Raw genomic sequence first — 121,896 nt, 5'->3', positions numbered from 1 at the left:
GATTGGGACTCATCAGATGTAGGCCAGTATTCCCGTAGCAGCCATAATTTAACACTCCATCCCTGTTTTTGAAATAAAGCTTGCTTGAGTACAGTTACCATTACTTTTGCATCTGCAGTTTTATGTAGACATTTAAAAATGTAATGAGAAAATGGTAAAATTACTTTTTTGGACCAGCGCCTTGATGATGAGAGGTTTTTGGAAACTCTAGCCAAAAAAGTAACTTTTCCAAGTTCTATATATAGATATTTATACTATTTCTCAGGGCCAGAGTTTTGACTATGACTGAACAGTCAGGTGTAGATTGCAAAATCCTGCAGTAATGTTCTGATTTAACTAAACCATAGTTTGCAGTAGTATATGAATCAGCAGGTGATGGTCAAATACACATCTTTTTTCCCCCTTTTTTGGTGATGTTTGTATGTTTAGGTCATCGCTTGTAATGGTGGATAGAATGTATGCGCGCAGCTCCCAGTGCCTCGACTCTGACCAAAGAATGGTTAGCAACCCAGTGCAATGCTAGAAGGCAGATCTGTATTAAACATGCCATAGTTACATCCCAATTGAATTACTATCATGTACTTTACATGTGGCTGTCTTTGAAGAGTGTTTGGAAGCTTTAGATGGGAAACTATCCAGTTCTGGGAACTACAATTCAAGGATATTGACAAGCAAAATGGTAAAAAATTCTGGAAAGCATGCCCTATGAAGGATAGCTTAAGGAGCTTGTTATGTTTAGCCTAGAGAAAAGAAGGTTAAGAAATGCCATGATAGCCATGTTTAAATATTTGAAAGAGTGTCGTATTGAGGGTGGAACAAACATATGCTGCTTCTGAAACTAGGAAATGCAGCAATGGAATCAACAAAAGGTGCAATCGTCATCTGTCAAGGAGTGTTTTGATTGTGTATTTCTGCATGGCAGAATGGGGTTGGACTGAATGGCCCATGTGGTCTCCAACTCCATGATTCTATGATTCAACTGGTCCAAAGAGCTGGAGCCAGTTGGTTAATGGTGTGGGATAGAGGAACCAGTCAAATCCCTTCAGAGCACTGTTTATGATCTGCAAAGTTTCTCTTGCCCCACTAATCTCACAGGTACATCTGGTGAGAACATGGAATATGGCCTTTGCAATAACTGTGCTCAGACTATAAAACTCCCTTCTAGAGAGGCTAAACTGGCAATCTCCTTGCTATCTTTCTGCAGGCAAGTCTGAAGACAGTTTTGTTTTGGCAGGGTTTTGAAAACTGCTTCCTAAGGGAGGAATGGACCTTGCATAACATGCTGGATTCTTTATTGTTTATGTTTTACGGTATAATTACATTTTAAAGTATTATCTGTGATGTTTAACAGTTGTAAGCCACCATGAATCCTAAACTGGGGAAAAGGCAGTAGATAGATATTGCAAGCAAACCTCTCAAATGCTCACATGGGAAAGATGGCAATCCTACCTATAAACAGATGAAAGTAAGTATACTACTGGGTTAAGAGGTAAACCTTAATCCCTTCTGCTGATATCCTTGGCTATTCAAACTACAGCCTGCTTCTTGTCTGCATAACTTCATCCTGGGTTTTATTTTTCATTTTGGCTTATCTAGCTATAAAAAGCATCTTCATGTACAGATGGTTCACTTGTTACTTTTATCTCCCTTCCTAGGGACTAAACAACCACCCTACCTGTAAAACCCAGTATATTTACTAAATAACTAGCTGTGCCCGGCCATGCGTTGCTGTGGCTTATGCGAATCATTTGTTGACCAGGTGGAATAGCAGTGAATAGCCTTGCAGCCTCAAAGCTTGTCCGTTTTCTTCTTATGCGAATCCTTGTTTGGTGAGCTGGAATACAATGGAATAGGCTTGCTGCTTGGAAGGCTGGGTACTTGTGTTCTAGGGGAATGGTTTTTTGGCCAATTTGAATTGCCCTGAATAGCCTCGCTGCTTTAAAGCCTGGCCGCTTTCTATATACGGGCATCCTTCCTTGGGCAGGTTGAATGGAACGGAGTAGCCTCATGGCTTCAAAATCTGAGGGTTTTCTATCTAGGGGAAATCTTGGTTGGCCAGGTTGAACAGCCTTGCTGCTTGCAAGCCTGGCCGCTTTCTACCTTGTGGAATTCTTGGTTGGCCAGGTTGAATAGCAATGAATAGTCTCAGTGCAGCAAGTATGGATGCTGTAATTTGTCACTTTGATTAGCATTTAATGTCCTTGCAGTTTCAAAGCCTGGCTGCTTCCTGCCTGGGGGATCCTTTGTTGGGAGGTGTTAGCTGGCCCTGATTGTTTCCTTTCTGGAATTCCCATTTTCAGAGTGTTGCTCTTTATTTACTGTCCTGATTTTAGATATTATATTGTTCTGTATTATTATACCACAGCAATTATTATATATTATATTTATAATTTTATATTATCTGCTTGGAACTGGATTATATGAGGCCCCTTCTACACAGCTGTATAAAATCTACACTGATCTGGGTTATATAGCAGTGTGGACTCAAGATAATCCAGTTCAAAGCAGATACCGTGGATTATCCAGCCTTGGCATTCTGGGTTATATAGGTGTGTCTTGAGTCTACACTGCCATATACTCCGGTCCATATCAGATAATCTGTATTTTATATGCAGTGTGGGAGAGGCCTAACAGAACCCTGGCTGTCTCTTGGCCTAGGGGGTTGCTAGGAGACAAAGTGGGTGGAGCCTACCCTTCCAACTGGCAGCAAGGGGAAAAACAGCTTTTCCTGGTCCTCTAATTTGGACTTTATTTTTCTAGGGGTTTTTTTTAAGTGAAAGACATTTTTGGATGACTATGTCTTTTGTGGCCAAATTTGATGTGGTTTGGTTCAGTGGTTTTGTTGTTTATTCCATAATAAAACACACATTACATTTTTATACATATACTAGCTGTGCCCGGCCACGCGTTGCTGTGGCGAAGTCTGGTGGTATGGGAAATAAAGTATTGAGGAATTGGTGGTAGTTAAGGTCAAGGGTAAAGGTTTTCCCCAGACATTAAGTCCAGTCGTGTCTTACTCTGGAGGTTGGTGCTCATCTCCATTTCTAAGCCGAAGAGCCGGCGTTGTCCGTAGATTCCTCCAAGATCATGTGGGATGACTACATGGAACGGCGTTACCTTCCCGCCGGAGCAGTACCTATTGATGCACTCACATTTGCATGTTTTCGAACTTCTGGGTTGGCAGAAGCTGGAGCTAACAGTGGGGGCTCTCTCCGATCCCCCAATTCAAACCTGTGGCCTTTCAGTCCAGAAGTTCAGCAGCTCAGTGCTTTAACACGCTGTGCCATCAGGGGATATTATTTCCTAAAGGTTGTGAATATACAATATTTCTGATTGGTTTTTTTGTTTGTTGGAGGCAAGTATGAATGCTACAATTAGGAAAAATGATTAGGATGTAATGGCCTTGCAGCTTTAAAGCCTGGCTGTTTCCTCCCTGAGTGAAGTTTTTGTTGGGAGGTGTTAGCTGGCCCTGATTGTTTCCTGTCTGGAATTCCCTTGTTTTCAGAGTGGTGTTGTTTGCGATATTTTATGTGCTTCTACTGTCTGTGGCCCTGAGAAAACAGAGGATTTTCCAGACTTTGATGATGGGAATACTTTGTTGGGAGGTGTTAGCTGGCCCTGACTGTTTCCTGTCTGGAATACCCTTGTTTTCAGAGTGATGTTGTTTGCAATATTTTATGTGCTTCTACTGTCTGTGGCCCTGAGAAAACAGGATTTGCCAGACTTTGATGATGGGAATACTTTGTTGGGAGGTGTTAGCTGGCCCTGATTGTTTCCTGTGTGGAATTCCCCTGTTTATTTACTGTCCTGGTTTTAGAGATTATATTGTTCTGCATTATTCTATCCCAGTAATTATTTCATATTAAAGAAGAATCTCACTTATCCAACATTCGCTTATACAATGTTCTGGATTATCCAACGCAGTCTGCCTTTTCATAATCAATGCTTTTGTAGTCAGTGTTTTAAATTCATTGTGATATTTTAGTGGTAAATTTGTAAATACAGTACAGTAGAGTTTCACTTATCCAACATAAACGGGCCGGCAGAACGTTGGATAAGCGAATATGTTGGATAATGAGGAATTAAGGATAACCCTATTAAACATCAAATTAAGTTATGATTTTACAAATTAAGCACCAAAACAACATGTTAGACAACAAATTTGTCAGAAAAAGTAGTTCAGTACACAGTAATGCTATATAGTAATTACTGTATTTATGAATTTAGCACCAAAATATCACGATATATTGAAAGCATTGACTACAAAAATGCGTTGGATAATCCAGAACGTTGGATAAGCGAGTGTTGGATAAGTGAGACTCTACTGTAAATACTACATAGCATTACTGCGCATGGAACTACTTTTTCTGTCAAATTTGTTGTATAATATGATGTTTTGGTGCTTAATTTGTATAACGATTACCTAATTTGATGTTTAATTGGCTTTTTCTGAATCCCTTCTTATTATCCAACATATTCACTTATCCTGCCGGCCTGTTTACGTTGGATAAGTGAGACTCTACTGTATATTTCTAATCTTATATTATCTGCTCAGAACTGGATTATATGAGGCTCCTTCTTCACAGCTATATAAAATGCACACTGAAGTGGATTATATGGTAGTGTGGAGTCAAGATAATCCAGTGCAAAGCAGATAATATAAGATTATAAATGGGTTATATAGCTGTGTTGAAGGGCCTTGAGTCTACACTGCCATATAATCCAGTGCAAATTAGATAATCTGTGGAAGACGTCTAAGTGAGGCCTAAATCTGTCTGTCCCCTAACTGAAACCTGGCTGTCCCTTGGTTGCTAGGCAACCAAGTGGGCAGAGATTAGCCCTCTAAACTGGCAGCAATTGGATAAAAAAATTATTGCTCTCCCTCTAATTAGGACTTTATTTTTCTTTTCTTTTTGTTGTATCAACCTTGAGGCGTGGATGATGGGTTGTGTTGTCAAATTTTGAGGTTGGGGGGCCTGTACTTTTGTTGTTTTGTGAATTGCCGTGATGCCATCACTCTTTTATATATATAGATATAGATAGTGAAGAGAATATTGGCTATATAAATAAATTGTTCATCTGGATGCGAGCAGCAACCTGTCCTCTGTTTGTTGTACCTGAGTGTTGGATTCTCAGTAGATAATTATGGCCGACAAATATCATACAGTATGCATTCTTTGTGGGCTTCAGTAGTGTATGATAAAATGCAGGTTGTAGCCATCTATCTAGCCTACACCAAATGTCACCTGGGTATTCTGTTCTCAATGGAGCTGGTCAAGAAATGCATGGTTAATATTCTTTATGTGTATCAAATGGAGCCAAATTCTGAGATCTCTGGCTTCCCTTTTGGCTGTGGAAATGTTCACTGGGCCTTTTATTATATAGCTGATAAGGGATTTCATCATACAGGAGCATCTATCCACTTTAAATCCCATGGCTGCCTCCTGCAGAATTCTGGGACTTGTAGTTTAATGAACCCAGGACCTCTCTGGCTGTGCAGATTAAAGGCCTCTCCCTAAACTACAAACTCCAGAATTCTACAGGAATTAGCAACGGATTTAAACGGATAGATGCTCTAGAGTAGTGTGATGAGGTCCATGAACTAAGAATTTTTGGAAGATAGTTTTCTTCAACACAGATGCTGGTTCCGTTCCACCGACTTTAGTGTCAAAAGATCAGAAGACGAACCTGGGATAGTAAAATGGTGAGATGTTCAAAACTAGTTAAAAATGGCTAGCATTCTGTATTGCAGAAAATAATTTGTACTTTAGTTATGGACTAGAGAACTTTACATATGCTTTAAAAGGTAAAGTTTTCCCCCTGACATTAAGTCTAATTGTGTCCGACTCTGGGGATTGGTGCTCATCTCCAATTCTAAGATGAAAAGCCGGCGTTGTCCGTAGACACCTCTGAGGACATGTGGCCGGCATGACTGCATGGAGCTCCATTACCTTCCTGCCGGAGTGGTACCTATTAATCTCACATTTGCATGTTTTCAAACTGCTGGGTTGGCAGAAGCTGGGGCTAACAGCGGGAACTCACTCCACTCCCCAAATTCGAACCACTAACCTTTTGGTTAGCAGGTTCAGCAGCTCAGCGGTTTAACCCACTGCACCAGCGGCTGGAGGCTCCATAGTTTTAGGATTACATAAATCCATTCCCAGCCCAACTTAACCAGTAGCCACGTCAGGCAAAGGGAGTATGTTTAGGTGCTGATCAAGGCACAAGATGGAGGTTTCCAACTTCCCACCTGTGCCCGAGGCTATAATAACCAGAAACAGAACTTCAGTGGAGGTTCCTTGTGACATCCTTGTGTTGAGAGGGCAGGGGAAACCTCCTCCTCCTTGAACCCCAATTGGCAGCTGAACAGATAGTCTTCCCCCACTGTGGCTGCTGGAGGTTAAAGTTGACTCGGAGAGGTTACATCATTACTTAACTAGCTGACGTAGAAAACTGGCAATTCTCACATAGCACATAATTAACTGCTATAAAATATAGTACTGGCTGTCAAAATAGCTATAAGGGAAGTTTAGATTAATTCATAATTGTTAGGGCCATAAAGGGGTATTAGTTATATAGTGTAATCCCTGTATCCATGGGACCAGTCATTTATCTATGTTTGTCATATTACATCCTCTCTAAGCATTTTGTAGGTCCTTCAGCTCAACTCTGATATTCTTGAACCAGAAGTCTTTTAATTTCAGTAGGGTGTGCTATTATCTGTGGATATCCCCATAAAGTCCTGTGTATGGATTTTCAAGAGGCAATTGCTTGGTCTCTATGTAAAGAGAAGGCTAGACTCTAGATCAGACCTGGGCAAATTTTGGCCCTCCAGGTGTTTTGAACCTAAACTCCCAGAAATTCCAGCCAGTTTACCGGCTGTTAGGAATTGTGGGAGTTGAAGTCCACAATACCCAGAATGACAAAGTTTGCCCATGCCTGGTTTAGATAATACAGTAGAGTCTCACTTATCCAACATAAATGGGCTGGCAGCCCGTTGGATAAGCAAATATGTTGGATAATAAGGAGAGATTAAGGAAAAGCTTATTAAACATCAAATTAAGTTATGATTTTACAAATTGAGCACCAAAACATCATATTATACAACAAATTTGACAGAAAAAGTAGTTCAATATGCAGTAATGTTATGTTGTAATTGCTGTATTTACAAATTTAGCACCAAAATATCATGATGTATTGAAAACATTGACTACAAAAATGTGTTGGATAATCCAGAATGTTGGATAAGCAAGTGTTGGATAAGTGAGACTCTACTGTATCAGTATTTTATCTAATCCAGCATTGTTATTGTTGTAAAAGTTTAAAAAACACATATTTAATAATGGTTTTGCAGCTATGTTGTTAAGAAGAATGCATTGAGATTGATTGAGGGTCACAGAAGATCCTCACAGCTTACTCCATTCAGCAGGGTCCCAACTATGACATTTCCAAAGGTACGGAGAAACTACCAAGGAAAAGGACAAAAAGGTTAATTCCACTAGTCCAGCTGTATGTGCCTAAATCCTGGTCCAGTCCTATTTTTTTATACAGTTGAAAGTTATAACTCACCCTCTGTATTTCAACAATCACTGGTTCCATACTATTAATTAAACTCAACATAATCCTATCAGATTTTTCAGTTGCAAAGTTCAAAGGGGGGAAATGTTTCATCCTCTCAACAGTATCATGAAGTGGAGGAAGAAACTCTTTTCTGGTAATAGCTTACACTGTAACTGTGGTAAGTCTACTGACAGGTTATCTCATAGCAATTCACTTTAGATGCTAGAAAAAAGGAATGACTTTATTGAACAAAAAATGTAAGCCCTCTGGAAAGCGGGACCAGCTGCCTTGATTTTAATACTATCCTATCTGCCTGACAAAAAGAATGTCACAGGCTCTGCAAGATTTTTGAGTAACTCCAATCAGCAAACACAGATTATTTGCCTTGATATAATTACACAAATAAATAGGAGCCTTAAAGGCCATCCTCCTGGGTCTGTCCAGGCCCAGAATCTTAGCCTCTGGTATCCCGCCAACTATTTCCAGGAGCCCACAAACCTCCACTGATACAAGTACTGGTATTAGTGGCATGTTAAAAAAAATCTTCAGCCTAAAAAATATCTTTAGATATGGTCACTGACAGAAAAACCCATAGTATCTTGTGATACTAAGAATTTACAGTACAGCTTGAGCATCCTCTATACTGAAATCCCCAAAAATTGTCAAAATGAGTGGCTGAAATATTAAGATAGTGACACCTTTGCTCCAGAACACTGAAATCCAAAACACTTCTGGTGCCATGCATAAGGGATGCTCAACTTGCACTGAATTCCATTTAGCATGTTCTATGAAGTAGTAATAATAGTAATAATAATAATAATAATAATAATAAAACTTTATTTATATTCCACCCTATTGCCTCGGAGGGACTCAGGGCAGATTCCAGACATAAACGGCAAACATTCAATGCCTGAACACAACAGTACATCTGTAATTACAAATATTAGTGAGTATTCGAGAGGCATGGCTCAGAGCTTCCACTAGAGGGAGCCATGCACCCAGCATTAATAAATCAAGAATTAAAATGAGATTGAGTATCTCATATCCAGAATTCCAAAATTCTCCAAAATCTCAAATTGTCCACATGTATGGTTGAGATAGTGACACATTTGCTTTTTGATGGTTCAGTGCACACAAACTTTGTTGCATGCATCATTTAAAAACATTGTCTATAAAATGAGAAGATGTATATGAAACAGAAATGAATTTTATGTTATAACTTGTGTCGCATTTCCAAGATATTTCCCTATGTATATGCCAAAATCCAAATAAATCTGATTCCAAGGATTTCAGATAGGGGGTGCTCAATTTGTACTGCTTTTCGATTTGGAAAATAGCCAAAATACTGTTCCATTTAAGCTTCATCTCCAAAACTGCTAAGCAGATATATGCTATCCAAATATTGTAATAAGGAAAGCTGGAAGACTGGAGGTAAATCATACAAAGCAATGGGAGCATTTGCTTGCACCAAGGCAGATGAAGTGAGGGGTAGGACTGGATTGTTCCATCTCGTAGTGAATTGGTGAATCTTTTAAATGGCTGTGCTCATCTTAAGTATGACATCCAAAACAGTGTTCAGGCTTGCTGCTTGTCAGGAATTCAACCCAAATTCAAATCAGGAGGCTTGAGTCCCTATATCTGAGAAAGATGAAATAAATAGAAAATACATGAATGAATAGGGCAGGACTGGGGGCCTGTCTATTGCAGTCACCAACACAGGTCATATTTACTGGAGTGCCTCTTAAGGCTGGGTATACATTGCCCTATATCCCAGGATCTGATCCCAGATTATCTGATTATCCCAGATTGTAGTTAATTGAGGCAATGTAGACTTACATAATTCAGTTCAAAGCATATAATCTGGGATTAGATCCTGGGATATAGGGCAGTGTAGATCCAGTTTAAGTGAGGGGTAGGACTGGTCAAGATCTATATCAGTGTTATCAGTGTCTGATAACACTGGTCAACATACATTTTGGTGCCTCAAATGTTAGACCTGTTTCTGGATATATTTGGCCTGCTGATTCCAAAATGGCACCAGTTTTGTCCTATCAGCTGTATTTTTCATGGGCAAGCAGATGGCATATGTACCATCTAGCACGCTTTACTCTGTTCACCCATAAAAAAATCAATGTATTTCAATGTAGTTTTTCAATTAATATGTTTTAAGCATGAAGGAAACGTATTAAAGTGTACTACATGAAAATCTTATTTCATACCAAAATCCCAATTTTATGATACAAACTTTCCAGTCATTCAACATACGATATCTAAGAACTAGAGCTGATGCGGTCTAGCCAATGCAGTTATCTGAATCAGTGCCCCAAATAACCCCAGCTATAGACCGAAAAACCAAGAGACTAAGAATTTGGTGAAATGAATACCTACATTTCTATGGAGGTTCTCATGCTCACAAAGTCTTTCTAAAACAAAAACAAATGTGTTCCATCTGCAGAATACCTATCTAACGGAATGCTCATACTCATCCATCAATCTCCCTCCTTCCTCCCTCTCTCTCCATCCCTTTTTGTCCAATCCTTTCTCTAAAGAGTTTTGTGTTTTACCCCTCAACATACCTGTTTAGGCGTTTAGATTTTATGTACATGCTTCTATGAGACTGTACCCCACTTAGGCTGGTCTATGACCGTAATAAAGATTTTGATTTGATTTGATATCTAACTAACCAGCAAGCTATTAGCTGAAATAATCCATAGTAGTAGTAGCCAAGAGTCTGATGTATATTGCACAAGAACTGTTTTTTACAAAGTATTCTTCCACATTGTGCATTTTATTTAAAAGATTTGAACACATACATAAACATTGCTATTCAAATTCTAAGTTCTGGCAACATATACAAATACAGAGTGACTACAGAACATGCTGAGGTAAGAAAGAACATTCTAGGAAAATAACAATTCAACGTAATTTGTACCCATCTCACCTGCACTTATAGCAAAGACCCCCTAGCATCAACTTATGAGAGACAATACCAACACTGGACCAAAAATCAAAACATGTAATATGAAAGTTGTTTGTGCTGTGTCGTACATTCAGGAATCAATAATTTAAGTGTTTAAGATACAGAGCAGTAAGCCAAGAAAGCTGTTTTCACCTAATTGACATTTTAAATGCTGGATACATTCAAATCTCCATGCACAGTTCTTTTTATACTCATTCATTTCATGTGCTGATAGGCTTTTCCTGTAACATCTAGGTGAGTACTGGATGGCATGTACCGAACTATGTGGAATTAAGACATGAACTTCTAACTAGGCACTTTGCACAAATATAGTTGCGTGCATAATTCCAGGAAACAGGATTGAAATTCAGTGCTACAGTGATTGTTTTGTGATGTACTGTGCATAAACATTGGTTTTGTATACACAAAATCTTACTTTGTCATGGTGCACACAGATAAAGCCATTCCTCACTCCTCCAACATTCAAATGAAAAAAAAAATTAAGTCCAACAAAAAAAATACTTTTAAGGAAATTTGCAGTATCTGTCAAACCAAGGTACTTGCATGCCACCAGAATTTTGGAAATTAGCTGAGATTGTCATTTTAATGCTATTAATTCTGTAGTCTAACACTGTTTTACTTGGATATATTTCATGTATTTTCATCTGGTACACTTTTCTTGTGAATGTGTGCTGGAAAGTGTATTATAAATATTGTTCATAAATAAAACAGTAACCAGAATGGAAGATGGTTAATTGATGTAGATTGGCCTGAACCATCAAATTCAACTGTATACTTCCAACCTTCAGTCAAAAAGAGAGACTTATGAGATGGCTAATAACTGCACAAGACATACAAGCACCACCATCTGAATGAATGAGTTACTCTCTTGAGTTCTTCTTTTGGAAATGGTTGGGAAAACAATAGCGCAAATCCACACTATTATTGAGAAGGCCTCTCATGAACTTGATAGAATCTATTAGTAAATGTTCGTATTATGCTTTGGTTGAAATAATGTTCAGTAATTACAGTGTCATAAACCTGACTTAAGACATTGTAATTACAAACGCCTGTATCCATGGGGAATATGTTTCAAGGCCCCCTGGAAATACCTGAACTCCTATATACAGTAGAGTCTCATTTATCCAACATAAACGGGCCGGCAGAACGTTGGATAAGCAAATATGTTGGATAATAAGGAGAGATTAAGGAGAAGGCTATTAAACATCAAATTAGGTTATGATTTTACAAATTAAGCACCAAAACATCATGTTATACAACAAATTTGACAGAAAAAGTAGTTCAATATGCAGTAATGCTACGTAGTAATTACTGTATTTACGAATTTAGCACCAAAATATCACGATTTATTGAAAACATTGACTACAAAAATGCGTTGGATAATCCAGAATGTTGGATAAGCGAATGTTGGATAAGTGAGACTCTACTGTATTTTGACCATACTTGGACCAGAAGATTATCACAGAATCATACTGGAGGATCTAGAGCAGTGGTTCTCAACCTGTGGGTCCCCAGATGTTTTGGCCTTCAACTCCCAGAAATCCTAACAGCTGGTAAACTGGCTGGAATTTCTGGGAGTTGTTGGCCAAAACACCTGGGGACCCATAAGTTGAGAACCACTGATCTAGAGGCCTACACAACACACTTGAGGGGGGATATTTTTGGAGCATGGCGAAATGAAACTGGTTATTGAATCTGAATAAGGGGGTCCTATTCACATTTGTGGTTGCAAAATCACAATGACCAAAAGTTCTCCCCGATCCTACTCATAAAGCCTCACATTACCCCAATAATGATTTCCGAGGTACAGAGAGCAGGGTGGTTATGATGCAGGCATCCCGAGACAAAACAGCTGTAAGAAGCTGCCAACAAGATCTCATGGTGGTCTCTGCAACAGCCTCTCACAGCATACCCTGTGACATGTTATTATTCACCACCTTGCTCTTCAATGCCTTGGAAATGGCTGTATTGGGAGGGGACACCTGGAAACACTGCAACTATAGCTCCATAGCTACATCTCCTGAGAGGAAATCTAAGCCTTTGTTTTTTTACAATGCAAGTAGGCCAACATGAGTCTCATATACTTTAACAGGGATAGACTCAGATAGAATAGTTTGTTAATACTCATAACAAACTTCATTAGTCCAATTTGGCAAATAATTATCCATAGCAGTCAGATCAATTTATAGAATACGTCATAAAATAAAATCTATATATACAGATACCGAAAAAGTTTTCTTAGGTCATGTTTAGCTTGGCGTACCGCAGTTACAGAACAGAAATAAGTTATGTATCACTATTATAAATAAAGAAAACAATATAAATGGAACAAGGCAGAAACCTATGCTGTTGACATTAGCTATTTGAGATAACGTAAATTTAACAGTTGTGATTGTCATGATTAACCTTGTCAGCTAACCTAGACTGAAATACTGTGCATTCAGTAATACAGACCACAAAAAAAATACAATATGTTCTTTTGAATTATGCACTCATAAACATTTAAAGTCCATAAAACTGGGCTATTGTGTATAGAGTGATATCACATTTATCTATTCTACATTGCCACTACGGTGCTGTCATACTACAATAAAATCAAAGCTTTCTCTCATGTGCTTTTTCCTCTCCATATGCATTTAAACATAAAGATGGAGCTTGGCTTGTAATGCTCTCAAGCTATGTTCTTAATAATTTGCATTGTGCATAAAGCCACTAACTGCTTCAAGTATAAAAATTCTGCGAGGAGTCCTAAACTCTAAAGCTGCAGAAACGTTTGAAGGGCTGGAAGGGGGAATGAGTCAAGAGTTGAGATATAAACTTTAACGGTCTTACACTACACCAAATCCCAAAATTAAACAGTCAACAGATTTCACATTCTAAATATTCTAGGTTGTCAATGTATTCATGTTTTTCTTAAGGCATATAAGCAAATGAAACAATATTAGGGAACTGCAGTGCAGCTGTGGATGTACAGAAACCCTGATTTACACCCACATGCACGCACAATATATTCATGTGCTGAGGAAGAGTCAAACACCTTCTAACGCCATAAAAAATCAGTTAGGCTACTTTAAATATTTCAAGTTTTCTACTATTAGAGGAAATTGTAGAACTTTTGTGTATTTTTTTTGACAAACTATAGCTGGAATCCTCATCAGTATTTACAATGAATTAGACACTATAGCAAATGGACCCTAAACTCCACCTTAAAAATTAGGTGACAGATCATAGCTACATCACTCTAGCTATGACTCCCATGCAGGATCTCTAATGACATTTGCAGTTAAGAAGGCTCCTCTGCACTTTCAATATCTGAATTATATCACATCGATCCTAAAATGCAGATCAGTATTTCTATTCTCATATCACACTGGGGCTCTGAAGCCGAAACCTGAAAATGGTTTTGGAGAAACAGTATGTCTTAGTCACTTATTGAATCATGTTCTGGAAACCTGCTTCTTAGTAACTGGAGAAAAGAACAGTAGTGTTTTTTAAAAAGTAAGCAAAACAGCATTAAAATTAAAGAAAGATTAAGCACAGAATCTTCACTGGTGTTTGGCAAAGTAATAATTACCAAAGGTTTCACGTAACTCCATTTTTTAAAAAAGGACCACCATAAAGTATGGCATGATCCATTTTAGATATCCATCTTTATCATAGATGCCTAGAATCCTGTGATTAGAAAACACAAGTTTAATCAATTGTTGAATAGTGAGCCAATACATAGGTAAATCCAATGAATTCAACAGCTGTATTTTTAGTTGGGGCTGCCAAAAGGATTTAGGAACTATTATAAAAAAATTCTTTTTTTTTTTTTAAAGAAAGCAGGGCAGTCATTTCACTTGAACTACATTATAGATGGAAATATAAATCTTAAATGATCTGTCTATTAACACATTAATGTGAAACACTAGTAGTATGCAGACATCAGTGACTTCTTTTTCTTCTGTGTCCAGAACAGTACCTTCTTCTTTCTTGGCACTTTGGCCGTATGTAATGGAAGCTGATTACTTATCTATCTTTCGTGACATGCATATTTACACTCAGTGATTATGCATATTTTAAGTTTCTCATGCCTGTCTAGCATTGAATGCAGTTCCCTTCAGTAGTGTGTGGAAAGCCCATTATTTTGCAAAGAAGAAAGCAGTAGTTGTGTATAGACCCTCAAAGGGGCAATTTACTCATTTTTCTGGGCCTATGTATTATTTATTTCCCCCAAAAAACATTTTGAAAGTCTGACATCACAACCAAAAGACTGATTTTTAGACGTCACTTTAACTAACTTCTTCTTTCACTCCTGTGGAATGTTGCGTGTTCTGTGGTACCTGGTACACCAATTCATCTGAGGAACTGACTCCTGGCATCCCCTTTGGTGTATCATAGAGTACATGTGTGGAGGACGAGCTATCAGCCCTGGAAAGTTTATTGTAAACTCCCACAAGGGGTGGGGCTTGGTTCCCTGAAGCCTTGAAAGTAGATACAGAAGAGAGACCAGGAGGAGCTACAGGGTGCCCTGACATATCCATTACGATTGGGGTTGCATATTCTGGTCCACTTATGGGTAACGGTTCAGCATAAGCATGGTAAATCTCTTGTTCAGGTGAGTTATAGAGATCCGTATCAGCATAGCTTGCTTTGTTGCCTTCTTCTGGTTTAAAGGTTGACCTCTGATGGAGCGTGCCAACAATTCCTCCAACAAGCGGCTGGGCATATTCTATATAAAGAGAGATTAGTATTGTATTGTATTAATTGCAAGTTGATTTTTCCTTGTTCCTACAAAATGACATTATACTGGTTATAAAAAAATACTTGCACACAGAAATAGGAAAATAAAGGGACCAGTCTATATTCTCAAGAGCAGTGAGTGTGTGATATCCTGCATTGTCAGGCGCAACTATAATTATGGGACTTCTATTGTCGCATCTACTTTAGCTGATGCTACCCTCAAAACCTACCTCTTAAGCCAGGCAGTACCCAACTGAAGGGTTTCCAAGGCAGTGAAGACAAGAATGACAACCTCACGCTCTCTTGGTCACAGGATGCATTGAAACAAGCAGTTGGGTCCTGTTACAACTGCTTCTCTCAATACGTCCTGCAACTAGGAAAGCATTGCAGTCATTATTTCCCAGGGCCCCAATCTGCAGCTCCTCAACTGTGCACTGCCTGGTTTAAGAGATAGGTTTCTGTGGTCACATTTGGTAATTAACAACTGTAAACCCAAATACCAAAAATTACTAGATTGTTATGTGCAGTTTATGATCTTGTAAAAGCTAATGACAAGGAGCTCTGGCATGCGCTGGTCCATGAGGTCACGAAGAGTCGGAAGCGACTGAATGAATACACAACAACAACAACAACAACAACAACAAAAGCTAATCAGCCAATGTTTATTTGAATTAGTGACATCTATGTTACCAGTATGGTCTCCTGATGGATCCAGGAATCAGTTACAAATGCAGATGTGCTGGTGCAGCAAATGGTAGTGATCAAGTTAGGATTGCTTATATGCAACTCATACCACACCATAAAATAATGGATCAGGTCAATACTCTTCTCTAATTCAATTACTCATGTGCCACATCACTCGGACTTGTTCATTATAACAATTAATCCTAAATCTCAGTAAAGAGGATTTATATATCCATCCTAACTCAGAACTGAAAGAGATCCAATATATAGAGAAGAGCCATAGACCACTCTGTTTCATGAGCTTATTTTCAGCTGATCCAGAAATGAAAACAAATCAAGGACCAACCAAATTGCAAGAAAAGGAATAATTTCTTGGCCATTAGAGATGTTTGACACTGGAACATACAGCCACAAGAAGTGATGGAATCTCTCTTTTTTTGGAGGTCTTTAACCAGAGACTGCGCTGCCATCTTTCAGGATTGCTTTAGCTGCCTATTTCTACATAGCAAGAGGTAGGAATATGTGCTCTTCGTTATCTGTCCCAACTCTGTGATTTGCAGAGATATTAGTATGCAATTGCACTCACTTAAATAAGAATAAAATAAGAGAGCAAAAATACCTGCAGACTGAGTTTGCAACATGGTTGTGACTTCTCTTGATCTCAGGCAACTAACTTCACTGCTGCTATAGCGGACAGGTGTTTCATCATGTTCTGCACTCTTGGCAGGAAGAAACTGCTTCATTCCTTTCCACCAACCTGTATCAACATTTGGAAAAAGAAAGGGGGGATTCTTGTGCATGAGTTGCAAGAGGCATAATCATGAGCCAAATTAGTCCAAAAACTATCACATGTATTTCTATAATTTGGAAAACTTTTCTGAAAATCAAACACAGTTGATTTGTAGTAATGGAATTTCACCCACATTATACTAATCAGTCAATTTAGAGAAGGAAAGGGAATGAAAAGGCAATGACCATTAAAGAAGTAGGACTAAACTGTTTAATACAATATTTCTTAACGTGATACCTTCTGGATGTGTTGGCCATAGTGGCAGGAAATGATGGGAGCTCAACTATGAACTAAACTATGATTCAGCACTGTGTTCCCCAATTGAACAGCAGTGACACTTAGGATTCTGTCCTCTCCTTTTCCTCATCCAATATGCTCTGCAGGATGTCAGGAGGAGTTACTTCAATCCTATTGAGAGTTCCCCATTACATCTAAACTTGGAAACTCTGCTTAGTTTCAACTAGTTTTTGCTCAAATCCGGGATAAACTCATGATTTGCGATTCTAGCTTGTTTACAAACCATACAATGTCCTCGCAGCACAAAACATAATGCACAGTAACACTGAAGTTTACAAGTTTTATTTAACCCTCCTAAGACCAATGAATGACAGGGCCAGCTCATCCAGTAAGCACCCATATTTTCATCCACAATGTTTTGCAAGTGGGGATTGTGGAGCAAACTAACGATAGAATCACTGGCTGCAACTGACACTTTTGGCTGCCTTTCCTGTCTCAAATTTTCTTTTCTAGGGAATGAAGATTATCTGGAAGGTTGGCCTAGACGTGAAAGTTGCTGTAACTAAGCAGGTTCCAAGTTGGATAGTAGAGAGATCTTTTTGATGGCCTGACCCGAACCCTCAAATCAGCACAAATGATCAGCTAGCCCAAGTTTGCTAACTGAAATAAATGACCAGACAGTGTTTTCAACTCAGTACTTAATATCACATGTAAAGATTCAGTAAAAGTTATTACCTGCACGATCCCAATAAGGTATATCATAAGTTCCTTCTGATTTTCTCTTTCTGAAAAAGTGGGTAAATGCAGAGCACATTTGTAATTAGTAAGTATAAAACATTATTAGAGATGAATAGTTGAAAATAATAGTTTAAGGACCAGTAAAACTTTTGTTATTGTTGTTTTAATAGAAAGCTTTTCTTACGAGAAAAACAATACTTGAATACTGAAGGTCAGTTCCCCTTTGTTGTTCATTTCACCCCAATGGATATAAACAATAACAATGTCTTGTTGAAGGCTTTCATTGCCAGAATCATTGGGTTGCTATGAGTTATCTGGGCTGTATGGCCATGTTCCAGAAGCATTATCTCCTGACGTTTCACCCACATCTATGACAGGCATCATGAAAGGTTGTGAGGTCTGTTGGAAACTAGGCAAGTGGGGTTTATATATCTGTGGAATATATCACACGCTGGACATTCTACAGATATATAACCCAACATGCCTAGTTTCCAACAGACATCACAACTTCTGAGGATGCCTGCTATAGATGTGGGTGAAACATCAGGAGAGAATGCTTCTGGAACATGGCCATACAGCAACCGCACAGCAACCCAATAACAATATCCTTCATAAAAATATATTTTCCATTCCCCCACTGAAGAAACTGTAAAATTGCTTATTTTGTAAGGGTTATGCTGAAATACACAGCCTTTTATATGTATGCATCCCCAAAATGGTGGGAAGTAACAAAATGCATAAATTGAGTCACACTATTTAGTCATAACATCTTCCTTCAGTCTAATGCATACATTAATCATCTGGAATGAATCCCATTTCAATTTCTCCCACATCATCATTATATCACTCTATATTCTAGAATAAGAACAGGATACTTGGAGCCCTCCAACTGTATCAGGAGAGGACAAAAGACACATGCCCTCCACCTCTGCAATAGGCAAAATAAAGCAATTAAGTCTTGTACCTGTTTCTCCAGTGCCACGCACAAACTAGTATCAAAATGAGGGTGGTAAGGACCATAACCAAAACAGGAACCAGGACAGCTACCAATGCCACATCTGAAATCCAGTAAATAAAAAAGCTAATTTGATGAATCACCACTTTTACTCACAGATGTACAGATTACAACAATGTACAAAAACTAGCTTGATGGGACAGGGCAGGGGGTGTCTTAAATTGACCATAAATTGGTTGTAAATATTACCAATAATAAGCAGTATACTACAGAAAAAATTGTATTATTTTGATTTTATGCTATTTGTACTGACAGGGGTTTGTTATAATTTTATGTGACTTGTTTTATACATATGTACCATTTTTACCTACTGTATGTTATATGTGCACCCTGGGAGATGGTGATGGGATATAAATAAATTATTATTATTATTATTATTATTATTATTATTATTATTATTATTATTATTATTATCATACCTTTGGTTACACTTGGAGTTACTGTAGTGTTCTTGATCTTAGGAGGGAAGGTTGTTTTATCAGTCTCCAAGGAGAAGTCATTGCTGCTCCTGGGTGGTGGAGGTACTGTAGGTCTTGGAGCTCGAACTTTAAAGAAACCAAAATCTGGAGGTCATACCATTAGTTGAAACAACAAGCAACTTTCTTTGTGTAATAGTCCACACTATTCTCAAATAACAATAGTCCCTCTGTTATTTTTACTCCCTTGACACAAAATAGCTGTACAGATTTACTGGGCTAGCAAAGAAGGATGAATATATGGACCACTGCCTAAGAAAATCATCACAAGCTATATTGTTCTCATAACACAGGAGTATCATATTGAAACAAGATGCTTATACAGAATAGCCAACTGCTGAAAATTAAGTAAGTTTATTAGTGTTAGTCAGAGAAGGGGGGATTTTTCAATGCCCCAAAGGATTAAAGTTGCTTTAAGCACTCACTGTGTGAAAGCTACTCATATGCTAAATGTCATTTCACTTACCAATATTAAATTGACATCCTAGCAGTTCCACTTTCATTGCAATTTTCTGGTGCCACTTTAAAGGGTTTATTCTAATAAGACGAGCAATAATGGGTGGAATAAAGTTATTACGGACTTCTTGATAATATCCAGTATTGCCTTGAAATACCTTTAAAAAATCCACAAAGACAAGATGTAGTATATCTTAATACATACATAATGCCACATTTTTGATATAATTCTATTTTTGTCAGATTTTTAAAATTCATTTTAAAACAGAAATAAATTTATCATTGATATTTTAATATCATTCTGGTTATTCTATACAGAAGACCTAAAGTGCCAAGTTGAAGCATAGATGAAACTTGAAGTACTAGAAAGGCAACTAATGAGTATTTCTACGCATTTTTTAATTTGCCATCTCTTGTTAAAATTCCTTGTGTTGAAAATACAGTGGGCCCTTTGTATCCACTGGTGTTTGCTGAAGCTTATTGAACAACTCTGCTTTTTGTAGGAACCTATGCCTGTTCTTTCAATTTCATTTCTGACTCTGCTACTCAATTTTCCGTTAAACTTATAATGCTCAGGAACACATCTACTCTTTTAATTTTGGAGTAGTTGAAAATAATAATAATAATAATAATAATAATAATAATAATAATAATAATAATAATAATAGTTTACAATTTATATATTGCTTGCCATATCTGCATTATACAAAGTGCATACCATTTATATAGTTTACCATATAGGTATTCAGAAAGAAATAAAAACATTTTTTTCTGAGATCTATGGCAAATGTTGTAATGGGAAAGATAACTAATAATCAATTAAATCATTTAAAATCAAAGCTGAATAAATCTTGTTTTGTTTTGTAATCTCAGGCAAGGGCAGTCAAAAGCTTGAATTAAAATCCATGTCTGAGCACTCTTCTTTAGCAAATTTAGCAATCACTATTTCATTTAGGTATTTAATTATTCAGTTTCAAGCTCAAAATGTTCATAGATTAACAGCTCCTCAATACGATTCAGAGAAAAGAAGTGGGCAATTGGTAGCTCTCCAGATGCTGGACTCAGCTCAAGCTATCATGGCCCAATGGTGAAAGACCCAGGCTGCCAATGTCATCTGGACGGCCACAAACTGATTTTCCATGCCATAAAAAGATAGGATTATGGTATTTTCGGCAAAGTGTGACTTGTTGCTGAAGCCTGAGCAATGATACATGGATTCAAATCTGTTCAACATCCAGGTCCCAAGGAAGGTGCCCTGGCCACCAGAAGGCAGTAGAGTAGAAGATTCCTCTGCCTCTCATAAAAACATGTCATAAAAACAACACACTGAAGCACTTTATACCTGCAGCAACACAGAGTAAGTAAACCACTACCATAATAATTTTTTTAATTTCTGCGTCAAATTCTAAAAACTTTCCAGGCACATCAATCCACCTCTTCTCCAGTGTGTGTTTATCAGTTATAAATACAGGTTTATTTCTGGCTTTCAACAAAAAAAAAATCCCCTTCCTAAATCCAAACCTTAAAAGGATGAGTTGGGAAATCCTCCTTTCTTTCATGCAGCTTGCCCTTTTTTGATGGGTGTTTTTGAGATATGACCCATATTTCAATTCAGTCATAAAGCAGATTCCGCTTTGGAAACTTCTATTAATTAAGGTGATCTGAATCACACAGATAATGAAATTAAGCTTTCTATCCACTGAAGTGTCTTGTTTTCAATGCATTCTTGGATTGCATCATCCTAATAAATTAAGAGTCCAAGGCAGATTTATTTTCTAAGAATGTTCACCTGAGAATTACCTTATCTCTCTCAGTGCCAGGTTCTCTGTATACTGTCCACTTCAGTGCATCGTTGCTGTAAAGAATCCTATAAGCAGAGACATAATAATGGTACTCTGCTAAGGTGGAGCCAGTGGTAATGATACCTATGAATAAGAAGGTTCTTGGTTACAACAGACAGCAAGAACTGTCTTCTTATAACACTTTAACACTTAAACAGCCCACTTAGAAACAAAAAGGGATTTCAATTAACAAAAGGATATCCACAGATTGGATGAATCGATTTTAAAAATTGGTGTAATTAAGTATAAATTGACATACACTGTGGGCAACTTCATATATCCTACTTTCGCATCTTAACTGGCTTGGTGGCACAGTGGGTTAAACCCTTGTGCCAGCAGGACTGCTGAATTGAAGACTGGGTGCTGACCTGAAGGTTGCCAGTTCAAATCAAGCCCAAGGAGAGTGCGGATGATATCCCTCTATCAGCTCAAGCTCAAAACCAATTTTTTTTAAATTGAGTAAAAGCATCTGTGCCATGGCAACAAACAGAAACATCCCAGAACAATAATCCAGATATGAACAGAATTTCTGAAGACAGTATCCCAATCCACAACCTGAACACTATCCACCACCCACTGAGAGATTCTACATGATGTATAATACAACTTAAGCCTGATACCGAATAAAAATGCAGTTGAACTCAATTTTGAAAATACAAATTGATCAAGAACATCCAAGAATTTCTCAAGAGGATGTGAACCAGTAATTCCTGATATGAACAAGTATTATTTGCATTATTATTTTTATTAAACTGACTTTTTAAATTATATAAAGAAAGATTACCCTCTTAGATATTTCTTTTGTTACTTAAGTGTCTTTTTTTTTACTTAAGTAAAGCAGGTCAACGCTCTTGGCTCATTCATCACATGCTTTCAGCAATGTAATCTGCTAGGAAGCGGCCATCACTACTTAACAATCTCCTCCAGTTTCCTTCAAAAAAAAGTTTCCCTTCTTAGGGATAGATACTTTTTTCTTCCTTTCAAATATAATGGACTCAAAAATCTCTACCTGTTATTCGTTGTTCTTTGTTTAGGTCTATTTGCAGCCACTGGTATTCATCATTGGTAAATGCTGCCCAAGAGTGTCCCGGCCTTTTCAACCTGGCTCTTTCTGGCTTCCAGGTGCTTGGCTGACCCATTTGCTCAGGCCATTCCAGGAATGATGATGCATTAATCTGGGAATCGGCAATTACTCCAGACTCCATTCCTAGTGTTCCATAGCAACCTAAACATAAAAGTAACAACTGAATGATTGAACTTTGGCAAAGGAGAGGATATGACAATGAATACTGTAACCTCTCCTGAGTCTTCAAGATGGGACAGGATCAAGATCAGAGACTTTGCACGCTTTAATCAAAATGTATTTAAATGCTTGTAAGATGATACTATCTCTCTGAAAGTCTTGTGATTTTATGACCACATTTGGGAAAAGGTGGAGACAGCAGTGTTGATGTAAAAATGGCATTGACTTGCAGTATCTTGGATATTACTATAAAAAGAAAAAAAATGGAGGCGATTTCAATGCAAAGTGTGTAAAGATTAACTATCTTCTACAATAAAAGGCAGGAGATCGGATCAAGTAAAAAGACTGAGATTCTGATTTTAGCAGAACTTTGAAATGACAATAGGGGAAATAGGATCAAAGATGCTATTGATCAAATATCAAAAGAAAGGGAAACATATGGAATTGACAACTTACCACTGGTTTTGAAAGTGAAGAGACCTGAAGAGAGTGGACCTCTGTGTGAAAAACCAAACAACAAGACTACATTTTCAGTATCAACAAATGAAATGTTTTGCATTGATTTTGCATCCTTCTGATTGGTTAGAACATTACTCAAGAATGCAATGTATCTGCATTGCTTCAAACGAGGTTTTCCAGCAAAATACTCAAATATCTAACAAAATCCACATATAAAGGTGATCTCAAAGACTTTGCATTTCAAAATGAAATAAGAAAAAAAGGTTTTCTAGATTATCTAAAAAGAAATGCTGGTCTTCATTGTTCAACCAACCTAGGGCATAAGTTTGCCCCTTACTTACTTGACTTTATGCATCTTCATTCATCAAACACAAGCAAGCCACATTATTTAGAAACAAATTAATCTACTACTCTAGATCTAATATTTCCACAATTTCCATGAAATAAGGACAAATTATGAAACGTTCAGAATACAGTAGAGTCTCACTTATCCAACATAAACGGGCCGGCAGAACGTTGGATAAGTGAATATGTTGGATAATAAGGAGGGATTAAGGAAAAGCCTATTAAAAATCAAATTAGGTTATGATTTTACAAATTAAGCACCAAAACATCATGTTATACAACAAATTTGACAGAAAAAGTAGTTCAATATGCAGTAATGCTATGTAGTAATTACTGTATTTACGAATTTAGTACCAAAATATCACGATATATTGAAAACATTGATTACAAAAATGTGTTGGATAATCCAGAACGTTGGATAAGTGAGTGTTGGATAACTGAGACTCTACTGTAGTTACAAACCCTCTCTATTATATCTCAGTTCTTACCATTCTTTTATTTTCTATCTATATTTGTTGAAAATCTTATGGGAAGAACAGAATTTTTAAATGCTCCCCCCATCTCACACTTCATTGTTTTAAAGAAAATGTATGCTTAGGGAAAAACTAGTTGTTAATTGGTTGCTTTAACTACTATCAAGAAAGAGGAGAATTTTACTGATCAGGGGAAAGATTGTGCTGTTACAGAGAGTTGATTTAAACCAATGGCTCCCAACCTTTTTTTGACCAGGGCCCACTTGACTAGGGACTGCTTTGACCAGGGACCACTCTCCAACATTAGTATCAAAAGGGTTACAAATCAGTTGTTGGTCAACTTTAGATTTGGTTTGGTTATTTGGGGTACTGATTCAGAAAATTGTATTGGATAGACCACATCAGCTCTAGTTTCTGATACAGAACATAAGCCATCCAGTAGTCACCATCTGCTTGCCCACAGAAAATCATATTTAATAATCTAGAGCTGATGTGGATTTTTTGAATTTGCATCCCAAATAACCTTAGGAACAGGCCACAAACGAAAGACACCAAGCAGCCCCCGCTTCCAAGTGCCACATGTAACGGCTCCACTCAGGGGGAGGGAAGAGGAGAAGCAACAGTCACGAGGCTTGTTGTTGTGCCTTTCATGGATAGTCAGCCTCTCCCCTCCCAACATCTCCATTGCCTCGGGAATATAAGAGGGCTTCACGAGACCAGTCGCTCTCGTTGCAACGGTGTAGTAACAGTGAGGCTGCGGATCATATTTTACTTCTTGGGGACCACTGGTGGTCCACAGATCACAGGTTGGCAACGACTGTTTGAAACAGGCACATTTCACACCTTTCACAACCTTCATTTTATTTCTAGTCTAAAATTTCTAGGACAACAGTAGACCATACATTGACAGCTTTAATATTATCCTACGTAATATCTCAGTCTAACATTTCAGAATTAAATGGTGTTCTATAAGTGAGATGGCGTTATATCCAAGTAGTGTGCGGAGAAGGAGAACCTCATCTCAAAATGTCAACATAATATTAAAAACAACAGTAAGAATAATCAATATCCCATCATTCTCCTAATAATGAGATTCAAGTAAAGTGACAATACCATATTTCTTGGATTCTAAGACACTATCAATTGTAAGATGCATACTGATTTCATTACCACCCATAGAAACATCCCCCATCCCCCCCCTCTCTCTCTATATATATATATTAAAATGCCTGTAATTCTAAGACATGCTTCATTTTTAGAGATTTTACACGGGGGAAGTGTATCATAGAACCAAATAAATACAGTATTTTTAACACAATTTTAAAAAACTATACAAAAGCATCTATGTATCTAGCTATCATTCAGTTTACAAAGTTAAAACATTACACATGAAAATTCATTAAAATTATACATATCATAAAACTGTGTAGCACTTCATTAAAAGCCCATCTCTATTTCTAAAAGCCTAGTGGCCCTAAAATATTTTCAGTTGCCAATGGAAGGAAAGCAATGAGGAAGTCATCCCTTCCTCTGGAGGAGATAATCACTGAGAAGTCTCTCCCTCCGTTGATCACACCAAATGAGCCAGAGAAGGTGGTGGCCAGAGAAATGGTGGCATGAGCCCTCTCTAACCTGGGTCATGAGCCAACGATATCTGCAAGTCAACTTCTAACAATGCTGAGTAATAATGAAAGAATATATACTTACACTTTTGATGTAACATTGTTGGCCAAAGAACTCTCGTAATATGGAATGCCTTTGCTAATTACAACATTGATCTGACCACCCAGTACGTTGGATACAACTCCTGCATGGACCCCAGCCATGCAAAGCGAAGATGACTTGGGAGAAATGAGAAATTTGAAATCATGTATTAATTCATAGTTCTTCAACAGCTAAAATTAGATGCATATGCTAATTAACATTCATTTAAAAACCTAAACATAAAAACACACAACTTGTATTTGCATTTTAAGGGATACTAATATATTTTAAAATAGTCTTGACATTTTGTCTCTACAAAAGAACAAGTCTGCAGTGAGGACCTTTCTCTGTACTCCTGCCAGTAAGGTCAATACATTATATCAAAACATGGGAAGGGATCTTCTCAACTATAGAGCCCAATTGTGAGATTTTCTCCTCTTTAAAGCTCAGTAGACCTAAGGATTAAGTGCAAAGTAAAAACATCACTGTTTACTAGGCCTTTAGGATCTAATAAACATGGCAGGGGGTTGTTTTGGATGGCCCTTCTAACTTTATGATTTTATGAAATTATTTACCCCCAAAATATTCATGTCCAATTTTCAACTGTTTTCTAATCTGTCAACATCTTTAATATACTTTTACTCTACGTGAATTATTTTTACTGTTTTGAATTTTTAGTGTGTGTGTGTGTGTTACTCTGCCCTGAAATCTTATGTGACAGGATAATATTAAATCTAGCATCGCAATATAGCATCGTCCAAGCTAGATACATGAATGCTACAATCATTGCAGCAGGATGTCAAATTAAAATTTCCAGCTCACTTACATCTCTATAACCATGTGGAACAGTCCCAGAAATTTCAGCAAAAGGAAGCACACATCCAGCCGGACAATACTTACTGTAAGAAAGAGGGATTTTTTTAAAAAAAGCATATATCCTCAGATAAGATAAAATACTGTTTTGAATAACAAAACCATCTATATGGTGGGTGCAGTGAGCTGATTTTTGAATTGGTTATTTACTGGCATTTAACAGCTTGCCAAAATATAAATACCTGTCAACACAGACATGACACTGGTCCAGAAGGAGTTTGCAGCAAGAAATGAACAATGGATAATATATTTCAATGAGAGAGAAGGCGGTTCTATTAAAACCAAGTAACATTTATACGACTTGAAACACTCAAATCAAATCTGCAGAATGCTTATGCTGTAGTAAAATGTGAATTTTCCAAGCTCTTTCAGTTCCTTCCAATTAATAACTATGGCCCTGAAATCAAAGGCCATTAACACTGTTTTTCTACATATGACCCCTATAGTAAAGGTAAATGTTTCCTTTTGACATTAAGTCTAGTTGTGTCCAACTCTGGGGGGGGGGTGCTCATCTCCATTTTTAAGCTGAAGAGACGCCTCCAAGGTCATGTGGACAGCATGGCTGCATGGAGCACCATTATCTTCCCGCTGAAGTGGCATCTACTGATCTAATCACATTTGCATGTTTCCAAACTGCTACTGTGTTTCCCTGAAAATAAGACAGTGTCTTATATTAATTTTTGCTCCCAAAGACATGCTAGGTCTTATTTTCAGAGGATGTCTTATTTTGCTCCCTCTTCCTCTGCACGCGCCTTCCTTGGTGAAGGAGGAGGGAGCCCCCGCCAAGGAAGGCGAAGGAGGGAAAGATACTCGTCTTTCCCTCCTTCGCCTTCACCTTCCTTGGCAAAGGAGGAGGGAGCTGTCGCCACTGAGGAAGGAGAAGGAGAAGGAGGAAAGACGCTCACCTTTCCCTGCTTCTCCTTTGCCTTCCACAGCGGAGGAGGAGAGAGCCATCGTTGCCGAGGAAGGCAAAGGAGAAGGAGGGAAAGACAAACGCTTTTCCCCACTTCTCCTTCTCCTTCCTCGGCAGCGGCGGCTCCCTCCTCCTCCACCGAAGAAGGAGGAGAAGCGGTGAAAGGCATGCGCCTTTCCCTCCTTCTCCTTCGTGCCACACGTGCCTTCCTCGGCGGCGGCAGCTCCCTCCTCCTAGGTCTTACTTTCAGGTGATGTCTTATATTTGGTAAGTCACCAAAACCTCTACTAGGTCTTATTTTCAGGGGATGTCTTATTTTCAGGAAACACAGTAGGTTGGCAAAAGCAGGGGCTAACAACGGGAACTCACTCTGTCTTGTGGATTTGAACCACCAACCTTCTGGTCAGCAAGTTCTGCAGCTTAGCAATTTAACCTGCTGCACCACTGCAGCACCTATGACCCCTATACTATTGAGGAGAAAATAGTAGGATATACAGAGACTAGAATAACACTGAAAAGTAAGACAACTTTTACCTGAACTCTGGCTCAGAGAAGTGACTTGCGGTGTCTAAACATGTTATTAAATCTAGAAAGAAAAACATATTTAGAGAAAGATAATATTAAAATGTTCAATATTTTAGGAATACACCAGACTTCCTGAAGTTTAATATTGTTGCCACATAATGTTTCCCTCTGCAAACAATTTAATTATTTTAAAAACACACACATTAGCTAAATTTTGGGAAGTCTAACAATATATACATATATTCCCTGTTTTTACCATGATAGATTTCATTAATTACAACCACTCCTTTTCTAACTATCTAACCACATTTATATTAAACAATTCTGTATCTTGTGAAATGAAATGATGTACTAATTAGGAAACAGTGAATACGCAAGAGTCACGGTAGCTGTAAAAGTAAGTGTACAATTGGACACATCAATTTGATTAAAAAGAACAGTATTAGAAGAGAAAGTACTTGATAATTCTGAAAACTTAGGGGCTGGGCTGTGGTGCAGCTGGTTAAGTAGCCAGCTGCAATAAATCACTCTAAGAGGTAATGGTGAGCACCTGACAATTAAAATAAAAAATAGCCCCTGCTCATTGGTGACCTAAGCAACCCAAAGATAGTTGCATCTATCAAGTAGGAATTTAGGTACCGCTCGGCAGGGAGGCAAATTTAACTAATTTACGACACCATAAAATTCGTCCAGCTCCCGTTTGGAATGAGGAAGTATCCATCAAGATGCCACAATGGATGATGAAGCAGCTGCTCCCCCTGTGGCCAGAATGGAGCATCTCCTCAGGAATCTGGAATCTGGAGGATGTTAAATCGCCTCTGCATCTCTGTTTCTATGTTTCTATGGCATTGAATGTTTGCCAATATATGTGCACATTGTAATCCGCCCTGAGGGCGGAATATAAATACTGTAAATAAATCTTTTGCTGACCACTGCATATTTACGCAACACATTTATACATTCATTCAATACATTCGCAAATATATATTTTTTAAATATGGAACACTCCATTGAGACAGTGGTGAAAATACTACCTTATTTATTTGAATCTAATGCTAACTTTTTTGGTTATACTGTATTACCTTCCCAAAATTATGGTGCGCATTGGATCCGCGTAATATGGTAATCTTAGTGCTGATCCAAAGCAAAAAGGGAAGCTACTTCAGGAGCAACTGGAACTCCTATTTTAGGGATGATTGCATCTCCCCCTATGAACCTGCATGAGCTCTAAGATCTGCTGAGGAGGCTCTCCTCTTGGTCCCATCTCTGTCACAAACACGGTTGGTGGGGATGAGGGAGAGGGCCTTCTCGATTGTGGCCCCCCAGTTCTGGGATGCCCTCCCCAGGGAGGTCAGGCAGGCCCCAAAATTCAAACCTTTTGAAGAGAACTGAAGACTTGGCTTTTCAAACAGGCCTGGTTAAAGTAACATCCAATAATCGGAGGACCCAAATTGTTTGAAATTTTACCCTGATGTTGATATTTTAGTCTGATATTTTAATTCTATGGCTGTGATGTCAATCTGGTTTGTATACTATGGTTTTTCACTTTATAACCTATTATTCTCTTTATTGTTTATTGATTTTGATTTGAAGTGTTTCATGTTAAGTTTCATTTGTTATGTTTTATCCTTATTTCTTTTGGTGTTCACTTGTATTGACTTTTGGTTTGCATTGTTGTTGCCTTGTAAGCTGCCCCGAGTCCCTCTGGGGAGATGGGGCAGGATACAAATAAAATGTATTGTTGTTGTTGTTGTTAAAGTGGTTTCATTCTACAGCATAAGTGCATCCCAAGGTTTTCTTTTCTATTGCTGAAAGCCCTTGCGTTCTAACACTTTTGTTTTTAAAGAAGGAATTCTATGCAGGCAGCAACTGTAATGCACACCTTTTTTTGGCAAAATTATAAAGAGTGAACTTTTTGCCACTGCACATTACATTCACCAGTAAAATACTTCTTTTGATTTCAGAGTTTGAAAATTAGTATGTGCATCAGATTTGATGGTGTGTTAGATTTGAGTAAATAAAGGTATTACTAATTGATTGTTATATTTCAGCTTTTAAAAAGTAATGGAAGAATGATTACTGAATAGGAAAACTTCTGAACTGAAGGCAGAGAAATTATTTTGGATTCCTGTCCTCATTCATAATAAGCCTAAAAAATGATGTGATATCATCTGGCTCTGTAAATTCCTGAATGATGTTAAAAGGATCCCATGGTCCTTACATTTATTGGCAACGTTCATTCTTGTGTCTTTTCAAATTTTATACATGCCAATTTGTACATGATGCCAACAGTTAAGTAATCTTTTTCTTCTTCATTTAAATTAATAGCACAGTATTCTTTTGCTGATTTTTTTTTACAAAGAACTATTCATTACAAATACATTTTTCTAAAAGACAAGCTAACTCATAGTGAATGTGATGAATATGGAATTATACATTTATATTTAAGTACAACAGAACATAGTGACTGATCTAATGTGGTTAGGCAATGTGTCAAGTAGTTATTGAAAGAATACGGATGCATGAAGTTGTGAAATTAGCTGCACAGATATGAGAAAGCTTCAAGGTCATAAGCTGCCTTCTTCAAGTAATCATTTCACAACTCGATCATATCATGAGCAGAGTCAAGAGTATGCTGGATGAAAAGGGAGAAAAGGAAAGGCCCTCACCATTGTTGGCTCCAAAGTCACTCATCACCAACATCCCCTAGCACAAAAAGCTTCTCTGCCTGTTATAATGCAAAAAGTTGCTTTCTGAAGCAGGAGCGCTAGGACAGTTTATCTGTAAATTATCCAACAGCCAGGAATGTGTCTCACAAAGTCAACCTTCTTTCTGCCTTAAAAATGGCAATTAAGCCATTCTTTTTTGCTGTGAGTTTAACACAACTGCTATGTTGTGAGGTTTGTTTTTTCCTGATCCCTAGATTGTCTGGCTCCCGAGGCAAAAACAATTGCTTTGGGAAGCGACCAGAGCCAGTAACTGGATCTTTATAGAAAAAACCTCTGCTTGTTCCTTGCCTAGAGGAATACCACTAACAGACCAAGATATCTTTGAACCCTGTGATAATCCACTGGTGGGGACCACTCCTCTGGGAGCTCATCAGGGAGGACGCTGCAGTCCACCATCTTTGCCTGGTCTTCTGGATTCATTCAATAGATTCATTCAACATCTTTCTGCATCATCTCACAGGCCTGCTATGAATGGGTTTTTTTCCAAAGTGGTAGCTGTTTTACTATATTTTGAGGTACTGAATTTAAAAAACGAACAACAATAAAAATGTCATCCCACACAGGTCTTTCACAAATTTCATTACTAATTTCATTCAATCACATTTTACAGATATGCCAAAGCTGTATACAATAGAACAATCAAAATGTCATCCCACACAGGTCTTTCACAAATTTCATTACTAATTTCAATACTAATTTCATTCAATCACATCTTACAGATATGCCAAAGCTGTATACAATAGAGCAAATCTGAGGTCATTTTTGGATTTAATAGAATTTAGTCAAATTCTCATAAAACCAGCGTGCATTTTAAAAAACGTTTTATGACCCTCAGTTTTGCCTGCACATGTAAAAAAATATAATTACATAAATGCTACTTTGGCAAGATCTGGTTTTCAAACAGCTCTTGCTCAATCAGGGTAATTGGGAAACAGAAAGTACCCTATGAGATTCTCACTGAGAAAAACAGATGTATAATGTTGTTTATGTATTCTTTGGCTGAAAATGATAAATACCTGGTTTGTCAGTGGTTGAATAAGATGCAAGAAATCCATGCCCATTGAAGTGTATGCCGCTCATGAACTGCACTGTAACTTCATTACTCTTTGATTCATTTAAATTGTCCATCTGTAAGCCTAAACCACAGTATTTTCCTGGGGAAGAAGACACGTACTTGTTTATTGATTTAGAAATTACTTGATATTTTTAACATTTCTGAAATCACCAAGTTTGCAAGTCAAATGTTTACACATATCTTACATAGATCTCCAAATCTAAGGATAACCCAGAGAATAAAAACATCAACATATCAAAATTGCCTGTTTTTAAGCATTATCAAAAGAATGGCATGAAGTCTTCCTACCCTCCAATGTTACTGAATATTAAACCAGACACTACTCGGCTTCTTTGACAAGCATTCACGCGTATAGTAAAATAGGCTTAAAATAGAGCCTTCATCAACATTTGGAACATTTTCCAGATTAGGAGGGCGCAAAAGGCAAGTGATATTGCTAAAATCATGAATTTCAGTTTTTTAAATTTCTTTGAATATTAGATTGACTATTCCTTATCAAGAAAACCAAAATACTCCAAAATCCAAAGCTGTTTACATGGGAGGCCGAGATGATGACACCTTGGCTTTCCAATTGTTCACTGTATACAAACTTTGTTCAATGCAGAAATTACTAAAATACTATCTATAAATTTACCTTCAGGTTATGGGTATAAAGTGTACATGGAGTATTAATGAATTTTGCATTTAGATTTGTGTCCCATCTTCTACTTATCTCATATATATGCAAATATCTCAAAATTATTTTTTTAAAAATCTTAAATACACAATACTTTTGTTATTCCACATAGTGTTGAATATTGTATAGTGCTTAAGTATCAAGACACAGTAAAGGAATGTGGTACCCTTGTTTGCGGACATCAGAGGTGGAGGAACAGTTAAATAATAATAGAATTAAATGCAGAATGTTATGAAAATAAAACAGTATATTCCTGCTGCACTGTTCAGACATTCGTTTGATGCTGAGAGGCTGATATCTGACGCAAGCTTAAGTCCACTACTCTTGAATTATCTGCAGGAAAGCTGACAGTAGTGTAAACATGGTACTGATGTGTTACTTAATGACCGGGTCAATTTCTTCATTTTGATCCCAAAGACTTTGCCAAAATATCTGGTCTACATAAGAATGAGTATCCTTGGAAGGAAACAAAATTGCTACATCTCTCATTTCCAAAGGTGGAGCCAAAGTCAGTGGAAACAGAGAGGAGAAGAAAGAAGGGTATGAGTCCCCTTCTACATTACCATATTATCCTGATTATGAAAGCAGATCATCCACATTATGTGCTTTGAACTGAATTACTGTTTACACTGCCATATAATCCAATTCAAAGCAGAAAATCTGGATTTTATATAGCAGTGTAGAAGGGGCCTGGGTCACAGATGTCTCCCAATGATGCCAGTTCTCAGGCCTGAAACATCTGAAGACTCCTGAAATTGAGGAGTGGGAAGACCAGCCCCTCTTCGATGGATCCCAGATAAGGAAGGAGAGTTGTTACTTGAAGAGGACTCAGAGCAGTATGTGGTTCAGTCCGTGGTAATACAGAAGTATCCATAGAATCATACAATAATAGGGTTGAATAGAATTGGAAAAGACCACATAGGCCATCTAGTCAAACGCCCTGCCATTCAGAAAAAGAACTGTAGAGGATATTTCAACCATATATCAGCAGCCAGCATTGGCCTCCTTAGTATAAAGAAGTGTGATGAGGTTGTTTTGTGCTCTGTCACCTGGTTCTCTGTTGCTAGCATCTCAACAATGACACACAGCAATGACTGAATGGGGCAGAGGTTGGGCAACCAATTAACTACATGAATCAACGTGGTAATATTTGTAGTTTTAGTACAACTTTTGTATGTGTACTGTGAAGTCAGCTAAACAATGTCTGTGACTTTGATATGGTTGCAGGACTTTCCTAATATTTATAATATCACTACCGTAATCATGATTGGTAGTTTAGGTAGTCGCCGCTTGAAAGTGAATAGATCAATGACTTCCTTCTACATTCAAGGAGTGGTCAATGGAAGCTTGGGTACTCCTTGTGCATAGAGTCACAAAGACAAAATTCACACCAAAAGCTACTCAGTTTTAGAATGTTTTGACATGATTCTCCACAGGAACAAGATCTGTTTTATAGCATAAGAGCGTAAATAAGTTCTTACCTATTTCTGTCCGTGTGGGCCCAATTCCATTGTAAACTCTCACATAATTAAAATGGCAAGAATCTAAATCATCAATATCAAAATCTCCAAATTTAAGCTGAACTCTTTGTTCAGGCTTTACTCGAATTTCCCATTCACAAACGGTGCTGTTGGGATAGGCGTGTGGGTAATTAATGGATGTAAAAGTCCCACTTTCAGGACCTAAAACAGTATGGCCACATCCGTCACCTGAGGGAAAAGAAAAAGACTGTGCTGTAGTTTTGCTTTCAACAGGAACACACTGCTACTACACCATGAGCATGATATGAAAACCATACATGAAGAATTGACAGTAGCTAAGATAAAAATACATTACTATTGACTTCTCAGTGAGTGCATTACTTAACAAGAATGAAACAATTAACAAGAAAAATGTTTCAACTGATCAGAGATGAGGTTCGGAAACAGCTAGAACTCCAAAAGTGGTATCAATGATAGATGCAATTGATTATTCCTGGTGTCCAGGATACATTTAACAAAAAATTTCAAGAACATCCAAAAATAGGTTTAATCATACCTGGAAATAAGACCCACTAAACATAGTACAACATTTATCTTAGTACACAGTAAACCTTTTGTTCAGAATAGTTTTGCATGTTTTTCTTCTCTATCTTCCTTTGATATGGCCCCCGGGAAGAATATGAAAGCATGTAATTCTAACTTTAACTACAGTTTATCCAACAAGTTAACTTCAAACCACAGTTTATGAACTTGTCTTGATCAAATAAACCACAACAAAAACTATCTTGTTTTTGTTTCAGATAAAATAACCTGCCACTTTCAGTTGAAAACAGAGTAAGACACTTTTGATCTCCTCTTTGTGATAAAATCAAAGGAGAAGGGTGGACATGAGAGGTAGCATTGTTCACAATTCCCTGGAAATAAGCAGCAGTGTTGCTGTTGTGCCCCCAGAAGACCCTCACTGTTTATCCCTAGTTAAGCCCTTTTTAGCTAAAGAGATTAATATTTTATGTACAGTTTCTGGGGGGTCAGTCTAGACAGCCTCTTTTCATTGGAAGCCTCTGTTGTTCTGCCCCTTTAAGAATCCCCTCAGGGACAGAGCCTCAGGAGAGCACTTCTTGTTCTTGGAAAAGTCAGCCTTTTTGTGATTGGAAGGTGAAGAGAGAGGAAGGCTAGAGGGTCTACAAAATAGCACGTCCAGTCAGAGGGAGCTGTATTCTAGACCAATCAAAGTTAAATACTGAGACCATCTTGGAGACAGGTGAACACCATACAGGAAAGAGACAATAAGAAGAAATAAAGATTCAAGAGCCTCAGTTCGGCCAGAACTGTGTCTATCTGTCAAAGACGTTACCTCTCCTCATAAAGACTTTGTAGCGAGTAAGGAGGAGATAAAGTCTAAACTTCTTGCCAGTTAATCAATTCTTGTTTGATTCAACTATATAGTCTCCAATCTGTTCCCTGCACAGCCAGTTCACTTCCCAAGTAGTGGGGGAAGAACAGTTGCTTTCTTTTAAAGACATACAAGATCTTTGGCTTGATCTCACATTACAATTTTTGAGCACATCACCTTCAAAACATGATGTTCACTGATGGGCCACGTGACAGGCAGGTTGCAAATATCTCACTCTAATATAATTTACTAGAAGTACGTGGGTACATTTTCATGTCAATCAAATCGGAGGGCTAATCAGAAGATATGAATGTGAGTACCACCAATTTGTAGAATACACTGGCATGCATCACAATAAATGCTGACACAGCTGGGCAACCAGCCAATTTTGTGGCTGCTATAGCAACCCAAGGGGGTCTGTTACTATCTATTATTCTAAAGTAGCTCACATGTTAGATCTAGTGCTGCAAGAGAACCCAGATAAATGTTTGTTCCCTTTGTCTTCGTGGTGCCCCGCCTCACAGTGGGAGATCTGGTCCATGAGATGGAGAGCCAATTGAAGAAATCGTGTTAAATCCGACATAGTGCCCCTATACTGTGGCAGTGATGGTAGCACTATCCAGAGATTTTTTTATTTTCCAATTAGGAATTGGATAAGTTACTAAAAGTAGTCACACAAGAAGCAACAGTGTCTTGTACACTAGGCATTTCAAAGATTAAATTGCTTTACATCTGTCTTAAGTAAGGGTCACAGCAAAGAATCGTTCGCTTTTGCGTTTAAATGTCAACAGAATCACTGTGTAATTTCATCTCATCTGGTCCTGTGAGAATCTGACTGATAAGGAGGAATCCATATTAAACAGAGGTTTATCATATTTTCTCATGGAGTCAAGCCTGTTTGAAAACATTATGTGCTCATCAATGACCTTCTATGGTCTGTGCCCAGTAAAGTTTAGAAAATAGCTTTTTCTTCAGATGGAGAACAGTTTAGGTTCAGCTGCATTAAGAATTTTGATGAAAATGATTTCTAAGATAGTACTTTATGGTTTATTTTGCGGGATCTTTCTCACCAGTTTATTCTGTAACTCCCACGTATCATGTGAGTATGGTAATTAAACGAGCTATACATTTTATAAATGGGGGAATAATGTGTTATTTGCTGATGATTAATTGATTGATTTCATATCTGCCTTTTTTCCAAGATGATATTAATACAATAAAGCTGCATGCTAATTTAGATTAATGCAATTAAAAGATTTTGAAATTACACTGAAAATCTATTGTGATGTCCCAAAGTCTATTACTATAATGGGATTACATGTCTGTATCTAATCTCCGAAACTGCAGTCATGAAAAAATATGATTCACAGTGCTGAACAACACAGTTACATAACATTTTCATGATCTTTGAACAAAAGATGCTATGGATATGTAAGAATAGTTAACTTAGCAAGCTTCTAGTAAAGTTCTGGGGAAGTACACCCCAAATTTATACATGGAGCAACCCTGGAGTAAACAACAACAACAACAACAACAATATGGCCCAATTGAGCACCTGGGAGTACCATCATCCCAGCAGTAGCTTAGGAAGCCGGTTATGTTTTGCTTGGAGAAAAGAAGGTTAAGAGGGGACATGATAGCCATGTTTAAACATTTGAAAGGATGCCAAAAAAGGGGCAAGCTGGTTTTCTGTTGCTTCAGAGATGAAGACATGGGGCAACAGATTCAAACTACAGAAAAAGAGATTCCACCTAAAAATTAGGAAGAACATCCTGATGGTAATAGCTGTGTGATAGTGTAACATGATACCTTAGAGGCCCCTTCTACTCTGTCATTGTATGCCAGGATCTGATCCCAGATTATCTTATTATATGGCAGCGAAGACTCACAGAATCCAGTTCAAAGCAGATAACCTGGAATCAGATATAAGGATGCCCGCAGGGGCGCAGTGAATTAAAGCCTTGTGCTGGCAGGACTAATGACTTGAAGGTTGGATTGCTGACCTGAAGGTTGCCAGTTCGAATCCAACACGGGGAGAGTGTGGATGAGCTTCTATCAGCTCTAGCTTCATGTGGAGACATGAGAGAAGCCTCCTACAAGGATGGTAAAAACATCAAAACATGTGGGCATCCCCTGGGCAACATTCTTGCAGAGAACCAATTCTTTCACATCAGTTTCGAAAGTCGCTCCTGACATGAAAAAAAAAAGAAGATATATAGAAGGGGCCAGAGTCTTCTTCTCTGGAGGTTTTTAATCAGAAGCTGGATGGCCATCTCTCAGGGAGGTTCTGATTGTGATTTTCCTGCATGGCAAGGGGTTGGACTGGCTGGCCCTTGAGGTTTCTTCCAACTCTAAAATTCTAGCAAACACACTGATTGATATGTTCCTATGCTGCAAACACTACACAGCTCATGACATAAAAAGGAAAGTCTGATCTCCCACCAGGTTCATTAATCTAAAAACATACTACAATCTCTATATCTACTGATGTTTATAAATTTTGGAAAAATGGACCTGAAATTTACAGATGCAACTTTTCCTGTAAAAAATAATGAAAAAGTTCATTTTTAAAAATCAACCTATGGAGTATGAGCCTGTAGATTAGCTTGAATCTTCCTTAACTAACACAAAAATAGAATCCAAAAACATAGCTGGGTTAGTCTGTAATATAAATATGCAAAGGGATCTTGTACCACCAAAATAGAAGTACCAGTTATAAATTAATGGCGATGGCATCAAAATGCTATCTCACAGATTATTCAAGACTTTACTACTTTTTCAAAATATGCAGGGTTTTCCCCACTTTGGCATGTCATCTCTACAGTATGCTAAAGCTGGAAGCATAGCATCTACTTGTGTTTTCAACAATGACAAACCACAAATCGCTAGGTTCCCACTGATAATACCTTGCTGATTACAAATGAGCCAAGTTGCATTATGACTCAATGATGAAATCCCTTTTGTGCTCTTTACCAAATAAGGAAAAGGTACTCTCAGTGGCATCTGAGGCTCGGAGGAAGGAACCAATTGTTAGCTGGAACCCCCAAATGAGAAATGCATAATGAGAAAGAGAATAAAATCTTCCCATGGATCCAGATAAGAACTATTTTACAAAACTAATGTCACTGCTGTTGTGATAAGCCTGCTCCTGTTTTAAATGCTCACCATGATTCTTCTTCCTCACCATGTATGGTAAATGTGATTTTGCCAGCAGACATTCTGAATACTTGAATGACTACTAACTTCAAAATTCACATATGCTTCCTAGTAAAACTATATATACTGTATAAGTTTTACATCTTAATTATTAACATTCTTCTCTACAACTCGTTGTAGCTTAATTAATTAATAAGAATAGTATGAATGTTTAATTCATTTATTCATGGCAGATGAAGCCATTCATTTCAGTTTCTGAAAATCATTATGGTGTCAAAATGAAGCAGATAAAGGGATAACCTATATACTTTGCTGAACGTGCCACATGTAGTTATATCTTTGTGCAGAGTGTGCATTTTAAATTACAGCCATGGGAGAGCTATTCAGAGTATGGCACATTGTGCCATTCGGGGCTTGAATTTGAAATAAAAATAATTTCACAGCCATTAGATTTTGTGTTTTAGCTTTATAGTTCCTTCACACACCAAGGGATCCACTCTAGGGATTCCTGGATGACACCGATTTTCTGGAGCAATTGCAATCTGGCTTCAGACCTGGGTACAAAACCGAGACGGTTTTGGTCGCCTTGGTGGATGACCTCCACAGAGAGCTTGACAGAGGGAGTGTAACCCTGCTGGTTCTCTTGGACATCTCGGCAGCTCTCTGGGATGGCTCTCTGAAATGGGCCTTGGAGGCAAGGCCCTGTTGTGGCTCCAGTCCTTCCTGGAGGGCCGTTCCCTGTTGGTGAAGCTGGGGGACACCTGCTTGGACCTCTGGCCATTGAGCTGTGGGGTCCCGCAAGGTTCTATCCTGCCTCCCATGCTTTTTAACATCTACATGAAACCGCTGGATGAGGTCATCCAGAGTTTTGGAGTTTGGTGCCATTTCTACGCAGATGACACCCAACTCTACTACTCTTTTCCACCAAAATCCAAGGAAGCCCCTCGGATACTGGTCTAGTGTCTGGCTGCTGTGTTGGGCTGGATGAGGGCGAGCAAGCTGAAGCTTAATCCTGGCAAGACAGAGGTCCTCCAGGTCAGTTGAACGTCTGACCAGGGTATAGGGTGACAACCTGTGCTCGATGGGGTCGCACTCCCCCTGAAGACACAGGTCCACAGTTTGGGGGTCCTCCTGGAATCAGCGCTGACGCTTGATGCTTAGGTGTCGGCAGTGGCTGGGTGGGCCTTTGCACAATTAAAGCTTGTGCGCCAGCTGCGACTGTACCTCGTGAAGTCTGATCTGGCCGTGGTGGTCTATGCCTTGGTTACCTCTAGATTGGACTATTCCAACATTCTCTACGTGGGCCCTTGAAGACGGCCTGGAAACTCCAATTGGTCCAGCGTTCAGCAGCCAGACTACTAACTGGAGCAAATTACAGGGAGCAGTCAACTCCTGTTTAAGGAGCTGCACTGGCTGCTGTTTATTTTCCGAGCCCAATTCAAGGTGCATGTTATCACCGACACCTACAAAGCCCTAAACGGTTCGGGACTCGCCTACCTTTGTGACCTCATCTCCCCCTATGAACCTCCACGACCTCTTTGATCGTCAGGGGAGGCCCTCCTCTCGCTCCCGCCACTGTCACAATCGTGGTTGGTGTGGACGAGGGAGAGGGCCTTCCTCATGGTGGCCCCCCAGCTCTGGAACTCACTGCCCAGGGAGATTAGGTAAGCACCCAACTTCCTAATTTTTAGGAAAAGCCTAAAAACCTGGCTTTTCCAGCAGGCCTTTGGTAAATGATTCCTCGCCCTCGTGACAGGTCTCATCCGTGTGACCAATACCATATCTGTTGCACTTTATTCTACTCCTTCAGCTGGAAATAGCTCCCATGTTTACCTCATCCCAAGCCCCTTACCAATTGTAGCACTTTGGTTACCTACTTCACTTTCTAGTTTACAATTCTCACTCCATGCACTTTTTCGACCCAGTTTGCTTTTATGAGCTTGCTCAGGTTTTTTTAATTATTTGTGTTACTTTTGATGTGATTGTTATTTTATTATGCTCTACAGGGACCTGTATTTTATTTGAATGTGTTTTATTTACAAATGATTGTAATCACCTAGGCTTGGCCCCATGTAAGCTGCCCCAAGTCCCTTTGGGGAGATGGAGGCAGGGTATAAAAATAAAGTTGTTGTTGTTATTGGTATTATGTTTCTCAGGGCCCTTCCACACAGCCATATAACCCAGAATATCCCCATCGGAGTCAGATGGGGGGGGGGGCAGTTATATGTGGAGCCTAAATACTATAAAGTAGGGGTTGGTTCTCAACCTGGGGTTCTGAGATGTTTTTGACCTTCAACTCCCAGAAATCCTAACAGATGGTAAACTGGCTCGGATTTCTGGGAGCTGTCGGCCATAAACATCTGGGGACCTCAGGTTGAGAACCACTGCTATAAAGGAACCAAATATATCTGGTTGTGGAAGATAAGCAGGATCAACTCTAGATAATGCTTGAATAGGAGTCCACAATGAATATCAGGTTCTACAGTCTACAAGCAGTTCCCAAATTATAAAAAGATAGGTTTTTAAGTTGAATTTCTTTGTAAGTCAGAACAGATCCATTTTTAAGTGTACTCCAGCCAAATATACAGGATATATGTTTTATTTTTGGACAGCATAGGGATGGGTTAACACCCCTGCGGTACTTGTTTTGCTGTCTGTGCCACTATTCAGAAGATTTTGCCTCACTTTCTCCCCATCATAATTGGAGTTTGAAAAATTTGGCTTGTTGTGGAAACAAGGATTGATGAGAAAGCTTCAGTGGAGACACCTTTTCCCCCATGATAACTCTTCCAGGACTGAATTTCCCTTTCGATGGGGTAGATTTCTCTCACTTCCTGTTGTCTTAACTATGAGTTGTTTGAAAGTCAGTACTTTGTAACTTGGGGACTGAATGTACATCATACCTTTCCAAACATTTCATATTGGTGACACGATTTTTAGACATGCATTCTTTCGCAACACAGTAATTCAGTTTTTCTAGAAAAACGGGGACTACACCAACTCCTTATGAGAGTTTTTCACACACACACACACACACACACACACACACACGTTTCATATGATCTTTAATGCATAAACAAGGTTTGGAATTTTTTCCTTTTCACTTCTCATGTGCCACAGTTGATTCTTTTGTAATTTTCTCTATAGCCGCTACGTGTGGTTCATCGCACATATAATTTTCAACAGGTTTTCTTTTCTTAATAGAAACGTATCCATTTAGTGGTCATTACTGCAACTGAATCAACAATTTGTGCAAATCATAAAAGTCACAACGGTACTGACACTTTAACAGTGCTAGCACTCCACTTCTGTAGTGATTAACCCTTTATGGGGGGTTTTAAATAGAGGCTGGAATTGTCATCTGTCAGGAGGGCTTTAACTGTGAGTTTCTGCCTGGCTGAAAGGAGATGGACTAGATGCCCTTTGGGGGAATCTCTTCCTCCTCACTTTCCTCCTCCTCCAGGAGCAGCCAATGTGCTCCCTCACCAGGCCATCTTTGTTTGTGGGGACAGAGAAGGGGAGCAGCATTTTTCCTGTGACAAACCTGTGGAATGCAGGCGATACACTAGTGAGTCCCGACACACATTTTGGAAAGCTCGGGTCTATATTTCAGAGGAGGAAGGGAGTGGCAAAACTCCTTCTGAGTTTTCCTTGCCTCTGTAAAATTCATGGGGTCACCATAAATCAACAGCCAACCTGGAGGCATATATAAATGCACAATGCTCCTATTGCCACATGCTCCAATCCTAGTAATAATCCCCCACCCACTGAAATTACAGAATTGTAGCCAATCAATGTAACTTTAGTACGTCTCTAACACTGAATGGAGACAATTATGGGTATATACCCCCTTGCAACCAAAACTATACTGAATGCCTGGTTTGGAACCCTATTCAGTCTCTGATATTAAAACTCAGGTGTTCATTTAACTTCTAGCGAGAGACATGCTTTTTTCATTTCCTGTTCAACAGAAACAAAATAGGTACAGCCCTTTTGTTCTCAGTGCCTGATGGCCCTTTTAGTAGATCAGTGTGAACATTAAGAGCAACTTCTCTGCCCTCAATCCCAAGTAATGATGCTCTATTTCCACAATGCAAACCCTGGCTCCATTATCAAAGAGGTACTCTCTCTTCCTCCTTTTGTTGTTCGACAGTTGTTTTTAATGTGTGCCAAAATAAATAGATTTCCCCTAGAATTATGTTTCAATCATTAATGTTTCTGAGCACTTGACGTATCAAAGATCGAGTGTAACAAGATTTTTATCTTTGTTTGATCTGGTGTCATTTCCTTTTGGTGATGTTCACTTTGAGATTTAATAAACAGATGGGGACATTTTATAACCTGCAACATCAAAACGGACCTAAGAAATGGCTGAATGGATCGTTGTTTCACAAATATTCACCTTTTCATAAGGAACTAAGAATACTTGTTTAAAAGGCAAGATAATATCTTTAAAAATAGTTAATTGAAGAACATAGCTGAAGAGTATTGTAGACAAAGTAGATGTGCTTCTGGGTATTCTTTCAAAGAGTATTAAATACCAGAGGTTAGAATAACATGGAAAGGATAGATTTGTATACTATAGAACAAGGAGAGTCTAACACGTTTAATTAAAAAGTGTACTAAAAACTAATGCAGTCACTCTCTACGTGTACTGGGGTTAGAGGCACAGGACCCCCTGGGTTTTTGTTTGTTTGTTTTTTCTTCATGTCAGGATCAACCGGAGTTGCTTCTGGAGTGAGAGAATTGGCCGTCTGCAAGGACGTTGCCCAGGGGACACCCGGATGTTTTGATGTTTTACCATCCTTGTGTGTCACGACCCAGGCTGCAGAGCACCAATAACCATACACAGAGGCCAGAATCTATCTAATATCTTTATTGAAGGAATATATAAAGTTAATAAAAACAAGTGTAGAAAATAGTTCAGAATTAGACCTTTCAGGAAAGGTCAGAATTAGTCCAAAAAAGCAATGTCCAATAAGAAATATTAAGGTCCAAAGTTGTAATCCAATAACCGAAACACTCACTTTGCCAAGCAAAGTGAGGGGAGATGACAAGGTCCTTTAGTCCATGAAACTTGAGCGAGGCTAGGAAATAACTTGATACTTGAAACAAGGCTTGAACGTGGAACAAGGTAACTAAGAACAAGAACAAGGTCCGTGGAATAACTTGATAAATCCGTGGAACAAGGCAAGGATTGATCCTGGGAAACAAGGCAAAGTCCGTAGATAAACAAGGCTGGGAAGCAAGGCGAAGGCTGGATAGCAAGGCAAGGCTTGAGCAGGAGCGAGGCTTGAATCGGAGCGCGCTGTCCAGACACAACTCGCTCCGAAGGCTGACGAATTGACTCCGCGAAGTTACTACGCGGGTAAAACACCTAAATAGAGTCTAGCTTTCCCGCCAAAGCAGTTCTCTGGGAATCAGAACCGAAAGCTAACTCTGAGACCAGATGTGAGACTCCCCAAAGATTCTCACGAGAAGCAGTCTTAATTGGCCACATTCTTAGCTGCAATCCTCGCACTCCTGCGCGAAGCTGAATCCAAACTTCTCTGTTGTTTACAAAACTCCCGGCGCAAGAATACGGGAGAAGTAGGCTCTGGGCTTGTTTGACATACTTCTGGGAGACAACTTTCTTGCAGGTGCAAGGTTCCCAGATCTGCCTGGGAAAGATCTGGCTGAGAGGAATCCAGTTCAGACTGGGAAGGTAAAAAACCCAAGTTTTCATCTTCATCAGGAATTACAATGTCCTGAGCAGGACTACAAGGCCCATGGGTCATCACACTATCCCCCTCCTCAAGGCCCCTCCCAAACTGGGGCCCTCTCCCCGAGGCGCGAGGTCGTGGTTTGGTGGGATAGGTCTGATGAAAGCGACGGGTTAGATCAGGAGCATGGACTGTGGAGGCGTCTTCCCAAGAGCGTTCCTCAGGGCCAAAACCCACCCAGTCAATGAGATATTGTAGGCGGCGGCGGTGAAAGCGAGAATCCAAAATGTCCTCAACCTCGAACTCCTCCTCCCCATTCATCAAAACAGGAGGGGGGGCCGGTTGGTCTGTATCAGGTCGCACACCATCCGCCGGAAGGAGCAGGGAACGGTGAAACACTGGGTGAATGCGCATTGAACGCGGAAGTTGGAGTTTGAAAGTCACGGGGTTTAATTGCGCCACCACTGGATAGGGACCAATCAAACGGGCATCTAACTTCCGGCAAGGGCGGTGGGAGGGCAGAAAGCGAGTGGACAGGAAAACCCGATCTCCTACCTTGATTTCGGGGCCCGGCTGGCGATGTTTGTCAGCGTGGCGTTTATAGTCCTCCTTGGCTTGATCCAGTTGCTGGAGCAAAAGTTGTTGCACCGCTGTGAGTTCCTGCAGCCAATCCTCTGCTGCGGGAACCTCTGAAGTTTCAATGACAGGGGGGAAGAAACGTGGATGGAAGCCGTAGTTTGCAAAGAACGGCGTTTCTTTTGTAGAAGCTTGAACTCCATTGTTGTAGGCAAACTCAGACAGTGGTAACAGAGAAGCCCAATTGTCCTGTTGATAGTTTACATAACAGCGAAGATACTGCTCCAAAGTGGCATTGGTGCGCTCCGTTTGCCCATCTGTTTGGGGATGATGAGCTGAAGATAAGCGAGAGTCTATGCCCAATAGTTTTTGTAGTGCCTTCCAAAAACGAGAGGTGAATTGAGATCCACGGTCTGTGACTAAACTCTTGGGCAATCCATGTAGTCTGAAAACATGTTGAAGAAATAGATCCGCAGTTTCCTTGGCCGTGGGGAGGCCTTCGCAGGGAATGAAATGGGCTAACTTGGTGAATAGGTCCACCACCACTAAGATCGTGGTGAATCCACAGGAAGGTGGTAGGTCAGTGATGAAATCCGCGGAAATTATTTCCCATGGGCGAGATGGGGTAGGAAGGGGGTGTAAAAGCCCTGAGGGCTTCTCCCTTCGTATCTTGGAGCGCTGGCATACTGGGCAGGTGTTGACATATTTTTCCACATCCTTGCGGATCTTGGGCCACCAAAAATCCCTTAGGATCAAATGCATAGTTTTAAATAGTCCGAAGTGTCCTGCTGGTTTGCAGTCATGACACAGACGAAGCGCTTTTTCCCTGCCCGGTCCGGGTGGGATATAAACATGATTTCTATAGCAGAGCAGCCCATCTTTAAGCGAAAAGGGGAAATGCAGACCTTGGCGAAGTTGGTCCTGCGCCCAGGCATCTGCTTGCTGACTAGCCCTGATTTCTTGAGCACAGATGGGTCCTGGAGTAGGGGAAGTTGAACCAATGGGAATGGATTTGGTGTTCCCCACCGTGAGCGTGGCAAAGTTCTCAGGTTGTAGCAGTTGGGATTCAAAGGTCTCCTTGCGTCCTGCAGCGTATTCCGGTTTACGTGACAGGGCGTCTGCTTGCTTGGTTTGGGCTGGGGTCACATAATGGATCTGGAAGTTGAAACGTTCAAAGAATAAAGCCCAACGTTGCTGCCTCTGATTTAGTTTGCGGGCAGTTCTTAGATGTTCTAGATTACGATGATCAGTGTGGACTTCAATGGGAAATTTGGCCCCTTCTAGCCAATGTCTCCAAGTTTCAAAGGCTGCCTTTATGGCCAGTAGTTCTTTTTCCCAAATGGTGTAATTCCTCTCTGGTGTGGTTAGTTGACGAGAATAAAAGGCACAGGGGTGGAGGTGATCTCCCACCGGTTGTAAGAGTACAGCCCCAATTGCCACATCAGAGGCGTCCGCTTGCACCACAAAAGGGGTTCCAGGATTTGGGTGCTGTAGAATTGGCTGGGAGGTGAATAGTTTCATTAGTTGCTGGAACCCTTTCTCTGCTTGATCAGTCCAGCGGAAAGGCTGCTTTCCACGGATGCAGCTAGTGATGGGGTCGGACCAGCGGGCAAAATCTGGAATGAACTTGCGGTAGTAGTTCGCGAACCCCAAGAAACGCTGCACCTCTTTCTTGTTAGTTGGCGCCCGCCATTCCAATACTGCTGAAACTTTGGCTGGATCCATGGAAAGCCCTAGAGGCGAGATGCGGTAACCAAGGAAATCTACCTCTTGTAGATCAAAAGCGCATTTTTCCAGCTTGGCATAAAGTCCATGATCCCGCAATCGTTGTAACACCATTTTGACGTGGTTCTCATGTTCTGATTGTGATCTGGAAAACACCAAAAAATCGTCCAGGTAGATTATCAAGAACCTGTCTAGATAGTCCTGAAAAATGTCATTGACAAAATGCTGGAACGTTGCGGGGGCTCCGCATAAACCGAAATTCATAACTCGGGACTCAAATAATCCGAATTTGGTCTGGAAGGCGGTCTTCCACTCGTCCCCTTCCCTGATGCGAACTAAGTTGTAAGCCCCCCGAAGATCCAGCTTGGTGTAAACCTTGGCTCCTCGAAGCCGATCCAGTAGATCCGAGATTAAGGGCAGGGGATAGCTGTTCCGCTTGGTGATATTGTTCAATGCTCTGTAGTCCACCACCAAGCGTAGTTCCCCTGACTTCTTCTTCACAAACATCACTGGGGAGGCGGCTGGGGATTGAGAGGGTCTGATGAATCCCTTGCGAAGGTTTGTCTCTAGGAATTCCCTGAGAGCTTCTTGCTCTGGTTCAGTCAGGGAGTAGAGATGCCCTCGCGGGATCGGGGCCCCCTCCACCAAGTCAATGGCACAGTCATAAGGTCTATGTGGGGGTAATTTTTCGGCTTCTTTCTCATTGAATACATCCCAATACTCGGAGTACTTCTTTGGCAAGGTGATGATGGGCTCGGTGTCTGTGGCATGGCATACCTTGGCTACGAGGCAATGGTTTTGGCAATACGGTGAAGCAAACTGCAGTTCTCTGTTGGACCAGGAGATGTTAGGGTCGTGGAGAGTCAGCCATGGAATTCCCAAAATCACAGGGAAATGGGGAACCTCGGTAACAAAGAAGGAAATCTCTTCCATATGTTCCCTTATCCACATCCTGGTGGGTTCCGACCACTGACTTACGGGGCCCGTCTTGAGGGGACGGCCGTCTATGGCTTGCACCACACGGGCATTCTTGAAATCATGATATTGTAATCCCAGAGAGTCGGCATACTCTCTATCGATGAAATTGTTGGTAGCTCCAGAGTCTATCATGGCGTGGATCATGACGGGTCCCCTTTTTGCTGACCATAATGTGACCACGAGAAGGAACAGGACCCCGGTTGGCGGCTCTTGGATGGATTTTTTGACCGGGTTGGCGAGCCTCTCTACACCCGGTCGTTGGCTTCCCCCGCCGGCTGTGTGCCAGTCGGCTCAGACGCCTTCGTCTCCGTGGAGGACGCCGCCGCAAGACGGGCGGCAGGCTTCCCTTTGGCTGGGCACTCTCTGGCGAAGTGGCCCCCGTTCCCGCAGTACCAGCAGAGGTTTAAGCGTTGACGACGGGCCTTCTCGGCGGCATCTAGTCTGGGACGCACATTGCCCAACTGCATCGGCACCTCCTCGCCTCCTCTGGGGTATGGGGTTGCCGGTGGGGGTCTCCACACCGGACGTGGCTGAACGCTGGCGGGAGCGGGGGGTTTTGCCCCGGCTCTACTGCCCTGGCCTCGAACCCACTGTTTCCTGTTGGCAATCATGACTTCAGCCCGTAAACATTGATCAATGAGTGCCTCGAGGGTCTGGGGAGGATCCACCTTGGAGATTTCTTCCAGCATTTCAATGTTGAGACCCTCCCGGAATTGTCCCCTGAGGGCTACATCGTTCCAGCCGGTGTTGTGGGCCAGCACTCGGAACTCGGCTATATACTGAGACATAGGTCTGTCTCCTTGGAAAAGGCGACGGAGTTTGTGACCGGCTGCCTCCAAATTGTCCTCGATTCCCCAAGTCTCCTTGAGGTGGTCCAAGAAGTGTTGCGCTGATCTTAGGTGTGGAGAGGCTTGGTCGAACAGTGCCGTCGCCCAGCTGGCCGCTGGCCCGTCTAGAAGACTGTAAACCCATGCCACTTTGATGTCTTCTTGGGGAAACTCGGCAGCACGGGCCTCCAGATAAGCTTGACATTGGCGACGGAAGACATGAACCTTAGAAGCTTCTCCAGTAAACTTGGTTGGCAACGCCATGGCCGGAAGACGAACTCCGCGTTCCTTCAAACCCCTTATTTCTCCATCCTGTGCATTGAGCTTATCACGGATTCGGTCCACCTCTTCCTTGTCGATGGTGTAGGTAATCGGCTGGCCGCTCGGCCCAGGTACGACTCCGGTAGACATTCTGGCCGAGGTTAATTGGTGCTTAGGGTGGCGGAGTCAAACTGTCACGACCCAGGCTGCAGAGCACCAATAACCATACACAGAGGCCAGAATCTATCTAATATCTTTATTGAAGGAATATATAAAGTTAATAAAAACAAGTGTAGAAAATAGTTCAGAATTAGACCTTTCAGGAAAGGTCAGAATTAGTCCAAAAAAGCAATGTCCAATAAGAAATATTAAGGTCCAAAGTTGTAATCCAATAACCGAAACACTCACTTTGCCAAGCAAAGTGAGGGGAGATGACAAGGTCCTTTAGTCCATGAAACTTGAGCGAGGCTAGGAAATAACTTGATACTTGAAACAAGGCTTGAACGTGGAACAAGGTAACTAAGAACAAGAACAAGGTCCGTGGAATAACTTGATAAATCCGTGGAACAAGGCAAGGATTGATCCTGGGAAACAAGGCAAAGTCCGTAGATAAACAAGGCTGGGAAGCAAGGCGAAGGCTGGATAGCAAGGCAAGGCTTGAGCAGGAGCGAGGCTTGAATCGGAGCGCGCTGTCCAGACACAACTCGCTCCGAAGGCTGACGAATTGACTCCGCGAAGTTACTACGCGGGTAAAACACCTAAATAGAGTCTAGCTTTCCCGCCAAAGCAGTTCTCTGGGAATCAGAACCGAAAGCTAACTCTGAGACCAGATGTGAGACTCCCCAAAGATTCTCACGAGAAGCAGTCTTAATTGGCCACATTCTTAGCTGCAATCCTCGCACTCCTGCGCGAAGCTGAATCCAAACTTCTCTGTTGTTTACAAAACTCCCGGCGCAAGAATACGGGAGAAGTAGGCTCTGGGCTTGTTTGACATACTTCTGGGAGACAACTTTCTTGCAGGTGCAAGGTTCCCAGATCTGCCTGGGAAAGATCTGGCTGAGAGGAATCCAGTTCAGACTGGGAAGGTAAAAAACCCAAGTTTTCATCTTCATCAGGAATTACAATGTCCTGAGCAGGACTACAAGGCCCATGGGTCATCACATTGTGGAAGGCTTCTCTTATGTCCCCGCATGGAGCTGGAGCTGATAGAGGGAGCTCATCCACGCTCTCCCCGAGTGGGATTCGAACCTGGCAGCTTTCAGGTCAGCAACCCAACCTTCAAGTCACGAGGCTTTTATCCCCTAGGCCACCGGAGGCTCAGGACCTCCTGTGAAAAACCGTGAATTTTTTTAAAAAAAAGCTTTTTTAAAAACTTAGAGAATACCTCTCTTGGTCCTCCAGCATGACGCTATGGTCAATCTTCACTAGAAGCTTTGATTTTGCATTCCTTCCTGGTTGAAGGCAGTTGGACTAGATGCCCTTTGGGGGTCTCTTCCCATGGAGCCTCCTTCTCTGGAGGTTTTTTGAACTGCGTCTGGGTGGTTCTCTGTTAGGAGGGTGTTAACTGTGTCTTTCTGCTCGGCTGAAGGGGGTTGGACTACATGCCCTTTGCAGGTCTCTTCTGTGCTTCTCTTCCCACTGTCATTTCCCCCAGCCCCTATTTGGAAGTGGAGGGAGAATTTTTCATTTAACATAGGTGTGGACCACACTCATTTAGAAAGCTCTGGTCCAATGGGTTGAAATTACAGGACAGCAAATTTCATCTGAACATTAGAAGAAACTTATTGACAATGAGAGCTATTTGACAATTGACTCAATTGCCTGGAAAGATGGTGAGGTCTCTTTCTCTCTAAACATCTTCAAAAAGCAGCTGAACAGCTACCGCTGTGAATGTTTAGCTGGAAATCTTGCACGGAACAAGGGGCTGGACTTGATGGCCCTTGGTGCTCCTTCCAAGTCCATGATGTTATTAATATTTTGATTTTCTAAAATTATGGTTTCATGATAAAAGGGAGGTGTATTTTACCCTTCTCTCCCTGGCCTTTGCTAGGATGAAAATAGTTCTAGCTTACTAAGTCAATTACTATTAACTAAAGTACAGCTATTGAAATGCATGTATAGGCATGAGTAGGTCCATAAAATATCTTCAAGATATATGTCAGTACTGTACACTACTTTTAAAAGTTCAAGGATGAGGAGTGATTTAAAACATTTTGCTAAGTAAGATGCTTGCGTGCAGGAGAGGCAAGCATAAAGAGCTATTTCACCATCCCGCCGAAGGCTTTTCTGCCTGTCTCTGGTCACAGTTCAGAAGTTCATTCTGAAGTTTAAACTGATATCTGGTGTCCATCTGCCCTATAAGCTGGTATGAATTAGAAAAGCTCCAAGATATGCAAATGCTGCAATAGCTGCTGGATATTTTGAAGAGCAATATTAGCCGGATAAACCCATCTGGTTTTAGAATGGCTGATTTTGGCCAGAGATCCTTGGAACACTTGCATCCTCTGTTCATCAATCTTATATAAAGATTCAAACAAGACTATTACTGATTACAGAATAATTTATGAAGTAGATTGGTTGTTTTCTTAGATATCCTTTTCTCCAACATGGACTGATTCATAAGCTGAAATCATTTCATGGTAATATAGGTTGAGTATTCTTATCCAAACTGTTTGGAACCACGAAGTGTTTTCGATGTTGAGATATTTGCATATACATAATGAGGTATCTTGAAGATGGGACACAAGTTTAAACACAACATTTATCTATGTTTCATATAAACCTTATCCACATGAAGGTCATTTTATACATATTTTAAATAATTTTGTGAATGCAACAAATTTTGTGTACATTGGACCATCAGAAAGCAAAGGGGTCATTATTTCAGCAATCCAACTTTGGAATATTACAGATTTCTGGATAAAGTGTACCCAACCAGTGTAAAGTTGAACCGATTATACTTCTTTATAGCACTTTGAGGCCATTTCTTTTCCAGCAGATTTGCATTAAAGAGTACAGACATGGTTATGTGCTCAGGCCTTTAATGAATAAATGACAAAGACGACATGGACCAATTTATGGCTAAAGCAAGAGGTTTTCTTGGACGAATGGATCTAACCATACGTTTTAAATTTTTATATTGTATTTAATAGTTTTAAATTGATTTTATGTACTGTTGTGATTTTTTTTAACTATGTGTAGGTATTGAATTGTTGACACTTGTTGTAAGCCGCCCTGAGTCCCCTTGGGTGAGAAGAGCGGGATATAAATGTTGAAAATAAATAAATACAGACAAAGCAAACGTAAAATCTATTTTCATGCTGTAATTGTGAAAAATTAAATTGTCAAATAGAAATCGCTTCATTAAAACATTAAGGAAATATTTCAGTGAAAAATATCAAGTGAAGCTGTGGTTTTGTACGATACTAGAGGGGAATAAATATCAGGCAGAAAGTTTTAGTATGAATTTTAACTGACCAACCATATTTAATCTTACTGCAATACATCTCAATGCATCTGATTCTGCAGGGTCAGGACTGCTTATGTGGATGAGAGACCACCAAGAAATAACATGATGCACCAGCTAGAAAAGTACCCTCACTAAAACCCTGGAACTGCTAGACAGACTTGACAGTATTGTACTAGATCAGTGGTTCTCAACCTGTGGGTCCCCAGGTGTTTTGGCCTACAACTCCCAGAAATCCCAGCCAGTTCACCAGCTGTTAGGATTTCTGGGAGTTGGCGGCCAAAACATCTGAGGACCCACAAGTTCAGAACCACTGTACTAGATGGACCAATGTCTGACTGCTATAAGACAACTTTCTATTGTTTGAGTCCTTCTGGTAGGTTCAGCTACAGCAGACCATTTGAATCAATTACTGAATGTTGAAGTAACACTTTTGTAAATCCCATCTCATCTGATCTACTCCAGTTAGAACACGTATTTATTTATTATATAGTGCAGTATTTTATGTCATCTTCTCGTCTACCAGGGCTCTTTAAATTGAAACATGCATTCTAATTAGCATTAAATATTATCTTCTTACTTAAAAACTGGCAAAAATGAAGTAAAGATATCTATATAAAGAGCGACTAAATGAAAATTAAGAGTCTGACCCATTTGACTCTTAATGGGAGTACTGGACTAAGGCATAACTCTATGAGTATGGTAGAGCCTCCTCTGAAAATTTTTAAACAGAGGCTGGATGATCATCTGTCAAGAGTGCTTTAACTATGTGTTTCTGCATAGTGGGGGGTTCGAATGGATGGCCCTTATGGTCTCTTCCAACTCTATGATTCTATTATATGAATATATCCGCAAAGTGACTGCTAACACCTTTTTAAATCACCTGTCTCACATATTAAGACTGAAAATCTAAGTATCCAATCTCCTCACGTCTGTTTTGGAGCAAATATATGATTGCCCAAATTCAGCCAGTACAGAATTAAGATGGTAGAGATGTTTCACAGAAATCTATGAACTTTCATTATGTTGCAATAATGTTCCCAATCATGTTTCTTGCCTTTCAGGCATTCCAAGGATAGTCCCTATTCCGTTCCTTCCCATCCTGGGTTTTGTTTTTAAGCCTCAACAAATATTCAGTATTCCATGTTTACTGACTATGCCCATGCTGGGCTGTCTGCAAATGTTACTACCCTTATATTTCATCTCCTAAATATTTGTTGAACCTTCCCACACTTGCAAATACCTCTTCTTTTTCCCCTTGGTGTTATCATTTTGGCAAGAATCCAGCAGCACTCAGCTCTTGGGCAATTTTATTATTAAATAGATAGTGGGACTGAAAAGCATAACAACATTATTTTAAAATAAAAACACTTTAGAAATTGCAAGGTATTACTGCAGACTACTTTTACTATTTGGGGCAGAACCACACATTTTTAGGTCTTTCATACTCTGATCCCCCAAAACCTTACTCCAAAACCCTCCTCAAGTACCTTTGAACTACACCTTACTGTTGCATCCAAAACCTTGTAAACCACTACAATGCCTTAAAATAAACTGTATGCTGCTGACATGATAAATTCACAGGCCTTTGAATGCATAAAATGCATCATCTTAATGCTCCATCCTACGGCGATACAAAACTGAAAAATGTGTCAAGCATTGTTTAATTGTACAGTCAACACAAGACAAAATATCATTATTGTATACTGTCACCACAATGTTGTTGTTAAGTGCCGTCAAGTCAGTTTTGACTTATGGCACCCTTCTGAACTCAATCAACAGTTCTAGAAACTCAAGGCCATTGTTTCCTTGATTAATTCTACAGCTTCTTATTTCATTGAGAAGTTAATTGGTTTGCTTCTAAATAAATGGATACAGGATTGTATCCTTAGTAATAACACAGAGGTATGATTAACCGCAACATACATGGTTTTATTCTGAATGCAAATTCTTATACTAAAATAGATAACCAAGGCAATACTTTATTAAATATTGCCTTAAAGAACACATAAAAAACAAAATAAAGTTTAAGATATCCAGTCTCATATATGAGTCCCACTATATTTTCACAGTTCTCTATATAACTGCAAAACAGTTATTAATGCAATCAGCAGGGAAATTATCATGCATTTTCAATGTTTGGTGCACTAACATCTTCATACTTTCTTTAAAGCCACATTTTTTCTCAAGTCTGCTTTGTTCTAGCAAGTCAAAATTTGATTGATAGCTGGCTAATCGTAATATATCAATAATGGTTTAATACCTACCATATTTAAATGTTGAGCCCTCAAACAATGACCCAAACAACTATTTGACTCCATTATACTGCCATTATCCAACTCCAGAAGTGCACCGAAAGACACGCATAATGCTATTAAATGCTCTTAACATAGCTTTCAATGCAATTCCATAGGGAAAACCAATAATAAAAAACCCCATGGTAATAGGTAAGACATGTCTTTGAAATTGTATTGCAAATCACATTTACATCCCATTATTCAGCTAGTGTATTTTATACGCTGTTATTCTCCTTAGACAGCTTGTTTACAACAATTTCAGAAACCAACAGGTTTCCAGTTCATTTATAGATGGCATCTCTAGAAGAAGTGATTACTAATAAAAAAAAAACTGAATATACATGACAGCTGTGCTAAGAGATGGAATGAATACACAAAATCTGTCCAGTAATCTATAGCAAACCTTTATCTGAAGAACAATGTAAAAATACAGTAAGGCCATCAAAGTCATTACAAAAACTGTCAGTGCTGCATTTTTTAAGGCTGAAATGAAAAAGGATATTGTTTCCCTTTTCAAATGTTGAATTCCATACACAACCAACCATTATCTTTCTTTACTGTGATATCAAAATCATATGCATATTCTCTTTGGACTTGTGTGTTGAGGGACTATGTGCTTCAAGTCACCTGTCAACCTATGCCAGCCTTATGAATTTCATAGGGTTTTTGTAGGCAGGAAAGACTTAAGTTGGCTTAGCTAGTTGCTTCATAAAATATAGCCTCCTGCACCTGGTATTTATTGATAGACTCCCATGAAATACTAATCAAATTTGACCCTGTTTAGCTTAGTCCCATCAAAATCAATGGCACCGACTGCCAAGTAAGCATGCATAGCATCCAAGTGCAAAAATTCCTTGCCAAAATCAGTCATGTTCTTCATCCAGACAACCTCAGAAACCTGCATGTATGCTTCTTCTTGCTTTAATGTGGGATTATGAGGCACATCTTTTCTCTTCTACCTTGCTAGAAACTCAGCTATGAGTATTTTATTTAGCAGGCGGTTATGTTATATTTTCTTGTTTATTTTCATATTGGTTTTTTTAAAAAATCAGAGTTGGACTTACTTGTATAAACACAGTTATAAAAATACACTAGGGAATCTTTAAATACCCCTTTTTCAGAAAGGCAAACTGGTAATGCTAAAAGATAAGCAACATGCCCAAGAATTTGAATATATTACTGAGATAGTATCTCTGTTCCACAGTACAGCTGTAATATATGTAGACAGGACATTGCAACTGCAGATCTAGGAGACTGGAAATATGAAAAATAACTTTTAAATGATTTAATTTGGATGCACAACCAATCCGGTAATTTATGGCATATACCACTACTACTCAGAGTAGTGGTCATCCATGAAAACCAGCTGTTGGCCCCTGTGGAGTTACAAGGACAGAAAGAAACAGAATTGCAGACAATGGACGCAGATATGGTAATAATCCCTGGCACACTGGATGAGAGAGGGGAAAGTGCCTGTCCCCCTATGAGATGATGATGATGATGATAAAAACTTTATTTATATTCCACCCAATCTCCCCAAGGGAACTCAGGGCGGATTCTAACAAACATAAAGGCAAACATTCAATGCCTTGACAAGACCATAAATTCAAATACAAATACAAATACAGTAACAACCCAACCAAGTCCCAAAATGAGCCAACATCTAGAGTCAAATTAAAATTTACAACCTCAAATTAAATAGTAACATAGCCTATCAAGAAGTATTAACATAAACCATCCCATTAATGTGTAATGAGATTAAAAAGTTATAAAATCAAACTGATACAGCAGCATCAAAATACAAGAACAAGCTTTTGTGAGCTCCAACTCAGATATTCCTTTAAGAATATAGGAAACTTTAGCTTCAATTTCAAAAATTAACCATAGATTATCATACTAAACAAAACATAAACTGTAGTTAATCTTAATTATGGTTTCCCCAACAAGGGTAAGAAACCTCTGCTGGTAATAATCAATAATCATGCATTTGATAAATTAAATGTTGGATCTATACTACTGTGGTATTCTGGGGTAATTGTCTTACAGTATTGCCAAGAATAAAACTTTTACATGGCCATACACAACTGCATTTTCCATGTACACACGCTCGCGCGCACACACACGCACACACACACACACTATATATATATACACACACACACACACACACACACACACATACACATTCCATTGCAACTATGCAAAAATGTTCTGTATACCCCAGCTTTAGGCATCACATAGTGATTTTCCTAAGGAAAAAAAATAGTTGTCATGTTTCAAATCTAAATGATTATCTTAATTGTGATGAAATAATATATCTTTTGAAAGCCAGCATGGTGTAGTGCAGTGTTTCTCTGTGCTCTTCCAGATATTTTGGACTTGACCCACAATTCCTAACAGCTGGTAAACTGGCTGGGATCTCTGGGAGCTGAAGTCCAAAACACCTGGAGGAGGACAGTTTGAAAAACACTGGTTTAGTGGTTTGAGCATTGGAACTATGAGTTTCAATTATTGTGGCTTTGAATCCTGACTCAGCCATAGAAACCCTCTGGGTGACCCTAGGAAGGCCACATTCTCAGACTCAGAAGAAGGCAAAGGCAACCCGCTCTGAACAAATCTTGCCAGGAAAACTCCATGATAGATTTGTCTTAGGAGCCTTTAAGTTAGAAATTATTTGAAAGCACATAACAACAGCTTATCTTTCTCCCATGTAAAAAAATTATTTCACTGAAGCGGAGGACCTGCTACTGCAAAATGTACTTATTTTTGTTTCCATATTATTTTCTGCATATATCTGAGATGCCCAACTCATACATCCTTGATGAAAGAATTGACAGGATGCATGGACAGGTATATGCATCCAAAGGAAGATGTTGCCCACTGCTTTCAATGGGATGCGCATTTCAATGGTCATCCCTATTTTCAGACCTCCAAGTAGTATGCATACATGTATGTTTCTATAGGAAGCAATGGAGAAATTATCCCCAATGGAAGAAAGTCAGAATTAAATAAATGAGGGTTATTTAATGTACCACTGGAACAATAATATTTGAGTCAGCCCCACAATGAAACAGAGGGATCCTGTTTATAAAAGCTTCCTGAGATACCAGGACAAATCTTTCTATACTGCCACAGCAAACATGAATTATTCTTCCTCTATCAATCCAAAACAATCACCCTGAACATACATATCACGCAAGAAGGCTCACACCTTGAGTTGATGATATAGAATAGCAAAGTGGTAAACTATATATTGATTAAAACACTTCTCGTTTAGAAATTATTTTTGCTCTATAAGCTCTCCCTTTTCCCCTACTTTTACATGCTACTCCCTGCTATAAAATACAAAGAATGGATAAAAGGATTTGTTTTACTTTCATTTTAGAACTTAGACAAACAAGATCTGGTAAAACATGCTAATCGCTCCCTTCCACACAGCCATATAACCTGCTTTGAACTGGGCTATCTGTGTCCACACTGCCATATATTCCAGTTCAAAGCCAATAATGTGGGATTTTATTTGGCTGTGTGGGAGGGGCTTAAATCCAGGATTAGCCTCTATTTGTCTATATGACATTCTTTCATCCAAATTCCTTATTAATGCAGTTCATGTAAATATACAGCCAGTCCTCCATGTTTGCAGATTTAACTTTCATGGATTTAATGGTTATGTTCTTTGGGTCCTCTATTTTTGTGATTGAGGATTTAAAGATTTAGGGCCATTCCACACAGCCATATAACCCCAAATACCAAGGCAGAAATTCCCACATTACCTGCTTTGAACTGGGATATATGGCAGTATGGACTCAAATAACCCAGTTCAAAGCAGATATTGTGGGTTATTCTGCCTTGATATTGTGGGTTATATGGTTGTGTGGAAGGGTCCTCAGGTAATACTTCTGTAGGCATATGCATTCCCTATGAAGTTGCCCATTGTCAGGTGTTCTCTCAGGTTTTCCAAAAAAACATTTTAAATTCACAGTTTTCCCACTTTTACAGGAGTCCTATGTCTCTAACCCCATGACAATAGAGGAACTACTGTAATTTAAAATGTGTAATCTTCTTGCAAATGAATCTGGACTATGACAAAAACTGCTGGAAGTGAGCAGATTGCCATAAACATTGCCACGTATCTTTATTTTATTGCACCTTGTTGTAAACTTTAATTATGAACCATGTGGAATCATCAAAGAAGGATATAAGAGTTTGGAAAATCTGCATTACATACAGTACATACAGTTCCTAGAATGTCTGTAAAATCTAACACCTTTTCCATGTGTGAAAAGAAGAAAATGAGTAAACAAACTTGAGTCCTTACATTTTTAAAGTTATTGTGTAATATCTTAGGACTACTTGATTTATTAACCCAAAAATAATGCCTTGTGTCAACTATAGGGAAATTAACAATCAATTTATTTGGTTTTCAAACTACACATTTGTAAAGTTATGTTTTGTTCATGACTTTCCAGTTATAAAAAGAAAAGAAAACATTCATCTTTTCTCCAGTGCAAGCCAGATCTCCATAGGTTCTAAAATTGTTATGTATTTTAAATGTATTACAATGTATATGTATTATATTGTATTTTAAATTAGAAATCCAGCAATCTACAACTCCTATGAAGCCACTTCCAGTGCACCATATAGCATTTTTGTAACAGGCTGCCAGCTTTCATTTTCTGGTTTTTTTCTAATTGAAATCTCACAAATAACAACAGAAATGGAGCCAAAACAACTGAAGATAATACTGAACACAGGTTTTCCCGGGTTCCCTTCTGCAAAACCATTTCCTCCAGTCAATCTGCATTCCCTTTATATTAAAAACTCTCAAAAACGCAGCACTAAACATCAAAACCAATCTTAAATCATGACTTGACACTGGTTACCCTTCATTACATTATCTCAACATTTAAGCTGAAGAAAAGTGGGAGTTATTTCAAGCATCACTCCTTAAAATTCCTCAGGAAGGAGCCAGCCTCATTAACTCTGAAATATCTGAAGGAGCATACTTTCATCCAACAAATGGCTAGGAATTCAGGTCAGGGTGTAGCTTCTAAAAAGAGAAAGTTTGGGTCTAGATGGAGAAAAGCTTTGAACATCGTACAAAATCTGGCTACTGGTATTTTAAAAACTCTAAAATCAGGACAGTAAATAAAGAACAACACTCAGAAAAAAGGAGAATTCCAGACAGAAGACAATCAGGGTCAGCTAACAACTCCTAACAAAGGATTCCCCCAGACATAAGCAGCCAGTCCTTGAACCTGCAAGGCCATTCAATGCTCATCAATGTGGCCAGTTGCTACATTAACACTTGCCTCAACAAGAGTTCTTTCTCCCACCCAGGATTTTCCACAGATATATAAACCCCTCTTGCCTAGTTTTCAACGGGCCTCACAACCTCTGAAGATGCCTGCCATAGAAGAAGGAGAAACATTAAGAGAGAATGCTTCTGGAACATGGCCTCACAGCCTGGAAAACTTACAGCAACCCATTTGAACATAGTATATTATTCCCTTCCATTGTTTGCAAGGCCTGGGCTGGATCTGCACTGCCATATAATCCATATTATCAAAGCAGATAATCCACATTATCTGCTTTGAACTGGATTATCTGAGTCCATACTGCCATAAAATCCAATTCAAAGCAAATAATCTGGATTTTATATGGCAGTGTGTATCCAGCCCTGATCTATATGCCTGAGGTTACCCATGGGTAATATTTTGAAAAGTACAATATGCGAAGCACAACACTTGAAAGTTGTGTCTAAAGAGCCTAGAAATCAATTCAGCCATTGCCATATTTCTCCATGAAAGTCACTTCTGTGTAGGAACCAACACATTTTGTGCACATGGGTTGCACATGAGTTATTCACCACGCATACATGAGGTTGGGAAGCTGTGTCCCATTGCCAATGAAATGTGTGGCCTATTGCCAATTAAATCAACATCTTGAAACATTATGATCTTTATGGAAGGAACCTATGCCTTTGAGACAGTTCAGAGAAAGATGGGAGAAACTCTTGTCACAAATTTTACAAGTTGTTGATTTTGCGCACATTTGGAGGGACCTCCTTTTCTGTTCCCTGGAAAAAGATTCCCCCCCCCCCCTTTTCCCTACCAGTGTGGGCTCCTTTCCAGAGAGGCACTTGTTTCCTTTGCAGGTTCACCTTAAGACTCAGGAAATGGGATTATTAACTTTTCCTTTTAGGATGAGGTTTGAAAGGAGAGGTCCCGATGCCCGATACAAGTTGAGCATCCCTTGTCTGGAAATCCAAAATGTCCCCAAATTGTTCAAGTGGTTGGCTGAGAGAGTGGCACATTTGGTTCCTGATGCTTAAATGTACATAAACTTTGTTTAATGCACAAAATTATTTGTAAATATGGTGCATAAAATGACCTTTGAGATATGTGTACAATAAGGTGTATAAACACATAAATGTGGCCATTTAGATTTGGGTCATCATTTCCATGACAATTCACGATGTATATGCAACTACAGTAGAGTCTCACTTATCCAACATAAACCAGCCGGCAGAACGCTGGATAAGCGAATATGTTGGATAATAAGGAGGCATTAAGGAAAAGCCTATTGAACATCAAATTAGTTTATGATTTTACAAATTAAGCACCAAAACATCATGTTATACAACAAATTTGACAGAAAAAGTAGTTCAATGCGCAGTAATACTATGTAGTAATTACTGTATTTATGAATTTAGCACCAAAATATCATGATATATTGAAAACATTGACTACAAAAATGCGTTGTATAATCCAGAATGTTGGATAAGCGAGTGTTGGATAAGTGAGACTCTACTGTATTTCCTAAATCCAAAGTACTTCAGGCTAGGTGTAATAAGGTATATATGAAATGTAACTGAATTTCCTTCTTAGACTTAGGGCCCTTCCACACATCCCAGAATATCAAGGCAAAAAATCCCACAATATCTGCTTTGAACTGGGTTAACTGAGTCCACACTGCCATATATTCCAGTTCAAAGCAGAAAATGTGGGATTTTATTCAGCTGTGTGAAAGGGGCCTAAGATATCTCATGAAGCATATGTAAATACTTCCCAAATCCAAAGCACTTCAAGCTATGTATATGAGGTGTATATGAAAAATAAATTAATTTCATGCTAAGACTTGAGGTAAAATAAAGATGACTTCTTCTAATAACCCAGGCAACATCAGGTACCCAAGCTAGTAGGACATAATGATGTGGTGTCCAAGATATCTCATGAAATATAGCATGAGCCAAAATTCACAAGGGGGTCCTCTATGACACTGTATCAGGTATGAGCAAACTCTGGCCCTCCAGGTGTTTTGGACTTCATAGCCTATTATGGGGGTAGCAACTGCCGACAGGGAGCTCTGGTGTGGACTGGTTCATGAGATCACGAAGAGTCGGAAATGACTGAACGAATAAAGAAGATGAAGCTATTAGGAATTGTGGGAGTTGAAGTCCAAAACACCTGGAGGTATACTGATACAGTATATATAATACTAGATATCATTTACATGATATACATTATATCCCAAACCCAAAGGACTTCAGACTGCATATATAAGGTGTAGATGCAAAATGAATGGATTTCCTGGATCTGAATCAAAATCTCATCTCATATATATATATATATATATATATATATATATATATTCTATACACATACACAAAATAAAAGTGAAAAATGTGTATGTGTGTATGTCATGGAGGTGTCCCCATACACAGACAGCCTCCCACCTTCACAAACAGCTATAGCAGGTTATACTGCGCAGGAGAAACCCATAGCCTTCCCTCTACTGTCATGCAGGTTATAGTGAGCACCATGAACATGCAGCCCAAACCCTGCCAATGTCCTCCACAAACACCATCCTACCCCCCACCCAAGTGAAGGCTTTCATGTGGGGAAATTTCATCCTAGATGTTCTGTTTTTCTCCAGAATTCACATCCTATGATTCCTTGATTTGCATGACTCCGCCCACAGCCTCTCTCTTAACCCTTTCACACCCTTTCTTATGGAACAAAGTTAACAGAGGAATTGATCAGCAATTGAACAAGAGGTATGGGGAGAATTCACCATGATTTACAGGAGTCGTACTTGACCTACATCCAGAGAGCACTGTTAACCCAACCAATGATGGCCCTGGACCACACTTGCCATGGATGATGGGACTTGCAATACCTTCACTGATACTGTGATCCCCAGACAATGGAGTGGAATCTTGATTTTGGAAGTTGTAGTTCACCTGTATCCAGCAATATTGTGACCCCCACAGACAATGGACCGGGACCAAACTTGGCACAGAGAAGCCCCATGACCAACTGAACATACTGCTGGGATTTGTGGGAATGGATCTTGATTTTGGGAGTTGTAGTTCACCTGCATCCAGAAAGCACTGCCCATGGCAGATCTGAACCAAACTTGGCACACAGACACAACTTTGTCAACTGTGAATACTGGCATGGTTTGGGGGTTATTTCCCTGGGAATCTGGGAGTTGTGGTTCACCCTTATCCAGACAGCAGTGAACCCAGCCAACGAGGGATCTGGACCAAACTTCAGTGATATCACCTAACATCCCAAAAACAAGCAATGCCTTCTTCTAATAACCCGGGCACCGCCGAGTCCGCAAGTTAGTGTGTGTGTATGTATGTATATGCGACTTCCCCCAAAGCCCTTCCCTTTGGGAGAAGGAATCCCCACAATGTTTTGAGGGACCTACTGGGGGCAAGTCAATGCCTTGAAGACCAGGCTGACGTGTAAGAAGCAAGAGGGGGTTTATCCGGATCCCCACCCCCCGCTTTCCCCCCTCTCACCTTTCTGCGCGTGGGCGTCCCTCCGGAGCAGGAGGAGGAGCAGAAGGGCGCCCACGGCCGGCCGGGTCCCCGCGGGGATCGGGCGCTGCGGGCGGCTCACCATGCCCCGCGTGTCCGGCAGTCCGAAGGCATCGCGAGCCCCGAGGAACACGCTTCGGCCCCAAAGCGCGCCTCCCGCCGCCTCTGCCTCTCCCGCCGCCTCCCCTTCCTCTCCCTGCGCTCTTTCCCAGCCCACCCAAGCCCCCTCCCACTCCCCACCCCCCCGATGGGCGCAACCGCTTCCGGGTCCGGCCCCGGCCTCCCCTCCCCTTCCTCCCCCCTCCCAAATCCGGTCTTCTTCTTCGGGCGCGTCTGTGCCATCAGCGCCCTTTGGCACGGGGACCAAAGCGGGGCCAAACTGCAGCCATCCGACCAATCCTCATACCCTGTCACGGCAGCGTCGACGCCCAGGGAAACTTTGTAGAAATTGTGCACTTTGGCGCCCCTTTCTCACAGGCTCAGTGCCGTGGGATCCTGGGGTCTGCACTTTGGCAGAGAAGGCTAAAAAAAGCCATGGGAAAACTACAGGATCCCATCGCGTTGAGCCATGGCAGTCCCAAGCGGCGTCCAGTGGAGACAGATGGTGAAAGTGGGGCGTTTGGAAACCAGAGTCCCTCGTGGCGCTTCACGCGGGACTTTTTGTTTTTTTCAAGCAGAACTCCCCCCCCCCCCCCCTTGAGTCAAAGAGGCATTTTTTCGGTCAGGTTAAGGAAATAAGGAAACAGTCTTTGGTGTAACGGAAAATAGGGGGATTCGTCTCAAAAAGCGGCACCCAAGAACGCTGCCAACTGAGGGGCCTTCCACATGTATCCCAGAATATCAAGGCAGAAAATGCCACAATATCTCCTTTGAACTGGGTTATCTGAGTCCACACTCAGATAATGTGGCGTTTTCTGCCTTGATATTCTGGGATCAAGATTTTATTTCACTGATAGAAATTTTGAAATTGCAATTCATGGGAAGCCAATCTGACATAGAGGTTTGTGACAATTTCTGAACAATTCCTATTAACTCTTTGATAGGTCACCTAAGGATCACTATAAGGTGGAAATGACGTGAAGGCACATCACCACCACAACAGCAGCCGCGATAACTGCAACAGTCATGGTTCATTGAATCACATAATATTTTTACAACCATTCCTCAACATGCTACATATATATACATGCACAAACACAGAAATGAAGGATTTTTTTAAAGGTGTGCACAATTAGTGGATTGATCATTTCCTTGATACAAATGTTAGTTGTCAGGATGAAAAAAGGAAAGATTTCCCTAGAACATATGGCACACGGAGTTCAATTTGCTTACTCATTTTTTGAGTGACATATTTTTTTAGGATGGTGCACAAATATTGAGAGTCCTATGTCAAATTCATTTTGCATTTGTGTTTCTGTAAGTCACTGTTATTTCCAAATCTTGGACAATTAGATTTTTGCGGTTGTCTTTACTGGGTTATGGAAGGTACCATTTGTATCTTGCCCATTAGAACATTCCTCTCAGAGAAGTAGAAACCATGGCAGAACTTGAGACACACCCAGGCCCCTTCCACACAACTGAATAAAATCTCACATTATCTGCTTTGAACTCGAATATTATTTATTTATTCATCCCATTTGTACCCCGCCTTTCTCCATCCCAGAGGGCACTCAAGGCAGCTTACACAGGCAGTTGTTTAATGCCCACAGATGCACGTATCAAACATACATTTAAAATATAACAAAATTAAAATTCACACAATATCATTAAAAAACTGATAATCAATTAAAATCACGCCGTCCAAAGATCATAATCTAAAGCCATTCCATGGCATTGCATGACTTATACATCTCTTATTTCACTATGTGCTTATCCAAAGGCTTGATTCCAGAGCCAGGACTTCACTTTCCTTCTGAAGACTAGGAGGGAGGGGGCCGATCTTATATAACTGAAGAGGGAGTTCAACAGCCGAGGGGCCACCACCGAGAAAGCCCTGCCTCTCATCCCCACCAGCCGCATTTGCAAAACAGGCAGGATCGAGAGCAGGGCCTCCCCAGATGAATATATGGCAGTGTGGACTCGGATAACCCAGTTCAAAGCAAATATTGTGGGATTTTCCGCCTTGATATTCTGGGTTATATGGCCATGTGAAAGGCCCCTGAGAGCAACTTGGCATGAGTAAGGACGGCAAGGAAGTGGAAATGGCGCTCCTTCCTTGCTGGAAATCAAGCCCGCAGCCAGGAAAAAATTCGGGAGGGGTTGAAACTTTTTTAGAGATAACTTTTCAGGCCAGTGTCTCCAGATCTGGCATGAGATCTCAACAAGGCCCTGAATTGGCCATCATTATGCAAAGATTCTTCACAGTCTCGCTTATCCAACATAAATGGGCAGGCAGAATGTTAAATAAGCTAAAATGTTGGCTAATAAGGAGGGATCAACATTCATGCATAGTTTGTTCCCCAGACTTGGGATTTTACTCTTGAGAAACTGAACTTACTTCCAGTAGACTGTAATTTCAAGAGATATGCTATACATTTGATGTCATCAACACAGGATCTCAAAGAATCAAAAGAACTTTTAGTCAAGGGTTTTTTTTTAACAAGCTTTTCAATACCTGTGAAGTCTTAAAAGATATATTAACCAATATTATTTTGCAGAGGTTGAATGTGTTTATATTATTTTGGTGGCCAAATTCTTTTTTTTTTCATTTATAATTTTTATTGAATTTTTGCAATGTTACAATTGAGGGAGATAATCTAAAGGGAAACTGTGTGGGGAGGAGGGGAATTAGAGAGGGGGGGAAGGGAGTGGAAACGGAGGCAGGAAGGATAGGTACTCAGGGGAGGGAGCCCTAAGGGGGGGGGAAGGTAGACTTCCAATCTTCTAACTTCCATTCTTGATCTTGATTAAGATGCTTTGAATGCGATTTCCTGCTTCTTAGCAGGGGGTTGGACTGGATGGCCCATGAGGTCTCTTCCAACTCTACTATTCTATGATTCTATGATTATTTCAACAAGTCATCTTTTCTTGTAGGTATTCTTCTAATAGTGGTTACCAAATTCAATTGATGTTTAAATAGTGGAGACTATTACAGTCTGGAAGATACTACTGTGGATTATAACAGTTGGCTGTACTTATTATTTTCATTATTGTTGTTAACTCTCAGGTAATATTGTATGTATATGGTGCTCTGAATTACATAGTGCAACTTATGTTTTGAAACTTTATAGTATTCGCTTATCCTTTTTACATAGAAGGAAGATAGCTCTATTCTCAGAGAGGCCTGACTATTTCTGTGGCCTTTACATGATGCTCTAATATACACATCTCTTTTTATGTTTTGAACCTTTATAGTGTTTGTTTATCTCTTCGACATTGCAGAGGCAATTTAAACCTTCTCCAGCTTCCAACTTCCTGAGGGTATGCTTGATTCCAGCCACAGGGGGAGCAGCTGCTTCATCATCCACTGCGACGGCACTTCCTCATTCCAACGGCGGCTGGGTGATTTTATGGTGTCGTAAATTAGCCTCCCCACATATAAGTGGTACCTAAATTTCCTACTTGATAGATGGCAACAGAGAGTCATGCAATGTTATTTCCAGTGCACCAGTAAATGCAGAACAACACTGAAAACAGAAGAATTCCAGACATGAATCAATCAGGGGCAACTAACACCTCTGAACAAAAGATTCCCCTAGGCAGGAAGAAGCCAGGAAATGAATCTGGCAAGGCCATTAATGCTAATCAAGGTGATTAATTACAACATTCACACTGGCCTCAGAGTTCCTTCTCCCACCTTGGACATTCCACAGATATATAAGCCTTCCCTGCTTAGTTTTTCCAATATGCCTCACAACCTCTGAGGATGCCTGCCACAGATGTTGGCAAAACGTCAGGAGAGAATGCTTCTGGAACATGGCCATACAGCCCAGAAAAATCACAACAACCCAATAGATGTACTTTATAATGGGAAAAAATCAGTCCCTTTGCTCCTTCATTAAGCAAAGGAAACAACGGGCCTATTTTCTCTATTTTCTGATACTTGAAATGCTAGAATCTTGTGTTTGAAAGCTTTTTTCCCTATCAACACATCTGTGCAAGCCGACACACAGCCCTTTCCTTTTTATATAGAAGGAATATCCATTGACCTCCTATGTATATGGAAACTTATATATTTCAATAAAATAGTTGGATTATTCTTAGATTCATAGATTGATATTCCATGAGAATACATTGCAACTGTAGGCTCTGTAGCTTATTTAAGTAATGTTTATATCTTTTCCAATCCTGCAGCCCGCCTTTTTCACTGCTGGATTACTTTTAGAATTCTATTAAAATGGAACATTTGCTAATAAAAATGTTTTAAAAACTAAGAGGAGAACCTTCCATTTTCTCAGGGTGCCTGGTTTGGAAAAATCTGATTTGCATGTAATGGAAGTATCAGCTGGTAGTAAAGCATTAGATTCCCACCCTTCTATAGGAGAAAGGCTAACTTGTAGAGTAATACAGTAGAGTCTCACTTATCCAACATAAACGGACCGGCAGAATGTTGGATACGTGAAAATGTTGGATAATGAGGGATTAAGGAAAAGCCTAAAAAAGGTCAAATTACGATTTTACAATTAAGCACCAAAACATCATGTTTTACAACAACTTGACAGAAAAAAGACCCAAAACATTTTCTACTTCCATTGTGAACAGACCCAATAAATCAATGAGAACCTGGTACATCAATACTTTGCGTATGTTCTAACATATTTCATGGGTCTGTTGTACTTAGAACTAGTTAAATACACTCCAAATGTGTTTAAGGGAGGGGCAATCCGAATTAATCTTCTGTGGTCCTACATTTTCATTTTAAAATGTCCTAGTTTACCGCATTTCTCTTTTTTTTCTTTTGTCCTCAGTGGGCAGATTTTTAAATAAAAAATTAATGGTTCCCTAGACCTAAAAATTAAGAAACTTCTAGATAACATTTCTAAAACTGTTTAAAGTCCAAAACAAACACTGACTCAATCTGTTCCTAAAGGTTCAGCTCTCTTTGAGAGTAAGCTCCAGAATCAGGAGAAAAGAAGCTGCAGGCTTCACCTCCAGTTTCATAGAATCACTGAGGCTCCTTCTACACTGCCATATAATCCAGACTATCAAAGTAGAAAATCCACATTATTTGATTTGAAGTGGATTATATGAGTCAAAACTGCCATATAATCCAGTTCAAAGCAGATTATCTGGATTTTATATGGTAGTGTAGAAGGGGTGTGAGTTAGTTATCATAGGATATCTTTTAAGGGAAGTCTTTATCTCTGTCCCATCAATTTCACAGGTTCATTTGTCAGAAGCATATAATAGAGTTTCAATGGAGGACCTAGACACTGCCTAGAAAGAACATCTTTCTAGCATTTCTACATGCTCCAACACTACTCTGCTATCAACTTCCAGCAGAAGCATAACATAAAATCTCACCAGAGGTTCTAGAACAGGCATGGGCAAACTTTGGCCCTCTGGGTGTTTTGGACTTGAACTCCCACAATTCCTGACAGCCTACCGGGAGTTAAAGTCCAAAACACCCAGAGGGCCAAAGTTTGCCCATGCCTGTTCTAGAAAGTAACTAAGTTGAAGTTATATCACAAAAGAAATGAGATTTTTCTCACTAATGATATCCATCTAGGCCAAGTGTATTAAAAATATACTGTTTGCTATTCTCCATATTTCTAGTATCTACAGAAGGCTTTGGAATGTAATTCTCTGGATTGGGGGGGGGGGGTTATAGTGTAGTTATTTATAATTAGTTGTTAGTAATTAGTTACTTCCAAGACCAGATTGCATGCTATTTCATATTATGCTAATCCCGGGCTGCTGACACATTGTTTGATATATCCTTTGAAAGTTTGGAAATGATAAGCAAATCTGGAACAAAGCATGGCAGCATCCAACAAGCTAACTTTTTTAGTACAGTATTTCATGGAAATATCTGATCCTACGCAGCCATTAACAAGGTCAGCTGCCTTGGGAACTGAGTTTAGATCATTTTGTTTCCAAACAGTATCAGGCTTAGAAATTGCAAGCAGGCACAAACAGTCCCAAACGCTGTAAGGAAACATCTGGTGATATGACCTGTTTCAAGGATTTGCAAGTGTGATTTGCTGTGTTAAATAGTCTCCTTTTCTGTACTGTCAGTTTTCCCAGAAAATAGCTCACCAATTTTCTTCTTTTAAAAAATGTATCTTGCAGGAGTTGAGGTGTTCTTATTTATTTCAATGGCCTTCTGTTACATGTGCATGTTTGTTTTGCGTCTGAGAGATAAACAAAGGTAGACATTCATCAAGTTGCTATACACACTACAAGAAGGAATTTCAGCCAGTGTGAAATCCATGGGCAGGTGTTTACATCTTTATCCTCGCCTTTTTCCTGTAGCATCAGCTGGGTAACAAGAAGCCCATCAATATAATTTATCCAGGTATTATTAATGCATACCATATCAGCATCATCTTTCATAATCCAGTTATGAAGGACAGATGTTCGATTGGCATTTATGAGCATCAGTCCAAAGGAGGAGGTTTGATCATGCATCCTTCAAGTCAAAAGCAGAACAGATGTTCACAACATGGTATTTGGTCCCCTGCACTTTTCCCATTATATGCATATTATTTTAGGTTCTTAAAATTCAGTGGAGCATACAGAAGTCCATATAATTATAACACACCCTGAGATCATTAAGGCATGACAGTCACATTTTTTACATTGTAGTTCTTATCCTAGGATGGGTTTAATCAAAAGTTGCTCAAAATCCCTCAACATGGTGGCATCTCCTCCATAGATATGTTGGGTTGCTGCTCACATCATCCTTAGCTGGTATCATAAATAACCAGAAATAGCTGGAGTGTTAGCCCAAAACTGGGAGAGCCCTATGTTGGGATTAATTTCTAGGGAAATAATGTGAATTTCCTTCTGGCAGTCTAGCATGGTAGTATTGTAATTTAATTATCTCAAATGTTTGCTCAGTTAATGGTATGCTAATCCCCTAATTACTGCTATTATTAAGGTAAAGGTTTTCCCCTGATATTAAGTCAATGGTTCTCAACCTGTGGGTCCCCAGGTGTTTTGGCCTACAACTCCCAGAAATCCCAGCCAGTTTACCAGCTGTTAGGATTTCTGAGAGTTGAAGGCTAAAACATCTGGGGACCCACAGGTTGAGAATCACTGCATTAAGTCTAGTTGTGTCCAACTCTAGGGGTTGGTGCTCATCTCCATTTCTAAGCCGAAGAGCCAGTGTTGTCCATAGACACCTCCAAGGTCATGTGGCCGGCATGACTGCATGGAGCACCATTACCTTCCTGCCTGAGTGGTACCTATTGATTTACTCACATTTGTATGTTTTCGAACTGCTAAGTTTGCAGAAGCTGGGGCTAACAGAGGGAGTTCACTCCTTCCCCAGATTCAAACCGCCAACCTTTTGGTCTGCAAGTTCAGCAGCTCAGTGGTTTAACCCACTGTGCCACTGGGGATCTATTATTACTGCTATTATTACTGTGCAGCAATTATCATTTGATCTACATTTGTCAGAAGTTAGTACCATTAATAGAATATATGTTCATTGTGAAAGACTTGAGTTGTCAAAGCTGCTCTCTGATGTTTTCTTTGACTTCAGAGGAATATAACTTTTTTTTTTGTAATGGTTCCTGAAAAAACATTCATGGCAGCCCATCCAGTTACTGGGAGAAATGTGCAGATTCCATTGTTGAAACTCTAAACAGACACAAACATTAAAATATCAGAAGATGAAAATGTGACCATTGTAAACCATGTTGCTATGGTATGCCTTGATTTTGGACTAATCATTTTATCTTTGATAAGAAGAAAAGATTCGCCCAATAATGCCACTTGTGGTCACAGGAAGCAAGCAAGATGACTTCAATGGAAGAAAGCGGCAGACTTAAACTATGACAGACGGAGATCTCTTGTGTATATATGCACAGCCTTCACAACCAGTACAGAGAAACATTTGCTCCAGACTGTCAGCAATTTTACAGAAAAACAGACATCTTGGGAACTTGTCAGCTCATGTTAGATAGCTTTTAGATAACACCCAAATACCACTACCCCCGTTTTTGCAGATGTTGGAGTTGGGAGATTAAGCTTGCAAAGGAAGAGTGAGATGTGATAAAATCTCTGGGAAGGATGAAACCACCGAGTTTGGCTAGCATTTACAATAAGTTCACAGTGACCACTGAACACAATGCAATAACTGACTTAAATGTTTTTTTTATATTTCAGAACCTCACATTTGACTAAAGCAGCTGGAAGGTTTCCAACATTCCAATAAAATAGACTATGGTAATGATCAGAGCTGAATTTCTGGCTCTAATAAGAACAAGGCTACTGTTTCCTAATTTCCCATCTTTCTTGTCATAGTGAAAATGTTTATATGAAAACATAACCTGGAAGCAATAGAGAATAATAATAGGTAACATGGATATTTGATGGGGTGAATTGTCTTGTAAATAATTTTGGTTATTAGCTACATTTGTATTTTGTATTTCTATTCTGCTTCCAGGGTATTCAAGCAAACATACAGATCTCTTCTTCTGGCAGGTTTTGTCTTCTCAACAATCCTGTTGTTGAGAAGACAAAACCTAGCTTGCCCTGGAACTATTCAATGGTGTGTGTATGTGTGTGTGTGTACCTTCAAGTCTCCTGTCAACTTACAGCAATCCCATGCATTTCATAGAATTTTCAAAGGCATAGAATATTCAGAAGTGGTTTTGCTAGTTTCTTTATTGAAATATAGACTAGTACAGTGGTTCTTAACCTGTGGGTCCCCAGATGTTTTGGCCTTCCACTCCCAGAAACCCTAACAGCTGGTAAACTGGCTGGGATTTCTGGGAGTTGCAGGCTAGCACACCTAAGGACCCACAGGTTGAGAACCACTGGCCTATTATTTATTGGTTGTCTTCCATCCAGCTATGGACCATGTTGTCCCAGCTTAGTGTCCAAGGTCAGACAGGATCTGATGCCTTTAGTGTGTGATGAATTACCCAGGAACCACTTGAATGGTGAATGGGCCTAGAAGAAGATGCCTTGCTATCTTGACGTGCCCCATCACATTTTTGTCATACAAGGAGCTTGTTAGAGGGTTTTAGTTAAATTCCACAGTCAACAAGCAAATCCCAATATTCCATCAGATATTGCCATGACAATTTAAATTGAATTATATTGCTATAATTGTGTAGTATGAATGGGCAACTGTTGAAGGCACTTGATGGAAAGGTGGTAGATTCCGTATCTGGGAGATTTTAAAAACGATAGTTGGCCATCTGTTAGGGATGCTTTAGGTGAGGATCTTATATAGATGACCCTGGTGTCATCTAATAATGTTACAATTCTGTGATTTTGTACCAGACACTATGTTGCAATCTGATGTTCCTTTCTTGGATAGAAACAACTAATATATATCAAAGTATATCCATAGAAGAAGAATAACTGTATGATGTCACCTCCAACAGCACATAAGCCACAAACCACAAAAAGTTTTGCAGACACAGGCACTTCAGAAGCTTTCCCAACTCATCCCATTGTGTACATAAGTCAAGGTCTGAGCTGGGAGACAATAATTTTTGGAATAAAAAAAAACCCTGAAATGTTGAAAACAATTTTTCTCCATTTGATTTTTTTAAAGAAATTCTTAAATGGCAAGAAGGTCATTTCACACATGTACTATCATCAGGGCCATAGCCATAGGGGTGTGGAGTTAAAAGTTCAAAAAACCCATGAAATGTGTCAGGTTAAAAAAAAAACACCCTGGTTTACTTATAAATTAAAATTAACATTCATGAGTAAATCAGCTTTCGAGGGGGGGGTTGGGGTTAGAACCCTTAGCCCCCACCCCACCCGCCACCCCTGGCTACAGCCCTGACTATAATGATTAAAGAATGTGAATATTCTACATCAGTTGCTTAGGCCCCATTTAATGCAGTTTGAAGCTAGTTTCAAACTGGCAGCTAGACTACAAACTGCCATGAAACACACAAAAGAAAGCCCTTAATGCACATCAGTGGTTAATGTAATCACTATCCAGGTCTCAAACTGGTTCTAGGATTTCCTATGAAGGATCTGCATAGTGAAACCACTTTCTTCAATATTGCTTTGAAACTGTGTTCAATTGTTAATGTAGATGTACTTTCAGTTAAGCCTGTGTAACTAAATAATGCCTCTCCCTTCCCAGCTCCCCTTTAAGAGTCAGCAACTGGATCAGATAATGGAGGGGTATTCAGTTTCTAACAGGGCACAAGGAGAATGTTTCCACTCCATTCTTGCAAGCAAAGCTGCGAGAAGGACTTGCAATAGGCTCTTGCTTCTGAAAGCACCCTCCTCCTTGTGTCCCAATTGGAAACTGAATAGATCTGCTTCATCTGATCTGCTTGTTGCCTCTCAAGATGGTCCAGAGGATGGTCCCTCACTTATCACTGGGATTAGGTTCCAGGACCACCCGCAATAAGTGAAAATCCGTGAAGTAGGGATGCTATATTTATTTTAATATTTATACATTATTTTAGTAATTATACACTATTTTAAGTCTTTATCAACCAATCATGTGTTGATAAATCGCCTCCTTCTCCTCCCTCCCTTCCTTAGGCTGTAAATTGTAATTTTTTATAATTTATAATAGTCTTTGATAGTTTATTGAAAAACTGCAAAACAGCGAATCTGCAAAAAGTGAACCATGAAGTAATGAGGGAACACTGTGCAGCAATGTAGTCTTACTGAATGCAGAGCAGTTACAGATCTAAAACTCTGTATTACAAATTGTAATACTAAATGTCAGCATTTTTAAAAAAAGAGAGAAATGAGGAGGAGATAATACTTTATGTCCTCATATGTTTCAGAATTAAACAAGAAATCCATTCAGAATGGGCAATAAAATGTTCCAACTAATTCTGGAAATAAGCTGGAACAACAAAGACCTTGCTTGGATTTTAATAACCTTGAGAAATATTGCAACAAATATCTCAATCATACGGCATATTTGCACCACCTGGAGTTGCAATACTGCAACATGAAGGATTGGTATGCATGTGTCAAACTCATACTTTGAAGCATAGTTTCTGCCACTTGCTTAAATGATGCCTTCTTCTAACACCATCTTGCAGGACTGAAGCCAAGATTCCTGGTGGGTGTTTTCCTCTGAAGTCCTGGATTGGGATACCAATGTGGTTACTAAGAAGTCATATGTCCCGAAGCTCATGCTGTTCACCATTTGTGCAATGCGCTTCCTTTTAAACTTTTTTCATTTTAAACCAAATACTCTTTTTTGACAAAGTCTGCCTATATGCTAAATAAGACTAGTCCCACTATTAGTGTGATGTGAAAACTGGAGATGTCAAAAAGTAGTCAATGGCAATCCCACAATAAACTCCTTTCTTGGGGTGCTTCTACACCAGAGAATTAATCCAGTTTGACACCACTTTAACTACCATGGCTCGATTCTATGGAATTATAGTTTTACAAGGTCTTTAGTCATCTTTGCAAAAGCGTTGTGGGGCCTCATCAAATTACACACTCTAAGTGTCCACAGCACTGAGCCATGGCAGTTGAAGGGTGTCAAACTGCAGTGGAACTCTCTCCCCTGGAGCATGTTGGAGGCTCCTTCTTTGGAGGCTTTTAAACAGAGGCTGGATGGCTATCTGTCGGGGATGCTTTGAATGCAATTCTCCTACGTCTTGGCAGGGGGTTGGACTGGATGGCCCATGAGGTCTCTTCCAACTCTTATGATTATTATTCTACAGTATAGATGCACCGTTGGCAAACAGAGATGCGAGCATTATACAATAGTGTTGTCCCAAGCTAGCTTACTAAGATCCCATCCTGTCGCCAGTACTGAAGGAAGTTTCAGTTGTCAGTCTATTCAGCTTCTCTATATGAGGCAGGGGTTCCTATTGACCTTTGCCTCGGGGAATAAAATATTTTAGATCTGCCCCAAATTTCTCCAGACATGAAGGCAGGCTAGTTTCACCCTGTTGCATGCATCAAGCTCAGATGTATGCCTGCAGGTTTATGTACTGCTTTGCTTCTCTTGGTGGAACACTTCAGTGTTACTGAAGGATGGAACGATCTCAGGACTTGTCTGAATGGTCTTAGGACTCTTAACCCTTTCTTACTAGCCATTTAAAGCACCAGGATTTCAGTTTAGCTGCCATGAGTGCATTCCTATGGAATCCCACATTTTGTAGTTTGTAGTCTGGAGAAGCCATAGAGCTCTCTGGCTGAAAATCATAAATGCCCACCCATGAACTCCTATTCATTTCCCACTACAACTCAATGCCACCTATCTTAGACATTTTAATTCATATTGTAAATACGTTGGCATAGTATACTTCTATGCTGGCATGTATCCTTGAAACTAGTGGTCTTTGGAGGAAGCGAATTTCATCGGTATCTTAGACTGTATCTACACTGCCATATAATCTAGTTTCTGATACCAGATTATGTGTTTTGAACTGGATTATATGGCAGTGTATGCTCATATAACCCATTTCAAAGCAGATAATATGTGAATCAGATACTGGATTATAGGCAGTGTGATCCAGCCTTAGTATCATTTAAAATAGTTTTTATTTATTTATTTATTTATCAAACTTATATGCCGCCACTCCCCTAGGGCTCCTTTGAGTTGAGGATGATATAGGTCTCTAATCAATTTATCAGCCAATCAGTTCATCATTTGAAGTGTTAATGACAATATGAAATTGCACAGTAATAGCACTTGTGACTATTCCTCCCTTAAGAGACTATGAATTCCAGAGATACTTTTGAAATGATGGTGAAGTGTTTATAATAAAAACAGTTCAAGCTTCCACAGCATGCTTGAAAGTAAGCTACCTTTGTCTGAGTAAATACTAGCCTCGGTAAAATATGTAATGACATTAACCAGATCAGCTGGAGAACAGTGTTGTCCTTGCTTTCTGAGAACATTATCTATTAGTAATCTCTCATTGCATCAGAAAACTGCTGTTTGAATTCCATGTTCCTGTTAGCAACATTTCATACTGTACTGAGAAATAATTGACCTCAACATGAAGCCAGGCAGAAAATATTAATAACTATTCCTGCTTTTTTATATATATATATATATATATATATATATATATATATATATATATATATATGAGAGATCATTTTGGCTACAAAAGAGGCAGAATTAAAGGAAGTTAAAATGAAAAGATAAAAATAAACCCTGCTTCAAAAATAAACAAACAAATACACAGCCATGTGAAGGTAGATGTACACCAGGAATTTAAAGAGTCCAGAAAATGTGATGCAGCAAAATCCAAGCATCAGAATCTTATTGGCGAATAGATTCAGCCACTGGAATGGTACACAGGTAATTGGTAAAAGTACATGAGAGCAGAAGGAAAACCTGTATGCCATTACCTATGGTTCTATAACCAAGCATTACTTATATATCTTCCATTATCCATGCAGAGGCCACTAGGGGGTGTTAGAGATAGAAGGATAGTCCATTTTATAGGGGTGGATGGTGGTTTGAAGGAGTACAACAACTTCCCCAGTTTTCCTGTTATTTCTCACACCCATGTCCCTGTCGTGGAAACAACCCTCATTTATGACATGGGAAGTGGGGAGGGGGAACAACCAGAAAAAATGGGGGAAATTGTTTTCCTTCTTCAACTCTGCCCCCCCCCAAGCATAAAATGGACTATCCTTCTCTCTCAAGCGCCCCCAGTGGCCTTCACACGGATAATGGAATAACACCTAAACATTTCTGGCATTGTGGCAGTACTTCTTACTATTTATTTGTATTTATTGTATTTGTATGCTGCTTTTCTTCCAGGTTGGGACCCAAGGTGCCTTGCAGAAACAGTAAACTAAAAACTTGTTACAGTAAAATGTAAAATCAATTAAAATAGCATCCATAAAACATTTAAAAATCAATTAACATATATAAAAGCTGAAATGATTAATGAAACATTCTCAATGCAAATGCTCCTTGCTTATACATTAAATAAAAATGGTTTCGCTTGCATGCAAAAGGAAAGCAGGGGAGTGTACTATGGGGAGGCACAGGTGATTTTTGAGCGACATGATTTTCCTTCTGCCCCTTTCTGCTCCACAATTTTCCTCATTGGCACCTCAAAAATCCAGCAGCCTGAGATATATAGCTGTTATTTACCAATGTTAGTTTTCTTTAGAGAAGCAAACATGGACAGTGTCTAGCAGAGCCGGCCCTAGGTAATTTTCAAGTGTAGGCAAACAGAATTTTGCCCCCCCCCCCCAAACCAATCACTGAAAAATAAAAGCGTTGGAATAAGCGAAAATGTTGGATAATAAGGAGGGGTTAAGGAAAAGCCTATTAAACATCAAATTACATTACGATTTTACAAATTAAGCACCAAAACATCATGTTTTACAACGAATCAACAGAAAAAGCAGTTCAATACATGGTAATGTTATGTAGGAATTACTATATTTGTGAATTTAGCACCAAACATTGAACAGGGATATAGGGCAGTGTGGACTGAGATAACCCAGATAGCCCCCAGTATTTAAAAAAACCCTCTAAAATCAGGACAATAAATAAAGAACAACACTCTGAAAACAGGGATGATGGTGCCCCCAGGACATTGGCGCCACAGGCAAGTGCCTAGTTTGCCTTATGGTTGGGCCGCCTCTGGTGTCTAGAGAAGTCAAATGGACCGTGTGAGGTGATGCTGGGCTGAACTTTCCTGCAGGCTCAGCAGAATCAAATCTGTCACATATGAACTCCAAAATTACCCAGTCTTCCTTTTTCATGGACCAAACTCTTAATAAAAGTTATACAAGGTGCCACATAAAGTAATCTCCATTTGTTCAATACTCATAGAAACTTCCCATGTTAGAGATGTTTTCTTCAAGAATAACTGAAGGTCTAATCCCACAATAAAGTTGTAAGTTCCTAGATTTGCAATCCATGTGGGAACCAGCAGTGTATAGTGGTCTAAGTTTGGGATTAGCTTCCTATATACATTGCAGAACTGTAGATGTTTGAAACCCCTTTAGCTGCCATAGCTCCATCCTATGGAACCATGAGATTTATAGTTTGCAGTGGCACCAGAGCTCTCTTTGTTAGAAAAGGGTACATAGCTCAAAAATCTACAAATCTTGCCCAGAAAATCACCATTAGTTTGAATTGATTTGAAGCCCAACAACATCAACATCAACAGCTATATAAAATCCACATTGAACTGGGTGATATGGCAGTGTGTACTCAAATAATCCAGTTCAAAGCAGATATTGCGGGTTACCTGCAGTGATATTCTGGCGGAATGGAAGGGCTCTTTTATAACCCAGTTCAAAGCAGATAATCTGGGATATGGGGCAGTGTAGAAGGGGCCACAGATAAATGAAACTACATATAGCATTACTACAGATACGGAGATCGTATGAGCTTGCCATATCTCAAACCCTGGAAGTGAGATCTGAGACCAAGAGTGTTGCTAAATTGGAAGAAATTCAAAGACATCAACATGTATAATTCATTTAGCTGTATACTTATTTTAATTTGCCTTTTGATTGAACCAAGTTAGGTAAGCAACTTAACCACTGTGTCAAGAGAAAAGTCCTTTCTCTGTTATGCCTGCTGGAATGTATTTAATTTCAGTTTTTTATCTTCTATTTTGCAATGAGCTTTACTGCACCAATCAGCCTTGTGAACCATTTTATTTTATTTTGAATTACAGGCTTGCTTTGAAATGATTTCTTTTGGCTTTGCACACATAACCAAAAAGGCTGCAGAAAACATCACTCTCTCAGACGTGCCCCAATCTACGACAACTTGATTTCATGTGATGAAAAAGGTGTAAAGTTCAAGCCCACTCATCTGTGGATGAGATCATTTTTGCTGGATTCCCTACAGTTGATTGTAATATAAACCAATGTCTCCCAGGCGAGTAGCTCTTGACAGTTAAAAGCAATGATGTCATTTTTGGTTGGCCACTCAGAGATATTCAGTTGGGGATTAACACACCAACATTTCTCCCGAGTTTCCCATAACCTACGATTCCTCTTGTGGAAGAAGTAAAAGAAGCACTGCTTTAAGTGGTTAAGGGAATAAATCCTATTCTAACATTAACTTTATGGACAGGATATGGAGCTAAGTGTAAATTTACATTTCTACATGTCTGTCTGACAGGAGGGATACTGAAAGTTTACATTGAGTGTCACTGTTAAGAAAGTTGAGAAAATTTTGTTCTTATTTCTTTCTCAAGTCACATCTCACTTAACGGCCAACTAATTTTTTTTACAATCAATAGTAGAATAGAGATGTTGGGCTGGGATCGGGGAAGTAAAAGATAGAGACAATCCTTGGATTTCTGTGATGTAATGTTTGATCATGACTTTCGTGCTACAGCAGAACATCTGGAGGTCAAGAATGTTGCTATCTAATCAAGGAATGTCATTCCTGAAAAACAAGGAGCAGTCCTACCAGCAGGCTCTGAACAGCTGCAGAGGCTTTGAGCGAAGAGAAATTAATCTGACTGCAGAGCGTTATCTCTAGCCCAAGGAAGCAGGAAACAGTGAACAAAAGGCCACAAGAAACTAAGTAAATAAAAATTCTAATGAAAATATTATATTAATGAATTTAACTAACTATATTATATCCACTGCAGGTGATCACAGTTAATTATCAACTAAAAACAAAGGCAGATGTGACGGGAAAGGAAAGGAAGCATGCGAGTTTCTAATGACGTTCCTATGTTTCACTGTGGATGGCTCATAAGATCAGGGATGTATCTACACTCTAAAATTGATGGGGGTTGACACCGCTTTAACTGCTATGGTTCAATGTTATGGAATTATGGGAGCCGAAGTTTTACAAGATCTTCACCCTTCTTTTTCAAAAAGTGCGGGTGCCTCATACTACAAATCCCAGGATTCCATAGGATGGAGGCATGGCAGTTAAAATGGTGTCAAACTGAGTTAATTCTACAGTGTAGATAATAATATAATAATAATAACTTTATTTTTATATCCTGCCTCCATCTCCCCGAAGGAACTCGGGGCAGCTTACATGGGGACAATCCCAATCCAACAAAGATTAAAACCAACATAGATTAAAACATATCTCAATAAAATCAACAACATTAAAGGAGACAATGACATAAAAACAGAATCATCAACAGCCAATAGTCTGAGCAATAATGGGAACTGAAATTCTGGGGGAAAGGAATTATGCAACAGAATTTTAGAGCAGGGCTGGTAGACAAAAATGCAAGGGTCAATAAATTAGTAGTAAAAGAGCAATGCACCCTTAGAGAGTACCTACAATGCTTTCATCCTATGAAATAATTGGATTTGTAGTTTGTTGTGGCACCAGATCTCTGCCAGAAAAAGGGTAAACATTTCACAAAACTACAAATCCCAGTATTCCATAGCAGTTAGCTTTGGCACCACATTAACTGCCAAAGCTAACTGCTATGTAACAGTGAGGTCGCGGACTGTATTTTAGTTATTGTGGACCACTGATGGTCCATGGACCACAGGTCGGGAACCACTGCACTAGAATGTAAAAATTCTCACCAAACTACAGGCTCCAGAATTACATAAAATGAGTTCATGGCCTTCAAAATCACCACTGCATAGTAGAGATATGTGGGAATATCTGCTTAACAGCATAGTGTGTGTATAATATTCATAATAACTAACAATTACAATTGACTTCTTCTGCTAGTCAAAAGAAGACCATTGCTCACTACTCATAGGCATCAGGGGCCTATCAACATACCTAAAGTGGCAGAGAAGTCAGTGCAGGTATATGTTCAAGATGTTCAGTGGAATCTGGTAGTACAGCATCTTGATGTTGTGTGCTTTCAAGATGTTTCCCATTTATGATAACCCCAAGGCAAACCTATTGACAAGATTTGCATGGAGAAGGTTTGCTATTGTTTTCCTCTTAGGTTGAGAATGTAACCTGCCCAAGGTTTGCATGTCCAGGTGGTTTCCTGTTCTCCCAGAGTCCTAGAACCATACTCAAACCACTATATCCTTTTGGCTCCACTGCATTTATCCCTTAAAAAGTCCTAACATATCTGGCACAAATGCAATGCTCAGTGTTAGTTCAATTAAGAAGAAGGATTTCTAGTGTTTAGCTGAAAAGATGAACCAAGATTTTGTGAACCAAATGTCATGTGGTTCAGCCTGTAGGTAAAGAAGGAGAGAACTTCTTCAGCCTTCTTCCTGTTTGTTTGGGTTTGACATTTTTGTTATTCCCCATGTTATGATTATAGCAATAGCAGCACAACAATACGGTATGACCCCCCCCCCGCCCATATCCATAGGGAATAAATTCCCAAATTTTGTAAAGATAGGTAAAATTCCAGATAACAGAAAACTATTGAAATGAAGGACTTCTGGTCCAAAGATCCTACAGAGTCGCAGTGAAAGACCTAGAAAATGCTTGTAGAGAGCTTTTTTATTGAATGTGTATGAATGAAACTGCAAATACTGGTCCTATCAATATGAGGATAGTCCTGTCAAAACAGATTGGTTTACTCTTTCAATTTTTCTTTCCCTCTCTCCCCATTCTATTCCCATTGGCCCCTCTATTCTATATATTGTCCTTTGTATGCCTTTCTTTTTTCTTCTCATGAGGAATAATTTTGGAATATGGGATTATTGGGAAAATGTTGTTTACAGTTACTATTAAATATCTGCATAAGTTATATTCACACATAACTTACATTCACACATAATAACAATACCCACACAAAGCACAATTGGGTTTGGTTATTTGGGGTGCTGATTCAGAAAATTGTATTGGATAGACCACATCAGCTCTAGTTTCCGATACAGAATGTATGCCATCCATAGTTGCCATCTGCTCGCCCACAGAAAACCATATTTAATAATCAAGAACTAATGTGGTCTATCCAATGCAATTTTCTGAATCAGCACTCCAACTATCCCCATGGACAGGCCTAAAAACAAAGTCACCAAGAAAAAAAAATTTTTTTTTGGTTGGGCTGTGTTATTATCTGTAGTAACAGTGAGGCTGCGGACCACATTTTAGTTCTTACAGACCACAGGTTGGAAACCACTGGTGTACAGGCAGTCCCCAAGTTATGAACAAGATAGATTCTGTAGGTTTGTTTTTCATCTGAATTTATGTGTAAATCAGAACAGATACATTTTAAATGTAACTCCAGCCATATCTATATATCATAGGGAAGGGTTAACACCCCTGTGGAGCTTGTTTTGCTGTCTGTGTCCCTGTTTCAAAGATTTCACCTCACTTTCTGTCCCTGTGAGAACTGAATTTTGAAAAAAATGGCTTCTTGTGGAATCAAGGATTGATGAGAAAGCTTCAGTGGAGACACCTTTGCCTCATAATAACTCTCCCAGGACTCAATTTTCCTTTCTAGGAGTAGATTTCTCTCATTTCCTGTTGTCACCCCGTTCTCAAATATGAGTTGTTTGTAAGTCAGATTGTAACTCGGAGACTGCCTGTATTATAATTGAAGCACTGTTCTTGTTGAGCTAATAGTGTTATACTGCTCTCTAGTGCTCAGGAACCTATAGTGCATTGATGTTCATCACAACTGTTCTGAAAAATAATACTGCTGTTATTAATTATAATTACCCTACGCCTGTTGAGAATGGTCACAAAGTATGGACAAAGTTGTCATTTTGCTGATCCCGCAGGATTTATGTTTATGCTTAAGACTCTATGTCATAGCTGGGCCAAAGTGTGCCTTCATGCTAACACTTTTACATTATGTTCCTGTTTTAAAAATGCAAACTGTAAAAAAATGGGAGGGGGAATCTGACTTAGTGCACTTGTAAACAAATATGATAGTGTCAATGATTAATATGGCAATTACAGAGAAGTGCACATTGTGACACAGTTAGTTGAGGCATATTGCCTATATGACTTGGGTATATGACAGACTGCGTCTCCCCATTTCAGCCTAGAATGAGACTAGAATGGCTATTTCTTCCTGTCCTTCTATCTGCAGACAAAGGCTCTTCTTAAAATTTTCAACAGGCTTTTAAAACTGAAGTTCTAGAAGCAGAATTGGAAGCCTAAACAACCAAACTGAAGCTATCAAGGTTTAGGTAAATCATGGGATGAAATGAATCATTAGAAAAGATAATAACACTTGCCAAAGTGAAAAGCATTAGGAAAAGTGAAAACCAGTCATAGAGGTGGATAGATTCAGTTAAGAGCCCTTACTTTGCAAGAACTGAGCAAGATGGTTGGTGACATCAGGTGCATCTACATTGCAGTTTGACCCCATTTTAACTGTCAAGATCAGTGCTATGGAATTGTGGGAGCTTTTGTTTTATAATGGTCTTTATGCTATTCTGTCAAAGAGTACTGGTGTTTCATCAAACTATAAATCCCACCACCAATCTATGACAATTAAAATGGTGCCAGAATGCATTGATTCTAAAGTGTAGATATACCCATAGACTCTTGGAGATTTGCTTTTTATTTTTCATTTAGTAGATTTAACAGTGCTGTATTGTAAAAGTGCCATTGTAATGATACACTGGTACACTGTAACTCTAAAAAAGAATGTAAAAGGGAGAGAAGAGCAGAAGATACCTTTTGTTCTGATATACAGTACTCCACGGATAGGAAAAAAAGTTGCAGCTGGCGTTAGAAATTGCTAAAAGATAACCTAGAACAATGGAAACAACTGAATATTGTTTTAAAAGAGCCTGAGAACTGCAACAATAAATATTGCAACTTCCAGATAGATTTGCCACAAGTAGTAAATTCTCTCTCTTGTCTACAGAAACAGCAGCATGTAATGGTCTGTTGGATGATCAGAATAATGCGTAACAAGTAACAGATTCCTTTAAAAAAATTCCTTTAAAAAAAATCAAGCTCTGGAAAGAAAATAGGGATACGAAAATCTGAACAAGGGTGTAGTGTATTATTACAGCTGAACTACAGCATTAGTGTAAATAGTTGGTACTCTTATTATTTTTAAAAAATCAGACTAGCTTCAAGTATGGAATGTTTTCTCAGGGAAAACCACATCTGTGTGGTGCAGGTTCCATCTAACCATGCAACTTGCGCATTTACATGGCATAGTTAGATCCCATGGCTTGGTGCAGAGCTGGAATACAGATTTTATTCAAGCTTACCAAAATCATATTTGTAAAAACTAGCCACTTCATATGTAGCACTTTCCATGTGCAAATTGCCATAAAAGCTTCATGATAAAGGTGCCATAAATCAGAAATGAAAACCCTAAATTGACCCTATCATAGGGTTTTCAAAAAGATCCTCTGATAGTTTTGCCTTAGTGTTATTGAGAAATCAGACCCATCCTTCAAACAACATGAACACATTCCCTTTTGGAGGGGTAAGAATGTTGGTGAAGGAAGCTGTTTTCTCTGACTGAGTTGCTGCAACCTAAAGGCAGTTGGGATATCAATTTCAAATCTAGCAAAGAGCCAGTGATGGGAAAAGGGCAGATTGGTGCTGCATTGCTATTAGTCCCAGTTTCAGTTCGTGCTCTTTCCAGTCAGTTTATATATTAAGAGCACACCCTTTTCCTGACTTCCAGTCCAGATCAAAGATTTCCTCTGTGTGGTTCCCATTGCCAGAATGAGAAGGTGGCGGCAGCAAGAACCAAGAGAAAGATTTGGAACTCAAAAGCTGTTTTTTTTGGCACAGTAGTCCCACCAGTGAGACCCCCAACTCCTCCTTCCCACCTCTTCTTCATTTTGGCATGTTTTAGTGTAGAATATTTTGCACAGACACATTTAATTCCCATCATCTCTAGTTTTCGTTCTTAGGCGGGTAAGCAGCTCTACTAAAGAAGGATATTCTTTCCCAATTCACCAATAATACTGCAGTGATGATCCTGACCCATCACAAACTTAACATAAAAATATACATTGTACACATTGCACGCCTAGACATGGAAAGTTCCTGAAGCAGAAAGGAAGGTACAGATTAAGTGTTCCTTATCCAAAATCCTTGAGACTAGAGGAGTTTAGGATTTTGGATTTGTTTTCCTGATTTTGGAACATCTGTATTTATTTATGTGCACTGAAATGTCTTGGGTATGGGACCAAATCTAAACACAAAATTCATTTGTTTCATATACAGTATATATTATGCACATTGTCTAAAGACAACTTTATGCACTATTTCTAATAATTTTGTGCTTGAAACAAAGTTTGCATACATTGAATCGTCAGAAAGGAAAGCTGTCACTATCTCATTCATGTGATTATTTTTGGATTTTGGAGTATTTTTGATTTAAGAATCCTGGATAAAGGATGTTCAACGTGTATTGCAGTAAAGTGAAATGCTGAACAGCTGAAATAGGAGGGAATATAACAGGAGAACAACAAAGATACAACAAAGGCCCCATCTACACTGCTATATAATGCAGTTTGAAGTGTATCTTCAAACTGTATGCACTGTAGATGGGGCCAGTATCTCTGCAATAACCCCACTTCTGTTTATGTAATAACCCTAAAGTAATTGTATTTAGGAATTTATTGGATATCATAAAGAAAGTCATGGAGTGCTTTCAGTAATGGGCCCTTTCACACAGCTATGGCAACATCCTTTGGAGTCCTGGGATTTAAAAATGCTCAGCCAGAGAACTTTAAGGCTTCATGAAACTACACATGTGTGGATTTCATAGGATAGAACAATGATAACTCTATAATGGTGTAGTGTGAAAGAGCCCAATACCACATAGGCATTGTAAGCATATGAAGGTTACAACCCATAATAACCCTATGTTTATTTAACATGTCAGAAGAGAACCGAGGGTACACAAAGGTAAACAAAGCTTTTTTTAAAAAATGTGGTATTAAACTAAATGTCCTTTGACCAGTAACTGGCCACTTGGAGTGCTTCTGGAGTTGCTATAAGAAGGTCCTCCATTGTGCATGTGGCAGAGCTCAGACTGCATTGTAGTCGGTGGTCTGTGGTTTGCTCTTCTCCACACTCGCATGTCGTGGACACCACTTTGTGGCCTCATTTCTTCAGGTTGGCTCTGCATCTCGTGATGCCAGAGTGCAATCTGTTCGGTGCCTTCCAAGTCACACAGTCTTCTGTGTGCCCAGGAGGGAGTCTCTCATCTGTTTTCAGCCACTGATTGAGGTTCCGAGTTTTAGCCTGCCACTTTTGGACTCTTGCTTGCTGAAGTGTTCCTGCGAGTATCTCTGTAGATCTTAGAAAACTATTTCTTGATTTAAGGCGTTGGTGTGTTGGCTGATATCTGTACAGGGGATGGGTCAGAGATGTCACTGCCTTGGTCCTTTCATTGCTGGTTGTAACTACCCGGCAGATGTCAGGTAGTGCAATGCCAGCTAAACAATATAATTTCTCCAGTGGTGTAGGGTGTAGACATCCTGTGATAATGCAGTATGTCTCATTAAGAGCCACATCCACTGTTTTAACATGGTGAGATGTATTCCACACTGGGCATGAGTACTCAGCAGCAGAGTAGAAAAGTGCAAGGGCAGATGTCTTCACTGTGTCTAGTTGTGATCCCCAAGTTGTGCTTTCATATGTGCCAGCTTTTGTATGATATTATTTCTAGCTCCCACTTTTTGCTTGATATTCAAGCAGTGCTTCTTGTAAGTCAGGGCACGCTTCAGGGTAACTCCCAAGTATTTTGGTGTGCTGCAATGCTCCAGTGGGACTCCTTCCCAGGTAATCCTCAGAGCTCGAGATGCTTGTCTATGACAAAAGTCTTCATATAGAAATATCCCTAGGCTTGTGAATAGCACAATGGCTGTGAAACTGAGGATAACTTTAGAATGGGAATATTTTAAGAAGATCAAATCATCACCTAACATGCTTTTCAAAACTCCATACACCAGTCTTACTTGAGATAATTACACTTACTTGGCTCCCATTAATGCACCAATTTCAAAAAGTTGTTACATAGATTTTTTTAAAAGAGAAAAGAACAGATAATTTGAATCCTTCCCACTGTGGCTCACAACCAAAACTCTTGAATGCTTTGGGCAGACATTCTAGTTAAATCTGTTGAATAAATTTATAACTGATAGGTTTGAGGACTGCTGTTTGAATCAAGCCATAAAATATTTTAAATAACGCACATATGTATCTATATCCAAAGACAGTTTTCGGAATCCATTAATGAATGGAACTAGTTTTTGAAAGCACGTAATACATGAAACTCAATAAAACAAGTACAGTGTATTTACATTTCATCTCTGATAAGATTGCAAGACAAAGAGTGTACTGTTTATTGGGCTGCAATCCTATACTTCCTTGTCTAGGATTTGACTAGGGATAATTACTTTTCAATAGACAATATACAGGATGTCTAAGACCACTGCTTCCTAAACTATAGGTCCCAAGCCTATATGGGGTCTCCTTATGTTGGGGTCATGGAAAATTTGACAACACTAACCTAGTGGCTGTTTTAGACATCTGTTATTAGCAACATGCTGTGTTTATAGTAGACTCTGCAGAAGATGCTTCAGCTGTACTTCATAAAAAAGGAAATCAATCACCCTGTTTAGAAGCCTTGAAAATGCTGATTTGTTATTGGCAAACTGTGATTCTTATGCGTATTTTATATACTTATATATCTGGGGTTGTGTAAACAGTTCTTAGGCCAAAAGGAATTCTGAGTAGAAAGGTTTAAGAAGCTCTGGTCTAGACTATTGTATTAGTCTTTAAGGTGCCTCAAGATTTTATTTCACTGATAGAAATTTTGAAATTGCAATTTATGGGAAGCCAATTTGACATAGAGGTTTGTGACAATTTCTGAACAATTCCTATTAACTCTTTGATAGTCACCTGAGGATCACCATAAGGTGGAAATGACGTGAAGGCACACCACCACCAGTACCACAGCAGCAGCAGCGATAACTGCAACAGCAATGGTTCATTGGATCACACAACATATTTACAACCATACCTCAATGCGCTACATATATACACATGCACAAACACAGAAATGAAGGAATTTTTTTAAAAATAGTGTGCACAATTAGTGGATTGATCACCTCCCTGATACAAATGTTAGTTGTCAGGATGAAAAAGGGAAAGATTTCCTTAGAACATATGGCACACAGAGTTCAATTTGCTTACCCATTTTTGAGTGACATGTTTTTTTAGGATACTGCACAAATATTGTGAGTCCTGTGCCAAATTCATTTTGCATTTGTGTTTCTGTAAGTCACTTTTATTTCCAAATCTTGGACAATTAGATTTTTGCGGTTGTCTTTACTGGGTTATGGAAGGTACCATTTGTATCTTGCCCATTAGAACATTCCTCTCAGAAAAGTAGAAACCATGGCAGAACTTGAGACACACCCAGGCCCCTTCCACACAGCTGAATAAAATCTCACATTATCTGCTTTGAACTGGAATACATGGCAGTGTAGACTCAGATAACCCAGTTCAAAGCAGACATTGTGGGATTTTCTGCCTTGATCTTCTGGGTTATATGACTGTGTGGAAGGGCCCTCAACAGATGGGGCTATAAGCAGGGGTTTTAGTTTTCAAAAAGAGAGAAATCATCAAAGAAATTATTTTTCTTTTTTTCAGACTGATCTGTGGTTACACAAGCTGTAGCTATAAGTTTTTTTTAAAAAAAGAAAACCCTCCAAGAAACACTTTTCTAATTTTGTGCATATTGGATTATTCCAGTGGAAAAAGTTATGTGTAGCCCACTTAGGTATCCAGCAATAGTGGAAGAGGCCAGGACTTCATAGGAAGCCTTTTAGCTCAAATCGTTTCAGTCTGAAGAGCTCATCACCTACATTTTCACCTGATATCACACTAGAGTAGACTCTTCAAGACTGCCATTTCCATTTTGGGACTTCAGCCTCAAAGGCCTCACTACATGGCTACTGTCTCTGGCCATGATGATTTCGGGACTTTCCTGAGGGACTTGTAAGGTTTGCAACATTTTAATGATCCAATAAAGGTTTTATTGTAATCTGATTTTTAAAATTTAGTCATTTGTTCACATGGCTACATTTTCTATTCTAGAACGTATGCTTCTTTTGATTGAAGCAATGTCCAAAGAACTTTTTATGTCTTTCCTCAGAAATCCACAACAAATCCCTACAATCTCATTTCGTCTTAGCATTTCCCCATATTGTGGGTGCTGTGAAGAGTTCCCAGGCCTTTGCATGGAGCACACATCTTCCAGAGTCCAAATTGTGGTAATATCTTAACTAGGCCCACCAAAAAAAGCAGGACTGCTTATGGCTGCTTTAAATACTTACTAATCAGGGCACTATCTGTCACAGAAATGCTACTTTAATATCACCATGATGCCTAGTTATAAATATGAAGGAGACCTTGTTAGCACATGACAGAAGCATACTAGAAAAGGAGACTTCATGATTCACAGTAGTCTCTCATAAGGCTTGAACATCCCACATCTGGAATTATGAAATCTAAAATACTCCAAAATTGTTTACATGGGGAGCTGAGATGGAGACATTTTTTTTCTTTCTGGTGGTTAATGTATACAACTGTGTTTCATGCACAAAAGTTTTAAAATATTGTATAAATGTTATCTTAAGGCAGGCATAGGGGCCCACGGTGGCACAGTGTGTTAAAGCGCTGAGCTGCTGAACTTGTGGACCAAAAGGTCACAGGATCGAATCTGTGGAGTGGAATGAGTGCCCACTGTTAGCCCTAGCTTCTGCCAACCTAGCAGTTCGATGGAATCCTGGGAGTTGTAATTTTGTGAGGTGTCAGGACTCTTTGACCAAGATCTTATAAGACTAAAGATCTTGTAAAACTATAATTCAAATAATTCCATAGCATTGAGGTATGGTAAAGTGGTGTCAAACTGCATTAATTCCACAGTGTAGATACCTACCCTACCCTAAGTGAGCTTACTCTAATTTTCTAGGATCATGGCTTAATGCTGGGCTAGGAATGTAAGGCCGTCCAGATGTTACTGAACTGCAGTTCACAGCTTCTCTACCAGCAGAACAAATGCTGGGCATGCTAGGACTTGTAGTTCAACATCTAGAGCAGGGGTCCCCAAACTAAGGTCCGGGGGCCACATGTGGCCCATCAAAGCCATTTATCTGGCCCCCGTGGTGGCGGCTCCCTTCTCCTCCGCTGAGGAAGGCGCATGTGGCATGAGAGAGGAGAGAAAGGCCCTTTACCGCCTCCTCCCGCGCCTTCCAAAGCTTTGCTTGCTTATAATGGTATTTTAATCATTATTGAATTAATCATTAATTATTAAGGGGTGCTTTGCTAGTGCTTTTGGTGCACAAAGGCAGAAGGGGGTTGAACTAAATGGTCAAAGGGGTCTCTTCCAACCCTCTTTATTTTTTATGATGATGATGATGATGATTATTATTAACATTGAGGCTGTATTTGTTCCCGTTTTGTTTGTTTACTTCAAAATAAGATATGTGCAGTGTGCACAGGAATTTGTTCATAGTTTTTTTTAAAACTATAGTCCAGCCCTCCAACAGGCTGAGGGACCGTGAACTGGCCCCATGTTTAAAAAGTTTGGGGACCCCTGATCTAGAGGACTAAACAATATCCTCCCTTAGAGTCTCCAGGTATTATTTATTATGTGATTTAGTAGCAAGCAACACTTGAGGAAATATCTTCTTCTACACAGCCAGTAAAGCTACAGGAGCCCTTATCTGTTTTCAATCTGGCAATTTCACTCCTGGTTTAGAGATTATGTGTAAATCACTGTAGTGGGAGACCATTGGAATATAAGGTTGTTGTATGTTTTCTGGGCTGTATGGCCATGTTCCAGAAGTATAAACCTCCTTGCTTAGTTTCTCCATACCTCACAACCTCTGAGGATACCTGCCATAGATGTGGGTGAAACATCGGGAGAAAATACTTCTGGAACATGGCCATACAGCCCAGAAAACATACAACAACCCTGTGATCCCGGCCATGAAAGCCTTCGACAACACATTGGGATATAATATTATAAGATAGCAATGGTATGCTAGGGAGTTTAAGTTAGGCCACTTACTCAGTAAGTCTGCAGTTATCTTAATGTTTGCACCAGGAGCTCTTCATACTTATTAATTTGGCACCCAAAAGCAGGTGTTGTTTTGTTTTGTTTTTACTTCAGAGCTAGTTGCATCAAATAGTTTGGAAATGAATAACAATGTGAAAGCAGTCATGAAGAGTAAGATTCTTAAAGCACTTTCCCTTTAAGGGATGGAACCAAAGGAAAAAATGACTTCTTTTGCTCTTTTGAAATTATGAAAGCTCCACTTTCCCTGTAGAATAGATTAAGCCTTAACAGATGTGTGTTCGTGTCTTATTGCGATCACCCATGTGGTAAAACAACATTTCTTACATGACATCTTAAAGGTTTGTCTCTTTAGCACCAAATGGTTTTCAACTTTCTGTAGATGGTTTGTCAGTCGAAGACAAATGGAGGAAAAAAAGAGATATTTCAAAACTTTTGTTTCTATTCCCGGTTCTGTTTTTGCAAAATTGGGAAATGAATTTTCATCATTAAACCGGGCTAGTCCTGTTTAATGATGAAAGGCTGCATCTAGGGCCCCTTCCACACAGCTGTAAAAAAACTTACCTTTATTCCATTCCATTAACGTACATTGGGGGGGGGGGGGGGATAGTAAGAAAACATTATATGTGTGTGGGGAATAATAGGAAAACAGGGGTATATGGTTTTACTCCTTCAATCCTCTCCCCATAAAACGGATGATCCTTTTTTGTCTAGCACCCACTTTTGGCCTCCACCCAGATAAAAGAACTGTACCAAAAATTGAATACGCTAACACAGCCAAAGGATCCCACGGTGGCACAGCTGCTGAACTTGCTGACTGAAAAGTCACTGGTTCAAATCCAAGAGCGGGTGAGTTCCCACTGTTAGCCCCAGCTTCTGCTAACCCAGCAGTTTGAAAACATGCAAATTTGTGTAGATCAATAGCTACAGGTCCAGCGGGAAAGAAATGGCACGCCATGCAGTCATGCCAGCCACATGACCTTGGAGGTGTCTGTGAACAATGCTGGTTTTTCAGCTTAGTAATCGAGATGAGCACCAACCCCCAGAGTCGGACATGACTAGACTTAATGTCAGGGGAAAACCTTTACCTTTACCTTAACACAGCTAGGTGAAACATTCTGCTCTATACTAGATCCAATTATTCCTCTTGCAGGAAGTCTTTTGTTTCATACCAAAGAAGAATACAAATGGGATATCCCCACAATAATTGCAATCTCACCGTCAATCAGTACGGTGGGTCTCCAGACTGAAAGCTGGAGATGGCTCCTGTGTCTTTAAAGGTTGTGTAGAAGCAGGAGTTTGGGCAGATGTTCATTGTTTCCTGATTGTGTGACAATAATCAACACCCGAGGAAAACATTCCCTTACACACAGCCAGTAAAGGTTCAGGAACTGAGAAAACCATTATTTACTTTTTCTTACTTTTTCATATTATTTGGCATGCTGAAAGGAAACACTGAGATTTTAGCAGCAGCCACCACCATCTTTGTTACTGCTTGTGGGTCTCAAAGGAGTACATGCTGTTGTCCGGTGGTGTTTTGGAATGTAACAAAGGTAAGTTGTGACTTTGTTTCATCCACCGATTTTCTGTCTTCTCAGTGGTGCTCAGCTCCCTATCTCTGCAGCTGGCTGGTTTGGACAGTATAAGGTAAATGACGGTGGTAGTGATGGGGTGGGGGCAGCAGCCAATATAGGAGAAGTGTTGAGTGAACCAGACACAAGCATCCATCAATATCTTCATGCGGGGAGCACCCAGGATCTGTCATCAGAAGTAGTTTGAGGACATGATGGCCCCCAGGAACCATTTCCAGAGGAATCTTGCACATATCGGCAACACATTGTGATGTTGCCTGACCACATAAGTATGCAGGATGTTGGAGTTGCACAGAGAATAGGCTCTAAAGTGATTCTCAATTCTGGTTGATTTCTTGGGTTATTTTGCCAGTTGGGTGCATATATAGAGATACTGCAGTTTGAAACCATTTTAACTGCCTGGCTCAAGAAAACTGTCTGAGATCCATGGGGTCCTCATAAGTTGACAGGTAACCTTATGGCACAGTCACACATTTGGTAAAAGCATATTGGTTGGGAGTGACACCCAAGTACCATTCACTTCTAAACTTTGTTTAGGAATGAATGAACTATTTGTCCAATTGCAGAAAATCGTTCTTTTTAAAAATGGCAAGCAGCATATTCCATATTGTAGTGCATAATTGGCAGAACATATTATTGTTCCTTGAAAGCATCCAAGAGCATATGCATAAGAAGTTAAAACAAAGAACAGGTATTTGTTTCTTATTAATGACAGGTCTTTTGAGGGATGCTGGATAATGATTTAAACATGACATGTACATTTGATTTTGGCATCTTATGGGGAACCTCCCTATAGTTATGCAGCCTGTCTGTACAGCTAGCTTTCATTGTTTCCATCTTTCAGAGAAAAAGAGTAAATGGTTTTCAGTTTCAAGTGAATGAATTCTGTTTGTTCGAAATCTTTCATACCACAAGTTTTAGAGTTTAGCTTTTGAAGAATTACTGAATGTTAAATAAATAAAAACCAAAGGAAACATTTAAGATAAATGTGCAATACAGGTGAAAATATAGTAAGATATTTTTAAAAGAATGATACAGAGGACAAATGGGATGGCATGAGGACAGGGCATTTCAGGTCGAACCTCCATATTTTTCTAAATAATATTTTATTGAAGACTATTCCTAACTATTTTAGTTAATCAATTTCCTTGCATGTATACCCAGGGCCTTTGTTCCAGAAAGACTTTTTCAAAGGAAAGAAAGAATGAAATGTATTAATCAAATCAATTCACCATGGGCACAACCCAACGTAACAGCTGTTAAAGCCGTTGCCCTAATCTTTCTGGCAGCCATGGCAGTAAATCCACTTGATTGGTTACATAAGGACCCTATGAGGAAGTGACTACACTTTTGCTCAGCCAAAGAGCCATGTGACCAAGGCATTCCTTTCCAAAAAAAAAGGCCCAAGCAATGCTTTTAGTTAAGACACAGGTTGAAGTGGTTTTAACAGCTTTTATTGCCGATGTTTTAAATTATTGGTTTTTATATTGTTCCTTTTTAGTTGTTTAATTTTACATAAAATTATAACATGGTCTTTGGAATGTTTTGACTGCTGTTTTTAATATGGTTCCATTTTATCAGAATTAACTTTTTATCCTTTTTATGTTAGCCACATTGAGAGGCTATGCCCTAAAAAAGAAATCCGCCCTAAAATAAAAATATACTAAATTTACAAATATACATCACCATTGACATTAACTAATATGATTAATTTAATTCTGGACAATGAAAGAATGTATTTAATCATGTTTCCAAAAATTAGGCCTGCATATTAGGCTTGTGCATTTCAGCTGAACCTTGATCTGTTTCTGCTGGCCAGATATTGGTAAACCCCCCCCCCCCCTATCCATTTTATGCACCTCCCGAAAACAGGCAGGTAGCAGCCAGAAAATATGGCTAGATCTGGCCCATTGGTGGCAATGGGTTGGGGGGCTCCCCGGGCTTCCCTTCCTGTAATTTTAGGCAATTGCATTGTTTGTCCTTACATCCTTCATTAAGACCTGGATTAATGATTAAGATAGCATTCTTTCTGTGATCCTTTCCCCTTCAGTCTGTAGAGGTTTAATGCTTCATTAAAGCTGTTTCTACTCTAGAGGGCACAATTTTCATACACAATCAGGAACTCTGTTTTTCTTATCTGAAAATAATGATGTCTAACTGCCTGCTGAAGCCTACCATAGAAATGTTTTCGAGGCCTAGGGATAATACTTCTCTAGGCATTGCTATGTCTTCTTGCACTCATTTATGGTACTCAAAGTTTTTAGTGTATAACTGAAGCTGAACTAAATGACCTTGCATAATATGTGGTACTTCTGAATATTAACTCAGATGATCCACAGAGTCAATGCCATTTAACTCCCAAATAAATGCACAGAATTGCAGTCCTGCATTCTTTGGTCAGGTTGGGTGCACCAAATTTTTTCACTTGTATTGAGTTATTTAGTTTAAAGTTACATTTAGGAAAATCATTTAGGAAAATAATTGGGTGTTGCCCTCTGCTTTTTACATGGCAACAAATCGTCTTAAGATTTCCAGTTAATTTCTACCTATAGTACAGAATAAAATAGCAATGCAAATATTGAAACATATCTGAAAGGTAAGATCATTCCATATAATTAAAATAAATGTTTTTTTGACAAGAGCCAAGCAATGGATTTCACACAAGAGGTCAGTGTTGTGCCTGAAAGAGTACTTGAAAATAATTGCCCGAATTTATAGGCTTGTATAAAGACAAGAGAGAAAACTATCCAGAACAGGAGCAGTTTGTCAGCCCAGTATTCCTGAAGTAGTGAACATTACCTTGCTTTTGGGTAGAAAAATAAATAAAAATGCAACTCTTTATAATCAAATGTTTTTGGGGAGGACAGCATTACTAAATAAAGTCTGGAAAGGATGGTTTCTAAAGGCATGAATATAGATCTAATACATTTACTAGCAACAATTAGCATTCCCATGATGAGAAAATATGACCATCTCTTCTTATTCAGCCAACAGTATAGTGTCTGTGTTTTCATTTCTAGATAGATGCAATAAGGTAGTAACACTGCATTAGAGACACAGTCATGCAGAGCCAAAGCAGAGTCTATTTTGTTTTATAGACTTCTAAACAATCACTATAGCAAGAGCAAACAACTTTGTAGGAGATCTTTAATGGGTTGACTGGAAAATAAAAACAATTTGGTTTAGCATGTGCGAGGACATATTTGTTGAAATGACACCAGAGACTTTCCTTAGCATAGATCTTTAACCCCTTGTATTTCCAGTTGCACTGTCAAGTGCAGATTATGACAAACCACTGAATCTGGATGTGTCAGATTGACTGATTTGTTGATAATTGTCATCCCATTCACAAATCTTCCACAACTGGAGAGCCCACCTGTTTAAATCGGTTCAATTGAAGTTACCAGCTAAATCCCAGGCTATACTCTTAATTAGTTAAGACATGTCTAAGGGACTTGAATTAATTAGTTGTTTTCACGCAAGCAAAAGTTTTCACACATGCAAAACAATAGTCCTTTCGCAAGTATGACCCTCCTTAAATTTCCTATTACATGAAAAAGAAGGGGCAAGATCTCTTCTAATATTAGAGTTGTCAGGTCATGACTGTCCCAGGCAGTGACATTGCTAGGGCAAAGCGAGGAGTACAGATTGCTCTGAGTGACACTGTCAGAAGGAGTTACACCAAAATATCCCATCTGTGAGAGGTAATCAAGGTGTCAGAAGGAGCCGTGCCTTGTGACTGTAGGCAGGTTCCATAGCTTGACATCTATTCCTGGTATTGTGAAACTGCACACCCTCCTCAGCCACATCTGCTGTGCAGAAGTGCCACCACTCATCAGCACAAGCAGCTTAGGGAGTTGGGTATGTTGGAGAATAGAAAGTTGAGAAGAAGCATGATAGCCAAGTCTAAATATTTGCAAGGATTGAGGAGGGGCAAGTTAGTTTTCTGCTGCTCCGGAGACTAGGACAGCAATTGGAAGAGACAATATGGGCCATCTAGTCCGAGCCCCTGCCATGCCTTAGTAAGAATGTCCTGGGGGTTAGAGCTGTTCAATGGTGAAATATTCTGTCTTAGAATGTGTCAGAGTTTTTAAACAGATGCTGGATGGCCATTTGTTGGGAGTGCTTAGATCAGTGGTTCTCAACCTGGGCTCCTCAGTTGTTTTTGGCCTTCAACTCCCAGAAATCCTAACAGCTGGTAAAGTGGCTGGGATTTCTGGGAGTTGTAGGCCAAAAACATTTGAGGACCCCAGGTTGAGAACCACTGGCTTAGATTATGTATTCCTGCATGGCACTGGATGACTCTTGTGGTCTTTTTCAACTCTATGATTCTTTGGTTGGCAGCCTCTCCCGTAGCAATTTCCCCTGTCTCTTTCCACCCAGACTGCTTGGTGCCAAGAAAAGCACCAAAGAAAATTGAGAAGATAAAACCTTATTTGCCCTGACAAAAAGGATTTTCTTTCCCCAATTGTCTTCTTTTCTGTTACAATTGAAAATACTTGGATTAAAGGTGGCATCACATTTCCCTCAGGTATAGTGCCCAGTAATTCCCACACAGCCACAGTCCCTCAGGAATGGGAAATCTCCTCAGTGGGTTGATCCAACCATACATGGAAGGAATAGAGCTCTATTCAGACAAATACCCTAAAGCAGTGGTTTTCAACCTGTGGGTCCCCAGATGTTTTTGGCCTTCAACTTCCAGAAATCCTAACAGCTGGTAAACTGGCTGGGATTTCTGGGAGTTGTAGGCCAAAACACCTGGGGACCCACAGGTTGAGAACCACTGTCCTTAGATCCTGTCTGATCTTAGAAAGTAAAGCAGGGTCAGCTCTGGTTAGTATTTGGATAGAAGACTACCAATAAATAACAGGTGTTGTGGGCTATATGTTAGCACAAGGAACAGCATTTTGTATGGTGAGGTCTATGGGGCTCATGGTAATGGCTTGTGGGAATTGTCCAAAATACGTTTTTTTAAAAATAAATTTTTATTGAGTGTTGCAAACATAAAATAGTTAAAAAGAAAAACCACCGTAGTGGATTTGGGGGGGGGGGGGGGGAGGGAAGGATTTGCACAATGCAGAAATAGAAAGAATAGGAGAAAGAGAGAGAGAAAAAAAAAACCAAAAAAAGAGAAAAAAAAGGACAAAGATAAGAAAAAGGGGGGGGAAAGGGGGGGGAAAGGGTTGAGGGGTTGGGAGTCTTTTCTTTCTTGACTTCCCTTCTTCTCTATAATGGTCTCTTATCAGATGATGTTTACATCTGTTGTTTTCCTTCTTTACTGCGTTTGTCTTCGATAGTTGCTTTGTCTCGGTCTGTTATTAGGCGTTATAACAGTATTTTAATTTTTTCGTTCTTCATCCAATCCTTTACCGGTGTCCAGTTTGTCATCGTCTTTGGTTTATTATGTGTTCTTGATAGTAGAAAGGTTAATTGGTCCATATTCATTATATCCCATATTTTCTCTATCCAATCCTCTTTATTTGGTATTGCTTTTTGTTTCCATAGTCTGGCAAGCACTATTCTGGCTGTGGTTGTTAGATAAGTAAATATTTTATCTTCGTTCTTTCCCCATTGCATGTTGGACATCCCCAATAGGAAGTATTCTGGAACTAAAGGAATTTTTATTTTTAGAATCTTCTGACACTTGTTATGTATCTCTCTCCAATAGGGTTTTATTTTTTCACAGGTCCACCACATATGTAGATAGGTACCATCTCTTTTCCCACACTTCCAGCATTTGATATTCTTATCTTTTGCAAATTTTGTAATTTTCTTCGGTGTCATATGCCATTGGTAAAACATCTTTAACCAATTTTCTTTTAGGTCGTAGGCGTATGTATAATTTAACTTTTTTCCCCAGATTATTTCCCATTCGTCTAGTGTAATTGTTCTTCCTATATCCCTTGCCCATTTTATCATACATTGTTTAATTGATACCTCTTCAGTACTCCATCCTAATAGAATGGTCTTCTTTTGCTTAAGGAGCATTTCATCCCACAAAATTATTTTATCTTCAAATCCATTTGCCCTATCTTTGTTATAGTATTCTTTTAGTTGGTAATATTGGAGCCAAGTCATTTTTTCATACTTGTTTTTTAATTCCTCTAACGTTTTCAACCTTAGTTCATTTCCTTCTCTCTTCAGAATTTCCCCATACGTGGGCCATTTAATCCAACCAAGCTCTCTTCTTTGGTGTGTCCAGGGGGGAGACCCAGAGTGGGGTTTTCCTATAAAGTCTTTGTTTATTTCTATCCCATATTTTTAATAATGCCGACCGGATAAAGTGGTTGCCGAAATTTTTTTCCACTGTTTTCCTATTGTACCAGAGGTACGCGTGCCAGCCGGCCCTCAAATCATGACCTTCCAGGGTTAGTATTTTCTTATTACTTAAATTTATCCAATCCCTTACCCAGTCTAATCCACAGGCGTCGAAATAAAGGGCTAAATTTGGTAGACCAAACCCCCCCTTTTTTCTTTCATCTGTCATATTTGTAAAATTAATTCTTGGTTTTTTGTTGTTCCATACAAATTTAGATATATCCTTATTCCAATCTTTAAATAGTTTCTGATTTCTAATGATTGGTAAGTTTTGGAAAAGATACATCATTTTTGGTAAGATGTTGGATTTTATTACTGATATTCTGCCCAAGATAGATAGTTTTAGTGATGACCAATTTTTTAAATTCATTTTGACTTCCTTCCATTTGTTAATATAATTATTTTGGAGCAGTTGTGAATTTTTAGCTGTCAAATTGATTCCTAAGTATTTTATTTTATTTAATACCTTTAAACCAGTTATTTTACTTATTTTAATTTGTCGTTCTTTTGATATATTCTTAGTCAATATCACTGATTTTTCTTTGTTTAGGTTAAATCCAGATACCCTCCCAAATTCCTCTATTTTCTGTAGCCAAATTTTTATATTATTTACGGGATCTTCTACTATGCACACCAAATCATCAGCGAAGGCTCGGAGTTTATATGACTCTTTGCCAATTTTCAGTCCCTTCAGATTATCGTCTTCTCTTAGATTGTTGAGGAGCAGTTCTAATGACATTATAAAAATTAAAGGGGACAGAGGGCACCCTTGCCTTGTCCCTTTTTCGACCTTGATTTTATTGGATGCCTGACCATTTATCCAAATACTGGCCTCCTGCTCCAAAATATCTTGAAGGTCAAAAGTTCCCCAACTTTACGAAGTTCCTTATGTGTTATAGAAAAATACAGCCAAATTGTGTTGGATTTAATAATTTTAAAAATGCTACTAGTACCATTGTGGCATATTTCCAATAAGGATAAAATATCTGTCATTATCAATTCAGCATCACTGCTTTTTTTTCCAATGAAAAAGCATTTCCCCTGCTGGCTTAGTTTCCACAACAATTCCATAGGTCACAGAGCCATACAATCAAGTTTAGGAGTCAGTGAGAACTTGAAGTGAATTAGCATTTATATCCATCTTCCTTCCTAAACTGAGACTCATGGTGTCTTAAACTCTGAGATATCTCTCTAAAGTACCAGTGTCACACACTAACCAGCACATTACACTGGAGTTTTAAAAGGTTAAATTCTCAAATAAATTGCCTTCCCTCAAAACACAAAAACAACTAAGAATGATTATCTTGCAAATATATGTATGCTCAACAGTAAATCCTGTAGAGGTTCATAAAACAGGCAGGTTAATTGGATGGTTGCATATAGAAATACAGAACTGCACGAGGGTGAAATTAGAAGGAATAAAAATGCATGTAAAACAGAGTGAACATTACTATAAAGTAAAATGGCAGGTATATTTGTCTATCTAAGAATGTGTAATAAGTCTCATAAGTGTTCATATGAAGTTGATTTATTACAGTATCCAAACAAGGCATGAGTGGCATATATAGGAAAATGGCCTTCATTATGGAATTTCCAGCTGAGACGAGACTTGCTTTTTGGCAACGAAGGCTAAAGTACATTGATCCATGGACAATTTAAACAGCTAAAGTCACCCAGACAAATGTCAATATTTGAAGTGGGAGAACAAGAGGCATTTTGGAGAGCACAACCATTTTCTTTGGATTAGCCAAACTTTGGCTTTAAAGTTTACAAAATGATATATATCTGCATCTCTGCATGTTAACATAGGAGCCTGAAACTTTAATCCAACAAAACATTGTTTTTGATATTTGAAGTTAAGATCCAAATACAGCTCAGGAAGTGTACCTGTAAAAACACTTCTTTTAAAAATTTGGGTATCAGGGAATACCGCATTTACCAGGATTGCTGGGGAAAGTCTATGAGAAGATACCTGTAAAGGCCAATGTTTCTTTAACACTAAGGCACATTGGATTTTTTCAGGTTTGTTCTCACATACTTTCCCTGGTTCTCTTGGAAAAATATGGTATTCATTGGCAGAAGCCTTAACTAAGAATTATACAATTTATATAATTGCTTTTATAAAATGATATCTTCACTTCTTTAAATGGATAGTAACTATGGAGAGACCTCTAAACATGGAGGAGCAATCTTAGAGAGCTATGGGTCCCACCACTAGAAGAGGGAGATAAAAAGTCCCTATTCCCATAGCACCGTGGATCCTGATTATTATTATCTCGTCTGCTGTCAGTCTGAGCACCTGCTTTTGGGAGAAATACATGCCAGATTTGACATCTGAGTGCAATTGGGGAAATTGTAACCATGCTTCATTGGAAGCATTTTTTCAAAGCCACAGGCCAAACATCATAATTGCACTTGGTCAGTCTCTTGTTCCTGTTATTTTCAACAATAATATGCTTGTGTGTGTCAGAAGGGAGAAGGGGATTAATTTTTTAGCCACATATGCTGATAAAATACAAACAAATGTGCAGCTTTTATATAATCTCCACTTTGGGAAAAATATTTTGTCCAGATAGATAAAAAATAGATAGATAGATGATAGACAGACAGACACACAGATGAAGAAGGAGAGATCTTTTAGTAAAATAATGAATTTAGTATTAGGTATTCCAAGTAGTAATGTTTCTGGGATACATTACGCTCCAAAACAAAGATGCAGCCTTTCTTCATAGCACATATTGTAGACATTTTACTGTGTCATGAAGAACCAAATACGTCTTTTCTCTCTTTAGAAAGTCTTGCTACACCATTCAGAAATTGCTGTCCTGGAAAAATAAGAGCAAAAGAAAAGTTATATTTGATCAAATCTGAGTCCAACCTTTGTTCAAAAGTAGCCAACCAACTGCCTATGGGAAGTCCAAAAGCAGGACATGGGTGCAGCTGTAGCCACTCTCTTATGTTCCCTTACAACTGCACATTGGAAGTGAAAGGTAGTCATTGCGACTAATAGTCACTGATGACTGTGTCTTCTTAAAATTTATCCAGTTGTCTTTTAAAGTTGTCCAAGTTTTGAATCATATAATCTTTGAATATTCAACTCTGATGTAAACCAGCAATCTTCAGCTTCCTGTAATTTTTTAATTGTGTCAGAAGCGAACATACTGCAAGTCACCTCTGGTGTGAGAGAATTGGCTGTCTGCAAGCATGTTGTCAAGGGGATGCCCGGATGTGTTACCATCCTGCTGGGAGGCTTCCCTCATGTCCCCGCATGGGAAGCTAAGGCTGACAGATGGGAGCTCAGCCTATCTTGTGGATTCGAACCACTGACCTTCAGGTCAGCAGTTCAGCCAGCACAAAGGTTTAACCCATGGCGCCAACATGATTATATATTGCTGTATGGCAGGGCCAGATTTGTGGCTTGGGCTCCATGATTATATAGAGCAAGTACAAGGAATGGGATTGGTTAATGAACTCAGCTAAGGTGTGTTCCACTTGCAGTAGTACTTTCATACATAGGATAGGTCCCAGTTTTGAAACAGTTGCAAATTCCTCACTTAAATTGTTACCATCATCTGAACATTGTAGTTCCACAATGCTTTTGGCTATCTGCAGAAAAGATGAAACAAATTGACAATAATAAATTACTTAGTAACAGAAGCTAAACTCTTGGCTCAGTTGTGCCACACATTATTGTTGCTGGAAGGTATGCTAATATTGCAGTCAAATGAAAATTAAAGGAGTTGGTCCAGAAAAGCTCCCTTGGGAATATTAAACTGGAAATCAGAAAGCTGCCACCATGCTGCTAAAAAAATACATATATTGTTTAGGGATATTAAACTTTTTACAAATGGAGGGATGAAACAATGGTTCCCCACTTGATCATATTTCCTGGAATATAGGAAGGATCCACCAAAGAAAATCAAGTGAGTAACCACTTTAAGACTTCAGAATCTTTTATAGTTACAGTTCTTTGAATGAGCTGTAAGTTTCCCAGCAATAAAAAAATCACAAAATCCATTACTGCTACAGACCATATCAAGTTACTAACCTTTCACCAAGAACAAGTGAAAAAAATGTTACCAACTCTAACTCTATAATAGATAATATAAATATTTAAAACTTAAAAGATGCAAACAAATTAAATCAAGTACTGGTTGTTACATGAAAGCAAAACAGAATAATAAAATACCTCAGTCTAAATGTTTACATGCTGTCTGTTTGGACTAGATGTTATATGCTTGAATTTTGTTTAATTTTAGTAACATACGACCTATAGCAAATGATTTATTTTTCAGAATCACTGACAAATTGTGTCAATATCCCCAGGAGGTTGCAGGCTTTCCTCATTTATTTTGGAGTTTACACGAGAAGTGGATATTTGCAGGTTCAGAAATGAATGTGGACATCTGAACCTCTTCCGTTGTTGTATTATATTGCTCACTTAAATCTAATATGAAATAAACACATCTAGGTGATCTTATAGTTAAATAGGATGATGAATTATTTTCCAAAACTCTTTTATCAACAGCAGTAGAATTGGGAAAAACCAAAACAACCTTCTTTGGAAAGTTGGGATAACTAAGCCAAAAGATTGCAAATGCTCTAATCTTCTATAAAATCTGTAGGCTTTTTGAAAGACATATCAATGGGTGTTCTGGCACAGTACTAGAATAGTGATATTTAAAAAGTCCTCTTAATGGAATGTGTCAAGTTTGTTTTGTTGTTATTATGCAAAGAAAAAGGAAAAACAGCAATTTAAACGTAGAAGTATATAAGTGTGTGTGTGTGTGTGTGTGTGTGTGTTCTATAAGGTACAACAGATGAGATGAATCAAATCATACAGAAAAGGAAGAAGAAGGTAACATGGCCAAATATAAGAGATAATTGGTAGCTGTGTATCAGAGTTTAATGTAAAAGGATTTCACTTTCGACCATAGCCTGTTCTTATTACTTGTATTTCAGTCTTGTTCTTAGGAGCAGCGGTGGCACAATGGGTAAAATACTTGTGCTGGCTGAACTGCTGACCTGAAGGGTAGGTTGCTGACCTGAAGGTTGCTGGTTCGAATCTGTGAGACGGGGTGTGCTCCTGTCAGCTCTAGATGCGGGGACATGAGAGAAGCCTTCCAGCAGGATGGTAACACATCCGGTGTCCCCTGGGTAATGTCTCTGTAGACAGCCAGTTATCTCACACCAGAAACAACTTGCAGTATGTTCTCAAGTCGCTTCTGACACAATAAATGAAAGCTAAGGATGTGGACTATGGTGGAGCAGCAGGTTAAACTGCTAAGCTGCAGAACTTGCTGACCAGAAGGTCAGCAGTTCAAATCCGCAGGATGGGGGTGAGCTCCTGTTGTTAGCCCCAGCTTTTGCCAACCTAGCGGTTCGAAAACATGCAAATGTGAGTAGATCAATAGGTACCACTCCAGCTGGAAGGTAATGGTGCTCTATGCAGTCATGCTGGCCACATGACCTTGGAGGTGTCTACGAACAACACCGGCTCTTCAGCTTAGAAATGGAGATGAGCACCACCCTCTGAGTCGGACTCAACTAGACTTAATGTCAAGGGGAAACCTTTATCTTTTAAGGACATGTCTAGTTCACCAAATACAGGAACCAAGTTTGCCTTCAAGTTTGCTGTTATGTTAACTCCAATTATTTCATAGGGTTTTCTTAGGCAAGGAATCTCAGGGGTGGCTTTGTTAATTCTTTCCTCTGAAATGTAGCCTAAGGCACTTGATATCTATCTATCCAAGCACTAACCAGGGCTGGCCCTGCTTGGCTTCTAAGGTAAGGTGGCAACTAGTTTCTTCAGGGTTTATAGGTCTTTATCTCTCTTTACTACTTAAATGAAGTGAAGACATACAGCCTCAAATACCCACCAGAAACATGCAGAAACTTTTTAATATATAAAAAAACCCCCAAACTGCAATGGTAGGGGTGGGAGAGTAAAGTTAATCAGATCAAAGAAGTTGTGGTGAGTAAATCTAGTTTTTCATTCTTGTTATATTCCTGAAGACAGGCCCTTTTCCAAAACTGGCATTTGCTCTGGCAAAAATGCACTGTGCCTTCCAATGCAAATATTACCAATGAAAGAGAGATTTCCATTCAACCACAGCAAGGCATGGTGGCTGTCCTGTTTCCTGTTCATACTCATCATTGAAAACCCCTACAAATGACAGGCAAAGATACATTTAATCTCATATGTGGTTTTTACTCACCAACATTTCACAATAAATGTTGGCAGTTATGATGGCAAAAAATATTAATGTGAAAGCACATACAAGCAAGGAGGAGCTGTGGCAGACTGTGTGCACTTTTTGCCATCTCAGCCAAACTGTGTGTTTGTTTCCACATTAATATTTTTGCCATAGTCTTGGGATGGACATGCCTTTGTCTCTCTTCTATTTTCTCTGAGTTTTGCACTTTTAATTCAGTTTGCAGCCATTGAAGTAAGCTGAGGACAAAGGGTGAAGGTGGGAGTAGGAAAAAGAAACTGGGTGATTTCAAGAGCAACTGGAAAAATGAGACAACAGAGGATTAATAATAAATCAGGACAATTGGAAGGTACTGAGTGAATGACTAGGAAAAAAATAGTTTGAAAGACGTGGACAAACTGAACAATAAAAGTCAAATGGTTAAATAATCTTGTGTTGCAAGCAAATTAGTTTCTAAACCTATTTGTGTGCCATTTCTATACTTACTCAGAAAATGCAGTTCTAACCAAAGTGAATGTGAAAGGTTTTAGTTAATGCAAACTATCTTGCAACATGTAGACCAACCAATGAGCTACACAACTCACTGTGATTTTTTAAATTTTGTTTTACATTTCCTTCAGGAAAGCATATGTTTGCCTGGACAAATTCCCTCTGAGGTATGCCTTGGAGGTTTTTAATTCCTTCCTAACAGTCCATAATATTTTCCATCTGCATGTATGCAATGCTGTGGCATTCAATGTGGGTCTGATAGTCATGTTATATTATATTTTTTCTTTCCTTTATACAATGCGGTATGCCTGACCCTGAATATGTCATGTTGCTTTTCCTTTAGCATTATTTAATATTACTTATCAAACTATATTTGACAATATTACTTATTAAATGGATAGAAAAAATGAGACTGTTGCAATATATGTATTTCAGCTATGAAAATTGCTCTCTCCAAGAATTTGCAGCCCTCCCTTGCTATGAATCCAAGGACCTTTAAGTTACAGTGCTATGGTTCCACTTTAACTATCATTGCAGCATCCTAGAAACTTGAAATGTGCATGCTTTCAAGTTGCCTGTCGATTTACGGTGACCCCATTAATTTTCATAGGGGTTTCTTGGGGAAGGAATACTCAGAGGTGTTTTTGCCAATTTCTTCCTCTGTAATATAGTTTACGAAGGCATATTTAAAATTATTAGCCAGAGATCTCTAGTCCCTCACCAAACTACAAATGCAAGGGTCCCATAGAATATAGTTGTGACAATTAGAGTGGAATCATAGTCCTATTAATGTATTATCTGAAATGATCCCTGATTTTGAAAGGATTATAGTGAAATAGTATTTGTTTTTCATGGCCCTTTGCTATAACTTACATTGCTATGACATGTTGTTGTTGTTTATTCATTTGGTTGCTTCCGACTCTTCGTGACCTCATGGATCAGCCCATGTCAGAGCTCCCTGTCGGCCATGGCCACCCCCAGCTCCTTCAAGGTCAAGCCAGTCCCTTCAAGGATACCATCCATCCATCTTGCTCTTGGTTGGCCCCTCTTCCTTTTTCCTTCCATTTTCACCAGCATCATGATCTTCTCCAAGCTTTCCTGTCTTCTCACGATGTGGCCAAAGTACTTCATCTTTGCCTCTAATATCCTTCCCTCCAATGAGCAGTTGGGCATTATTTCTTGGAGTATGGACTGGTTGGATCTTCTTGCAGAATTTTCCTCCAACACCACAGTTCAAAAGCGTCTATCTTCCTTCGCTCAGTCTTCCTTGTGGTCCAGCTCTCGCATCCATAGGTTACTACAGGGAATACCATTGCTTTAACTATGTGAACCTTCCTTGCCAGTGTGATGTCTCTACTCTCCATGACATAGGTGACGAAATTTTGTAACTTCAAATATGGGGTAAGGCTCACCGATGTTAGTATTACAGTTCACTGCACATAACACCAGTTGCATCATATAAGTCCTTATGAATTGACCCTTTTCCCATCTAAATTTCTGGTTGATACTCTGCTTCATGAAAACAGGAAAGTTGGCATTATTTATTTTTTTCAAAAATGTAGCTTGCTTCAAACAAAAACCAATGAATCATATACAAAAATAATCCTTTAATATGACCACATCCTACCCAACCCAGCAAACTAAAACTGACAAATTAACTCACCCCCCCTCAAATAGAAGCACGACTGAAGGTGGCCTTATTATTTTTATGTGTTTGATGCAATGTCCTTGGTAGTTAGGGCCTGAGGTGGATCAGTGGCCGCCTCCTTTCCTCCCTGTTTTGGCTCCTCGGCATTTCTGTCCTCATGCAGAATGCAATGGGAGGAGATTGTTTTGGCGGGAACTGGACAAACACAGGTGGGATCATAAAGTCCGGAGCCTCGAGGCAAAACATCTGCCCTGCCTTCCCTTCCCTCCACTTCTCTTCTTAACTGTTGATCTTGGAACCGGGAGCCGCTCACTCAATGTCACTGAAAAAGGAGCAGCCATGCCTGGCTACTATTTAGCCTCTCTAACTTTTGTTTGGGCAGGCAACTATCCATATTTTAAAAAGTGCTAAACTGTGAGGAGGAAGGGTGTTAACAGCTGTTCACAACCTGATCCCCAACTCCTTTCAGAAGGATTAATGAAGGGTATGTTGACAAATGCTGAGCTTCAGCTGCTCATAACGGTCCCCTTAGCCCAGCGGCAACTAGTGGCTTCCGTGTTAGTGAGGCTGTGAATCTGTTCTGATTATAGTCTGAACTTCAGAAGAGTTACCTAAGAATACATCTACGGTGTAGAATCAATGCAGTTTGGCACCACTTTTAACCATCGTGGCTCAATGCAGTGGAATCATGGGAGTTGTAGCTTGGTAAGGTGCCCTCACCCTTTGACAGGGAAGGCTAAAGATTTTGTAAAACTACAACTCCCATGACAGTTAAAGTCATTTCAAACTACATTCATTCCACAGTGTAGATACACACCTAGCCGAAGTATCTTCTTCTACATAGCCAGTAAAGGTACAGGAGCTCTCACCTGTTTTCAATTTGGCAATCTTGCTCCTGGTTTATAGATGTAAAGCTCATTGTAATACAAACACTTTGGCCTTCTCTACCAAAGAGTGCTGCTGCCTCCTCAAACTACAAATTCCAGGATTCCATAGCATTGAGCCATGGCAGTTAAAAGTGATGTCAAACTGCATTAATTCTACATTATAGAAGATGCCCTTAGATTAGACCAACCTAAGTTGCTGAGCCCATTCTTTCAAATATATTCATCATTTCGGTTTATATTGGCTAAGGTTCAAACTAAAATCTCAAGCATATTTCCATCCTACTGACATGGAAAATACTCCTTGTTCCTGCCATTGTCACCTTCCTCGAAGATCTTACAATGTGTTGTCTATGACACATTCATGGGAGAGACATAACACACATAGCTCAATTTTTTCCATAGAATTCCTTTTCAAAAGAATCCCCTTTTCCCTTGGCCTACTTCAATGAGCTAATTCCATAAGGAACTTGGAGATGAAAAATAACATTGTCATCCAAACTAATGAGAAAGTCCTTGTGCTTTGACACTATGAACTGTGTCTCCATTAGACCACATCATACTGTTCTGACAATGTGTTGAGTTAACCTAGCTAGCATCCAACTTAAAGTATCTACGACCAAACAAAATGAGTTGCCATTGACAATTTAAATTAAGTGTAAGCCCCATGAAGTTCACTAATCTCAGTAAGTATAGGAGCAAACTGTTAAGAATATAAACACAAAAAGCATTCATCCCAGGGATTTAAATCCATTCAACAAAAGCCATTAGACATGAAAGATGCTGGGTCCTTAGGACTAGATTTGAACTTTGTAAACCAAAGCATTTTTTTAAAAAAATATACCATTTGGCAGTGACTGAAAATTAAAAGGGAACCAAATTGGAGGACAGGGGACTTTTTAATTTCCTGCAAAGAGTGTCCCCACTGTCTGCACTTTAAAGGCTCCAGAAAATAAGCAGAAAATACTCTCCTAGATTGTTCTGTGTCTGTTCCTGCAATTTTATTTTTAATGGAAAAAGTCTGCCTTTGGGGGAATATGGAGTATTTAAAATGTATGCATTCTTGTGCATATTTATCAAATTATATACTTTTCTGCCACCCATTCATCCATTGACTAGGTAAAGGTAAAGGTTTTCCCCTTGACATTAAGTCTGGTCGTGTCTGACTCTGGGGGTTGGTGCTCATCTCCATTTCTAAGCTGAAGAGCTGGCATTATCTGTAGACACCTCCAAGGTCATGTGGCTGGCATGACTGCATGGAGCACCATTACCTTTCCTGCCAGAGTGGTACCTATTGATCTATTCACATTTGCCTGTTTTCGAACTGCTAGGTTGACAGAAGCTGGGGCTAACAGTGGGAGCTCACCCGCTCCCTGGATTTGAACCACCAACCGTTTGGTCAGCAAGTTCAGCAGCTCAGTGGTTTAATCGACTGAGACATCGGGGGCTCCTTTTCTGGCACCCATTCATCCATTTGAAATCAAGCTAAAATTTGGGGTTCCCTTCCTTGAGGAGGGAACCCGAGCTTCTCCCTGGCTCAGGTCCGACGATCCTGGCAAGAGGTGAGTCGCTAAAGATCAAGGTTACCCCGTTCCCAATGATCTCACCTGCAGACATGAAGAAAGAGCACAGAGTTGTTGATTTATTCAGTTCAGATGACACCCGTGATCGTTCGTCAGGAAGCCATATCATGCAACACAGAACATCAACTTTTATAATACAGAAAACAGGGAGGCGCGATTTGTAGTTCGCGCTACTCATTTCCCTGCCCACCTGTGCACTGATTGGTCCCTAAGGGACTGGCGCGAACCCTCGTCCAATCAGAGAGCTCCCGTTGCTTCCGTTTCTTCGCCAATCAGAGGCGAGTAGGCGGGCTGAGCCAAGAACAATGAATTGCTGAGCAGATTATAGATAGACAAATGACCTGATATGTCAAAAGGAAATGCTGAGGACCCTGCTGAGCCCTCAAGGCAGCTTCCAAGGGTGCAAATATACATATGTGTCTGACAAGCCTTGTCAGACCCAGCAAGTCAGCTTGTGGAAGCATTTGTTTTATGAATGAGTCCGGTTCATTAACAAAAGGAGAGCTGTCACCCAGAATAATCCTGGCTTTCCTGCTCCAGGTGTGAATGAAATGTCAACCAAGCAGCTAATTCCATGCTTAATGGTCTGCTCCGAAGTTAAGAATAGGAGAGGCCAAGTCTATTGTCCATGCAAGATGGTATCTGGTTGTCCCCTGTGGTGAAGAGCAATCCCCTCCAGTTTGTGTCGCAACTGTCTATCCATACTGGTTTTCCAGGTCAGATCTCGGTCACTTTTTAATATTTCATAATATAATATAATATATATTTCATGGTAATAAAGGAAAAGGGAACATGCAGGGTACACCCATCCCAGAGTCCAAAATTTAATACCTGAAGTTCATAAAGTAATAAAAGATCAGAAAAGGGGAAGGAATCTGTGGCAATCCACGTGAAATGGCCATTCTGGGCCAAAGGTCAGCGGGGGGGGGGGGGGGGAGTCACTCCAATGGTGACGGCAATTCATGGATGGCAAGCAAGAAGCCCTGGGTGACCCCCTTTGCTCCCAGCATGCAGTCCGAACCTCTGATGACCCGATCTTGCAGGGAAACCTGTGCCGCGGTGCAGGAAACTCCATTTTGACAGTTTTGATAATCAGCTGATTTGCTCCTTAAAACTTTATTAATTTGAGAACGGGTGGTCTCCTCGTGACGGGGAGGTCTTTGGAGTATAGGTTAGGAAGATGGTCATGCTTGAGGTCGAAATGAGAAAGATATGACTGGAAATAGAGGCTGGGGGGCGGTTAATCTGTGAATCGGAAGGGAAAAGCCTCTCTCTCTGACAGTTTGCCCTGCTTGCAGCGAGAGAGGGAAAGCAGCAGAGTTCCTGAGATCGGGGGGGGGGGGGGGGAAGATTCATGCTATAGCCAAGGAAAGGATACAAAATAGCCATTTGGGAAGAAGTTGGAGTGAAAAGATACTTTTTATTAGGGATGTGTTACATAGTTGAAGGTGACAAGGGGATAGGGAAGAAGCAAAAGATATATCTTAAGCTACTGTTGGAACACACACTCATGGCCAGATTGGTCTCAGCATGGTTTCTTCCGATCGGTGGAACTCACTGCTGCAGGTCAGATTAGACTGAATGCAGATGGCCAGCCTGGTTCGACCACACATTGACTAAAACAGGCATATCCAAAGTCCGACTCGGGGGCCAATTGTTCAAATTTTCAACAGCCCTCTCTCCAGGCCTTCCTCCCTACCTCCCTTGCTTCTTCCCATTCTCCCTTCCTTCCTTGACTTCCCTCCTCCCTCCCTTTCTTTACTTTCTTCGTCTCTTTGTTCCTTCTTTCCTTCTTGGGAGTCAAGGTCTCATAAAAGGTGGGTCCCAGAGAGAGAGAGATTGCAGCCTCTTGAGTCCCTTCATCCCGATTATGCTTTGCCTTCTCCTCTGGTGACTCTGTCCTCGGGCATCCCATCCCAGTGGCCCCTTGTCTCCCTTTCTCTTTCCCCACAACTTTTTTTTATTTCTGTGTAAAGGAAGGCACAGAATAGCAACAATCCTAATTAACTTGACTCTTTCGTCAGTCAAAAACAGGCCCACACTTCCCATTGAAAGACTGGTACATTTATATTGGTTAAAATTGTTTTTGTTTCATATAGTTTATTCTTTCATGGGTTTTTAGCACTACAAAAAGACATATGCAGTGTGCATAGTAATGTGTTCATGGTTTTTTCCCAAACTATAGTCTGCCCCCCCCCCCCAACAGGCTGAGGGACTGTGAACTGGCCCTTGGCTTCAAAAGTTTGGACACCCTGGACTAAAGTGTTTTGTCACTGCATACAGTTTTGAAATGCACATTTTTATACACACATGCAGATTTGTACATGTTATCATATGTGCTCTTCCTCTTCTATGCAAGCAGTCCTGAAATATATATGGATTTACAAACACAGAGCACATTTCCAGATAGTACAAAAAGACACAAACACACAGATGCATGCATTCCTCAGCCTTCTCTAATTGCATCTCCAATACCAGCAAAGAAGAACAGCCTTCTTGTATTAGCGATAAACTTGTATTGCTTCTTTCCCCTCAACAGATTGTATTTATTTATTTATTTATTGCATTTATATACTGCTTTTCTCACCCCATGGTGAGGACTCAAAGCTTCACAACATAATCAATGGCGAAATTCAATGCCTCGCATATGTAAAGATCAAATATCAAATTAACAACATATAACAATAGAATAAAAACCATTAAAATGTTAAAACCGTGATAGCAATCACAGACACAACATAAATGTGTCTTTCCGTATTTCTGTCAATTGCTGAATGCCTTCTTGAATAACCAGGTCTTGACTTGCTTCCTAAATGCTAGGAGGGAGGGGCCAATCTGATCTCATTGGGGAGAGAGTTCCACAGCTGAGGAGCCACCACTGAGAAGGCCCTGTTTCTTGTCCCCACCAATTGCACCTGCGAGGGTGACGGGACTGAGAGCAGGACCTCTTTGGCTGATCTTAGTGCTTTAACTGGCTCATAAAGGGAGATGTGTTTGGATAGGTAAGCTGGACTGGAACCATTTAGGGATTTATAGGCCAAAGCCAGCACTTTTAATTGTGCTCAATAGCAGACTGGCAGACAGTGGACCTGACGCAAGGGGGGTTGTGTGTTCCCTGTATGTCGCTCCAGTAAGAAACCTGGCTGCCGCCCGTTGGACTACTTGAAGCTTCTGAACAGTCTTCAAAGGCAACCCCACATACAGCTTTGTCTGTTTTCACTGACGGCTTCATGTCGTCAGTGTTCCAGTGCTGAGATGTTTTGGTAGGAATGTAATTCCCAGTGTCTGGTCCCTTAGCTCTTTTGAATCAGTACCCAGACTCTCTAATCAGTGGTTATGCTGGGTGGCTGCAGCTTCTGGGCTTTGAAATCTAATGGTCTGGAAATATTGTACCACTGCACTGATCTCTCATTGGGAAAATGCTAAAAGCTCCTTGGGATGGAGTCAGCTAGGGACGTGTAGGTCTGTGGATGGAGGTCTTTGGTGGTGGTGATCAAGTGTCAGAAATGTAGTTTGAGACACACTCTGGGCAGTGAAGAATTCCCAACTTCTGACTGTCTTGCCCACCCAGGCTGGCCATGCCGTTCTCCTGGGGAGGACTATAAAAGGCTTCCTGTTTGGTCTGGGACCTTATGTGTTGCTTGGCTCTAGCTTCAGCGGTCCCTCAGCATTTGTCTCTCTATCTCAAATTGATGTCCTTGACTATAACTCAGTCATGACACAAAGATTGCTGAAAAGAGTAGGGGCTGGGGTGCAGCAAAGAGGGAAACACATCTGCAAATTACTGACAAGGGAACAAAAAAGAGTGATAATTTAAGAGTCTGTAATGACATGCCTTCATAAGACTACTCGTTGTCCCAAACAGAGAAAGATGAGAATTTCCTTGTACTTTTAAATCAGAACTTCTTAAACTTTTCCATCTGCAATCCCTTTCAGCCCGAAATTTTTTTACCTGAACCTGGGTATATAGGTATCAATAACAAACATTTACTGATAACAAATCAGCATTTGCAAGGCTCACTAAACAGACTGATTTTCCTTTTCATGAAGTGCTGTTATTATTATTATTATTATTATTATTATTATTATTATTATTATTATTATGCTTTATTTATATCCCACTCTTCTCACCCTTGCAGGGGACTAAGAGTGGCGTACAAAAGGCAATGATTCAATGCTGCACATTTAATAATATAAAAACAATTCATCAATATAATAAACAATGAAAACTTATACGTATCATAAAACCATTAAAACCATGAAGATCAAACTCTGTTCTCCAGAGTTGTAGTCAATGTTCAAACTAAAACAAACTAGCTTGAGGGTTGGGTATTGTAGCCCAAAAGGTAACTTTTTCAAAATTTCCTTTTTTCTCAGTTAGGTTACTTATATGCAAGCCAAACTTCTAATGGTATAAATCTTCCCTTAACACCTTGTATTAACCTGCAGCTTTTTCCCTTTAAAAGTATTTTTCTGGTAATTTCTCTTAGTCTTTGATTTTCCACATAAAACAAACTCCAAAACCAAGAACAAGACCAGAAATGTTAATTTCTTTTATTTGAAGATGAAGGCTGTGTTCTTCTGGAAATGAAAATGCTTGATTTCAAGTGTAGGAAGGAGAAAATCCATTTTTGAATAATAGTGACAGATTTGAAGGCTTTAGCACTTTTCAGAGCTTAAGAATTGATTGTCAGCATTGTCCCATGAGAGTTCTAGGAATTTTTCTCAAATGGAACCAATCTGTCTTTTATTTTCTAAAATAACTTTTGAAACCTTACTGGCCTAAATTATAGAATTCAGAGACATTGCTGTGTTAGTCTGGTATCATAAGCTTTTGTAGGCTTAAGTCTACTTTGATATTCATAGCTATAAATGAGCAGGTAATATGTGTCAATAGCAATACCAAGTAATATGTGTCAATAACAATAGAACATTTTGGGCATGGTCACGAAATGACAAGTTCAGTTTTAATTATTGTTGTTGGGGAACAAAGGCAGTAAGAAGCATGTTGCCTAAAGTCAAGGTGAGTAGATAACCATATGAATTTGTTCAAAGACTGCTGTTCTGTCTCAGACTTCTGAAAAGTAGTGCTTGTTGGGAAAGAAGACTACGAAGGAAAGTTAGAGAGTAGAATTGGAATGTATCTGTAAACTTGAGTCCATTGAATGAGACAATGGACCGATCTACACTGATCACTTAAACTAGTGTGTACTTGGATCAGCCCTCAGCAGCTAAAGTTGCATAGTACTGGTCTGTCTTGACTTGGAGCAAGGCAACCTTAAATAGCCCTAGGTTAAATTAAGGTAGGGGAAATCCCAAGTCCTGACCCAGGATTTGAGCTTTTTTCTGACTTTATAGCTGTCAATAAAGCTGGGCAGGTTCACACATACCACCTGCTGTAAATGTCTATTCCTAATCATTTCATTCCATGTATATGACAAAGTAGACTTAGGACTTTATCACATGAGGCAAGCAAACTGCCATTGCAGCTGTCACATTTTATATGATTTATTTCCTGCTACAAGTTTGTCCACCACATTCTACTGTCCCTATCTATTGTGTTTATGACCTCTCAATAGCTCCCCATCTTACTATGTTCCCACTACCTACTGTAGTATGATAAGTCCCTTCTGTTTTTGTGGTAGTATGCCAGAAGGGACATGATGTCCGTGGTGGGATTCTCCTCCTCCCCTTCCTCCACCTTATTATGCCCAAGCTGGCTGGTTTCTATATATATATATATGCCTTTTTTTGTTTTTACTGCAGTAGTGCAGGAAGATGGACTTACATGAGTACGTGGAAGTCTGATTGCAAGACCACAGATTGATGAAAAATTGAACTACTGAAGAAGATTGAGATAACGAAGGTGTTCAAAGAGCATTATCTATGCTAATGCAACTGTAGCAGCATGGTGGGTTGGTTTCTCATTCAAGCTTTACCCAGGTTGGTGATGTTCATCAGTCAACAAGAATAAGAAGGTTTGTGAAAAGGCAATGAATTATGCTAAATAAGAATACCGTACTACTTTTTATGCAATGAATGTTAACTTTTATTAAAAAATTGTAACAACAAAAGGTCTTGTAGTACTTTCACGATGAATAGTATTATTATTTTATATATTTTTGTGCACTTGAGACTGCTTGAAACAACTGTATTCAAGTGTGTATGGAGAAAACATAAGCTCTGTGCAACCATTGCCTAGACAAAAGGATACTCTTTAAATATAGGGTTGTATTGCTGATTTCCCTAAATTGAATGTTGGATTTCTCAAAATATTAGCCCGAAATCAAGCTGACTAGAGAAGATTAATCCCACTATTATCACTTAGACTCAGCAGGGCCTCAGACAAAAGGTTTCAAGTGTTTACATTCTTAACACAATTCTCTCTACTCAGAATGAATTTTCAGCAGATTCAGGGAAATTTCTTTATTAGGTAAGTTTAGCAGTGAAGTCTTAATTATTCTTTGGGTCAAATAAGATGATACATGAACAGGATTAATACTTATGAGTTGTTTTTAAAAGATAGTTTGGGGAGGAATAACTCCTGGAATGTTCTATGAGAAGGCTTGGCACAGGATGGCCCTAGGTTCTTCAAATGTACTCCTTCAGAGGTGTTTTCTCAATCTTCATTTCTCCAGATTCTCTCTTCAAGCCTCTTTCTTTTTTGGCTAAGAAAGAAATATCCACTAGAAGTTGTATGTGAGACACAGTTAAGCCCTTCTTCCTTGCATACTGTATGTTGATTGTGAATCCTTGTGCAAAAGATCATGCACTACTGCCAACAGAGATATGGCAGTGACCTGAGTATAAGCTGATTCAAGGTTGGGGGGAGGGGTTTCAAGTTTTGAGTTATATACCAGTATATATAGGGTAAATTAGAAATGGTCTGAGAACTTCTGAGCATAGGCAGAATATTTCCCTGTACAATTGTATCTGTTCTGCCTTTAGGTTTACAATTATCTACAGTTTACATAGGTCAAGTTGAAGAGCATAAGTTCTTGTGCCACGTGGAGACCCTCACTGATTACCCCTAGTTAAGCCCTTTTTAGTTAGAGGGATTAATATTTATTTACAGTTTCTGGGGGATCAGTCTAGATAGCTTCCTTGCACTTGAAGCCTCTGTTGCCCTGCCCCTTTAAGAATCCCCTCAGGGGCATAGCCTCAGGCAAGGCACTTCTGGTTCTTGAAAGAGAAAGAAAGGTTGGAAAGCCTACAAAATAGCACGTCCAGTTGGAACTGTATTCAAGTCCAGTCAGAGCTGTATTAATCCAGTCAGTGTTAAATATTAAGTCCATCTTAGAGTCAGTTGAACACCATATAAGAAAGAGACAATAAGAAGAAATATTCATGAGCTTTAGTTTGGCCAGAACCGTGTCTATCTCTCAAAGACTTTATCTCTTATCATAAAGATTTTATAGTGAGACTCAGGAGGAAAGAAAGTCTAAAATTCTTGTCAGTTAATAAATTCTTGTTTGATTCAACCATATAGTCTCTGTTCTGTTCCCTGCGCAGCCAGTTCACCTTCCAAGTAGGTAGGATAGCATGGGGGCAGAACAGTTCTCAAAGTCAGTTTGTTGTATCTCTAGTTTGAAGATCACATATCTAACAAACTGTTATTCTCTGCACTGACTCTGTGGTAATGGATCCCATATGGGAGAAATGGGATAATTATGTAAGAAGAATAACAAAAATACGTTTTTGTTTAAATCCCTTAACCTTTAATTGTGAAACTAATAAAACAGAGCAGTATTTGCACACATTCATTTAAAATGAATCCTGACTCTAAAAATCCTGACTCTGAAGTAGCTGAAGTGTTCATAGGCATGAATATATATATCTTAAAAAGCTATGAATTTATCCGCTGGAACATCTGGAGAAAATCTGGCCTCTTAAAAGTGGGTGGAGCATTCCTATCCTACATGACTGTGACTAAGTGACACTTAATTGAAATGGACACTTATCTTTTGAAAAGATTTTTTTGTAAGAGAAATTGAAAGGGGTAATTTGACATGTATTTTGATAGTTTTGCTCAGAGATCCAACTTTATCAAACACATCAGACTTACCGAAGGAAAAGATAGGTTAAAAGCAAAAGGGAAAGGGCAGGGGGAGGGAAAAGTCAAGAGAAATTGAAGAAAATGAGGCAATGATTTGAGGAAAACATTCAATGTCAATTATAGTCAAGATCCTGGCATCGCAACTCTCCCTGTCCCACCCATTCCCATTCCATGGCAAAATTCATACTTTCCCCATCTTTTTCATTCTATTCCCCCCCAAACCCATCTGATCTTTCATTCCATAAACCCAGCTCTTCTCTCCATTGTTATCTCTCTCATTGTCTTGCTCTATCCCTAAAATATTTGTATACATTGGCCTACCTAACAAAAAGACATCTCTAGTTCTAATATTTGTTTCCCTCCAGACTCACAAAAACTTCCAGTTTTGCTGAATGTGGCAAGGAATAACAAATTCTAATTGTCTAATTCTTTGAAAAAAATTAATGTCATTGTTGATAGGGGAATCTAAAAAGTGATATGAAGTCTCTGGAAAAATAAACACATCAACAATTAAAACAAATTGATGAATTAATTTCAAACTCTGGTTAAATTTCAGCCACAGTTGCACAGAAGATGTCATTCAGATTTAAAAAAAAAAAGCAAACCCAATTGTAGGAAAATGAAAGAGTCAAGGGCCACAAAAAAAGCTTTGATACACTACATGTGGCACCAGGTTGCCAGTTTACCTACCCTGACACCAGTGATAGAGTAGGTAAAGGTAAAGGTTTTCCCCTGACATGAAGTCTAGTCGTGTCCGACTCTAGGGGTTGGTGCTCATCTCTATTTCTAAGTTGAAGAGTCGCCATTGTCTGTAGACACCTCTAGGGTCATGTAATCAGCATGACTGCATGGAGTGCCGTTACCTTCCCGCCGGAGCGGTACCTATTGATCTACTCACATTTGCATGTTTTCGAACTGCTAGGTTTGCAGAAGCTGGGGCTAACAGTGGGAGCTCACCCTGCTCCCTGGATTCAAACTGCCGAACCTTTGGTCAGCAAGTTCAGCAGCTCAGTGGTTTCACCCACTGCGCCATCGGGGGCTCCAGTGATAGATTAGAAAGCATTAAAAGAACAGAATGAAATACAAAACTTGCTCCACAAAAGTTAGGTGAGATGTAGACTGGGTTATCTTTTGGATTTCACAGAGTTCTTGACATTAATGTAATTCATTGGAAAATAAGAAGAGCCATAAGTGATTTGTTTTTACACATCTTCAAGGATGTCTGGAAAATGTCTGAAAGCTTTGAAAAAATATCTTAATGGAAAACGGATACAACAAACTGCCCACCACCACATTATATGGGGAAATGCATGTTTGAACAGCTGCAATATCAGAATTATTATATTCCTCAAGCTATTTTAATAAATGATCAGCTATAATTAACATTAAAACAATTGCATATGCAGGAAGAAGAAGAAAAATAAACTTTCCAAGAATGTTTCCAAAAGGTTTTACCCTATGAGATAGGGTCTCTGTAGTGGTTTGTAACCTGAGCCAAGGAAAAAGGCATCTTAAAAAACCAAAACCACTGGAAACAAAAGCCGCTGAATCAAGTGGGCAGAAAGCTGATGCAGGCATGTTTCTCAAGGTTACATCCATTTCATTTGCCTGAACAAAATCATGCCTCCTGACGAGAAAGAGAAAGGAATAAAACTTCACACATTGTCAAAGTTTGAAAAAACTCTCTAGTTAAACTCCTTTTTTTTCCAAATGTACAACATGACTTGGAATTCTGAGTGCTGTCATTTTTTTTTTTTTTTTAAAAACCCACATTCTAACCACAGCAATATAAATTTAGGTGGATATTCTGTCCTAGCTCTATGTTAACTATGAACCTTCTGCATACACTTTGTGTGGTCTGCAACAAAGTTATAGCTGTCCTCTTTTCAGACCAGCTGAAATACAGGTTAAGTATCCTTTATCTAAAATGCTTAGGACTAGAAGTGTTCTGGATTTGGGATTTTTTTCCCTTCAGAATGTAGACTAACTTTATTTCTTTATACATACATCTTGGAAATGGCATCCAAGTCCAAACACAAAAAAAATCACTTATTTCATATACATCTAATAGTCATAGCATGAAGATAATTTCTTAATAAACTTGTGCATGAAACAAAGTCTGTAGATATTAACCATCAGAAAATGAAGATGTCACTATCTCAGCCTCCCAGTGGGAAATTTTGGATTTGGAAGTATTTTGGATATTGGAATTCTGCATGAGGAATTGTATGTTTTGTATCAAGAGGCAAACCAGACATTAGGTAAATGATAATTTATCAAAGGCATGATCATCAAGTTTGCAGACGACACCAAATTGGGAGGGATTACCAATACTCCAGAAGTCAGGAGCAGAATTCAAAATGATTTTAACAGATTAGAAAGATGGGTCAAAACTAACAAAATGAAGTTTAACAGAAACAAATACAAGATACTTCACTTTGGCAGAAAAAATGATATGCAAAGATACAGAATGGGGGACACCTGGCTCAACAGCAGTACATGTGAAAAAGATCTTGGAGTCCTCATGGACAACAAGTTAAACATGAGCCTATAATGCGAAGCAGCTGCTAAAAAAGCCAATGGGATTTTGGCCTGCATAAATAGGAATCTAGTGCCTCGATTTGGTGAAATCATGCTACTCCTCTATTCTGCCTTGGTCAGGCCACACCTGGAATACTGTGTCCAATTGTGGGCAACGCAATTGAAGGGAGATAACAAGCTGGAAAGTGTCCAGAGGAGGGCGACTAAAATGATCAAGGGTCTGGAGAACAAGCCCTATGAGGAGCAGCTTAAAGAGCTGGGCATGTTTAGCCTGAAGAAGAGAAGGCTAGGGGGAGACATGTATAAATGTGTGAGGGGAAGTCATAGGGAGGAGTGAGCAAGCTTGTTTTCTGCTGTCTTGGGGACTAGAATGTGGAACAGTGGCTTCAAACTATAGGAAAGAAGATTCCACCTGAACATTCGGAAGAACTTCCTCACTGTGAGGGCTGTTTGGCAATGGAACTCTCTGCCCTGGAGTGTGGTGGAGGCTCCTTCTTTGGAGGCTTTTAAACAGAGGCTGGATGGCTATCTGTCAGGGATGCTTTGAATGTGATTTTCCTGCTTCTTGGCGGGGGTTGGACTGGATGGCTGTGAGGTCACTTCCAACTTTATGATTCTATGATTCTATGATACTGTTGTTCCATGCAATATGCATGATTATTTTAAAAGATGTAAATAGCAACCATTGGGGTCATGAGTGGTAATAATTGTCAATAACCCAGGAGATATGTACAGGAAAACTAAACCTCCTCTTCCTTATAGTGGCCTTGAGGATAATTCTTTTTCTGACACTGACTTTCAGCAATGCTATCCAAAGCTACTATTTGCAGGAAAGAAAAGAGTTAAATTTTCCCTTTTGCCTGCTGTGAGCATGATAATAATTATTGTCCTTTGAGAAAATGCTATTTGCCTTTAAAAAAACCCCATACAATTTAAACTAAAAGGACACATTTAATGCAAATTCTACTTTGGAGGCTCTAAAACATTGGTAACTCACCTTATTTACATTTCATCAACATTGCCAATGCTAAAATGTGCCAGTACCATCCATTTGCCCTTTGCTTTCTTGACATATGGGAAACTCTGCCATTAACTGCTTTATTTGCTTATGGTCTTCCATGATGAAAAAAAAAATCTTTGAGTTTTCACTACCTTGTTTGACTTTCCACTGCTGAAATAGTGAAATGCTTACAAAACCAATTTAATTAAATGTGTTCCCAACAGCATATGCTGGTTTATGGTGAGTAGAAGTGGGAGGTAATAGATTGAGAGCATAACAAACATATGCCGTTATTATTGTGTTGTGCGCATTCTCTGTGTATCTGTGTGCCAAGAAGAAACAATAATAATAGGACAGAATAATAGG

General features: G+C 39.4%; 1 protein-coding gene across 1 annotated transcript; it reads right to left on the bottom strand.

Moving 5' to 3' along the window:
- Positions 1-10,329: 10,329 nt before the first annotated feature.
- dcbld2 (discoidin, CUB and LCCL domain containing 2) lies at positions 10,330-63,605 on the bottom strand. The gene is made up of 15 exons (XM_008107831.3): positions 63,195-63,605; positions 33,999-34,226; positions 31,783-31,920; positions 28,047-28,098; positions 26,553-26,625; positions 25,730-25,863; positions 23,202-23,242; positions 22,512-22,727; positions 21,462-21,586; positions 19,672-19,819; positions 19,149-19,274; positions 18,679-18,772; positions 17,712-17,761; positions 16,569-16,706; positions 10,330-15,254 (listed from the first exon to the last, which is right to left on the bottom strand). Exons 1-15 carry the CDS (start codon positions 63,295-63,297, stop codon positions 14,815-14,817), a joined length of 2,106 nt encoding a protein of 701 aa, XP_008106038.2. The 5' UTR covers positions 63,298-63,605; the 3' UTR covers positions 10,330-14,814.
- Positions 63,606-121,896: the final 58,291 nt, after the last annotated feature.

Source organism: Anolis carolinensis, chromosome 3 (genome assembly GCF_035594765.1).
Source record: "Anolis carolinensis isolate JA03-04 chromosome 3, rAnoCar3.1.pri, whole genome shotgun sequence".
Lineage (NCBI taxonomy): Eukaryota > Metazoa > Chordata > Lepidosauria > Squamata > Dactyloidae > Anolis > Anolis carolinensis.
This window is presented reverse-complemented; position numbering and strand designations above follow the sequence as displayed.

Bases quoted from the DNA above. Each gene is read 5' to 3' on its own strand.
- dcbld2 (XM_008107831.3), bottom strand. From the start codon at position 63,297: ATGGTGAGCCGCCCGCAGCGCCCGATCCCCGCGGGGACCCGGCCGGCC. The intron at 23,243-25,729 runs GTAAGTATATAT...TTTTTCACACAG, and splicing joins AACAATGTTACATCAAAAGT to AGGTCCACTCTCTTCAGGTC. The intron at 18,773-19,148 runs GTATGATAATAA...ACTGGATTTCAG, and splicing joins AACTCCAAGTGTAACCAAAG to ATGTGGCATTGGTAGCTGTC.